Source organism: Struthio camelus, chromosome Z (assembly GCF_040807025.1).
Source record: "Struthio camelus isolate bStrCam1 chromosome Z, bStrCam1.hap1, whole genome shotgun sequence".
Classification (NCBI taxonomy): Eukaryota; Metazoa; Chordata; class Aves; order Struthioniformes; family Struthionidae; genus Struthio; species Struthio camelus.
This window is the reverse complement of record NC_090982.1, coordinates 41,852,019-41,975,997: the sequence shown is the minus strand read 5'-3', so window position 1 is coordinate 41,975,997 and position 123,979 is coordinate 41,852,019. Positions and strand designations below refer to the sequence as shown.

Genomic DNA, 123,979 nt, shown 5'->3' with positions numbered 1-123,979 from the left:
TGACAGCAGTTCATGAAGACTTGGATTTGGAATGGAAAAGGAACACTCTTTTCTTGCACCTCGATTTCCTCTGGGTTTCACCGAGTCTTGAACCAGGATAGACATGATGTTGCTAGAAGAATCCTGCTGTTGGAATTCCAGAACTTCTGTGGACTAAGTAAAACGTGGAATACGTAATGTGTTTGTATCCACAGCTCTCTCAAAAGCAGAAGTTAGTATGAATATTAAGAAAACAATCACAATGAATTACTGAGGTTGGTTGCATCCTCTTGCTTTAGCCAAATAATTTCCTACAGGATTAGAAAAAAATGATGTGCTTATTTCGTACTAGAGTCTGCGACATGGTTAGCATTTCTTGCGTTCCTGGGACCTTGCTGTCTCGTAGCAAATAGAAATGGAACTGCAGCTTGCATAAATCAACATGCTTGGGATAATTACGTCTCAAAGCAATGTACTAGTATTTGTCTCTTATATTGTCTTTTTGTGTGCTATTCTTTCCTTGCAGTAGTCTCACCACTGAGATAAAATGCATGAGACTTCATAAAGCCTCCTGACCTTTTCATGAAACTGCCTGAGCCTCATGTTCCTTGCTCCCTTCAGTCTCTTTCCTTTTCTGGTCAAAACTGATCTGTGCTCTGCACTGTTCAGCTCTCTGTTGCGTGAGGCTCAGCCTAATTTTTCTGAATAATGGGCAACGCAATTCTGCATATCTGCTGTAACCTCAGAGCTTATAATAGCTATGGTGCTGAGAGCAACATAATCCTGTTAGAAAATGATGATAAAAGGTAGCAGAGTTTTTGACTGAATGTAACACATGGGGTTTTTTCAGTGTTTTGTTTTTAATAAAGATAAAATTAGGCCACCTGAGTACTATATCAGGGGAAAATATAACTTTACGAGCTCAAAACAGATTCCAAATTAATTTTTAATTACTTGGTTTTCAGGGCTGTTTTTCACATATCTGAGAGAGCACAACAGGGGAAACTGTGAGTGTAGGAAAAAAAAAATCCAGTTTTAACTGTTATTTTCCATTTTCTCAGGGGGAAAAAAAAAAGAAGAAAAAGAAAAATTCTGAACAGAAGGAAAGACTTGCCTGGTCTGATCTGTTCTGTAACCCACATCACCAGTTCAGCTGGGTTAAGCAAATACCCAGAAGACATTTATGGGGAGGGTAACAGTCAACACCTGGTCAAACTCCAGTTTGGCTTCAAGAAATTCTCCTGCTAGATGATCTTACTTGCATACAAAGTAAAATGAAACTTCAGATCACTTGTGCTCATTCAATGTTGGTGTGCTTTTAGCAAAACAGGTGTGTTTGTCTACATGCCTCTTCTGACTTCCAGCCTGATTATTCCTGGCCGCTAAATGAGTCCGCAATTTCGGTAGCTTTCGTAGTCGGCCTAAAATCTGAGGGCATTGTTACTTTTTATCTTAATAGCTTATTTTGAAAAGAAATGCCAACTTACAGCACAAATGGTTTGCTTTTATTTAATTTTTCACTGCTGCTTCCAAAAGCACAGGTGAAACTGCTCTTCAAAGGTCTAGAGATCTTTTAAAGAAATGTCTGTTTAATAGTATATCATATGATGATATCTTGGTATTTCCTAGCAGTACCGTGACTTTTTTCAAGCAATCTTTGCTGTAATATATGACAGCTCCTGTAACTGTAGTAGCCAATTTTTCCTGGCTAGACTTTGCGACTCTGCAGCACAGAGCACAAAGTATTTAGGGAAATGTCTTCTAATGAAGGTCAAGAGACCTAAGAAAAATTAACTCTTGTAATGGCTTAGACACCAGAAGTTGCAACTTGCTTGATGCTTAATAGCTTTCATAAAACAGGGCTGTCAGATATACTTGTACTTAGAAGATTCTGATAAAATATGTAGCTATTTTTCAACTTGTTTGAGCTGTTTGTAAAGCTCCACAAGAAAGTGTATTATAAAAGTGGGTTTTTTTGTAAGTGCCTTCTTGATGTCAAAGTCTTTAAGGAGCTTTGTGGTTGCTGTGCTTTTGGAGCTAGGGGAAAGATATAAAATGTTGTTTTCTGAGCTGATACAATACCATTTGTTTGTAGATTAAAATGGGCAAATTAACCCAAACCAAAGTGGAGAGCACCATATACCAGTTCAGTTCGCTGTTACCAAACCATTCCTCCCTAGAAGTGGCCCAAAAAAATAAATAAATAAAGTAAGTGGCAGTGGAGTACTGGATTTTTGAATGCTGCTGGGTTGGTGAGGGCAAAGTCTCTTCTTCATACGTAAATGTAACTGTGATGAAAACAGAATGTGCCTATAAACATCTTTACTATTCTCTGTACCCCATGCTTTTTTAACATGCATATTTAATGCAGCACTTTGTCATGTTGTTGCTAGGTGATTGACGGAGACAGCAACCAAAAGACGTTCCACGTTCTGGCTTTTTCACTTTTAAATAATTCCTGAAGGGAGATCAGGCTGTACTTTAACAAGGTAGTTATGGTTTTGATCATACAAAAGCCTTAGAATTGTTTTATGAGGAGCAAATAAAACCAAACCACAAAAGATCGTAATGAGCCTAACGAATCTGTACATGTGATTGATAATGGATCAAAGAAATATCTTTCATAAAACTGACTGTGCTGTGTCAGACCTCTCAGTCCTATCCCTGGAGGAAACCTTGTGCAGTGCTTCCATAGGCAAGCTTGGGACCTCAGGGTCTAACATTGCTCACACTGGAGTGTAACTCTAGGTACTGAAATTATGGATTCAGTAAAGATGCTAGTTTTATAATATATGGCAGCTCCCCCCCCCCCCAAGTCTTATCTCAGCTAACTTGTCAGTGATCAGCAGGTAGTAATTACTTGTGTCTCTCCCTCCCACCAGAGATAATGACTTGCCATGATTGTTACTAGCACCCCTTTAGGTTCCGGTAGTGCCAATCACCGTTCTGCTGCAAGTGCTCTAATTATGAGGGTTACATTGAATCAGAACAATTATTCGTGTTCTATATTTAGCTTGAAATTTACTTCTGTTTCATACACGAAGTAGAAAAGCGAGCTTGGAAGCACTTGGGGCTTTTACTACAGATATCGGTTGGCTAATGCAAAGATTGCAGTAACCTTAGCTATTAAATGCTGATTAATTTTCTATTTTGATATCTTCAGGCTTCTTTACTTCAATACAGTTGGGCATGTGGAATTATCACATTATTTCCTTCTGCTTGTTGATGTCTTTTTTTTATTTTCTCCCCTCAAGGAATAGTTATCCTGTGTTAGATGTAACAAATGAGAAAATTTTTTTGTTAGGGAAAAGTCATCTTTGAATTTTAGAAACTCTAACTACATTTTGCAAAAGATTTTAGCACGTACCTTTTATAAAAATTGAAAGATTTCAAAAAAAAAAAAAAAAAAGTACTGTCCATACACTGTGTCAAAACGGTGTTAGTTAAACAGTTTCTTCTCTTCTTGGTTCTGAATTGGTGTTTGCAACCCAGGCTATTTTTATTAAAAATCCAACATGTGTGTTCCAAACTCCTTGTTTTAAATATCAGTAGCTGTGGCTTCCTGATACCAGCTCTGCTATACCATTGTTACACTTTTTTCCCCACCGCAATTTCTAATGCTTCTTGTTAGGGTTTTCTAGCATTTATATGTAAGGGTTTTTACATTCTTTTGCACTTTTCTTCAGCTAGTTTGTGATAAATGGGGTTTGAATTCATACTGTGTTTTACCTTCCTCTAGCCGCTTTTAGAATGTAATTTAATACCTGTGTGGCTGCTGTTGAAGGTCTTCAGCTGAGAAGACTAGCACTTCTCTTGCTTTGAGATGTGGCCTATCAGCTTCTCTCCAGTCACACGCATAACAGTCAGAGCTTTTTCTACCACCTAGTGCTTGTAAGTTTGGAATAGCCAGGTGATGTGCAGTGTTTTGGAATAGCCAGGTGATGTGCAGTGTTGTTAGCTTCAAGTGCTATTTACAAGGAAATGTAAAACTCATAACATTTCAATATATATTCACCTTTTTTATGGTTATTTGAGAGCAAGAGAAGCATTGTATCAAGTAGCTGAAGCCACCATGGCTGTAGAAACCGTAACTGGAGAAAGGCTTACCAGCTTCAAACTTACCAGTTCACAAATAATTCTGTAAGGTAATTAGTAGTTAGTGAAATTCTGCTGATACAAAGATGGGCATGGATGTTGTCAGTAATTAATAAGTTCAGAGCTGTAAACAATGCTCAGTATGTTCATCACAAAAACGTTATCTTCACTCCTCAAATCTAAGGAACAACGCACCTTTTAAAACAATCTATTATTTTCTTTCTTCGTGGTCAAAAAGGAATATGCAAATGTACACACAACTTGAAATTCTGATTTGATTAATAAGCATTGTTATGTAAAGTGAATGGAATTAATTAAACACTAAATTAACTTTTTGCATACTGTAGGCTTTGAAACTGCACTTTCCTCCTTTCATGTTCATAATACAAAGAAGTGGCATTCAAATATGTGTAAAGAGTCCTGATAATCTGAGGTGATGCTCTTCTGTTCAGGCTACTGGTTAAAAACCATTCTGGTTCTTCCGTTCAGCAACGTGGGAGCTCTTTTTTGGTTAGATAAGGTAAAGTGAGGGAGCTGGCATGAAGGAGGGTAAACTCTACTGAGAAATGAGCCTAGGGTTTTAGTCATTTCAAACACTTGTCTGTCATCTGCGGGAGATTAAGAGCCTCTTCTGTGGTCCTACCATACGTTCATTATGTATATAATGGAATGAATACATCATTTAAACTTTTGAAATCTATATGGGGGAAAAAACACCACAAAGCAATTCTAAAGCATAGATCTTTAAGAAGAACATATATGTTAATGTTATATTCTATGTAATCTCTTGTTAATATCTAAATGAAGATGCTTCTCCAGAAGTATTGTATAATTTCTTGTGCAATTTGAATACCAGTGGTATTTTCATGGTGTTCTTTATGGCCAGATAATGAAAACAAAGTTCTCCAAAAAAAAACAAAAAAAAAAACAAAAAAAACCCCAAGAACCAAAAACAAAATTGCACGTGCATAACTACCTGCTCTTACCCAGGAAAAATGTGTTATGTGAAGACAAAGTTCTGTAATGCAAAACAAGGAAAAAGCCAAAAACTCCAGGTAGCTTGTCTAATTAGCAGGGCAGGTGGTTAGGCACAGTAGGACTGGTCAGCAATATAAATCATTAATATAGATAGAATGTTTTAGCAATATTATTTAAGTAAAAAATAATTGAAAAGCTTTACAGGTTCATCAAATCTTGTGTATCTCTGCATATCCTATTAAGAGGATAATTGCTTTCATTGATTGCCAGTACTGTTACAAAATAAGTGGAGCAATGCTCACCAGTCATTTCAGAGAACCAGAAGAATAGACTCTGATAATGAGTTCCATGCAAGTTTTCATTTAAATAAAAAATACAGATGGAAAAGAAGAATGAAATCATCAGCAGAGCTGCAGAATGCTTCTGAGAGTTTCACAGGTGAAGGTTAATGCCATATCAGCAATAGTTAGATGGAATCTGTTTTCCGTGTGATGTTCAAACATCACTATCTTTCTTTAGTACTTCTATATGTGATGTGAGTTTTTGGAGAACTTTCTTTGCAATTTGAAAACTCTCAGAAGGGGATCTTGGGTTTTGACTTGGTACTGACACCTTCCTTGGACAGTATTTGCCCTGTACTTATTTTCCTACTGATATCGTTTACATAGCCTCCATTTTCATAATAATTTGACCTCATTAGAGTGAGGGACAAATGTGTCATGTAGAAGCTATCTGACTTGTGGAGAAAGACACACAAAGAAACATAAGAAATAGATAGAGCAGGATATTAAACTAGGTCTCAAATGTCCTAGTCTGCAGGCAACTGGGCATTTGTTTTCTATTTCCATTTCTTGTTTCGTCTGGAATGCCATCCAAACTACCCAAATCAGAACTGCACAAGAATTTCAGTCTCTTGAAAGTCTGAAGGTAGGTAATGACTTCTGTAAAACTGATTCTAGCTTTGAACATCTGAAAATATCAGGAATGCTTGGACGGGAATGTCTTTCTAGTAATGAAAAAACAGACTTCAGTTCCAATGCAGTGTTCCTTCATTACTCTGATTTTATTTTCTGTTGTTGCATTAATAATATTCTCTTAAATATTTAAAATGTTTCCCTAACATGTTGATGACTGTCTCCCGCATGAATGTCTCTAAGTCAGTCATAGATATCTGTCACACAAAAAACTAATTTAAAAAAGAATTTTCAGCACTGGAATGAGTGAAGTCTGAGGGAAAGTGTTATAAATCATTAATAATGTGAATACATTTAATCTCCTCTAAGACCTGAAATGGAAATTCTCCTGTTAAGCATGAATTCAGTATCTACTTAGTATTGGCAAATGTAATACCTACATAGTTGGAAAGGCTGATAAAACCAGAGTAATATGAATGATAGATCAGGTTGCAAGTATCTAAATGCTTTAGTCCAGGTCACTGGTTTTGCTTGGTGCTAAAGCTCCATAGAATTTCTTCCTGCTACATGTTAAATTATCGGGGTCTCCTTTGAATTCAACTGACAGCATTAGTGCCACGCACAGGCAGCTTGTTCTGTTTTGTCAGCTTCTCACGTATGCAGCCATTGATTTTTGTTTTCTTCTTCCATTTTACAGCTGAACTCAAGATGTTAAAATGGTACGTTCAGATCTGCACTTTAAGTAAATTTTACCTGGATGTCAGCGAGCCCTCCTGCATGTCAGCAGGAAATTCCACGTTTCTCGTTGTTTCCTCAGGCTTTTGCTGAACAGTAGTAGTGTACTGTCACCATCTGTGTCCACACACGAAGCAAATAGAATTTAGATAATCTGATCAACCTGGAGCTAGCACATTGCTGAACTCTGAAAAAATTCCCTATTAGATCTTGGTAAAATTTGAGTAGCTTCAGTTTATATGCTTTGCACGTCAGAGGGAAGATTTCCACATTTAAAGCATTCTTATCCAAAAGTCTGTGGAGTTTTAATCTTGCTCTTAGTCTTCCATTTTTGTTTATTTAAGATTCAGGGGCTGTGTGAGAGAAATACAGAAATTTACTGATAACCAGTCTATACTTTTATTGCACTAACTTGAACAGGGTAAAAGCTGCACTGAGGAATGAATAACGGTGCCCGGAAAACAAACAAACACGCAGCCTTATGCTTTTGCAAGTGTCCTACGTTGATAACAAAACTCTTTTCTACTAAACGATTGTGACATACTGTATCAACTCCCACAGTGTCTTAGTCTCCAGAAGGGGACTGAGTTTTTCTCTTCCGTCTTTGATCTCCTAGCCAGGAACTTGAGAAATGCTACCAGTATTCCTAGACTGAACAAATACTTCCTAGTACTTTACCTATTTTGAGGAAGCCATGCCAAGAAGCTTTAAAGGTATCTTACCATTTAAAACAATATTTATTCTTTTTGATAAGGGAGTTAATGATGCACCTTTCTGACCTGCTGGGGTGTTTTCAGAACAAAGTCTAGGCTGGTAATTCTCAGACCTGCATGTAACCTTTTGAATAATTACGTATTTCATTGATGTGTCTTGACAGAATATTTCTCTAATCGTGATAAAAAGCAAGGATAAAGAAATATGTTGATGATTTTAATGTCACCCAAAGCATATGGCTTTTAAAGGCCTGTAGTGAGCCCGCACTTTAAATTAAAAAGGAGAGGGAAATCCATGTTTGTATCAAATTAAGAAAAACCCAAAACAAATCAGATGAAGGTACAACAATATGAGCTGGAAGTGATATTTAGTTGCTAGGTGCAGCCGTACGATATTGGTTCTATCTGTAGACAGTGCTGCTCTTCTAACATGACAAGTATTAATAGTCCCTGGCTCCAGTAACATCCGTATAATTGACTTAGATATTGAGCAAATGGAAATAATCAAGTTAAAACTGTTGTGCAGCTTTGTAATAACAATATATGTGCTATCATCATCCTCCGTCTTCCTGTAATCACGTTTACTCAAGACGCTACAATTCCCATAGCTAACCATATCAGAAGATAGAGAAAGTTATGTTTTGCCATCTCTCCTTTAAAGTGATGTATAGAACATTACTTGCATGTCAGATGTTAAATTATTTGAATCTTCTCTGCTTGAAAGAAAAGGTGCTTATTTGAAAAAGTAAGGAACCGTGAAAACTATATTCCCTATTTTAATGCACTTCCTCCTGTGTATTTGAAAAATTTCCATTAGGGAATTGTATTTTGCATCTGCACACAAGCTGGCTAGTCATGACAAACACATCTTCACTGGACAGGGTCAGGCTTATTCTACTCTGGCTCATAAACTAGGTGGTGTGATAGTGGGCATGATTAAAGTGTACCTGGGTGAGCTCCTAACTGCTAAAGGAAATCTCATGCTTTTGGATTGGGAGAATGGGTACTGTTCATCACTGTTGTGAAACTCCGAGCAGCCATGAAGAAGACCTTGAAGACTTCAGACAGGCATATTTTTATGACAGTATTATGTGTGCTTTTCTACTTTGTGCTTTCAAAACTTGTGTGTAATACATCTTCTATATTCAGTGCAGGGATTTTAAAAACATTAGGTCATATAAAATGATAATCTTTCTGAAGGAATCATTTCTGAATGCAAAGAGATATTTCCAGTGTCACTGCACAAGTTTGTTTGTTGAATATTTTGGAAGCTATTAGAAATTATTTTTTTTGGCATATTTATCTGGGTTATAAATCATTTTTTTAACGACTCTTTGTCAGCATTTTATTAATGTATTTACTTTCTTTATATGAAAGAAATGAGTACATTAATCTTCTTAGTGACTGTGTTAAAATTAATTAACGTTTTTAAATCCTACTAAAGTCAGAAGTTCTGAAGTTTACAGGGGAACAAGGACAAAGTAAGTCAGTCTCTCTCATTAGCAGTCTTGCTTTCCTCTTCTAACATTTTCTGGATACAGAAAGGTGTAATTAAAATCAACCAAGAGAACAAAGATTTTTTTTTTTTAATATATATATCCATACGATCTCAAAGTTGAAGTGAAATTCTGCAAACATATTGAGAGGCAAAATAAACTCCGTGCTAGCCTCGTATAGTAAGGACTATGTTGCAATGAAAACTGATATCCAGAGGCAACTGCTGGAACATAACATGTTGATACTCGTGTTTTGCTCTCCTTTCAGAGCATTGATTTCAGGATCTAGCGCAAACCTTTTTGGCTTCAAGATTCTTGTTGAACTTGTCCTAACACATACATACAGAATTTATCTGTACTTACCCTGTGTTAATTTTCTGCTTATCTGACACTATCCTCCTTACCTGTCTTTTCTGTAAATCTCAACGTTGTAGCTCTGTATGTACAATCTGTTTTGAATAGCTTTCTTGTGTTGACTACTGTGGTTCTTTAGCGTAAACCTGAGGACATATCCTCTTGCCTCTGTCTGGAAAATGCACTTCTCTCTCATGCTGATGTTTGCAGTCGCATGAAAGTGCCAGGGCTTCTGCTTGTTGAAGTTTACCTCAAAGATGACTTAGGATAAATTATTTTAGACTTGCTTAACTCACTACATTGGAGAAAACTTTGAAATTTGAATAAGGGAATTTGTAGGAAAAACTCTGAAATTGTATACTGTGTGATATTTTGGGGGCCTTAAGGCTGATGTTGGCTGCCACAGAGCTCCTAACATATTTTATCTTTTTCATTCAGAGTGATCTTTTCTTCTGCATTTTATGTTTGAACTACTAAGTTTACGAGAGGACTGAAGATAAAGCTAATTTGGGATCTTCCTGCTAAACTGTAGTCACTGCACTGACTTCAGTGGAGGCCAGTTCTGAAAATACAACAAAGCGATTCTGTGCAGAGATTGAGGTTTACATGCATTGCTCTCGTGGTTTGGCTCTGCTCTTCTGCTTCGCTGTGGAAACCATGGTTACATCCCTTCAGCATTAATGCATGGTAGTCAAAGATACCTGTGGATCTGTGAACTAGCACAGGGCTATAATGTCATGACTGGGAGGAATTTTCTATTTTCAATGTATAGTTCCTATTTGAAGGACAGAAAGGTGAATGTGGCTTCTGGCAGTCAGGGATTTGTTCACAGGCCTGGAAATAGGAAGGAGGGGATTGGTTTTCATTATGGTAATTTTGTTATTTATTATAAAATTGTAACAGTATGATAGTGTTATTAATTAGTTCCTTAGTATTAACCCGGAAGGAAGAAACCCTTGGTTGCATCATTCTCCTGCGTGAAATTCCATGACCCGCATCCTGCTGACCAGATGAAAATAATAGTCTGCTTTGGCCTTCTGATCTTTAACAAATGATATTTTCATTTCCGTTGTTTAAAGATCAGCAGTAGCAAAACATTCCAGCAGCACTGCTGTTGAGAAAAGTCTTACAAGCGCATTAACCCTAGAACAGTGTCAAGAGGAGAAGTGATTAACTATGGCATAGTACTCTGGGAGATGTTGATATAATTGTCGAACCATTTGGGGCACGCCAGTCAGACATAATGACTATCTCAGCGTTGGTCGCGTTGTGAACATTGCCCATTGAATGTCTCTGATTAGCGCAGGTCTGCGACAAGTGTGTGGTCAGTCTTGTTTCCTTTAAAGCAAAGAGATGATGGCATGTGGAGTTCAATGCAATTGTAGGTTGGAGCTACTTAATAATAACAAATAATATGAGTTACTCTCACTTTGTTGTAAGCCTAGAAAGTGTTTTCCAGCTTAGAAACAATTAGAAATGTTTCATACAGCAGTGGTAATAACACACAGTAGTTTTCCCAGTAGTTAAATGATATGCAATATTAGCCACTTGAGCTATGCTATGCTTGCTCAGAGGAAACCGCAAAAAGGAAACTGAGGATCCAAGCAGCATTTTCAACTGCAGACAGACTGCTGCTCAAAGGGCTGAAACACCTCCATCTGTGTGAATCAGGGCTCAGAGTTGGCAGCTGCGCCTGGTGCCACCCCACCTCATTTTCAGGAGTGCCACTTCCTTCTCTTCACTCTTTTTTTTTTTTTTTTTTTTTTTCCTGGATCTGTTCCTCCCGTTGTCCGTGTGATCTCACCTTGCTTCTGAGTAAGTCCAGCCAAATGACTGAGAGTGAGGTGTGGGAATGGTAAGGTCTTTGCCCTCTGCCGTAGTTGCTCTTGGTCTCCAGGCTGTGGTGTAGAGACTTCTGAACGTCCCTGCACGTGGCCAGTGCCACCAGCACCTGGAGATTGCATGAAACAATGTAACCCAACATGCAGCAATTGGCATTGGTTCCATTTGGGAATTTTTAATACGGTGATTTGCTTTCTCTTTTTATTTGTCAGAATGGCTTTCTCCCATTTCTCTCCACCCTCCCCCACCCCCACACACCATTTTATTTGGGGGAGGGGAGCAGAAGGTGTGGATGTTTTTGAGCGCAGAGCTTTGCTCCTGAGGTTAAAGGAACGTAAAGATTGTTCAGGGTAATTAATGAAGAGTCAAGTCTTGTGAGTTAGTTGCATGTGTGTTTAACAGTATGTATTTGGGCAGCCGTGTGCAGCTCTTTGCCTCGTGAAATTAAGTATAGTGTTATGCACCAGTTCTTTGAATGTTATAGGTAGAACAATATCTAATGGTTTCTGATAAAGGAGATGAGAAGTTTTAATAATTTATCCAATGTATTTGACTGAGTTAAAATTAAATGCCTGTGTGCAGAGATTGTGATTTACTGTATGTACATCCCGTGCCTGCCACAATGAGCTCTGGCTTTTTGACAAGATAAGTTTTAAACAGCTGTAGAACACAGGATCCTTTTTATAAAGAGCATGTAAATATATGTAGATTGAGACAGACGTTTTGCTGCTCTAGTCAAAAATATTTTGGAGTTGCCTGGACTATGGTAACTGTTTACAAAGCAAAAGCATGTGTTAAGCAATTGAAAGTTTCAAAACATTTTAAAAGGAATTTTGGTGTGATATGTAGGATAAACTGCTATTTAAATAATCCTGGGTAACGTGAATTGTTCAACAAACACAACTGGGGGAAAATGCAACTGCGATCATATAGGGTTCTTAAATATTTGGCTCTCACAGCAGGGTAGGCAATTTTTCTAGTTTTGGTTTTCTCTAGGTGTTTTTCTTTAATGAGTAATACCTCAACAGTCAATTCTATATATACAATGGGAAAGATTCAATGTCTAGTGACAGGAAAAATGCACTGGTACTATAAGCTGTTAGTGGAGGAAAATCAGCCTATAATCTGGACAGTCCTTTCACTTTATTCACAGGAGAATGGTGGTTGTATTGATTTAGTTCTATGCCAACTCTTATTCGGTTTATCCACACAACAGTTAAGCAGGATGTTTTGCCCCCAAGAAATGGATCTGAGTATGAAATGTGATACCAGATGCTTTTCTGACCATTGCTTTTTCAGCATTTGCAACATCTAATACAAAGTTAACATAATGTAGCTTCTGCAAAAGCTTGAAGTTAAGCACCTTCCTCTGAGCACCCTTGTGCATTTGCTGAGACTGTAGAAGTCATCCTGCAATGAATGATATCTGGGCTAGCTGTTACGTTCATAGCTGTCTCCAATTGCACAGCTCCTGTAAGTAAAAGCCATTTTCATTTTTGCTGTCTTTTCACTATTTGATCTCTAAAATGCTTGTGCTTTGTAAGAGTTGCTCTCTTGTACAAAGACAGTCCTCCTAAGCTCCTGCCTTACCTGGAAGAGTTGGAGCATGCAGTCATCCTTTCCTTTGCAAGACTACTCCAGCAACTGAACATGAGGTTTCGTGAGGTGTTTTTTTTGTTTTATTTTTTGTTTTTTGTTTTTTTTTACCATTTCTGCCACCGCCAGCAGTGGTTTGCTTTGCGTATGCCTAAAGACAGCACCAGCACCGGCACCAAACATATGGCAGGGAAGGAGTTGGATATAAAAGACCATAAATATTAGTCAACAAAATTATATTGCTGTAAAAAGGCATATAGCCATCCAGGATGACTATCCTATTTGGACTCTGGTATGGCCTCAGCAGGGGTACTGTGTGGGTTTGCGTTGGTTGCAGGGTAGCTGTGATAGCTGTGACAGTTTGTTAACACCTTCTTCCACCCAGAACTGACAGTACTTTATTGAAAAGCTCAGCAAAGTAATTATATTTGAATCAACATTTGCAGCAGGTGCAATAGCGGTAAAATACTGCTTTGGGGAGAAAAAGGTATCGGTAGAAGTTACTCTTAATATTGATATATTGCCTGAAACTGAAGGCTGATAGCAAAGAATACATTTGGGGGGAGTATTTTTTCTTATAATTTTTCTTTTATACCTTTTCTTCTTCCATATTATCACTCTTCATGTCTTGCTTGTCTCTCTTTCCTGAATCTTTTTTTTTTTTTTCCTCTCAATTTTCTCTACCTCCCTCCAAGCACCTTGGCAGTGCTACAAATGTTATTCCAGGTATACATCTGTTGAAATGCTAGCAGGTTTATTTTTCTGAATGAGTCGGGTTGCTAGTTGTGGGGGAATGAGCTCTACTAGTACTTTCTTAAGCAGTGCACTACTGAGGTCCATAATCATATTTCAGATTTTTCTCCTCCTGTCAGCCCTGCAAAAAGCCTGTGCAAATGCTTTATCACGTGTAGTTAAGCGAGATGAAGAAGCAGAGTAATGTCTGCTCTTTCTATTCAAATATTCTGTTTTCACTGGTCTGTCTGTCAGAGCACAAAATATCTGCATGCAAAGCTTGCTTTCAGTAATCCAGACATGGATTTTCAAGGGTAAATCTGTGTTCTGTTAGAACCATTGCAAGAGCCTGTTCTGCTCTTTCAGTTTTTTTCCTTGTATTTTAATTATTCACGAGAGATTATATAGAAGGAGATTTTCTTATCTATGGTAAGACATAAATGTAATCAATCTTGATTTAAGAGTCTTTTAAGTTGGCTTTCATCTGAATCCCAGGCAAGTCCAGTTCTTGCAGCATAATAGCGCTATTCATCCTGCTGATCCAAAAAGTAAGCAAGGTAACTGGACTGTTGCTGTGAATATTATTTCTTTTGGAGAGCAAAGCAGCTGTGAAAGGATACAGACCCACTCTAAAATCTGTATTCAAATAGAAGTGAAGAAGCGAGTCCCTCTGGAGATGTGGAGCTGCACCTCTTGATGCAAGGATGTGACGGGGCAAGCGAAAGACTGCTTGCCGGAGCCACAGTTATTAAAGAGGGTGAGTGTTACTCTTGAGCAAAGACAGACTTGCATTGCAATGAAACAGAGGGGGAAGTTGCCTAATGGGCACTGGGTGGGTTGAATGTGACACGCAGAACGGAGCGTGGGAATGAAAAGCATTAAAAGGGTATTGTAGCAGTGAGTGGTCCTACGAACTCAGCTGCTGTGGGAATGATCAGTGCCATCAGCAGGCACTGGGGATCCAGCAGTCATGAACTGGCTTATGATACGTGTGGCCTCCCGTGACTGCACGGGACTTGGGCTCCCCTCCTGCAGGAGACAGAGAGGTCAAGCAGAGGCTGTTCATCTGGTGCAACAGGCAGGACTGGTGCATGTAGGAGCTGATGACGTTGTCTTGATGCCACCAAGAAGTGTGGTCACAACGTGACATTGCAAAGCAGCTTTTTCGGGTGTGATCCCTCTCACAGACTAAGAATTTGTCCCCCACTGTTATGCAGTGTCTCTTCCTCAGGTTACTTTCTACCATCCTAAAGAAGCTTCCTGAAGGCAAACAAAAAAAAAAAAAAGATCCTCTGGGTGAGTGAGCTGGGATGTAAGACTCTCTGCATCAGCCCTTGGCTGCCCTCAGGGCGCTGCTTCTAGGTCACAGCCACTCCATATTGGGTGCTCACCAGGTACGTACCTCCTTGTGCAGGTGTTCATCTGGGTCATGTGAGCGGTCTGCGTTGTACTTGTGTCCGTTATATGCGTTGGGTTTCTACTATGCAAATAATTCTGTCATTTTGAAAGAGCGATAAGTTAGTTTCCGTTCCTTGATTATCCCTCCAGTAGAAAAGCCTTTTTGAGAATATGGTTTGTTGGGGGGGATGTTAAAGGAAAGCATAGCATAGCTTTACTGTGTTTTCTGTAGCCAGAAACAACCCTATTCCATTGATTTTTATAGCATCTCAACATGTCTGAGTTGCTGGTTACTGTGTTTCACTGTGTTCTGACTTTCCAAACTCAAAGGCATGTATTTTTTCCATCCCTAACAGCAGCATGGTTATTCTTACCCCATTTAGCTGAAACGTTGCTTTTCCTTGGACTCGTGCCAGCTGAGCAGCTCATTATCGCCTGCCATCCTTATAGTGCTTCCCGGCAAAACCTTTGAACCCTTCTAGCTCCTGTAGCCAGGCACAGCCGCTGCAGTCAGAGCTCCTCAGCAGCTTCTGACTTCCCTAGCTGCCAGATTAAGCACCTAAGCTCCTCGTCATTCCCTATCTATTATTTTATTCCGGAGAGTATTCTTTTGTTTTATGATTAACGTGAAAGGAGTGGTTTAGCTGAAAACAATAGTGAGAGAAAAGGAGAACATAGCTCCAAAAACTGCTTATGTCACAAGTGCCGTGTTTAACTTGGTTTTGTTTCCTTACTAATTATCTCTTTGATGGTAGATCTCCGAACTTATTATCATGTTTTATTCCGTCATGTTATCACAGTTTATAGCCTGAAGTAAGTGATAGGATGATTGCTTTCCCTTTGCAAAGTTTTATCCATTTTTAAAGCTTTTATATTTGATTTAAAAAAAAACCAATGTGCGTGTTCTGACTTGAAGCTGTATTCCTAATTGGGAATTGAGTTAAAACAGTTATCAAGCTGTGGATATGAAAAATGACTGTGTGTCTTGGTTAAAGGTGAACCAAAATGTTTTCTTTAGCAGGATTAAAAAAAAAAAAAAAAGAATAGTTGTGGTTAAAATGTCATGAAGGCAAAAATGAGTAATCTCGATCATATCTGTTTCCTTCCTGCTCTGCAATCTTTGGAAAGCTACATTAGACCGAGATTTTTTTCATCTTCAGAAGAAAAGAAATAATATTTATTTAAAAAAAAATAATGGCAACAAGAGCAGCATTCTTCCTGAACTATATGTTGCCTCTGCCATAAATGTCTGACTGCCTAGAGGGCTGGCAAAATAGCCTGCCGTATCTTCCAGGTCAGTTAATAGCAATTCTCCTCTGTTGTCACTCAGCAACCTCATTCAGCCTTCCACGCTCAGTATTGTTCTTCATTACTCTCATCTGATATCATGCATGAGACCTTATTTTGATAAGGTGCGGTAATCCATTGATAGGACTATAATGTTCTGTTAGAAAATTTTCTCGTATTCTAAATGGCAGTAAAAGTCTTACTTTGCACTCACCTTCTTCTTCAAACATTTTTTTGGAGATGATCCGTTCTCTTTTTATGGTACTTTACAGTAACAATCAGTATCTTATGCATGAATGCTTTTATTCCTGCAAACAGAGGGGTAAAGTAATTTGTCTATATAAGACTGTCATTTGCTGTAAAAGGCAGAAACCTGGAGTGTGAAACATTTTTTCCTAGTCCGGTGTCTGACCTTGAATTCTCTGTGATCACAGCCAAAGTATTTAACCTCCCTGAGCCTCACGGCCCCTCAATTATCCAGCTCTGACTGAAGACCAATGTTTTTTAGCTCTGCAGTGAAGTAGTCTTGCAGATTTAAAATATTTATTATTTCACTTAAAAGAATATTGATCAACAGCACTTATTTATGAACCCCATATGCTCGTCTAGATTCCTGGAGACTTTACAAATGCTATCTTTAAAGGTCACTACTATTTCTAGGGTAGTCAATCTTGTCATGGATCAGTCCGAATAATAACTTTTGCGATTTATCCGTTTTCATCTGATAAACCTCACTGGAGCCTCTCAAAAGCAAAAAGGTACTTCTCATAGTGATCTGGATCCCATTTGTGTTGATAGTAGAGGATAATGCAGGCAGCAGAAACTCCAAACCTTTCACAAAGATGATAAGCACTTTTTTTGTTTGTTTGGGGTTTTTTTGATGAGGAAACTGAATAATAGAAAACTAGCACAGGGAGGGACCACAGGAGAGCAGTCCACACTGTCTCTAGATGTTTGCGTATACCTTTGTCCCATCTAACTGGTGTTGATCTAGTCTCTTCTAAAAGAGACTCTCTGCTGAGAGAAACAACATCTATCCTGACTTTTCCTTGCTGCAGTTCAGGGGCACCATTTCATATCCCCTCTACCAGGGTTTTTTTGAAGTATTCTTCTATAAGCAGATAGTAATTTCATATATATATATATATTAAATTTTTTTCTTGCATAAACGGAAATAATTATAGAAGCTGGGCTGATGTGTGTACTACAAAGGGAGCTGAATCTTTTTTTAGTAGAACTTTTTTTTCACCAAGCACACAAATTTGGATGGAAACAGATATTTTTGTGAATGCCTGCTAAATGGCTTTGGTCAATAAAAACCTCAAACAATTCTTTGAAACTATTGAACGTTTTTTCTAGCGAAGCACATTGAGATCTTTATTTGAAAGTTTTTGTTCTGAATATACTTTTAAAAGTTGTAGTGAACCCAAAGTTGCTTTCGTGTATCTAACATGCATTTTCAGTATTCAATAGTGCAATGAATATTTTGTTTGCGTACCTCTACTTGTTACCACGAGATGTCTCTGCTCTAGCATTTCCTGTGAGTGACCATGCTATAGGTGTGAAGTCACATCTGTAAGACAGGAGATTCAGTGAAGCTTAAGAAAGTGCTGTAAAACAGAAACGGTGTTTTTGTTTTAATGATCTCTTAATCAGTTTTAAGCTATAAATCAGCAGAAGGTTTATGCAGTTGGTGTATCACTCCCTGAAATTATTACAAAACTATTTGGGAGCCTTAAATACAATCTCTCCTTAGTGTCATTGAAGATTTAAAAGCGGAAGGTTGTAGGCTGGCTTTAGTTTGCTGTTTTATAATGGATATTTATATGCCTATTGTGCAATGATAGGTTTCTTGCTTAAACTAAGCGACAGTGGTCAGAATAAGTAGATGGGAAACAAGATTGAAGGCGTCTGTATAGAAAGATAAAGACAAAAAAGTGACTAAAAAGGAAAAGTAAAAATATAAATGGGAAAAAGAAGACAAAACTGCAGAGCTGTAGGATCAAATTCTGAGTAGCAGTGTAGAAAAAGCACATGATTGCGATTAGTTATCCGATAATATTAACTGCATCTTTCTCTTATAACATAGTCTTAAAAGTATTTGTGTATTTTCTTTCTTTCCCTCTCTTATCTGACATTTCATGACATACTCCTCCTCTGTCAGTTGTGATCAATACACTGTAATATGCTCCCTATGGTACTGCATTTGTTAGGATATAATTTGAAGCAAAGTAGTTCCTACCTTCCACACTTAGAGAAGTCAGCTTAGCATCCCTGCCTGCTTCAGCCCGCCTGTTATTCATGTTCTGGACGTTAGAGATTTACAACTCAATGGCTTTAGTCTCATGAGGCTCAATTTAATGGTAGTGTGTGTCAATTTGTGAAGTTTAAGAGATCTTGTCGTATTGAAGGCTTGCTTTAAATAGATTGAAAATGCTTCCTATACTCCATAAAATAGCTTTGCAGCCACAAAAGAAATACTGAGTTAAGTGTCTGACTCTTCGTTTCTGGATTGTAGTGCTATAGGAAAAAAACTGACCTTTCTATTGACTGCCTCTTTCCGGGAAACCACCTGAAACTACATGAAAGAAAAAATAGAATTCCTGAAACTTGAAGAAGAGGCTTGTGCTCTCTTCCCACTTTACCTCTGGACTAGCTCCTTTCCAGTTCTTAGATTTCGCAGTCTAGAGCCAACCTACGAAGTGCTTCTCGACATCTGCCCTTCTGGACTGCTGTGCAGAGTGGAGAGGTCACGGCTCTGAACTTGAGCGCTGCAGCAATCATTTTTTTTTCTTTGCGCAAAATGCGAAGCCTGGATTATGTTAAGCCTGTGCAGAAATTCTCAGAATATGGCTTTCTCTCACCCTGCTAATAATGCATTTAGGAAAAAGCCACCTTCTAAGAATTTAAGACTCATAACTGTTTAAAACCTTAGCAAATACCACAGTAAGTGTATACTATAAATGTCAGCCAGGTTTTATTTGGGGAGATGGGAATTTTTTTCTCTTCCTTTTTATGGAATAAAGTGAAGAATATCATTCAGCTGTAGCCCAGTGACCCTTTACTCTTATTAACAGAGGATCTGCCTATAACTTCTGATCAATGGCAGAGCAACGTGCTTCAGGAAGGGTAACCTCTCTCTGAGTTGTAGGAAATACTTTGGAAGTCAAGAGCCTCCATTCTTTTTGCCTTATTTATTTTGACTTCATTACATTATAAAGAAAAGTTGATCTCCATCCAGATATTTTTATTTGTGTTTATTGGCTCTTAGGGGACATAAAAATTTACTGCAATCAGAGTTGCTCGCGAAGACTTGAAGTTTTCTTTCGTTTTCACCTTTTGTTCAATAGGTACCAGTCCTCTCTATGTAATCTCTGCCATCTTTAGGCTTGCCTTTAAAAACTGTACTCTTGGCTAACTTGAATTTCTGTGCTGGTTCTCTGCCTCATCTTGCAGATAGTGCCTGTGAAGTTGAACAGGAGAAGTGCTCCAGGATCTCTGAAACTGCAGCTGCTTTTACCTAGGTCAGCGCTCCCTTGCTCCTGAGACCAAGCAGAGTCCAATTTATTTTGTGTGCTGACTTTGACAATGAGAGAGCGGCTGCTTAACTACTTGACCAACACCAGATTCCTGTCATGATTTTCTTTTATTAGGAAAGGGTGTTTTTTGCTTTGCAATTCATTTTCGTACTTTATGACATGAACTTGAGATTTTCTTTTTAAACTTATTTAAAAGTATATTGAAAAGACCATTAATCTCTCAAGCTTTCTTTAAGACGCAATGAAAATACTCGCCTGGTATAAAAGACTGATTAATACATTGAGGGGAATATTGTTACATCGTGGTCTTACTCATCCAAAGTGTGTGCGTTTTCTCTGCTGTTAGTATTTTGGTCGATTTGCTGATGCCATTCTGCCCATGCAGAGCAGCAGCAGGATGTGCCAAGCAGCGTGCGAGCAGTCCCAGAAGGAGGTTTGTCAGTCTCGGCTCATTCTCGTTTCCTGTCAGAGCTCTCTGCAGCTGACAAATCTCTCCCTCGTTTCCACATCTTTGCTCACCTCCTTTTGCCAGTGTGCGACGTGTTACGAAATTGTAGCCTGATGTTCACCCTGACCGTTTTTTGCTCCTTTCTGGAGCAGGCGGGAGGGAAAAACCCCTGGAGTACCATATTCCCCACTGCAATTTTAATGAGCCTCTTTAGAGACAGAGACTGGTATGCTCCAAGAAGATGGGCCAGAAGCACAAATGAAATGAAAGGCATTTAGTATTATGAAAGCCTGTGTGGTTAAGTCTGCCTATAAGAAAGTCAAGGGTGAGAATGTATTTTGAGACCTGCATATAACATCTTTGAGAAAAGATGAACTTCTTGAATTAAAAAGCTCTTCTCTTAGCAGATCTTTCACTTGGGGAGAATCCTAAAAATTAGGCTGTTGAGATCCTAAAGCTGCCAACAGCGGCGCATGGTTAATTTTATAGATTCATCAGCCTGTAAGACCTTGGGAAATATCGTCATCTGATCTGGACACTTGTCTGTGTAGACCAATTAATCTTCTGAATGGGAATTTAAATTTTAGGGGAAAAGACTTGATCCTGAGTTAAGAATTGCCAGCAAGGCAGACTCTGTTATGATTTGTTACACTTAGCGTTATACTGTATATATAGTTTGATTTTGAACAGCATCAGCTTCCAGCCACTTGATCTTGTTCTTCATCTATATCTGCTATTTGGGGATTATTTAAGTTGGTTTTGTTAGTTACTTATGGATTGTGATTATATCTCCCTTTAACCTTTTTGTTTGATGAACAAAATGGATTGAAATCCTGCAGTTTGTCACAAGGCACGCTTTCCAACTTTATTGCTTTTCAGTGGCTTTTTCAAGCTCTCTTCGATTTATCAACTTACATCTTTAAGCACTGACATCAAACTGAATGTAATTACAGCGTGCTAAAGGTTCTTTGTTAATTCGCTCAGGAGCAACACTGGTCCTCACAACCACACTATTGAGCGAAGAACTGATGTTCAGCTTTTTGTCTACTGTGATTTCCAAGTCCTTTTTGGAGCTGTCACTTCCCAGGATACAGTGACCCATTCTTTAAGTATTGACTGTGTTCTTTATATTGCTTCTGTGTGGACTGTCAGAAAATAGGCTGTAGCGGTGTCCCTGTGGGAGCAGGCAAACAATCTGTAATTTACTTGCAGTCTCAGCTAAGACATGCCTATGTGATTATGATTTCTCTGTAATGTTATGAGAGTTGTCATTCAGTCTTTCATCTATTTAATTCCTGTCGTGGTATTTTATAGTCTTTGAGTTTCTTAATTTGGAGTTTTTGTGGTATTAAGTTAGACATCCTACAGAAGGCTAAGTATATTGCGTTCGTGTTACTTTCATCAGCTGCATATGTAATATTACTAAAGAAGATGTTTTTAGTTGGACAGGATTGGTTTTGGATAAACTTGTGGTAATTAGATTTACAGTTCTTCCTTTCAGTTCTTGATCAAGCGAGTCCTAGGTTAGCCAATCTGTGATTTTTGGCTTCCGTAACATTTCTCACTTGCTCAAAGTATAACGTGCTCTTAGGCTCGCAGGAGTATAGCAGCTGTATTCAAAACATTTGAGTCACTGCAGCCAAAAAAATTTAAGATATTACATTTTGAAGATTTCTCATTCTCTTTTCTTTCTTGGCCTCAGAGCTGCTTGGCAGCCCACGCTTCTAAGCCAGTTCTTGCATTTCTCATTTTACTGTTGTTTATACATCTTCAGTCACAGATGCTTTCAATTATCACATTATCATTTTTACAGCCTGCCATTTCTCCATGGCATTTTATCTGAGGTCAGCAAAGGATGCTCAGTCCGCTAGGATCAATTTGTTCCAAAGGCACAGAAAGCTATAATATTGTAATAGGACTAGCAGTTAACGGGATACTAACCACTTGCATTTGATGCACAAGAAACAGCACAGTTTCTCTAACAGAACAATTTGTTCCTTTGGCTCCATGTGAGCAGTATACTGTGAATTCCTTTAATCGAAAAGGTTTCACTCTTGCATCCATTCGTATTTTCTAGGTATCCCGTTCTTACTCTCATCATATTTTTCTAACCTTCTTTCAGGAAGTACTTAGTTGTTATATTGCATTAGTTTGCAAAACTGAAGTAGAATCTCGTCTTCAGCTGTTGTCGATATGTTCTCTTTGTTGAAACTTATTTCTGATGGACTTCTGATGGAAGTATTGCGTGATGTTTGTTGTATAGTGTTTATTACATGATGACATGGAAAACATTAGAAATACATGTACGATATGAATCTACTAATAAAAACAATACAGAGTTCCAAGAAATGCTTGTGGGCTTGTTTTTACTGCTGTTTCAACATTGACCTTAAAACATTTTTCCTCTTTGGTTTAGTTTTTAGTAGGGGGCCTGTTCCTCTGCAGCTGTAAATTAGAAAAGTAATGACGTTGACTTGTATTGTTGTACAACTCTTCCCAGTTTGGTGAATATCACAGATTGCTTTCACTAATTTAATTCGTTTTTGATTGAGTTGCAATGGGCAATAGTGTATAATACTTAGTCACAGCGTTTCATTCTTAGAGTAGCAATACGGGCTGTGATTCCCTGCTTATTAATACGAGGTCTAGGCATTACTGTGTCACCTGATTGCACAATTAGATTTCCATCAGGCGTAAGTCCATGGCTGCCTTCCTGTCTGTTTTGACAAAACAGACTCATAACTTTATGATGATTACCGGAGAACAGGCAATACGTGCTAGACAAAGTATTTGTCAAAAGACTGTTTTGTCAAAACTCTTTCAAAATGTTTTGAACAAATTTGGGTGGAGTGTGTTCATATTGATTTAGTGCTTAACGTGGACTACTTAAATCAGTGGTTTAAGACTTTTTGTAAAATAATGGCCTTGTTAAAACATACTGCCATGATCACAAACGATCATCGGATTGTATCTTTAGACATAGTCAGAGCCTACAGAAAATCAAGCTAGTGTTTCTATGACAGTTTTTTTCATGTACTGAAGAATTGCCTCATGGTGATCAAATAGATCTTTTAACAAGAGTATTCAGCAGGTGGGGTTTTTTGTTTTGGGGTTTTTTTTGGGGGGAGGGGGGTTGTAATGGGGCAGCAATGACCACGATTTGTGTCATGTTACTCTCATTTTCTGGAAAAGTATGTGTTATATCATGAGAGAGAGATGGTCAGAAATTAGCAGCAGAGTGTAGGAATTCCTGGCAAACGAAGGAAAGAGGCAAAAGGAATAAAGTAGGGGAGACTTTTTGGGAAATGCTGGAGCGATGACTACATGTCGAAAAAGCAGACTAACAGAAAACCAGTGCATTTGAAAGACGTTGGAGGACATTTGAGCAAACATCTGACAGGAAAGATTAGAAGTAGGGCTACAAAAATTACCACAAGCTAAACAGGGTGCAGTTTGCAGCGTTCAGACCAGGCTGTGGAAGCTATTCATGTTCGTGCCCTTTTCCCTGTAAGAAATGCCAGGCTCAGGATGTCGCTGTATGGAGGGATCCCTTCCACAAAATAAGCTCCCCTCTTCTGTTGAGGGGTTAGCTATGCTGGACTTTGCCGGAGTGAAAAAATGGAGACTGAGCACTTCAATGCCTTGCTTACTTCACAGAAATTCCTTGTCTCATGAGATGTCTTCTGGAGAAAGTTCAGAGGCTTCTAATTGCAAAGTGCAACCTGCTGACGTACTGCCTTGTGCCTAGGTAAGGAAAACTTGACTTCAGTCTTGAATCTTTGTGAAAACTTTCAGTACGTTTCTGTTGCCCAGACTTGCCATCCCAAACCGTATTTCAGCTTTTTAAAAAATTGTGTGGCATTTGAGTAAGTGTTGGATCAGGGAAAGCAAATACTTATCAATTAAGTTATTCTTTTTATGGCTTTCAGTTTACTTTTTTAATGAGAAACACAGTGTAAGAATTTTGAGTTTATTAAAAATATGATAGAAACAGTGTATTATTATATTGCCATTCCCTGTGATACACTTTGATTTTTCGCTTTGTTTGGGTTGTATTGCACTGTTTTCTAAATTGTGATAGTTTCATGTTTTGGATTTGCATGAGCGTGAATTAGTGAAAACCTGTATCCCATTGTCTCTGACTAATTCTGGTTATATCTTGCAGCTCAGGCTTCTGTTTGCTGGAGAGATTCTTCTTTCTGCATTGACGCCTTCTTCTGTGTTGTTCTTCACACTATTACTTCTGACTCATAGACTAAATGTCTATGAGAACCTGGTAAGTGCTTGTCAGTTGTAGCTTTATGTGATATGACCTTCATTTTGTTCTGGGAAGGATCTTGAAAGTGATGGCGAGAGGAGGCTTTTTCTTTATCTGATCTTACACATTGCTTAGAAGATGTGATAAAATATGGTATTGGTTAAGAGGTACTGATGATTTACTCAAGTGTTTTATGCAATCCTCTTTGTTTCCAGGAAAATGTAGTTGGTTTCGTCTAAACATACAGGAATTGAATACCAGGAAACAGTCTAATTAATAGTTTAGTTTTTCTCATAGTTCCACGTCTAAGTCAACCATTATTCAGCACCAGAACTCTCTATTCTCACTTTCCTCAGAGTTACTCCACCAGTTTTTTCTAGCATGTCTTGTGCTTTATTCTTTCCTTAACTGCATCTTTTGGTTTTCTCTGCACGTGTGCACAAATGTTAAAACTGCAATCAAGTCAGTCCTCCCACTTCAGCATTAGCCCACATAGTTCAAACTCCTGAAGGGCTCCTAGTGTGGCATGTGGTTTTTATTGTCTCCAGTTAAAGGGACATTTCACTGTTTCCTTGGGCTTCAAATGAAAAGTGTCTCTGTTTACCAGTTTCAATAAGGTTTCTCCTAAACCACCATATCATTGTTGCTTTCAAGACTTTCTAAATTTAAAGAGTTAAACAGGCAGTGTTGATTATACATGTGTTGTGGGAAGAACAAAGTAATGAAATGCATGTGTATGGTGTTTTTTAAAGGGAGAGAGAAATTCTTGGGGAAAGCACTTCTATAGTCGTCTTGCTTTCCCAAGTCCCAGAACAGTAAGTGAAGGAGGAAAAAATGATTTTGTTTAGAAGGAAGGCTACAAATTCTTATTTGGTCATCCAAGAGTGAAATTTGATGGGTTAGGATGACTCTTCTGCGTAAGTAAGAAAGAAATCAATTTAAACCATGGAAATAAGTTAAGTTCTCAAATGCACTCAACTACCATAAACACTGAGAAATTTCTGCAAAACTCCATGTATGCACTGAATGTCACTACTGCTATATGATAGTTCTGCACTGCTCTAGTTCTAATGATAGCACACAGTTTTCCTACACACAAGGTAGGAAATATAAACGATGGTAAATCAGGTTCTCAGACAAGAGAGTATTTTATGTGTTTCTGAGCAATCAGAGAATCATAAAAAGGTATGTGAGAAGTAATTTTTACTTCACCCTGGAAGAATTTCTGGAAGTGTAATACTTATCTGTTTTTTTCTTCTTTCCCTGATAGAACCTTATCTAATAAGTCAATTTGATCTTGAAAAGCTTTCTGAAAAAAATTAGGTAACTGTTAGGTTAGTTTGTACTGCCCTTGCATTGTGCACTTGTTACAAACTGTGCTGTGCTTAAGCAGGATTAACAGACACTGCACTTTAGCCAGAACATTTTATCTTAATTAAAAAAATACAACCAAGATAACCTTTTACAGACACTAATTCCTCTATTTTTAAAGACTAAGGGATTTGGTATGAATAACAGAATGTCTTGGTGGGTTGCCATAATTTGTTGACCTTGAAAATCTTGAAAAAAGTGTGAATCTGCGTATTTTTGCTGTTATCAACATTTCTTAATTTTTCTGACTCTAATAAGGATGCTGCTAAGACAACCATTTTGCTATCCTTTAAAGCCCTAATGAAATTACTTAAAAAAAACATAAAATCTTAGACTAACATTAATTTTCATTATTGCCTAAGAATTGCAATTAGTCAACATGATGTGCTGCTTTAATCTGTTATCTCATTCTCTTTTATATTGTCTTTGGAGCTCATAACTATCAAAACATTTTAAAAATTTGTTTTATTATCATTTTATTCCTATGTTTATTCCTAGTTTTCGTAGTCAGTAATGGAAATAAGTCTAATTTAATAATAACCCCAGTTACTGCTTTTCTGCTATATGCACAGAATACGAGAACTGAATGTTAAGAAACGCATGTGAAAAATGAAATTGTAAAGGCAAAATGATAAATGGAAGAATTTCTTCTGTTATTATGCTGTGGCTGTCACCAGGAAAGACCAGATGAGTGTGAGAAGACCCTGCTGTCCTACCATGGGAAGCTAGAAGGAGAAGCTGCCTGGCTTTGACTTTTTGGAGCAAACTCGTTCCCTCGTCCTGGAGTTTGAGGTCATGGTGTTGCAGCTTGGAGGAAGTCTGGCTGGGTAAATATCACAAGACAGGGGCTGTGAGTTGTCCCATGAGGGTGAGTAGGCTGAGCAATGTGGGAAAAACTCTAGTTGTAAAAAAAGACAAGACTGATAAAGGGCAGACATGGTGATGGCCAGTGGCTTGTGCTGCTGGCAGCAGGAGTGACTAAATGCCCAAGAAAAAGGTGGACTTCTAAATCTTAGTGTCTTACCCAGGAGGGTACCCAGCAGGCTGTTATTGCCTGCCTTTCTGCATACACGTAAGGTCTCCTGCGTACTTGGGACAAATACTAACTTTATCTCAAAACTAAGCTGTAGAGCATACAAAAACATACCAGCTACATCAGCCTCTAGATGAAGAAGAGGGTTATCTAGTTTCGGCCGTGCAGGTGGCACAGTAGTAGCACTGCCTGAACTCACCTCCGATTCTCTCAGTAGGCATGCATCACTCATGAGAGAGCTGTGTAGGGGAGTGAGCAGAAAAATACCGTGTGCTTTGCTGATTCAGCTCCTTTTGTTAGTCTTGGGACCAGGTCTGTGTGTCAGCACACAGCACTACCCTGTTGTGCTGTTGAGCTCTTTCAGGCTGTATAATACACCTCTCCTTGGACTCCATCTTGTTGTTCATTGCAATTGCTGTTTAGAATTAAAACTCTGCAAATTAAGCTTGTAAGACTATTTTAAGTTGCTTATAATTTCCTTATCTTTCGTAGTTAGACTGTGGTAGTGGATGCTAGATTTGTGTTTCTGCTTTATTTGTTTTGGAAACTGCAAATGAACAAACTGTTTCTGACCAGGAGAAATAGGGAAAATATTATTTGTTAGCCCATATCTTAAAAAAAAAAAAAAATTCTGTTTTGGAAAATGCTACCACGTATGTGTTTGTGTGTATGTGTGTGTGTATATACATATATATTTATATATACCTGACTTATTTTGTTAACAGGCAGTAGATGGAGCGCCCTAAAGAAGCAGTTCAGGGGACCTGACCATTCTGTAGGAAATACTTAGATTCAGTAGGTGTTACAATAAAAAATGAACACACATGCATATCTCCAAGGGAAATGAAATTACAAATAAAGTCAGGCTGATCCTTATTTTAATTTCCCTATACAAGGTGACAAGGACTCCTCATACTTGATGTGTGCATTTGGGGTTTAAAAAAAAAAAAAAACCCACATACTTCATGTATGCATTTTGGGTAAAAAATCGTGGGGAAAATACCTGCTTGTGACACTTCTACCGTTTCCCTGGCTAGCCAAATCAGCGGTATCTGAATAAGAATAATGGTTGAAAAAAAGAATCATAAGTGGAGGGAGCAAGAGAATTCAATAACAGATAACAGAAAACAAATGAGCTGTAGTAGTAGCAGTGTTATTGTTTAGCTTAGCTGTTAGAATATAAGTTTTATTGAACTCTGTTTGCATCAGAAATGCTGCAACATTTGCCTAGACTGAAGAGCCTCTGTGCCACAGGACACTGGGTTATGTTGTCGAAGCCATTGAAAAGTCCAGTCTATTAACACCATTAGGTTTCCATGCTCTGCCAGGATGCTTCTGGATATGCTGTAGGTAATCATTTGAGATTAACCTTGTACTGCATTTTATATGTTGTGGATGACCACTGGTAAAGCAGCTGTACTCAGCTCCTGTTCCCATTATTTTTGAAAGATCTGAATATTTTAGCATACCTGAATATCTGTTCAGCAGAATCATTTGGTAAAATCTTCACTCTCAGGCTTAATGGAATGTCATTCTGCAATCCTGGTTTTTGGGATGCCCATTATGGACCAAATCAATGATAGTCAAGCTTTTGCTTCAGTATCTTTCCCCCCAGCAATGACACAGCGGGAATCACATATTAGATCTGTCCTGAGAAAGACACATCTTAAAAACCTTCCATCAGATCAAAGAGAAAAAGAGATTTTTTTTTAAATCTATCTATCTTTTATTTATTTATTTTTTTGTCTTCCTTCTATTCCCTTCTTCCTTTGCCCACCCCCCCTAATATATACTCTAGCATCTGGGACCCATGCAGCCTATAAGTTTATCATGTGTTGAGGCCAAAATAAATGAATACATGAAATTTCAGTTTTACTGGAGACACGTACATAATCTATCTGACCTCTCCGCAGTCAGGGCAGGTATGTTGGATACCTGTCTGCCAGTGTGCTTTTTGGAGCAATGCTTAGCCCTAGCGAAGATACAACCTTGTATCAGTAAGAAGTTTCAACCTAGTGAAGGAATTTGTCTGTCAAAGCCAACATGTCAATGCCCAGTTTTCCAATAATGTTTGCATTATAAAAGCCTTCATAATCTTAGGGTACTGATAGGTACAGCAGCTTCTGCTTAATTATTAGAAGGAAGTTATTGCATTCTATTGTTTTAACTCAGAAGAGCTGCAGTATTTGCCTAGACTGAAGATGCTGCAGGACTCTGGATCATGTTTTCGAAGCACTGAAGAGTCTAGTCTATTAACAATCATAAAAGAACTGCTTTGAAATTAAATGCCGTTTTCAATACGTTAACATGATACTTACTGGAAACAATTTTTATTTACTGTATAAGAGTTTAAAAACTAGTCCAGAAAAACAAGAGAAATATTAACATACATGTGCTGACATTTAGTTTAGTTTATGGCAGCTCACCTGAAATGGCTTTACAGAAATCTAAGGGGTTAATGTCTGTCGGGTTAGCCTGTTACTTGAATCTGAAATAGCTCATGATGCTTCTAGCAAAGTGCAAATATACAACAGCCAAGCAATTAAAAGGTTTATTATCATGGCAAATGTACTTAACGTGTTATACAATTTATATGCAATTTGTTTCAGCCTACTGCCTCCTAACTGGAATCGGGACGTGATATATATTCTTTGGGATATGGCCTAGAATTTCTGACTTGTGATTAAACAGCACTTCTCTACGGAAATTGGATTTTTTTGGCAGAGAATAACTGGATTCAAGAAAGCAGCTTGATCGTGAAAGTTCTGGGCAGTTCAGATCATCTTTATCAGGTCGGAAAACAGCAATAAATCTTCCCCCTCTCCTGTACAAGCTGGGAAGATAATTGGCGGGTTCATTACCTTTCCTTCATGCCAAGAGCTGAGTACAATTTACCCCTATGTGCCCTATATGGAAAGGGGTGCATGCATAGTTCTGCTTGACTTTGTCGTGTCTTTTGCAAAAGTATTTATTGTGCTATTTCTTTGCAATTTTCCTCTTGCAACTATTTAGAAAAAAGGTGACAGTTATCTGCTGTCCAGAGAGAAGCTTTTGCCTATGAATAAGAAATTATTTGGCCACCAAGGCTTGTAAATGCCAATGAAACACACATTGTATGAAGAAAATAGCTCCCAACCACGGTACGGACTATGAACGAGTCTAAACAAATCACTTGTTAATCATATTTAGTGCTTTCATTAACGCTAATTTGACACTTGTTTTCTCTGTTCTACTCTTACGGCATTTTTATTTCTACCCTTACAGCATTGTTCCCATATGCTCCACAATGTTTTTTGTTTTATATTGACAGAGAAAAAATAAAACGTACACTAAACAATCTCTTGAGCATTTAAGTTTTAGGAAGAAATAGGGGCTTTATTTTCTTACTTGTTCTTGGCTAAGCTGAATTTAAGAAGCTCTCAAAATTTTTGAATCTAGCCCTTCCATAAACTTCTGAAAAAATACTGTATTGGATGCTACCAGCATGTCTCATTTTAAGAGAATCTGCATGTTTAGAAATAGAAGGAACATATTACTGAATCATAATAATTAAAATAGAAACTTTGTTACCTATAAAAATATATAAGGGACTTAGATTCATGCTTTTGTAAGAGGAGGATAGTTTAAAGGAATATGACTGAATTTATAACATCTGAGAGTTATATCTGAAAAAATATATCTGACAGATATATTTTGAATGAGTGTCTCATTTCTTTGGCAGGAATTATTTTTGTGAGAGGTGATAATTGTAGGCTCTTCCATAGCCAGACTGCGAATGTAGCTGCAGGACAGACTTCATCAGAGTGTACCCAAAGAAAGCTGAAAAAACTTTGCAGGAACAAGCTATCCATCAAATCAATCTTAAAGAAAAACCTTAAATATTTGAATTTTTAACAAAGCATAAAACCCAACTTTTCCATGCTAGTCAGACCAAAAAAGGGGGAAATGATCTGAAATGAGCTGTGTTTTGCGAGGAAAGGTGAAAGAAAATAAAATGAGGAAAAATCTCAATGATATTGTTTAACATAAATGAAAAAAAGTTTGATTTATTTGATGTATTGTGAAACAAAATGTTTTACTTTCATCTTGGGCCTTTCCACAAGTCAAATGGGGACAAATGAAACAGTTATTAGAATGAAAAGATTTTAAGGAACATTTTTTCCGCTTGAGAACACTTCAGTACCTGCAGTGATCAAGGGATTCAGTCGTATTCCTTAATATTGATTTATTGCATGTTCCTCAGATGGACCATTTTCTTGCATAATTAATAAGGAGAAGATGATATGTTATCTATAACATAGTGAAATGGATGAAGAGCACAAAGGGCACAAACTAGTCATGTCATTTGCATCTGAGTCATGCTTAGGTCAAGAAAAGAAAATATCACAAATGTTGTGAACCATCTCCTTCTGTTTCATAAGCTATAATATAGTCATAAGATATTTTCTTTCCTTTTTGTAGGTAGGCAGAGTTACTCCTTTCTTATTGTCTGGCTTTTGAACACCATGCAGGATTTCCTGGTTTGCTGTGCTTTTAAATTTACTGAGAAAGTGAATCTGTCCACTTTTTCGTTTATCACTTTTATACTGTACTCTCTTTTTTTCCATTCCAGTAATAGATTTTATTTTGAAGGCACGTTATGAGGCAATAGGCAATTTAAACATAACTACTTCTTCTACTGTACTTTCCATAAATGATGTGTATATGTATATATATTAAAAGTCTGGGTTATAAGCAAGAGGCACGCTCACTTAGAAAGTCCCCACTCTTGTGACTGTAGTAAAGAAACGACGTACGTAAACCAAACGAGAAAATCCTGACTGTAACCAGTGTCTGGAAACCATCCGGCAGGCTCTGATCATACAACTGTGGATGGGCTTCCCCCGAACGCGTGCCCCCTCTGACATCCGTAACACTGCACAGTGATGCTGCTCGCGCTCTCCAGAGGACATTTATTAGGATGCTGCCTTCAAGATAGTTTTCTTCCTCGGGTCCTCAGGGTATGAGCCCTGTGTTCATCCCTGCTGTTTCTTTCCCTTATGTTCTTCATAAGAATCTGAGCTGAGTTGCTTTGGCGTTCTCCTTAAGCGCGGTACGCCCTGGTGGTCTGCAGGATCCTTACAGCTTCTGCGCTGCTCGTACTCTGAAGCAAACGTGCTCGCTGCTGTTCTGTGGTTTGAGTAACGCAATAACGATTATATCAAGAGAAGGTTCACATCCATATTTCATTTTTATCAGTATTGACCACAAATATTTTTATGACAGGTTTGTCCCCCTCTTTCCTCTCCCTTTATTTTAGTGGAAATTTAATTTAAGAACAGAAAGTTGTGGGTTTTTTGCATATAAAATGCTGAGGATTCTGCCATTTGCTTTGTAAGTTCCTTGTTCATCCTGAGCAGTCAGTTCTGCGCGAGGCAGTTTCTCTGGACATCTGAATCTTATCGTGGATTAAATAACAAACCAACCAACCCAGGGGAAAAAGGCAAACCGAAAGCTTCTGGCTTTTTAGGCTTGGTTCCTGCCGCTTTGAGGTAGCTCAGTCTGAGCTGAGAACGTGCTCCCCTTGGTGTGGCAGGCGGGCGCTTTGCCTGTCTTTTCTCTGAGACCTTTCCTTAGCTTCACATTTCAGACATCCTTCTGAAGGTTGTTCCTGATGCGATTTAACTCTCCAGCAAACACACTTAAATTGCTGCTAGTTGAGGAACCCTCTTGAAAGGGGTTTTTCAGTGCCCTTCCCTTGCCTTTAGCAAGTGGACTGGTTTACCTAGCGCTAGTGCTTAAGACTTGCTTAAAGCAGGCAAAAGTGTTTCTTCTGTTTTCATTTGTGAAGCTGTTCGTAGCGCTTCTCGCCAGCGTGGACTCCGCTGCGGCTAACTGTGCCATGGCTGCTGTCACGCTAGAATACCCCTTTATCTCGGAAAAGGCTCAGGCGCCTATTTTGTTAGTGTAGGCTGAAGAGTAGACGGCGGCTGTCAGCCAGCTGTGAGGATTTCTAAAATCCGGACGGCTCAGTGTTCATAAAGAAGCACAAAAGTATAGAAGAACCTCAAGTAATCCCAGCTTATATCCCAGAGAAAGGTAGCGAGCAAAATGCTTCTGGACCCCTGAAACCTGCAGGCATAGGAAATAACTTTTTCTGAATTCGTGAGATCTGTTTGATTTACCTGCATCATACAGGAAATCTTTTAATGACAGAACAGTTGGGGTTGGAAGGGACCTCTGGAGATGATCTGGTCCAGTCCTTCTGATACAGGAGAATACATCAGCACCCAGACATTTTTTTGCATCTCTTTGTTTCTGAAAGACTCTGCAATACTGCTATGCCTATGCATAACGGTGTGTTTAAGCTTTGCCTATTTTACAAGCCATGCCCTCACTGCAATCAAGTTTGGGTAATTCTCCTAGCTCCAGTGGTTCTTGATTTCCACTTGGGTCAATTGATGATCCGATACTCTTGGGGTGAAAGTGGAAAGGCAAAACAGGATTTTATCTGTCTTTGTTTACGGATGCCTTGCGATGTGGTGAAATGTTCACTTTTTCATTCTCATCTTCCACAGATAGCTGTCTGAGTCAGAAAACTGTGTTAGGAAGTGTAGAAGTGGACATTTGCCAAATTTTCATTTAATTTATACAGTAAAAATAAACTAAATTAGTATGCTCTGTCACTGAAAAATGTAGGAGTTTATTTTATAATTATTTATTTTTGAGTGCCCACTTGGATGTATCTGATTAGTATGAAGTATGGCTTTTTTTGGAAGCTGTCTTGGTTGTCAGTCACGTTGTTTTCCCCAGATATTTTATTTGCTCTTGTAAGAATGATTTGGACTGAACTTAAAACTGCCTGACTAATCAGTATGGACCTGTGATATCTCTAAGTCTTATGTCTTGGAGCAGGAAGGGAGAGAGGGGGAAGAAGGGAAGGCAAGTGGTGTCTTCTTACCGCTCCTTGGAGATCTGATTCTTGGTGATCTCCTAAACCTAAGAAGTAATGAGACATTTGCTAGCGTCCGTATAGCTCCTATAGCAGTTAGCCCTCTTGATTTTTATCTTGTCTGGTTTTGAAACCTTATAAAGTGTAATGCTGTCTGACTTCTCAAAAACGTTCATAGGTGTGATGCTGATGTTTTCTAAGTGCGCATCTTTTGTTGGTGTAAACCTGCTGTTGATTTACAAAAGCCCAGGCTGCAATTCACTGATTTGCAGGAAAAAAAAGGTTCACGTTTTAACACTTTCTGTGTTTTCTCTTCACGGTTCCATTCCTCTGTGATAAGTGGAATGACCTTTATTTAGAATTCTTTGCTGCTGCTTGGTGAACCTTTGCTGTTATTTGTCTTAACATTTTAACTCATGTTAGCTTTGTAAAATCTGATTTTTCTGGCTACTTTAATTATGCCCAAAATAGTATCCCTTGCACTACTGATTGTTGTTTAATCCTAATACAAGCTAATTCGTATGCTTTCTACTTCGTTCTCCTAGTAGAAAACCATTTGTACAATTTACATATTGACATCTTTCCCGTAACGGTCACAGTTCTTCACTTTTTCACTACTCCTGGGTACATCAGATACGTTTGTTCTTTTCTATAGTGTTACAGTTATTCTTTTCTCCAGTTACCTGTTTGTGGAGGTTAAGAAAATATTTTTAAAATGTTAGTAATGTCTCAGTTATGTCTTTGGAAAGTGCTTGTCTCTTGCAGGTTTTGACGTAGTCTGTTTGCACACTGAACGTTGATAGCAACACGGAAACATGTTGATCGTATGGCGGACTTGTGAAATCACTGATGTGCTGGTAACTCATCTGCATCCATGGCACACTAACTTCTGCCTTGGAGAAGTATGGATAGTAGATGTTGACATAATAATATTTGGTGACAATCACTGTGTCCTCACTGATTATTTAAAATCATATTCATTATTTAAAAACTCAATAATTATGTTGCTGAATTGTTCATTGTGTCAAAATGTTTAGCCAAAGCAAATTCTTTTTGCCACTGAATGTTATCTGTTCTTGCTATGTTAAAATATTTTTTTCTTCGTTTTGTTTCTTTAATTTCTAGCTTTCCTATTGGTTTTTCTCTTTTCTGTGCGTGATCTCCTTACTGTTTCTTTTTCATTTGAGGGGTGGTCCCTCGTGGTTTTGACCAGAAGCCTAGCAGTGACTTCGGTAGGAATGACTGATTTTGTGTCATTTGAATTATTTTTGTGGACATTGACATTTCAAGGATGTATAGCCTTACAGAACACTGGAAAGATGGGTATTCTTTAAGTTACGGCTGATATCACAGAATATCTGATGTGGTACACTAGTTTGGTAAAGATAGAAACAGCAAATATTTTTTAGCTTAACAGTTTGTATGTAACTAAATGGAAAAGGAAGCCAGAGTCTGAAGGGAGAGGTTCTAAATTTGCAGCATGAGTAAGATTTATTCTGTTGGAAAATGTTTTTCTTCTTTCTCCCCCTAAGAGGGTTAAAAAAAGGTTTACTGGGAGGATGCTTTGCTTCGCTGCTCTGAGAAACAGAGCAACTATTTGAGGGAAACAGATATCTACTTAAATGATGGTGCCAGAGTTGCTTGACAATTGTCTTTAATTCCCATAGTTTCTGTTTAAATCCTAGTTTGACAGATTTGTTCCATACCCGTTTCGTCATAAAAATGTATTCATTATATGTTGAATTGTATTTCTTTATTTAAAAAAAAAAAACAAAAAAAACTGGAGACACAGATTCCCCAAGTTATCTTCATGGAAAAATGGTAAAATGCAGCAACAAATAAGTGTGGTTTTTTTCAAGGTTTATTAAAATGATAGGCTCTTGGGAGATGGAAGCTCTGTGAAGTCTCTGAATAAACACTAGATTAGCACTTCAAAAATATTTTGCCATTGAACTGTGGTGTCTAACTAGGCTGACATCAATTAATTTTGGGTTTCACAGGAATTCTAACAAGTGCAGGAAAAATCGGCAAATAATAGACAGAACGTGAAGCTTGTAGACACATACATAGGAGTAACTTCAAGAGTGTTATAATTCTTGATATTTTTATTTTGGAGAGGCAGAATTAAATTAGTGCCGAACAAACACAAAACTTCAATTTGTTTTCCAGAATAGGGAATGACAAGAATATAGGCATGTAAAAAAAAAGAATAGATTCTTGCTAGGTTTTCAATACTACAATTTAGCTGGAAGCCAAATCCATCTGTTGTTACATAAAGAAAAAAAAATTAAATCTATTGGCAAAAAGAAGGTAAGCTTCTAAGAAAATGAGTTCAAATGGTTTGCTTATTTTCTTTCATGTGTAGAAAATGAGTTGCGATATCAATCATTTTGATTGCCTTCACGGATAGGGAAAGAAGTTGTTTTATTTGTAATAAATTTCCTTTCTTACACAAAGGCAGGATAGTATCTTTCTTATATTTTATAGGCTTTGAACTGTGACCATTTGAACTTATGCTTTTCTTTCCTATCAGAGATCTAACAAGGAATACCCAGTTTACTTGGTATGTATGTTCGTATATGTGTATGAATGCCATATATGCCTGGATACATAGAAATATTGATTATCCTGGGGCTTATAAAGATGCCTAGGTTGCTTCTGAACTGCCAGACGAATCAATCAGACATGACATAAGAGTATTGATTTAGGAGATATAAAAATAGCTATTTTATAATGGTGAAAATATCCTCACACAAAATAATTACAGGAGGGGTTGTGCGTGGCCATAGTATTTCTGCATTGATTTTATACGTGGGAGATTTGCAAGGGAAGAGACTCTTTTATTTTTATTTCTGTAGTAGCATTACCAGACTTTTCCCGAGTCTCTAACCTCATTTCATCTGTGGTAAGTATTGTTTGTTTTCTTCCTTAAATTCTTATCTCCTCTGAATCAGTTAAAGGAATATAAGTGTTAAGGGAGTCAGTCTGAATGTATATAAAGCTCAACTGAATAAAACGCCGCTTAAGGAAGGTGCATACAGCAATTCTGCATGACATCTGAGCCCTTTGCACTAACCCTGAGGCCAGGCGCTAAATCATATTTGTTTTAAGTTCTTCTCGGGGCTTCATGGTGCTGGCACTGCAGGCAATGCTGAGTTTTAGCTATTCTGAGTTCCCAGCTGATGCCATCCACTTCTGCTGAGGAAGCGGGCACTGTCTCGGTGGTAGATGTGTGCTTGGTGGGAAGGATACTCCGCTTCAGACCCTGAATCTTCCTGAGTTCCTCCGTTGGAGGAGGCCAGGCATATTTCAAGGATTGTCAGTGACAGCAGTGCTCCTCTGTGCTGCTTCAGATGGCAGCTGGCAGTTTTGTGAGATGTTTTGGCTTTCACCTGCTGAGGGGAGCTTTCAGTCATGAGCTGCTGCAAGGCTGCCATAGCTCTTCAAGAGGCGGTTAATTGTGCCTCCTCTTTTGTGTGACAGTAACGGATGGACTTTGTCAGCAAGTCGGGTAGCTCTGCCTCTGCCAGCTACAGGCATTTTGACAGCATCAAAAGCTCACATGATACTCTTTTTGGTTTTTCCAAAGGAACGAAGAGCTTCTGATAAGGTTGTATGGTAACGGATACTATCCAGCTCTCGCGTCATGTTAGTGGAAGACGATAATGAACTTTTCCCAGCCTATGCGCTAATTTGTTTCTGTTTATCTCCTGCACTCTGAGTATCAGATGGAGCCTCTTCTGGGCTCAGTTTTCCCCATGCTCAGTTTTCCTGATTGGGAATAAGAGGGGCCACGTTAGTAGCTCCTCTATCCTGGAGTCAGTTCTCCCCACACGGCAAAATAGTGCAAAGCAGCTCTAGTAAATTTTATTGCTGTGGTAGCTGGGATTTGTTAGACCAACAAATCACTTTGTTGTCCCCTTTTTCTTTCTTGCTTGTCTTCGTCTCACGTAAATGAAATGGAATAAATTTTGAGAGAGGAGATGTGACAGCCTAGACAATATAAGAGCTTCATTTCCACTCTCCCATTTGTACTAGGACAGTGGTCTGAACCGATAGCTGACGCTGTGTTTAAAGTCTCTGGGGACAGAAGTAGCTGAGTGGTATTAATTCCTAATTGATTTTTCCAGAATATATGTGCAAATTTACTGTATCTCTGTAGGATTATGTTCTCTGCCGAATGCAATTAAGATGGCAGTGAATAAGAATTAGGTAATATTCTTTAAATTATTCTTTAGTGCTGACCACTGTGTTCTGTATTGTAGAAAGCAAGCTGACTAGCATTGTGTATAATCTGCTAGTCATTGCCTAGAGTTGTCTATAACAATAGAGTTTTAATAACTATGGAATTAATAAAAATAGGTTATTTGAATCTAGCTGAACCCAAGTGGTTTTCTCATCACTCTTCCTGTATAATGGGAAAAGCTTTTTAATTATTATGAACACTAAAAATATGAAGGCTAGGAATCTTCACAACCTGACTACATTCAAATAGTAGATTATAATAGTTTAAGGAAAGGAAATGCTAAATAGGCCCGTCGCAGTAGGAAATACTTCTCTTAACGTTTGCCTTATGTGAAAGATTTGGTACTTAGATATGGAACTGACACATTTATGAGATTCTTTCATGTCCCTGCCACAGCTGCCAACTTTGGCTGTCTGATTGTTGACAGATTGCGCAGAAAGCTGAGGGTTTTAATCCATTTACAGCACCTGGCATTGATTTATTGCCAGTCATTTTACTGATATGGTCTCATTTTTTTTCTGCACAGCTGACCTTTTCTAGCTTTGCTGGTCATTCCTTTTTGTATGAGTCCTTTTCCAGAAGGCAGTTTTTCATTGTTGTATTTCTGTAATATGAGCTTGCTGTTGAGAAACAGAATTATATTGTATGGACTATCCAAAAGATTTCCATACTGAGAATCATCACGCTCTTAGCCATGCGCATTTACCTCAGAACGCACAAATAAGCAGTATAGATGAAAGAGAAATATAGAAAAAAAAAAAAAAAAAAAAGGTTTTGCTTTGGGTGCAAATCTAAAAGACTATTCCAAAGTCTCAGACTGCTCCTAAGTGTGTAGGTCCTGACATTGCATTTGCAACTACATCCTTCAAGTTCATTGCCCTTCATGGTTGATTTTTAGTACAAAGTTCCACTTTAAGTTCCACTGCTGTGCTTAACATGCAGCACTACTGTGACAAGTGATTATCAGAGAGAGAGTTTATTATTCAACTAATGTGTCCTTTCATGTACTCAGCTACGTGTCTGCTGACTTGAGTTATAGAGGTAAGATTTGCTGCATATACTCTACCAAGCAATGCAGAGGCGGCATGGCCGGAATAAATTGGATTCTGGCCCTTCTGGTACATCGTCAACAATTTAGTGTTGTTTATGGGCTCCAATCAATTATGCCCAAGCTCTGAAGACCAAGGGATTGCTTGTACATCAGTGAGGCTGTGGTTTGTGCACTCACTGCATCGTCATTGAGAGCCTAAGTCCTCCTGCAGGGATGCCGCTTAGCAGGTTGAGTTTATAAAGCTGGCAGGTAGAAAAATGTTTTTCTACTTATAATATCACTTATTTGCTGTGGAACGCTAAAGTGAAAGAAAATGTAGGTATAGAAGTCCACAGTGCCATTTTTGTTGCTCTCTCACAATGGAGGCTAGCTTAATAGCAGCTCAGGTAGTAGTATTTTCTCATTATGCTAAATATCCTTGAAACTTCCAAAGAATCGTTCAGGTTTTGCCACTGATTCAAGGAAAACCATCATTCCTTTTCTGTGGGCCAGAGAGGTTTCTGTTGAGACTTCAGTCTGTCTGTCTGTCTGTCTCTCTTTTTTCTTCTCGTCTTTCTTTCTATAGTTACAGTGTTTGGCAATAGAATGAACTTGGTTGAATGAAGGTCTTTGTGATATAATCTAGGTTTATCTGTAATCAAGGCTAATCCCAGCCTGAGACCTAGTAATTTACTGTCCTTGATGTTAGACATGCTGGACATGATTTTGGATCCGTGGATGATGCTAGGTAGCTCACTGCTAGATAGAAGGATAATGACATTAAATATAGAACTTCACAAGTAAGTAAAAGAATAGAAAAAACCACATACGACCTTCTGGAAAACATCCTCAATTTCATATTCATGTTTAACATATTCTATTTTCAGGAGTAGTAATATTTTAAATCAGTATTTTGTATGTGGTAACATAATAGTAATTGATGATTTAACAATATAAAGTGATTTTTGTGGGCAGTGAGGATGGAACTGAGTGATGGGTAATAAGACATTATACTGAGCCCTTAGCTGTTTTATTTATACATTTTTTGCTAAAAAATATCTTGTGTGATAGATGGGCTTCAGCGAATTAAACTTAATGAAATAACTGTCAAACAGTTAAACATATTTAAGTAAATAACACTCCTTTTGTACGTTGACAAGAATATGTGCTTGGGTATTTCTCAGCATATTATTTTTCCACGCTTCAGTGACCAGAAATATGCTTCTAAAGATTGAATTGATACAAGTTAGGCACATAGGATATTCTATATAGAAAAGAATGTCTATAAATTAATGTATCGTAATTTAAAGTATTTGAGAGATAGTAACAACAAATCCTACAGTAAGGAGCCCTCTGTGGCATATTGACTCAAGTGGAAGCTCTAGGTATGTATCACACGAAAGCAAATACAGGCAATAACTCAAATTCAGCAGTAGTTAATTAAGCTTTCAGTGTTTTGGCGAACAGCTACTTCTCAAGCAGGGTATATAAATTATCTTTACTGTGGAGCTACCCTGGCTTATTGTCTGCATGTTGCTTTTTATGCCCGTTGCCCACAAACGAAATACGTTAGGATCCTAATGCCAGAAAATTCTTCAGAGTGCAAGTCATTCGAAATGAAAAGGCTCTTATTTTGATTGACAGCTATCTCATTTTTCATTCATATTTTCTTTTGCAAGGGAGGCTAGGGGGAGGACATATATATTTTAGGACATTTATATTGGTAAAATATGCGCACTTTAAATCCTTTGAGCATCTGCAAGACTTATATAAATCTACTATAGAGGAGTTTTACCAATATATGCTAATTAAATCTAAATAAAATGAATTTGCAAATGCCATCTTTCTATAAACGGAAATGGAATTACTAATCAGCTTGTCTGGGTGTTTAGTCTCTCCAAAGGAATAATTTCTCTAACCATTACAGGGTCTATTCGCTGCTTTTGGTGCTCATACGCTCTAAGATTAGACGTTAGTTTAATTTATTGTGTTTCCCTTTGCTTTGGAAGTGTATTTATTTAAAATTAAACGAAATCGGAGACAGGCTAGGTATGCTTTCAAAAGTCTATTTGATACATCATTGTATCTCATTCTGAACAAAGTCTGCGTCCCCCAAGTTGATGATTTTAACAATGAGAAAAGTGCTTTCTGTAGCCCTTGGCTTCAAGTTTCATTCTAATGGCTTTGAACATCTCGCAAATTGCATATATCTTATCTATTTTTTGTCTGAACTTCTAACTTGCAACTTTTTTGTAGTGAGCATAGAATTTGCTTTTTTTAAAAGATTAAGATCTTACAGTTAATCAAAGATTAACAGAATAGAGAAACAAGAACTCACAAACTTGTATTAATGCTTGGTGCACATACATTCTTGTTGCCTAAACGTAATATGCTATTTTTCATAGTATATTTCCTATTTATTGAAAAAACACAAACACCCTTAAAATTCACTTTCTTTTACAGTGTAGGGTATCATCTTAATTTAAAAGTGAGCTACCAGTAAGAGGACAAATTTGACGAAAATCTGAAAAATGAGCTCGCTGATCCCTTGACTGTCTTAAATCCCAGTCTTTGGAAAGAATAAACCTCTTTCCATCTGAAAGTCATTGCCATTTAACAAGCATTCATACTAAAATCAAAGCAAACCGTAAAAATCACGTAAGACATTTTCTGTACATGAGAGAAAATTTCTGCAACAATTGTGTGGTCTATATTCGATGTTGTTCATTGTGTTTGGGGCATAGGGGTACAAAGAAGAAACATTTGGGAAAAAATTTAAGACTTTTAAATCTGGTGTGCATCAGAAGGGGTTGAACTGGACTCCTTCCAGTGCAGAACAGAAGGACTTCTATGCACGTTCCTAACCATTCTTCCTGGCACTCTCTGAAGTACTATCCTCCTCATCTTAGAAAAAACAAGCATCTTAAATTCATGTTAGCAATCCCTTGTGGGTAACCAGATTCTGAAGAAAAATACATCTAATAGTGTTCGAACTCAAGTGGCTAGTAATTCTCCAGCCTTGGAGTTGATAAAACACCAATTCTTTTGGTTAGTCGTTTACCTGTTGAAAAATGGTGCTTCAGAGTGGCCTAAATGATGTGGGAATTCAGGTCAAATCTCCCAAGAAGTTCAAATGCACCAAGACAACAAAACATTTGGCATTATTAAGATGAGTTAAAGGACTTGTTAAAGCATTTTGGGACACTTGCAGTGAAACTCTTTGCAATGGTGCATAGGGTCCACAGAGTCCTTCTTGTGTGTCTCCTTTATTTCACTGTTGAATGCTTAGGGATACTCTCCTGTCAAGTGAGAGATTTGGTTCCCTGATCTCCATCTGGACCTTCCAAAAGAAAAAAATGTGCTATCTTTGATGAAATTATAATGCCATTAGCTTTTTTGAGGGTGTTGCAGGGGAAGGGGAAGGAGAAAATAATGAGAAGTGAAATACAATGTTAGGAGCATAAATACTTTCTTCTGATCATTGTTAAATTTTCAAGATACATTGTTACAGTTCCCACTAATAAATCCTGGACCATATTCATCATAGCTTCTAATTTTATATACAAATGTTTTCTTTAGCTACTGTCATTATTACAATATAAAAACGTCTATCTTCCAAGCATATGTGTGATTTGCATGGGGAAAGAGAGACTCTTGAAATAACTGTTATTTCTTATTTCGTTTGTTTGGAAATAAAGTGAGTTAACACTAACAAATTCACTTTATTGACAAAGCTAATTGAAAGAAAATAATCCAGAAAGAAAGATTAGGTTGTCACAAAAACTGAGTACAAATCATGTTTAGTATATTCTGAATTACTGAGAACTTTCTCATAGGACCACAATATCCTAGATCCTGCAGTTAAAGGATATGCCTATTGTATTTATTCTATTCCACTGGTCTGGTGACAGTGGTATCTGGGAATGTTTTGACAGGATTAATGTATGTTCAAATAGAAGAACATTAGATGTCTGAAAGTGGATTATTTCATTGATAGAAGCTACATTTGTTCTTTACTTTTCTATAATAATATTTTCTGGATATTTTCTAAAAAAGAGGATCCGTTTGTCTGCTGTACTTCCCTGAGAAGTCTTGAGCCCCCATCTACTATGTCCCAGGTGAATGTCCTAGCCAAGATGTTCTTAAAATGAAGATTTCTTTTTTTCTCTTTTTCTCCTTTTAAGGAACTCTACTGTGCTTGGATTAATTGCTTAATTAACTATTTCTTGCACTAGGGAAAACCAGACTCTCCAGTCCTTTTCCCAATTAATCTATTGTAATCTAACAACGATTAGAAAACTTGTGTTCAACAGAGCTCACACTGCTCACACTGTCAGTGAGGGAGGTAATGATGGGGCTCCTGCGCAAGAGGAGTGCCACATCTCCTCCCGTGCCGCTGGGTTAGCCCTGTACTGTGTAAAAGGGCAGGCAAAGGTACCTGCCTCCAGGGAAGGGTTTGAGGTTATGCGTCCATAGTAAATGTAAGACCCTTAACGTTTCTAGTTTAAGCAACACCGAAGACAAACTGCCAACACTGGTGCTCGTCTCATTTTTGGGGTTGTACTCTCACCATTTGCTGCATAGCAGAGCCATGTGGTCTAACATGGAGCTGTAGGTTTCCAACTCTTGGGCAAAAACACTGAGAAATCATATTCTGCAGAGATCAACATCTATCTGTCTTTGAAGATCTTTGAAGTCTCTTGTCTCTCAATGAAGTTGAAAGTCCTTAGTACCTTAAGTCACTTCTGGTAATGGAACTTGAAGATCAAGGACATGTAATCATTGTTTTGAAACTATAAGTCTACTGAAGCAACTGCTTATAAGTGGCTAAGAGTTACGGTAAAGCCCAATTAAATGACTGGAAAGCACCAATATGTGCATATAAATTTGAGCGCTGTCAGGAAAGCCTAGAGAAAATACAGGACTGAGGTCTTCTGTGAAACACAGTAGAAGGCAAAGAAATCTTGCAGGAGTGACTTAGTCATCACCATAAAGGTGACTTTATTCCATGAAAATGTCGTTTGCTCAGGCAAAGCGCATGGGTTGAAAATATAATAAAATAACTGAAGACGTGTTCAGAAGTTGTCTGAAGGTCTTATTTTTGCAAGCGTCATTATGTTGAGCAAGTTTATATGACATGAAGATAGCATGAGTAGCTGTGAAATTTTCTTAAGCTTTGTGTGCATCTCCTTGAACACTGCCGTAATTTTGAACAACTGTTTGCACATCTTATTTACAAGGTGTTGCACTTTTTCCATCAAGTATTTGTTAATTACATGATGCTTAAGGGATCGGAGCAGCTCTTGCATCTCATCACTGACAAAGTTACAACACTGAAAGTTGTAACTGAGGCAAATTAGAAGTTTCTTGTGCTTGAAAGATTCATCATCAATAATCAAAAAGTAAAATTCAATGTTGTGCACTTCCTCAGTGCTCTCTGGGTCAAGAGCAATGCAGAGCAATTTGCTCTGAGATTTGTAGTACAAATTTAACATTTGTAATTCACTGATAAATATTTAATTGTATTTTACAAAAAGTGAATTTAATTCCAGAAAATTACCTTCACCCTCTTTTTTTTTTTTATCTTGATCTTTAAAGGCCGTATCTTGATGAACTGTGTTAAAGCAACAATTCATTAGCTTTCTTAGTATGTTTCCTGTTTTTCAGAATGATCAATTTATTATGAGAACATGAAATGTGCTGAGAATATATTTTGTTTCCTGTTTAGTATTTCACCTACTAGTGAACATTTATAACTATGTTTTATACGGCATATATTCAAAAATCGACTTTCAAGCGTCAAGTTCGGTTTCATAAAACTTTCCTAAAACTAAGATATCATTGCAGATATCTTGAAGGAAAGAGCAGAAGGTAAGTTCTGTTTATTTTAGGCTTCTGAGTCCATCATTGTTGACTGTATTTGCTGGCTTGGCCGGTTTCTGATGCGTAGCTGTTAGGGACTGGGAACACCTGCATCTTTAGAAATACAGAAAATATGGAGATGATTGGAAATTTGACAGCTATCAAACTGCTCTATAATTTTAGGATCTTTATAATTTGATGTGGCTGACCTAAGTAAGTAATGGAAAAAGGAGGAAATGTTTATTCAGCTCGTTGAAGACTTTTTAAATTATTATGTTATATAATTCATCTTTTAAGCCGTTGATGAAAAGAAAAACCTTTATGAAAGACACAGAATTCTCACCCATCCGGAATTAAAAATGTAAATGTAAATTTACATTTCTTGGCAATGTAAATCCAAAGTTAATCAGTGCAACATAATTAGTTAAAAAGGAAATCCAAATCTTACATCTTGGAAATGTAAACAGGAAAATGAAGACATGTTTGCTAATATCTTTAAGAAAACTACAAGAATTGGTCAAAAAAGCATTTGGCAACTACCTTTTCATCAAGGAAATAAAGATTTCAGAAGGGAAGATATTAGAGGTATGTAAAATATATATTTATATATGTTACTTTGTTCAGAGAACAGTGATCCAAAAAACAGGATACTTCTTCATAAGATACTTCTAGTACTTTCAAATGAAACATTTCAAAATTTGGTCCACAATATTTATTCTTGTTCCTCTGTCTTTGTATTTCATTTTGTACTTCAGGTTTACTTTACAACCTAAAATAGAACAAACATTTAGCTTGACAAATATTTATATAATTTTACATTCTTGGTTGAATGGAACAGCAAAAGAACAAAAAAGTAGGGAAAAAGTAAAAAAAAATAAAAATAAAAAATGTTTTTTGGACATTGATCCTTTAAATGTGCAATTTGAGACTTTTCCTTCATCTTCACTATCCGATTTAGTTTTGAAGGAATGTGATACATACTAAAAGAATCTGAAAGACTACAGTATATTGTAATTTAGGGGAGAGGAAAGAGTTCTGAATCAAAGTGGGGACGGTGTTTTTTTTGTTTTGAGTAACTGTGGGTGGTTGAACACTGGAGCAGGTTGCCCAAGGAGGTTGTGGAGTCTCCAATGCTTGGAGATGTTCAAAACCTGACCGGACACGGTCCTGGACAACCTGCTGCATCCAGCTGACCCTGCCTCAGCAGGGGGTTGGACCAGACAATCTCCAGAGCCCTCTGCCAACCGCAGCTATCCTGTGATTCTGTTACTGAAGTGTCTGGGCACTGAATTAAGAACTGTGGGGGAAAAAAAAAAAAGGTGAAAAGTGAAAGCCATAAATTCAAAAGATCTTGATCTTAAAAAGAGTTCTTGATGTGTTCACCTAAGTTTCTTGGGTTTACTTTTCATCTTACTGCTTCCTCGGGCCTCTGCATTTAGGTACTTTGTGTGCAGCTACTTTGGGGGACCAGCTGAGCAAGATGTGCTCTAGGTTTGCTTAAAAACAAAGTATGATGAAAAAGGGCTTTTGAAGATATCAACAGGGTGTTAAAAATCAATTTTTTAACTCTAAACCGTATGCATGCTCGAGACATCTTTGTAGGACTTGTTACTGCAAGGAAGGAGAAGAGTAGCTGCTTACTTCAGAACAGTCGTTAAGCTATGGAAAATGGTGGCCCAACATACATGTCTAGCATGCTGCCAGTGCTACATAAATAATATTTTCTATTTTGTGTTCTGCGTGGAAGAGTGACTAAAACTTGTTGTAGGCGAAGATATATATCATGAAAATAGTCTTGGGTTTCACATTTAAAAAAAGAAAAAAAGTCTCTGCACGTGCCATAAATTGCCCTATCACAGGGTAGCAGTTCAATTTGAATAGCAAATATGGAATTTGTTATTCCTAGGAGAATTCTTCACGTAAGAGGATTATATTCCTAGAGCTGAGTTCTTGTTCACTGTAAATACCATGAAAACTTTGTTTGTTATAAAGATAGCCGTGTTTCTATGGTGACAACGGCATGATTCAAAATGGCATACGTTCTGCCAGAAAGTTACTGGAGTAATTCCTGCAGTGACATGTGCTTTTGCCATCATTTCCAAAACAGGTCTCATCATTTCCATGTCTCATAGGACATGAGAATTTGCATGCCATTCAATGTTAAGGAATTTCTTCATGACGAATAGATCATTTTCAACTAATTAGGTTGCATTGATTAACTCTGGATTTACTAATATAGTAGTTTTGCCATAGTATAAATACTTTTTCCTAAAGGATATTTACATCATTCCACTAACGTGGACACCTTAAAAGCCGCATGCACATTTTGACTTAGTATGTTTAGTGCTTGTAAGATTTGTTAAATTATTTACCGGCTTAGAAAAATTTGCCTCAAAAAATCCAGAAAGGAACAAACCCTCTTCCTCCAGCACAGGCAATGTGCATATACAGCTGAAAGCCTTATCCTGTATAAGCAGTTTTAACAATAGTATTTTAATTTAAAATTTTTGTGAAAGAAACTGGTAACAATCTATCTTTTAACTGTTATCCTATACATACTGTTAATTGTCTGCTGCTAATATTATCTGCAGGTGTTAAATTTTGATAAACCAACACTAAAAGTAGTACTTCCTTCTGGGGCAGTAATTATTTCCTTTAACACAGGCCATGCATTGCAGAACATTAGTAGCAAAATGCATATTGTCTTATGCCAAAGCCTCCTTGTACTGTAACAGCAATGCAGTCAATTTGCCTTCAGCTATGAATTGTACAGGGCAAGAAATTGTTAGAATAATCTCATAGATGTTCCAGGGTATAAAAAATGTGGTAGTTTATAATGTTCTTTTTGGTTTTCACTGCGAAGATGAATCATCTTAGAGGGGAGGAGGCTCACAACAGGCTGCATTTCCCTCAGGAGTTAAGGAACACGTGAAAAAAGCATATAGTAACAGTTATTATGTAAAGAAGTGATGCTTTACAGAGTCCTGCAAGTGCTACTTACTTACTGGTTCTTAAGACACGTGAAGATGTCATGATATAAGCCAATACTGGACTGTAATAATCTTTCAGTAATAACCCTCTCCTTCCTCTGGAGCCAAAGTCTTCTAAGGGGTGTAACTGGGAAGGAAGTTGGAGACACAGTGTTTTTGTTGTATGAGGCCTATTAAGCTATACTTAATTTGTTGTTGCCCAACTTCACTTCACAAAGCGGGCCCTCCATAATTTGACCATAATTTGTCCTGAGAGGAAAACTGCCCACGTTTAAGCGTAACTCTTAACAGATCAGATGTTTGTGAAGTATCAGATACAGATGTGCTATCTGTTTAATACTTTGAATAAATGAAAGTGGATGCTAGTATGATGAAATTAATTATTTGAAAGATCCAAGAAATAAGAAATAATAAAATGTTCTTTTTCTTGACGCCTTTATATAGAGAGAGTGAAATGTATGCGTGCTGGAAATCTGGCAATCAGTCCTGTCTGTTCTCTGGCATTATACATATGTACTAGAAAAAGCTAGCATTTGCTGAAATATTTTGCTTTCTCTAGAAGTATGTGTGTATGTTTATATTTTATTGCATATTGTGTGTGTGTGTGTGTGTGTGTGTATTTTCTTTAATTTTTTTTTTTCATCACTGCTCTTGTTGTTCAGGACTGTTTTGTATATCCTTGGTCTCCATGCCCTGAAAGCTGCGCTGTAATCTGGGTGTGGAGGGTGTATCGTTATTTTCACTGCTATATTCTTTTTGTTCATTTGCATAATTTAGAACATGTGGCTAAGGGGAAAAGCAAAAGATTGTCTTAATGAGAATGATTTCTTGGTTTTGGTGAAGATTACCTGGGTCTGCAAGCCTGAAACAACAAACTGGAGTTGCTGACATGGCTCAGAGCTTTGAATTTAAAGATCGTTCGCTAAAATCCAGACATGCTGGGAAATATTTCCTGTCCAACTTTGACTAAACTAAATATAATTTTCTCTTAAGGAATTTTCTAAGCAAAGAAGCAATCTCCATAAACGCTTAGTTACCTTTTCATACTAATGTCAGAGGAGAGATTAAGGAAAACATTCAAAGTAGTTTGGCATAATATCAAGACACAAGTATGTTACAAAATATGTTAGTTTTAGCTGCTCTATGAGATAAACAAACAGGCCTTCTTGAGTAAAATAAATATATGCTCTCTTCAGAAGACTTTCTTTTTGTCGCTAGTAGCAGCCACAATAAATTACGTTGCTTTCTATCTATTTTTACTAGCTAACATTACTAAATCAGCTTATCTCCTGCATAACAGAAAGAAAAATTCATAGTACAGAATCTTTTTCTCCTGGTTCTTGGTATAACACAGTCAAGATATTGCATTAAGCCAGTGTAAACTGAAAATCTCTAGGGTAATAAAGTATATCAAGATAAACTGAGTGGCTGCAAAAGTTGTTGGAGTACTTGAATTCAAAAAATGTAGAGCTTCCAGGGAACCAGCCAAGAGAAACCAAATGCAAAGGTCAAAGAGAATTAGTGAAAATAATGAGCAGATACTGAAACAAATGAAAGATACAGAGAGAGAGATTTCATCATGCTGGTGCCAGGCCAGCCTTATATGCCATGTAGGAGCATGGGACGTGGCTTTGCAGCTAATGCTCTTCAGATACTCCCGAAGCTTAGCAAGCAGATGATTCACTGTCTTCCTGCTATTATATCATGGTCTGATGAAAGTTAGAAAACATAATACGCTTCCTAGAAAGACTCTGTAGAGCCCATTTCGTAGAGATCAGAGCGCTTCAGATAGACCTGATGAAAAGGAGCACTGTATAAAGGACTGAATAGAATTGTATCCCCTCCGAATCAGGTGATGGAGTGGGAGGTGAGGGGAAAAGCAGCAGGTTGAAATACAGGTTTATTGTTGGCATGTGAAATGGCAGGTTCTCAGCTGAACTGGAGTGTACTTGAGCTGTCCGTGTTACCGCAAATCAGATGAATAGAAGTCAAATACATCAAGTACTTAATTAATTCAAAAATTTTTGGAATAGGTGGTATTCTAAGTAAAATTGGCTTGGGTTTTATGGGGAACAAAAAAAATCTATGAATGTTTTGGAAGATTTCAAATATGCCATTAAAAAATTGCTCTAAAAATATGATGAACTACAGTTACTGAAAATATGGGTATTCTTTTTATAAACTGAATCCACTTATAGTCCATTGTAAACTATATTGTTATCTATATTCCCATGTGAGGCAATTGTTGCAACAATTTAAGAACTTTGGGAGTTATTTTTGAAATGTCCTTTCTCCGATTCCATTTCTAGTACTAGCAGCAGCATAACGTCGTATGTCATAGGTTGGCATTGAATTTGCAGCATTTTTTTAGTGTGTTGCTGGTAGCTCAGTTTATACAGATACAAGATTAAGCTATTTGACAAAACCGTTTCAAATAGAAAATAAATGGCAGCTTTGAAAAAAAACCTAGCAGGGTGTGTGAGAATAAATTTTTCCAGATTTTTTTTTTTTTTAATTTTCAGCTTGGTTATGCTGATTTACAAAGGAAGAAGAAGCATACATTTTTATTGATGGCAAATCAGTCCATCAAGAGCTAAGAAACACAAGGCTACATGAGTTTTGACTCAGGAAGTCCATGGACTTCAAAGTACTGGATTCTGGCAGAAATATGCTTACTCTGTTATAAGAAGATTCTTCAGGCATCCACTTTTTAAGAGAGGGGCTACGTGGGTCTTTACTCTAATCCAGTGCAGTTATTCTTACTTTCTTATCCAGCACAGGGAAATATTAAAAGTAATTTACTTTGTAGTGTGCTCATTTTGATCGGCAGTATTACAATGTATTTTATCCTTGCTTTCATTATATGTGAAACACAACAGGACTGAAAAAGGAGGATATGAAGTCTCAGGCAACTAACCAACTAACTGTTTTCTCTTTTTGTACTATTCTAACCCTATTCTGGAGGTTTTGTTGCTCTGTTCTTATGACAAGTAGCCTGGGCACTAGGAAAAAAAAAAAAAAAGATCAGTTGAATTTTGTATTTCATCGCCCCTTCGAAGACAAAGGAAGCTTTTTATTTCTCTGGTCTGTGTTATGGGCTGTCCAGAATCTCCGCACTTGCATTTAGGAAGATGCCGGAGCTCTTGAGGTGACCGTCGGCAGCGTCGTGGTGAGAAGGGCTGGGACTAGGCAGCCTGGGGGACTCTTCTTGCCTGTCCTCTCCCTTGGAGTGAGGCCACTGACAGTGAAGCGGAGCTAAGCTCCTCTAGAGAGAGGAGCAGGGAGGTATTGCCAAAGCCTCCAAAAGGCTTCTTCAGGTAAAAACAGATTATCTGGGACACCCGCTGAGACGCTGATTGCACTATTTTCTTTAGAGTGACAACTGTGAAACTGCATCTTACTGTACATTGTGACCCTTTGCCATATTTCCACTGTGAATTTGCCCCAGCTGTTAATGTGTTTTTTTCCTTAGGAGATGGGGATGTTGACAGCACAAGACATTTAAGCGTCAGATGACAGTTTCTTGATCCTGAACCCAGGATGCATCTACAGCTCTCTCATGTAAGTATCCCTGTAAAAGAATAGCTCATATTCAAATGATATAATGAAAATTATACTGCAATTCAGCTTTCACTGAATACTTGGAAAAACTTTAAGTTCTGTCTGAACGTCATGATTCAGAAGCAGCCACCCTTTAGTTTAAAATGCTATTGTGTTAAAATTCAGTTTTCTGTAATGCTCGGTATTAGCTGGATATAAGTAATAGTATCGAAATCAGCACAAGGGTGATTAAACAGAATTTTACTAACTTCAGTGAAGCACCATGTTTAATTTTGCTCATAGATGTTATTCTGATGCTTGGTCCACAGTATGCTTGTGCAGAGTAGAGAATGCTTTTCATAACCATGATTATGCACTTTACTATTTGGGAATTAAAAAAACTGATGCTGTTCGGCTACTTTGCTAGCTAAGCAAAGTTCCCTGACATTTACATCATCTTTAGCCTTGCTTTAGCTGCTGAATGCATCATCGTCTATAGGTGGTAATATGGTAGGTGCAAAGTACATTGCATTTTGACAGCTGGTATGTTGTCAGGAGTGTCACACAATACAAATATGACTAATAGCTATTTGACTCATCCTTAGCTGACTGTCTTGCTAACATCTTCTGGTGGACCCGAGTTATTTATTGTTGTTCTTGAGAAGTTATATAAATGCCCTGAAATAGCTAACCATTCTCTTGTTTAAGAATTAAGTCAGAATAATCTCTTTAAACAACAGTACTGTTAACATAATCTTATTGGAAATCTCAACATATTTTTTATTTTTATATTCTTTTTTTTAATAATGCAGGAACATTTTTATTATTAGCTCATTCTGTGGCTTGCAGAAACTAGTGGATTTGCAGGTGGTCTTTAACTCAAAATACACGCGAGCAAACTACAAACACTTAATAAATTATCTGAAGGTGCACCAAAAGGCAGGCTTTCTAGCGTGCCATATAATTCAGTAACCTAAACCAGAGGGGGACCCTATCGTGTTAATCACTAAACAGGCAAATTTTGTAGTACCCTCTGCAGAGTGAAGACAGTGGATAGTTAGGAGATAGCTTGCTGGAAGGAAGTGGAAATGTTGAGCATTTCCTTTTTAATTGAACCTGAAACGGATAAGGCCAAGGGACCACAGACACCCAAAACAAAGTTTCAGTAGTGGGTTCTTATTATTCATGTTATACATTTGCTCAGAGCTCTTCCTGCCAACAGCTGAGCTCTGCCTGAGCCTGGTGCTCAGCTGTCTCGAACGTAGGTGCTCCCAACGCTGGGGAGCTCGATTTGAAGTGAGATGTTGAGAAGTTAGTGTGACAATCAGTAGGAGGTAAGACAGGGAGAAGATGATGGGAAACAGTATTCAGTTTTCACAGTTACAAGGCAACCTAGGGGCACAAGTCGACATTTTCAATTAATTCAAGAGAGTGTTTTTGTTTTGTTTTTTCAGTGCTTTCTCCATGACGGGTAGTTAGTCATTATCGGTGGGCCGGCATTTTTTATAGCTCGTACAGAATTCAGACATGGACTATGTATTGATAATGGTCTACGTACATAACGTCTGTTCCTCATGTTTTCCAGCTCAAATTTGTCTGTCTTTGTTTTTAGTACTTCCGTTAATGATCGTCACCGTAACGTTGAATAATTCATTGAGTATTTGGGCTGGTGAGGGTGCTGAAGGTGGGGGCTAGTCCAGTCATAACTAGTAGTTGGCAAGGAGGTGGACTGAGAATCGACTGCTGCAAAAAAGGGCCTGAGGAAAGCTCTGCCTCTGAGCAGAGAGAGTCAGGAGCTGATCTCTGCACAGAGGACAGCCTCTAACCTTGATAACCGCACAACGTGCACGTGCTGCATTGCAGTTGGAATCCGCCTGCAATTGAAACGTTTTGTTGCAGTGAATGAACTAACTTTAAACCTTTACACTAATTATGCTAGAAATTCAGGGCTTTTCGCTGTAGGATCATTTCTATCTCAACCTATAGGTCAGAAAAGCCTCAGAAATAAGGTCAGGATCCTCTCTTCATTTTGTTGCTGGATATGGCAGGCTCTGCCTGCTAGTGTAGCTCAGCACAAATATTTTATATTACTATGCAAAGTCTTAGCTTTCAAATATATAGAGACTCACCAAAGGAACTCTGCACGATGTCCTAGAACTTGCCAGCCTGCTACAGTCTTGGCTGTATGTAGTTTTTATTGTTTTAGTATAGATGAAACTGCATCAGATCCAAGTAACACATATGGTGAAATGTGCCAGCTCAGCCTTTTATCAATTATATCAATGTACTTGTGTCAAGAAAATTGATTTCTCTCTAGTGAAGACATCTGAGGTAGAGAGGAAGACCTTTCTTTCTTATTTGTGTAACACTGTTTTCAATTAGCAAGGTCCAGATGTTCACACATTTTGAAGATGTCTTTTAAACTCGTTTGGGCATCTGATCAGAAAACATTGGTGGGTTGTGTTCCAGGAAACCCTTTTCTCCCTCTTGAAAATGAGGTTGGGTTATCTGGATTTGTTCCTGATTTTTCAATCTCAGAAGATTTCTTTTTTGTTCACATGTATTCAACTTAGCATTATAATTTCTACCATTATGCACATTTAAAACCCATCTTGCATAATAATTTTATTGACTTCTTGTAATAGCAGTCATTTTCTTTTTTTTTTTGTTTTTAGGAAAGAATTCATAGGTATTTTGACTAAGAATATCTCCTCCTGTTGTCATTTTCACACCTTTATCTTTTGGAGTAAAACCTTTAGAATAGGAATCAGAAAAAGGTGGTGAATTCAGATGTTTCACTTCATTGTTTAGATCAAAATGTGTTCTGGGGAGAGGGATAATTTTCTCTGCTGACTTAGCTTTCCCCAGAGAGCTTTCTGCAGAGCAACAGGGCCAAATTAGTCGCATTTCCTCTTCTAGATTGGTGTGCATTAGGTTTGTTCTAGAAATTCTTTTTTCATAGGGTAATTTTTTTGCAGATATATTTTTTTGTAAGTATATATTTTGCAGCATCCTCTTAATTTGTGGTAAGTTTTCACTTTAAATCACTATTATCACATTTTGCATGGATTTAACTGAATTCATCACTGGCCATTAATGGGACTAAAAACTTATTAATGAACTAAAACATTGGGAACTTTCATGAAAATCTGCTAAGTACTCTCTAATGAAAGTCTTACTGAAAATCATTATTTTGGGCTGTGTAAGAAGCTATCTTATTTTGCAGACTTTCAAATAGATTTTTGAAATTTTTTATATATGCTAATATTTCATAGTTTCTTCTTATTCCAGGAAGACAATGGGATATATAGGAAAGCACTAAATCGGTTTCCTTTGCAACCATGATGCACTCTCAAAAATGTTAAGGTGGATTGATTAAAAACTGTTAAGTTACTTAAAAATGGAATACATGCTCTTATGAGCTTGATTCTTCTGCAGTTCAATGGGATATAGGCCCCTAGGAGACTTGGGCGTATTGGTAAGATATCCGTAAACTATTAATTTTACTGATGTAGTACTGTACGAAGACCTTATTCTACAACATAGACTTTCACAGTTTGTTTCTATGCTGTAGGATTAGGTCTACCTAGAGAAAGTTAGTATTTAATTACAATAACTGGCCAAAAAATTACAAATGCCCCTACATTATTACTTCAATTTTAGGTTGAGCTGGCTTTTATACTTTTTATGATGCTAAAATTGTATTTGTACTGTTCAGCTGAAAATTGCACAGATTCTTAAGTTAAAGTTTTTCAAACTTATGCAGAAGAAAAGAGCAATTTTAATTGTCTAATGTTTTCAAATGGAAGCTTTATTTCATGGTTTACTGTAAGATAACCTGCTTGATTCATATCCGAATTTTGGGGGGGAAACTATTATTTGCTCTGTGTTTGTACAAAGGAAAACAGGAACAAGGGTGGTATTGTTGACTAAATCCTTGCTCCTGGTGTACACCTTTCTGAAATCATGGGAGGAAGACAGATTTCTCCGAACAAAGCTGTTGTGATACGCAACTAGGTGACTGATGAGGATTTTTAACTTCATGAAACTGCTAACAGCTTGTTTTACGTTCCACCCAAGTGCCAACCTGAGAGCAGAGCCATTGCTTGGCTTACGCAGGCATTCCTTTCCCAGAGAGGGGTCACCAGAGAGGCTAGTAAAATTTAGGGCAGGACTGGTCTAATAAATTGCCAGGCTGGCTGTGTCTTGCAAGGGAGCAAGGTATTGAATGTGGGCTTTCAAAGCTGTATTTATGCATTAATATGTCTATCAAGTGCGAGGATCATGTCTAAACTAAATAGCCAGCAGCTGTTGTATTCTTTATTACTATGACCAAAAACTTTTGAGCATCTTTGCTGAAGTACTATGCGATTTGATATTTAAAACGCTAATCTACAGATGCCAGAATGTTTCCTTTGTGAAGGTGTCACTCAGTGATATTTTTTTGCACAATGAATCTGAAGTCAGACAGCACTGTTGCTAGGAATTTGGTGTCAGTTATGCAGTAAAACAATGTTTTAATTGACAGCTTGAGTGGATGGAATTGCAGATACGCTCTCGGATGAAGTGGCTGCCTTGTATTTTATTATGTCACCAGGACTTTTCAGTGAAGTGACAGCTTTTTCACCTGGTACATGAATGATTAGCACAAAGCTGCGATAATTGCTCTGGGAACACGAAAGATGTGAAATACAAAACTGGAAGTTCCTATAGAAGATTTTGTTTGGGATGGGGAAAATATTAGAAGCGTCTCATAACTTTGAGAGAAGAAAAAAATTGTAGCCAAGTATTTCACTATAAAACATCTATGTTGAGAAAGAGGTGTATCCTCTCTTAAAATCAGGTGTCAAATATATATATGTATGTACCCAGATGTACATAAAATCCGGGCTCTAAATGCAAATATTTCTAGACACCAAACACAGAAATTAACTTTGCCTTTAGTTTTAAGTAATGCTTAATCTGCGCTTGTCTTATGGTTTGCTATCCTTGGCAGTGTTCTAAGCCTGACAGCGTGGTCACTTTTGATGACCTGGGAGCTTAAATATTGCTCTTCTACATAGTAGAAATAATGGGCTGAATATTATATATTAGTGTTGAAGACAAGCCAATTTTTTGTCTTTCAGGAGTAATAGCCTTCAAAATGAACTAGAAAGGACCACTGCTTCGATCGAGGCTCAAGTGAAAGGCAGTCACTGATTTTGGCTAAGTTGGTACACTATCTGTTTACTTTCTCTTGGCTGTGTGTGCAATGAGGTACCTGTTCTTCTTGGTCACTTAGCATTTGTTAAAACTGTTCTGATCGAATTTGTGCAAACATAGTATTTATCATTTAATTTTTCATGGAAAATGAGTAACAAGCCCGCTCTGGTATTGTCTGAAGTAACAACTATGCACATGTGTGTGTATATATATGTGTGTGTGTGTGTATGTGTGTGTATGTATACATGTGTATATATATATATCTCCTTTCAATTTTAATCAGAAGCAAGATTTTTGTTTAAAACCCATCTTTGCATGTTTGCAGGCTCTAGTTACTGGAAAAACTGTAAAAAAGCCTTGCTGAATAAGGCAGACAAACTAAGTTATTCCGTGCAGCTTGGGGCATGTCTCAGAACTGGGACAAATTAGAATACCACCTGAAAATTAGATGCACTGAAGTTTAGCATCTCTGATGTTCCGCTGTAGTGAAACACTGGTATAAATAGTAGCACCAGGACTTTTTATATTTAAAATATGAAATAGCGTGAGACTAAAATTTTCTGGAACTGTTAGAATTCATAAGATGAAAACATAGCCTTCTGATGGCCAATTTTTGTGACTATATGTATATCAGAAACTAGTCACTGTTTACCTTCAGAAAGCGAGAATGGACTGATAACCTCTGTTTGTCAGTCTTGAATTTTCTGACCCGCAGTATTAGGGGACAGGATTATACCCTGCACAGGGTAACACAACATGCCTGTTGTGCCAGGCCCGGTTCCAAGCATTACAGGAAGGCACGGAAGACCAGCTTTCTAGCTGGTGTCGAATTAGTTTAACCTTAATGGCTGCAGTAGGGTTGCACCAGTCTACACCAAGTAATGTTCTGCCCATTAGGTGTATACCCAGGAACGTTTCCACGACTGTGGCCAGGGTGGATGTGGATGTAGCGTAGCCGTTCCAATATTTTCACATGAATTAATCAATTTTTCTCACACATCTGCTCATTAAAAATTGAGGTAAAAGAAGAAGGAAAGAACAAAACTGTGAAGTACTGCAAAAAGCTGTATGTCAAAAGCATTGTTGAGCAGTAACTGTGAGAGTCTGGGCCGCTGATGACTCTCTTGAGGTAACCTCTTCCGCCTTAACTACTGCTTGGACTTTGGTTATAGTGATTGTATTGTTAGGCCATATCTGTCCTCTTCAGCTGGTGTGTCTATGTACACCTATCTCTTCAAAGCAGATTAGCAGAGAGCATATATTATTTTCTTTTTAGTTTTAGTGGGCTTCTCAAATGGGCTGCTGTTGGCTGTTTCGACTTCCTTTGTTCCCTGTAAAATGCACAACCTTCCCAATTCATTCTTGGCGGTTGAACTCATGCCGGTAACGTAATCCTGGGCAATTTCTTCCCTCAGTCTTCCTTTACAAGTACAGGGTTCAGAGATTTACCGTTCTGTTTTGTTCTGGTCACGCAGCTACTGCATGAAGGATCAGGTCTGTGCTTGGGGAAGGAGCCAGCTGCAAAGCTGACAAAGTGAGAAAAACGGAGATATTTCTTCAAAGCTAACTCTGTAGCCTGTAAATTAAAGTAAGATATTAAACCAGTATTTATAAGAGTCCTGTCTCTAGCTCTCCCAGGAATGTTGTTTGCGTGTCCCCAAACGTAAATGCCATGAGGCAGGCCGAGGAAGTCTTCAAATTTATGTAACAGCCAAGGGTGACGTATTAACTGTGAGTGGGTAGCAGCAGTGGACCCTGAAAAATTAGTTTGAGCTCGAGGAAAGGGGATCACCAACTGTTGTTGTACGCAGTTTTCACACATTGAATGAAATAGACTTTTCAAACGCGTGTGTAGTCATTAAGAAAGTGATATTGATAGTGAAGGCCAGGCGGTTCAGCTCAGGTGTCTGTCACCTTCTCATCAGCCTGTCTGAGCCTTTGCTGTGTCACTGTGACTTTCCTTCACCGTTGCAGCCCGTCGCCGCTACTAGTGTGGTCTCATTTATACTCCTGTAAACAGTAGCTGATGGGTGGGTCGCTGATGTCCATTGACCATTATGAAATCTGAGTAAACCAATCACACCAAGAACTATCGTCATTCTTCAGCGTGACGTATTTAAGCGTACGGTACTTCAGAAAATCACTACAAAATCTCCTTAATCCCTAGGGATGCCTAATTTTTCAGTGTCAACTTTCTCGTCGTCAGAAATGGGTTTAGGGAACAACTGACCCTTATCCATGATGTTCATACGTGATACCAAGTCCAGTGACCAAACTGTAAGGATTACGCGAGTAATCCATGTATGCAAGAGTATTCATTGCAGCGTTAAACGAGCCTCGGGAACGCAATGAATGCAATGAAAAGGGATTCATACAGCACCAAGAACTTGGCCAAAAAGCCCTATCTTGTGCCATGGTGGGGTTCAGGCAGCTGACGTCACGCACCGTTTTTGTACTGATGTTTTGCAATATGTACTCCCTCTTTAAAAAAAGCAATTCCGATCTGTACAGCATGGCTAGTGCTGCTTTGCACACACTTCGAGCAGCCTTGTGTGCTCATCTCGTGAATGTGGCTAGCGCATAATCCGAGCAGCACGGGCAGCCGGCAGTCAGGGCACTGCTTTCAGTCGCTGCGGGGAATGGCAAGGGAAGAGCAATAGCCTGCGCATGTGCAGGAGCGATACCTTTGGCTTGCTTATGTTTTCTCTATTCCTCTTGCAGTGATTTGACGTGCAGCGATTGCAGGCTGTGGCCTGCAGGGATTTATTAGAAATTTCTCAATGCTTGTTAATTTTTGCTGATTTTTTGCATTCATTTACCAGGTTTGGTGGAACCTATTTCCTTGCTCTGGGCATCTAATGGCAGGCAGTATGTGCTAAATTATTAGTAGCTGCTGTCAGCCTGCTGTCATCATTATACATGCAGTTTTAATGGCTGTGCTTATTTAATTACTGGCACTAGTATGTGGTATACCAGTGGTCAAATGCTTTTTGTTGTTGGAAACAACATGATCTGCAAATATGCTGTGTTCTCTCTTGGAAAACACTCAGCTTTAAATTATACAGGTGATGAGAGAGTGACTTAAAAAATTCAATTGCAAGTGCATATCGATATCTGCAATTACCTCTGACAATTAGGAAAGGCTAAAGAGTATTCTGGACAAAACAGACTTGGAAAACAGAGGCAGTTTGAATTTCTAACACTCATTGCAATTGAAATCAGGAGATTGAATTTAATGCATTGTTTGTTCCTTAGGAAAGGCCAGTAACTGGTGCTTATAGTGAAGGTAGAACTGCTATTAATTTTTAATGTAAGTATATGGGAAGATGGAACCACTGTTTTACCTATATAAGCCCATCATATCACTTTCAAACAATTTACTTTATGCCATCTCCCTGACGATACAGTGTATACGGATATTAATGTGATCATTACCTGTGTAATTGTGCCTTTCTAGGAAAAATCTGATTTTAGAAATCAGCCATTCATCAGAGCCAAGTACCTGTTTGGGAAAAGTGAGTAGCTAAGTAGCACGCTTTCCACAGTTTCAAAACACACACAAAGAAATCAAAATTAACATTTTCAGTGTTTCTGTGACAACGTTATGTTCGCAAATGAACACTATTGCAGTTGCTTTTAGAAGAATTTGGAACGGTAACAGAGAATTTAATGTACCTTTTTGTGTTGTATATTAAAGGGTAATTGTATAATACTTGCTAAGCAGAAAATCAGGTGAATGTTGGGCTCAGAGCTGTTGGGTTTTTTTTCTGGTTTCTGTTGCTTATGATCATATAAATACCACGTTTACAGCATTAGTTATTTTTTCATAGCTATAAAGTGTCACTACAAAGTTACGCATGGATTTATTTTGTAAAAAGTGCCCTAGTAGTAGTCCACGTTCAGGTTTAGAAGTGAGTTACCCAGAATATGTGGTTTTGTTAATTCTCCGTATTAGATGAGCTCATGAATTTTTATTGGAAGCAGCAGCTTATGCTGATTCAAGCTGTCTTCTTTTTTCTGGGCCTGTTTCCCTACTGGCCATTATGTTTAAAGTGGAGAGTGTTTCTGTACAATTCATATTCAACGTTCATGAAACAGTCTTGACCACGTCTGACAAACTGTGAGTGTAATAAGGAAATCTGAATTAAACTGGAGGAGCATGCTATTAATTCAACTAAATAATTAAATTTATTTAACTAAACTGAAGCGGAATTGGCAGCTGCAAATGATATAATTTCACTGAGTCCTGGACTGAGAAAGATGCTGTAGTGGCCTTTTTATGTGAGCTGATATAGCAGAGGGTTCTGGTTTTAATGATTGTGCCTCCTTTTTCTTCTTTGCCTTATTTCTGTGTAAAGCCACCTCTGGATGTATACGGGCAGGCTTAAAAAATGTACCAGGCTAATACTATAATTAGACTCTTGATCTTCCTGTATCTCTGAAGACCAATGGTTTGCAATGTAGCTACCCCAGTAAAAAAGTTCATTGTTTAGTCCCAGGAGGTTTTTTTGTGTGCTAGAGATCCCCTCGTAGTCCCACCTGACATTGAATCACAATCTCCAAGCCGCTGTAGCCCGTGTCCTGTAATTACCTGTAAGTAATGTATGGCATTGTAAGAGAAGACAGGGAAGTGAAGGACACTGACAAAAGAGATGTAAAGCTTTGCACACACTAAAGCTGGGTTAGCAACTTCATACGTAAATGAAGAGGACAGCTAAATAAAACTATCTCTTGCTGCCGGTAGCTCCCCTGGGTTTCTGAGTGGTGCCGCTCTGCAGGACAGGGCAGGCAAGCTACTCTCATCACGCCTCCTACCTGGCCCTGAAGACCACTAGGTTAGCTCTCCTGGATCACAAAGCTTATCCTGATACTGACCAGAGATAACCTGGGAAAACAAGATCCTTGACAGTAGGAGTTTCTGGAAAAGAAAAAAGCTATGCTGCAAAGAATGGTCCTGCTGCACATAAAATATATGCACTTGCTAAGCATGGCAGGGGACAACCCAAGAATCAATATTTATTAATAGCATAAAACGGTATCGAGGTTATTTGAGTTTTGTTACCCAGCGTGAGGACTGACTGCAGTATCTCAGCCACTAACGTGTGCTATCTGCAGGTAACAGTAAGCCCCGTGTCTGTGAGGTACAATTTTGTGCAGGAGCGGGAGTAAAGCTTTATGAGTGCAAGTGCTAGCTGTGACACCATGAGCAGTTGTTAGGCACCAAGTTCAATGGCTTTGCTGTTGTACTTCCTCTGTTTTAAGTTCTGTGGTTTGGTTTGGTTTGGTTTGGTTTTTCGCACCCCCTCTAGATTTCATCATTCTCTGCTAGTGCTTGTTCTTCCTGGGTAAGAGCTGAAGGTTTTTAAGAGCACAGAGGTGTCCGGAGCAGAGATTTCCGAAAGCAGCATTGTTCCACGGAGCTTTAGATGTCCCTGCTTTCAGAAACATATATAGATCTCTACCTGCAAATTTATACATCTAAATTCCTTTACAGATTTAGCCTTCACAGAAGTTCAGATTTTGCAGTTAGAAGCTTTGAAGAGCAAATATTGCTTGGCATTTCAGAACACCCAGGCTTCCTTCCTGGGCTTCTTATATACTTCTCAGGTCTGGAATCTTAGATGCTCTTTCTGTCCCCACCCAGCGAAGAAGTTTGCTGTAAGAAGCCCAGCTCGCACACTTAGTTTGCCTTGAAATGACTGTAGGTTTTAAAATACTGTTAAATTTAATACGAATACTATAATGTGCGTGATTAAATAGTCCTTCTAACTATCAGCTTCTCTGCTCCTAACAGGTTTCACGTTACAGAATAATAAAAGTAAAAAGTGGCTAAAGTAGCATAGATTGGTATTTTCAAGAATCTACTTTTTTTTCTTTCTTTCCGCATGGATTTTCCACATGGACCTGAAGGGAATGTTACTAAGCAAACGTAATAAGATGATGGTTATTATTTGATGCTTTACGCATATCTATCCTCTCCCTGTTTGTCTTTTGTGCTAAAACATTCTGCTACATGAGAAGCGCCAAGTACCGCTGGGAGCTGAGTATTCAGAAAGCATGCGAATTATATTAGTAGACTTTTTAGGAAGATACGGGAAATAAGGAAATCTTTGTAAGCCTCTTAAGAAGTTAACTGTTTGGGTTACTCAGCCTCCTTTTTAAATGGTGTATGCTAACTGGTACTGTTTGTTTAAAACATTTGTAACATTTAAACACAGATTTGGAGTTTTGGGATTTTTTTTATTCCCGTCAACATCCTTTTTTTACCAGCTGTTTTTATTTCTGAGTTGCTTTCTTAAAAGTATCTTCAAAGCATTCATGCCTCTAAAGAAATCCATTTTCTTCCTGTTACTGACTGCAGAAGGACACGGTTTCGCTGTGGCATTTATGAAGTATTGACATGAAGACTTATCAGAATGGATGCATTTACTGTGTTATAAATAGCCAATTTCCAGTTTCTGATGTAACTGTGTGAATTTATCAAAAAGTAGTAACGTTTCCAAAATTTTTCTGTCTGTTGGAGTAGACACTGGATTTTTAAAACTGGTTGAAAACGTGGATAGAAGCTGAAATTGCAAAATTCTGGAAGAGGTAACACTTTTAACCATTGAATTAAACACTCACTCAAGATGAAGGAGACCTGGATCCAATTTCCTCCTCAGTTTGAGGGCACGCCAGCTCTTTTCGGTCTCAGACTACTTCTGCATACGGAGCTTTATGGGTGGTCTAAGGAAAAACTCCCTGTTTCTATTATTGAAGCTATTCAGTTTTCCTTTGACTGTGAAATACTGGTTGACTCTGAGGGTTAGAGTTTGAAAATGATCAGCAAGCTGAATAGGATGCTTACCTTATATTTTAGTTTCAGTACATGTTTTGGTCTCACAAAACGGATCAGTATCAATAGGAAGATTGAGAGCTCCTATCTAAAACAGAATAACCTTGTAGCGCTGTGGTTAGGTCACTATCCTGATTCGGGTTCCATCAGGAACTTATTGGGTTATCTGGGAAACAAATGAAAAAGGCCTCCAGCATCTTAGGTATGGTTTGCTGTCAAGACTATTCCAGCTACCTTGTAGTGTGACTAAAATGCGTTCCATGGTAAAATGGACTGAGGGAAAAAGACTTAAAGATTGTGAATGCTGGAAGCCAAAGTGTAACATGTATGTTGTACTTTTTCTTTCAGGCAGTGACAAATATTCAGGACTGATGGTTTAAATCTGTTTATTGAGAGCTTCTAGTAATTTTTCCACTATTAATGCTAAATTTTGATAGTCTCCGAAGAATCTGTTTTACCTGTTAATGTTGCATACTGGAACTCTTAGTTATTATTCACTCAGTAATCTAATTCTTTCCGTATCAGGCCATGTCCTTTCCTGGTTACTTTTTTTCTGATGTTGTTTGATGCTGGATTTTGATTTCGATTTCCTGTTTGTGTTGTCTGATGTGTTAACAAGTAATTTAGTTGGTCAAAATACAAATGAAATATATGTTTGTGTGGTAGAAGTATTGCTACAAAAGCCATATTAGCAAAAGGACCACTGGTCTATATTTATTTACTTTGGAACATTCCTAAACTTTTTATTCAATTCCCCCTCCAGAAAAATACTGATTGCTTATTATGCAAGCTTTAATGTCAATATGCACTCCAAGACTATACCTTTTCTACCTACAAAAGCTTAAAATTGTGTCTTCGGCTTTTATTAAATGATGAATATCTCTCAGTCTGGGATCTCCGGCATGGATGCAGACAGGCAGGACAATAACGGAGCTGAAGGTAGCTGCAAGTTCCAGTATTTCGATAAGAGTATTATGATCAACCTCTGGGCTTTAAAGGCTTTAAATGTCTGTGCTGTTTTTTATGAAAAATCCCCCAAGTTATACAACAAGCAGTACATTTGTAAATCCAGTAGTAGGCGATCCCACGGCACCATAAATACTACATTTTTAACGTTTCTCCTCCCCACGTTCTCCTTCAGTTCTTCATTCTTGTGTTATCTCCCTTGCTGAGTAAATGTTCTCATCAAGTGGGAAACTCCAGGATAGTGCCTCTTCCCTCCTTTCTTTTTGTCATCACTATCTCTACTTTCCTCGCAAATATTTCATTAGCAGTAATGATTGAAAAGTTCCATGGTATTTTTACACAGTTATTCTGGAAACTTTATGTGACTTATAGTGGTAATTATTTTCTCCTACTTGCAAAGATCTCAGCTCACAGTACTGCCCAAATTATTGTTCTGTAATTTATACTCCTCTCTATTTGGAACATTCGTTTATAATAGGACTTACAGTCTCTGAGAAGTGGCTAACCATGCAAAGTATAAGTATTATTACAGTGTTATTTGCTCTGCTACTTAGAAACCAGCAGTCTTAGACCTTAGTAGCTCCAAATCTGGAATAGAAAGCTGATCCTGTCACAAAGAAATTACTGTTGAAGTAAAAGAGACTGCACTCAGACAGAAACATGAAAATTCAGCTGACAGTATCAGTTGATTGGTTGACAAGTGCTATTGGTGTACCAGCAGGCATAATGGAAAAAATTTTCAAATGATTGCTGAGGTTCTTCATAAGCATCAGAGACAGTGCCTGTTCGAAAATTATACAGGATGATGGAGACTGTTATAGGTCACCAGAATTAGCTAACCAATAAGCAGTTGCTAGTTTTTTTTATGTATTTCTTCCTCATTTTTGACAAATCCGGTGCAATTAAAAAAAAAAAAAAGAAGGTGAGGGTATCTAGATGGTTGCGCAAATAGAAGTCTAAAATAACACTTAAGCATCGTTTGCTTATAGGACCCAAAGCTAGCTGGGCACTTACCAAACACAGGCGATGATGGTTGCTGCTTCAGTTTGCTAAAATAAATTATTTCAATCCTGCATGAGCCATATTCATGTGAAACGAATGTGACTATCCTAACTCTGCTAGAATTCATTAGCATTGGTTGTATATGTCACTTAATATACGTATAAAGTTTTGTACTTTAAAGTATAAAAGCAGCAAACAATGATTTTAAAATGTCTGCGTTAGATTAATGAAAAAGGAAATGAGTGAGGTGGTAAAGCTGACCATCTTCTCCTGCCCTCCCACCTTTTGCTCACATTGATTTTTAATTACAGCATCCTAGAAAAACATCCCTGGAAGGAAACTCCACAGGTCACCTAAAACAATATTGCTGGTCTCTAGATTCCTTTCTTCCTTCCTTCTGGTTTGGTGAACCTCAGCAATACGGTTGAGCAAAGAGACAACGAGTCAGAAAAAAAGACGCTCCACTGGTTTAAAGAAAGACAGCGCCACTGCCTGCACTGGATTGCAGAGAGTCTGGCCCGTTATTTCTAGCAGTTAGGAAGTGAGTATTTCCATATGCCTCATGCTAACCATTCCTGATTTACTATTGGATGCAGAGTTGGGCAGAGGAGCAGTGTTGGGGTCTAACTCATTGACAGCAGTTTTGATGATAAGGGACAGCTCGGTGAAATATTTTCTTGTTAAAAATGGCAATGCCTTCCTGAAGGGAGTACTCTTCTGATGTGATATATAGCAGTGGTAATAGGTGATTGTAGATTTAATAGACAGAAATAATTAAAATTACATTGGCAAGCTTGGTCTGTCTGGGGAGAGAGCTCTAATTAAGCCACATCTCCTTTACATTATAGCTGTTCTGTCAATTTTAGTGTGATATATTTTGTCATTTTTATACAGATGAAACTTTTAGTCTTTAATAGACTAAAGAATTTACATTTTGGCAGGATTATGAAAGACTCTGTCATTTCACGTTACCAGAAATATAAAAGACTTACAGGCTAAACCCTCATCCCCTGCCTACTTCCATACAAAAAATGAGGAAAGATAGATGTGAAATTCTTTGAATAACAGCAGCTACACAATATTTATTAATGTTTTAATATTTATATTCTTTCAGGGTACAATTACGTAAGAGTGAAGTTGAGCAGATTAATTAGTATGAAACAGTGTTCAGCATACAAATATAATGAATAATAATATAGATCCTCTAAAGTCTTGAGGAAAAGGAAAAGGCAGCTCTATTTTTAAAGGACTGTAAGGCCCATATATTTTAAGTAATCAGATGAATAAAAGGATTGATGTGATTTTTATTTGCTTCATGCAGGAAAAATATGTTATTTTGGAGCAATTAAAGTTATAAGAATTTTTTTTTAATTTTTATTGGAATTATTTCTTGATGGAGATGTAAGTAGTTTTGGGGAAGAGTCGTCTTTTTATAACCCTATTAAAGAGAAGCAAATAACCCCCCCCCCCCCCCAAACCCTGATTTCTATGTTGTCAGTACTATAGATGACCCTGGGAGGAGGGTTGGCAACAGAGATAGCTAAGGACATAAATGTTATGTTTTCAAAGGTGAACCCAACCAAATTTCCTTACACATGAAATTTTTGTTGATGAAGTGGAGAAGCTGAGTTGAGGAATGAAGATGTAGTCGGTAGTGTGACTACCTTCCGATGCAGCCTTGAAGATGTGATGAGGGCAAGAAAGAGGAAGGTGCTCAGGAAACTCCAGAGTCATGGACGTGTGCCATGAAAAAGGATGAGGAGGGAAGCCTCCAACATGAGAAGGAAGCGAAACATCTAGTGCAAGAGAAACTAGGAGGAACAGCAAATGAGGCGGCTGTAGGGAAAAAGGAGGAGGGAGAGAAGACTGATAAAGAAAGCTGGTAAAGAGAAACGAAATGGCCCTTGAGGTAGGAACGGACCAGAGGCCAAGAAAGGAAGAAAAGAAAAGGAGGAGAAATGGAGAAGGTCAAAAGAAAGAGCAGGAACAGTGAACACATTCTCTGGTAAATACAAACGCTCTGGGTAACTGAGGAAGAACTGTTACAGGTACAGGGCATGAAGCAAGACACTGTAGGGATAAAGCAAGCATGTTAACTATTAACAAATATGTACTGTTCATGAATGAAGGATTTAGAGGGCCAGCAGTATGTACCATAACAGCCTTTCAGACTGTAAAGAAACACTACAGACTGACTAAACCAGAATTTGGTTTGACTCAAATATCCCTTGGAGAAAGTTTGTAAATGACGGCTCTGATCTAGGCCTCCTATAGTGAATTTAAAAATAGAAATAAACCTCATCTTATTAGAAATTTAAATATTTTTGAAAGACGTTATTTTAGTTTAATTGTTAGAGACAAACTGGGGAACAAATGCTGCTAATAGTGTAAGGCTTAGCTATTTCTGGATGTGATCACTATCTGCAAGGAATCGGCAAAATGTACTTTTATAGAAATATGAGTTGGAATATGTGATGTAGTTGCCTTAATAACGGGATTGTATTTGATGACCTCAGAGAGCACAACCAGTTCTGTGCTCTTAAAGTGCTTGGCAGAAAGGGCCAAAGTGTTCAATGAATGTTTCTTCTGTATTTGACAGAGGGATCATAACGTATCGGTGAGGTACTTCCAGCCCCGCCCGGTGGTAACTTAAAAGTCATTAACGGAATGTAATTTGGATGTACATGAACAATTTTATTTTTTTTAATTTCAGTTCGATTGAATAGCTTGCACAAGGATACTGATAAAGAGTTGGTTAGGAAGGGTCCTGGCCTACTGATGTGCATTTTCAGTGAATCTTGGAGTACTTGGAACACTTCTGTTTCTAGGGAGAATGTTATTCTTTAAAGAAATCAGGCAGGATGATAAGCATAAAAATAAACTAAGTTATTCTATTACTCCTAAGCACAGTGACCAAAAAGTAGATGTGGCTTTCAATCCATAGAGAAATGTAAAGATTGTAGATATCATTAATATCAATAAATACAATTTTATGGATAGCAGACCTTTTAAACACATCTCTGAATGCTGCCTGCACGAGTGCAATAGACTTTCCATCAAAAATCAAAGCAAGCCCAGAGGTACTGACCTCTACTGATTAAGTTTGGCTCATGAGGGAAAGAATAAGAGAAGCAAACGTGTTGTGTGTGCGACGTCCAGCCTGGCTCTGAGGGTGCCGATGCCACCGGGCTGTGCCAGCTCTTGGGCGCTGTGGCTGTGGCAAGGTGTAGGAGAAGGCCAGTGCCATGCTGTCAAATAGCCTGAACCTGTGTTTAAGGCAGGCCAGCAAAAGGACAGACATGCAATCAAAAGACTCATTAAGTCTCCAGGGAAACCTGTAGCAAATTTTAAACAAGTCTGATCTTTAGCAGTGAATTTATGTTGGTTCACATCTCTGCATTGGATGGCCAGAGATTAAGAGTGTAATTTTTTTTTACGTGAACTGTGAGTTGTTTGTTGGGGCCTAAGTCATGAAATAATAAAGAAATAGTTTGAATTAAGTGATCAGCCGTCTTGTGTTTGAGTATTTCTGAGTCAAGGGAATATTGTCAAGGATAGTTCATGTGGAATCTGTGGCGCCCAAACATACATAAGAATATTACTTATAGATTAGTAAATTGTGAACAAGACGGTGAAATGGTCTGTAGACTGTTTGTGACTAGACTTTAGTTCTATATTCATAAATTGCTCATTGCAAACTATTTATACATATATCTATGCACAAAGTTGCAGAGCCTCAAGACACTAATAAATGCAGTAACTTATTTTGTAACATCAGTTAGTCTGAGTCATCAAAATAATATAGCTGGAAAATGACAAATTTCCATCCAGTACACATATTCCCTTCGGCTTTTTCACTGAGTAATTAATTTCATGTAGCTAATGAAGGTTTTTTTTGTTTTATCTGCAAAATATCACGAAGTGTGTGTGTGTGTATATACACACACACACATATACAGATATCCATCAAAGATATAAATAAATCTTGATTGGAATTTGTGAGTTGTTTGCTCCCGTTTTGGTAAAAATAAAACCTCTTAAAAGGCAGTCAACCTCACAGCATATAGGTTCATTTGTTATCACAATTTGCTCCCTGTTAATTAATTTCTAAAATCATATCAGATTATTGCCTAAGTAAAGAAAAATAATTAAATGGTCACATGAATTAAATTCTATGTAAGGGACAAAAATACACATTAGAGAGAGAATAATACCCTAACACGTTACTGTAATCTCCTTGTTCATCACCAGCACATCTCTCCTAACAGACCAGAGGAAGCTTCTAAGTTTCCTTAACGGTGGTAAGGAGCCTTGTGCCCCATGGAGTTGTTCAGGCAGCCTCAAAATGTTCCTGGGCAAAGATGCTGTATGGACAGGAGATTTGAATTTTAACAGAGAGCTTCTAAAATGTCAGGAAGTGCGGAAATATGGACACGTGCACAGTGTATAGCTCACGCACAGTAGGTCCAACGTATCTTGGCGTGCTGGACTCTAGTGCGTAAGTAGTGCTCTCCATGGTGTGCGTGTGCAGTAGCCCAGTGAGGCTGCTTGACATGTAGAAAACTTGAAAAAATGTTCAAAATCTCCTTTTACATTCAGATAAAGATTGTAAGGGAAAGGGATGATCTTTTCCTTTGCCTTCTCCAGTCCTGAGTGAGTCAATGCTTTCTTTAATCCTCACATCCTGACTTTTCCATAGAATAGATGTGTTTCAGAGGATATTAAAACTTGAAAGCACATGGTTTATCTGTTTAGCAGTGTTAACTCATACCTTATCCTTGAAAATCTAGTCTAGACAAAGTGCTTAACTGAAGAAGCCTTTAGCACATTAAATTAAAGTAGTATTTTGCTATCCCATTAAGGTGATTTCAGCCAGATGTAAACCCAGTGCCTTTTGTTATGCTTTGCCATGCATGTTGAAGTTTTAACTTGGCAACAAGGTTGATTCCTGTTGGTAGATCACATTGCTGTGTTTTTCTTCTCTCTCCCGTATGAGAGCGCTTGGGTAAGGCTGAGAAGCTCTGAAAAATTCTCTAGAGCTGAAGGTGAAGATAGAGAGTGTGTTCAGTTGTTCAGTTCCGGATCAACTCCCTTTCTTGCTTTTTCCATAGTCTCATGAATGGAGGAAAAAGGCGTCTGTCTGTGGCTTTCATGGATGCAAAGGAACTGTTACCGTTTTTTCTTTCACTGGCTCAGCTCCTGCATGGGTTGTCTTGTTAATGGTTTCAGCTCATGAACAGACCATCTGCTTTTACATATGTAGTCAGACTGTAATTTTTCCTCAACTTGATAGTTATAGTGCCTTTGCCTTTGTGGCAGGAAACTCTCCAAGCGTCTTTAAGTTATAGTTTGAACAAAGAGCAGAAACACCTTAGCGGAGAATGGGGAGAAGTACTGTGACTTGGAGCTGGGCACTTTGTTCCATTCCTTGCTGGTGCTAACGGCGGCCGCCGATCGTGTCGTCCTCAGTAAATACATGCTTTGCTTTAACTGTGATTTGCTCCATTTTCCTAAAGATTATTAAAGGTCAAATTCTGTTCCAGAATATGATATATGCATATATAAAGGATAATTTATTCTTGAACGCTATCTTTTTACTGCCATGCAAGAAGGCATTGCCTCTTCTGGCATGCTAGAAAATTTCATGTTGCCTTTCTCATGTAAAGTAATGTTTAAACTTCTTGAATACCAACGAGTTGCTCACTTAATACAAACATATGTTTAGCTGAAAATATATCCTCTAAATTAATAATCAGTGTCAGATAACATAATATAGCTATAATTTATACAAACCATAGCTGTTAACATGAAAAATTAGTAGTATTTATGCTATGGAATTTTGTTTTTACATATATATTATTTATGTATTATTATATTTATTATCTATTTACTATATCAGGAGAAGTTTGCTATCCTAAATGTGTAAGAAAGAATGTATGTTGTAATAATTGAGAGGAAACCTGAGTTACGCAGAAGCAAGTACATCAGTTGACAACAAAAATGTTATTTTCACTGACCTGATATAAAAATAGGTTGTTCCTAAGCAAAGCAGAGCAAAAAGCACTTGGAATTTTTTGAAATAATCTATATATTTTGTTTAGTAAGATGATTTACCACCTCTAATCTGAATTTTACTGTTGTTAGACTGAGATTCAGGGAGGCCAAGAATTCTAAGGATCTGTCATCCATGTAGACATTAAGTCACTAACCATTATTATAGCAAATGCTTCCAGTACATAAATTTAAAAAACCTTCATCAATTCATTTAAGGAGATAATAAATTTCATTCAGTATAGTGGCCTTATAATGCAATTACACACAGCTTGGATGCCTCTCAAATGATTACTAAATATATTATGTTTGATGCAGGAAGTAATCCTAAATCTTTTCTGGTACAAATCCTTTCTCTTCCGATGGGACATAAACACGTACGGGTTAAAACCAGTTTATTAATAAAGCCATCATCTTCTGGGTTTCCACCACACCTATTTCCAAATGTGATGTTTGTGCGTTTAATGCTAGGGGTACGCTGGAAAGGAAGTCCAGGGATTAAGCATTAAACGAATAGTGAGCTGTTATTACTTTGGCAGACAACATTTTTCTTAACTTTCTTGGGTTGGGGGAAGGTATTTAAAACCATACACACACACACATATGCACACACACACATGTGTATATATGTTTATATGATTATATGCATATATATATGTAAAAGTATGCATAAATTTAATTTGCCACTTGCAGAGCCTAAAATGGATGCTAAGAGATTGAGATACATAAAGTCCAATTGAAATCCTCATCATGTTGTGTAGTGGCAGCGCTGATATAAAACACGTGCAAAGAGGAAATGGATATTAGCTACTCTCATGCCGTAACTGCCCTAAAAAGGAAAATACTCAGCGCTCTCAGCAACAAATGCTGTAGAACACTTCTGGGAGATGACAGGTGAAAATATAGCTCTATGACCTTTGAAAGCTAACTGGCTCTTATTATATCTGTAGTTCAGACTAAAATCCAGCATGTATGCCGTGATTTCTGAGCATGGCTGACATTTCGTAATTACTTCCTCCTGCTTACTCCACCGCAGCAAGGAGCGAGGGGGAAGTAAATGTGAAGCGAAGGTCTCGCTGTCTTGCCTGGCCCTGATCATTTCTGTTGAAAGGAATTTCAGTAAATCTAAACGTGAAGCGCTAGCTGCTGGTTTCTAACAAGCATGCAAAGAGAAAAGTCCCATATGTTTTCTGTCTGTGTGTATGAATACGCACATTATATATGTGTGTGTATATGTATATAGTATGTATGTATACATATATATACATAGGTTGTATATGTGCGTATGTATATATATGCATATGTCTAAAACTTAATATAAAACATGTTAATACAAATCCAGAACCGTACATAAAAGCACAGCTGAGGAACGTCCATCTTTCGCTTTCACTGCACAGTCATTGCAGATCGCTTTACCAAAGGCCAGACCTCCGGTGGCTATTAACTTAGCTCGTTTTCTTTTTACAAGGGAACTTGCAGTTCTTTCACATCAGTTAATGCAGTTTCTGGTAAAGAGACTGCTCATTTATTATCACGTCTAAAACAGGGGAGAAAATACCTACAGGAGCACTCCTAAAACAAAGCAAGTGATGTGGTTCGCTCAGGTTCTTTTAGTCACTCGAGTGGAAGGGGCTTCCTTCTAACTCTGCATCTTTATTTGTTGTTTTCATAGGGCTTCTGCATCACTGTTGAAGCAGAAAAGATGCAAAAAGGGCTGGACTAGTGAAATCTTAATTACCTTGTATGGTAAGAAAAGAACAGTGCAGGTGTGGTAAGTGCATGATGAATTATGATTAAATCTGATGTTTTGCATTCATAGTGTTGCATTTTTTCCCCCACGCTTTCAGTTTTCTTTTTTTCCTTACTGCATATTTCAAATAATTTATTTTTGAAAATTGGCTTATAGAGACTTTATGGACTGTATTTTCACGCATTTTTATATATATTCCTTTGCCAGTTCTTGAATTTGCCAAAAATAATATCAGCACAAAAATGTCAAACATAATTGCTCAGCAATGATTTCTGAAAGTATAAAGGGACACAAAGATGATGACCAACAACTCTTAAGAACTGCAGATAAATTTGATAGCAGAAATATGCTCCTCGGCCCCAAAGCCTTGGGTGGCGGGAACTGGAGGTGGCTCAGTGGTGGCCGCTCGGCCCAAGCCGCACCCGCCGCGGGCACTGCCTCCTGCCAGGCGTTGCGGTCCCCTAACTGCCGCCTGCCGCTGCAGCCAGGCTTGCGGGCTCCAAAATACCCTCCTCTGGGAGCCGTCGCCAAGCTGTCCCGGACCTCGGGAGCGACCCAGGCTTGCAAGACCCAGAGGCTGGGGCTGTTCCCAAGCTCCACGCTGGAGGTGCCGTGGCCCGGTTGCAAACAGGTCTTGTAAGGGTCTTACACGTTTCATATTTATGCATGTTACATGTATTCATACTACCCTAAAGGCTTAGTACAATAGATTAATATTTTGTTTTGTTATCACTACCTCTTCCGGTATCAGTGCTGCCTGTTTACTATGTCCAGCTTTCTGTCCTTCAGGTGCAGCTTTGCAAGCCTACCCCTTCCTCAGGCAAAGACTCCTGACATTAGCTTCTGTCTTGACTTCATGTCTCTGTTTTCCAGCCCCTTGTTCAGCTTGCACCTGCTTTTCTGCTTCTCAGAGTCCCTGACAGATTCCTTCCCTCTGATCTGATCGCCCATTTATCACCACATGAAGCTCGAAGACAGTGATTCAAGAGAAATCACAATGTTATTTACGTATTTCATATTATAATGTGTGTATAATACCATCCACTACCTTCCTTCCCCCGGTTCTTCTGTTAAAGTCCATGTCTCACATGTCTCACTTTAATTCACAGAGAAGTAGGAGAATGAAAATGAGAATTCATTTCCATTCATTCTTCATAATTAAAAACATCAGTATTGTCTTGTGTCTAATATTGTCTAAACTTATTTCCTCTTTCTTAGTTTATTAACCTATGTTTAATTAATTGGCTGTTATTTTCTTATACTGTATCTGCAGCTCTCCCGTTCAAAACTGCTTGTGTGCCATTGCCTTCTAGTAGTCCCTCGTGAGAAAAGTTAGTCGCGGGTTCTGATCTGTGTTGCTTTTTCCTGAACTCATCCCAGAGAAGGAGACAGACACAGACTTGAGGAGTGAGAACAGAAAGATCACTAAGTCAGCTGAAGTCTTTCTCAGAGTTTCCAGTACAGGCATCGTTCCTCAGCATAGATTTTCCTTTCCGTAGGAATGGACAGATGATTTGGTCCCCAGAGTGCCTTTCTCCCTCAGGAACCAACAGGCCGGATGATCTGCGCTGCTATACTGACCTATCTCCAACCTCAGTTGACTTTCTATTGGCCTGGAGGAAACTTGGCTTGCTCTCCTCTCTCTCGTCCTTGCTTGCCCTCATACAGCTAGATAGCTGTGGTGGGACTTAACACCGACCAGTACTAGCACAACTTCAGGTACCATAAATCCCCACCCTAAAAATAGTTGCCTGTTCTCAGTAAGATAACTCGTTCATTTCTCCTGCCATCCTTGATCCAATGAAGCTTAATTGCTGAACATCTTCAAGCCTGACCAGGTATAGTATTATCTAGATATGGTCTCTTTCACATAATAGATGTCATAGTCTGCAGGAGTGATTTCACCAGAGCTTGGAGAAAAAGCCTGTTACTTCCCTGCTCTATGACAAGTACACCTTCATTTAGCAAACTTACATTGTATTGACCTTTTCTTATTATTATTCCATATTGCAAACTCAATGAATAATTTTTGTTGTCTGGAGAGAAATATACTCAGTTATTCCTCCCCTAGGAAAGGAGAGCTGAAAATTCAGACTTCTCACATGATATAAAATGCACCAAAAATATGTTTTGACCCTATCAGAATGTTCTATTTCTTTGAGGTCAAATGTTTACCTCTGATAAAGGTAGCAATGTTCTGTTCTGGCGTCATTTCACTTTGAAGTGACTAAGTTATTGTGAAAAGCTAAATATTCCAGTGATTTCTGCTGCACATTTTGATGTAACCAGTGCTTTCCTGAAAAATGTTTCAGTTTCACAGAAGCAGCAGTCTCTGATGGGAAAACTATTTGCTGGGAATTTTTTAGACAGCTCAACCCATGATGGAGAATTGAGCTGCAGGAAACTTTTTGTTCCTGTGTCTCCTTAGTTGAGCTGCTACAAGTGGGACACACTACAAAGCTGAAAGTGCGCCAGCGCTTTCCTTGCTGGGCCAGTGAACGCGGCCATTGCTGGAGTTTGGCCACATGGGAACAACAGGCTCGAGCAGTCAAGCAGAGGACTTCTGGCTCAACAGCGTTCTTCCCCAGTATGAGCTAATGAAATGAAAAACTTGTACCATTTTGCTGTAGCCTGGCTGCTTTAATTAGAATACATGTTATGTACACGCTCATTAGATTCATCAAACTGCAGGCTGTAGTAATACATTGTCTATGTTTTTAATCTTTGTAGATTGCTTGGGTTTTTTTGTTTGTGTTTCATTTGTTGTTCCTCAGACGTTTCATTTGGGAGGAACTTAATGCCCTAAGTCAGTTAGGGAAAATACTAATTAACTATAGTCCTAATCCTGCTTTTGATAAAACCCCATTTATACAAATTCTCAAGGCATATTGCTACCTACTTTTGTGTTTTTCTATAGTCCTTTGTATTTCTTTGATTTACAGGTCTGCGATTATAAGTCTTGTTGTACATTTGCCACCTGTTGGGGTCTCTGAATATATACTTTTTGGATGTGGGATTTGGAGCCTGACTGTGTTCAGGAGTAAACTTCACAGTTGTTTCCAGAATCCAACTGTCTTGTTGCTTTTCACTTGTATATTGCAATACATCTGCTTAATGTTTATTTTTGGGATCCAATGATATTGACATAGGCTCCACTTCAAACAAAGCGTTGTTATTTAGTAGCAGACATTAGCTGTATTTTAAAATGTTTGTTTTTCTATCTCTACATATTTTTTTCCTTCTCCCTTGGAAATGTTTCCTCTACTGCAAGCGAAATCTGAGAGAAATTATTAGGCAGGACCTGAGTGGCCCGGGGAACTGGAAGAACAAGGTGCTGAACCCAGCAGCAGGGCAGACTCCGCCACATCCAATCTGAAGAAGATAGATGCTGCAGCTGAAAAGCTGGAAATTACCAGGAATTGAAGCACAATGCTGCAGGCAGACTGTGCTGATTATGGCTCACCAAGGAGTTTGTTATCTTGCAGTAGAGGGGACAACCTTAGAAGAGAGCCTGAAACATGAGGAGAACTCTGTAATTGAACCTTAGGCATTATATTATCAGTGGAGCAAGAGTGAGATAAATTGGAAATGGGAACTGGATAATGGTTAATCTGCTGTAGGGATCCCAAGAAGGAAAGGATGGACTACAGAGCTGCTAAGCCCGGTGATGCAGTGCTGCACGCGAAGAAAGGAGAAGGAAGCGTTGTAGGCCATCACGCTTTTACTGAGGAATTTTCATTTGCATCCATAGTTGGGATGAGAACCTCACAAAATGAGTGAGCTTGGGTATTATATGCAATATACAATGAATGCAGTATCTCGGTCAGAATTTGTTATGCTAGAGCTCCAAGATAAGATTTTTTTTTTCGTAGAAGATAATTGCCCTATTAAAATCCCAATTTATTTGGCTTACAGCATTGCTTTCATCCATTAATTTCTCAGCTCTCATAGAGGAGGGGGAATAATTAACTTTGTCAGGCAACATCTCACCTATTCTAGTGAAGAAAAAACTTAGAAGAGAAACTGGTAATTTTTTTGTATTAGGATTTTTTTGGGTGTTCTCAAATTAAAATGCATTTCTTAACTGCAAATTGTGGCTCCCAATGGGATCTGAAAAGTAGAATTACTTACAAATCTGTTATGCTCAGAATGTGACAGATTTCAGGACAAGTTCTAGAACTTGGATTTATGCCACTTCGTCTACTTCCATAGGAACCCACCTTAAATTTTGAAGTTAGAAGTAAAGAAATGGCTCACTTATGATTAGAGGAGTACTTTTTTTATGATGCATTGAGAAGTAGCAAATTCTCCCTGCAGGTATAAGAATTATCTGAATTACTGATTTGTTGAAAAAAAATCCGTATTCTGTAAACTGAAAAAAAAAAAAAAAGAAAAGGAATCTGAAACTTACATTATGGAGCCATTCATAGCTGCTAGGTCTCCTGAAGCTGGCGGAAGAAGCCTTGGTGGTAGCTGGAGCTTGTGTGATGCCATGTCCCCTTGCTGGGTTGTGTGGGCACTTGTTGCTCTTCAAGAACAGGCCATACAGGTAGAAGGAGGCAACGGTTCACAGCCAGGAGCTCCCCCGAAGCCCTCCAAATGTTACAGGGATTATACATAGCCAGGAGCTTTGTGGAAAGTGTTGTTAGTATATGACCATCACAAAAAGGTAACGGGGGGAGGGGGGGTGTCCTGATTTTGGAAGTTAAGCACACGTGGTTCAGCTGTTGGCATCTAAGAGTAAGGGTGTTGGTGTTCCAGCAACAGAACTGGAATTTGCAGTAGATAGAATTGGGAAAGTTATAGAAATAAAAGGAAGAGGAGGTACCAGCTGGAACAAAGACAAATGATACCTATTAAAAATCTGTTTAAAATATAGGTCATTCTAAAAGCATTCTAAAATCTAGTCTGCACATGTCATGTATGGGTACTACAAGTGCAGATCTTATTTTAGCCATTTAGATATCTATTGTTTTGAATACTTTTTTAGCATCTTTACAGATTTCACAGCTATTCAACTTTACTAACAAAAATTGTACAATAGGGACACCGTTGATATGATTTCAGAACATGGATACAATCATTTATTCGTGGCATGCTTGTCACAAGAAAAATGTTTTGTAAAATCGTTGTTGTATCAACAATATTGTTATGATGAGACCTGAATTCTTTTAAGGCATTTTTTAAATGATTTTTTGTTTGATTTTTTTGTTTAATTATTATTTTTTGTTTAAATGATCCAAGGTAGGATGCCATTTTGTTAGCTTATTGCAGGTTTCAAAATCAGTGATAAAAAGAATATATGTATTAGTGGGGAGTGTTTTAAGTGTAGATCTGAAAAAGCAAGCAGATTAGGAGCATTCATCTTAACCACTGTTGCATGCACATTCACAGTAATAGGGCATATAAACAACAAGCATACATTTTTGTGCATTCAGCTCACAGAAAACCTGGCAGCCAGGTGATCTCCAGTTTCTAGCCTGCATTCACCACGCTGCCCATTAGATGCTCCAGCACTGTGCATGGCGAGAAGGAGCTGCCACCAAAGTGAGAACCAGGAATGGGCTGCCAGTAGTATGTCATCCATTCAATTTATAATATATGGACATGTGCGAGTTGAGAGCCATTGCTGAATGAAAAATCTCAGTGATCTGGTGGTCTAAGGTATTCTGATCTGAAAGAAATCTTTCTGGAAGACTGGATATCCCAGCGGGGTGAGAAAACTTCTTATCATTAAGTCTATCATTAAGTTAACTGTTGCCAGTGTCCAGCAGTTCCTGCCTGTTGCCAAGCAGCTCATGGAGAAACCAGTTGCTGGAGTCTATTAAGGTCGTATGAGGCAGGTGTACATATCTTAAAAAAAAAAAAAAAAAAAAAAAAAAAAAACCCCAAACCCCAAAACATACAGCTTCCTTTAGTTGGAACTTGGGTAGAGAGGTTCAAGAGAAAAGACAAACTGAATGGGTATGGTAGCCAAACTGTTTCCCTCTCCCAGCCTTGGAGGGCTCATCCTTTGACTGAAGGACTTGGACCCTTTAATGGGCAAAAAAATGAAAGGCTCTGCATCTTTTATCATAGGCTTGAGATTCTAGTATTCTTGTAGTAATACTATTTATAAGTATTAGCATCCATGTAAACTACAAAAAAAAGAAGCTCTATCTAAAAGATTTTCAGTCTTACATAACAATAATCTTCAAACAAAAAACGCAATATGCATACAACCACTCATTATATATTTGTTTGTATTGTCAATGTTGTTTTCAGTGGAGTCCACAAACTTAAACATTAACAGCCACACTCGAACGAATTTCATTAGCATTTGCAAATTGATGCTTCTCAATTTAGAAGATTTAGCAAGGCAGCGGTAAAATTATAGGCTTCAAATTGGTCGTGATTGTTTTAAGTACGGCAATTAGAATGCAGCGCTTCATCTAACAGTATTTTAAGCTGTGCGTTGTGATTCATTCACTCAGAAGTGGTACATGCAGAGAACGCTAAATGTACGGTGGTCAGCCAGAATGAGGGCTAAGATTTAGGTGAAAAGCTAGATAGCTGCTTAAATGATTGTTTGCACTTGAAGTCTCGGAACAAATGAAAGCAGAAGCTACTGTGAACTATGTCCTAATGGGAACAAAGGGTACTAGGAACATGAGGGAAATTATGAGTAGCTGCATGCCAATGCCTCATTTCAGGTACCCTTCCACCAACTGAAATTCACATGCTGAAGGTCTTTCTGTTGGAAGTAAGCATTAAAAGTCATTTACTGGGAAGCAAAGGCTAATTGTAGGTCTTTTTATAAAGATGTTCTTTAGCTGTGATTAGTAATAACCTTTTCCTGGGGGACCTCAGTGCATGGACCAAGCACCCAGCAATAGGTTTCACATATTGCTTAAACCCTGCCCCTCTCAATGTTCAGATATATCTATCCAGCCCAGTAGAAGGTGATATAAAAAGCTCTGGGGTACCAGTGGCTGAGTCCATCCACCACTGGGAGCTATGCACACAGCTGTCACAGCGTGGCCCTGACCTGGACCTGGTATGGGTTGGTAACACCTCGAACACCTCTGCGGTGATCCCCACTGCAAGGAGCGGCACATGAGCGGTAAGCAACCAGGGTAATCCGTGGCCCTGATTTCTTCCCTGGTGTTAGAGGCCTGAGCCCTCTTTCAGAAAAGAGGCAGGAGCGGAAATCGCTCTGGTCCCTCGGCGAGCAGGGGACTTCTTCCAGGTATGATGGACTCCTGTCAGTTCGTAACGACTAACCTGGATCAGAACAGGAGCGTCAAGCAGTTATATTTCTGAAAGGAAAATTTCTTGCCGTTGTGTTAGTTGCATGAGAAGCAAGCAGTTATAATTCAAAAAATGATCAAGGTTCAGCAAGTCTTTTAATAAGATAGTTGTGACCGTGAATTGGGGTGCTATTCTAGATACGCGTGGTCATAAAGTAAACTGACTACAAAAAAAATGGATTTTTTTTCAGAGAGTTTTTTTTTTACTTTTTGCTTTTCCTTGCCCTTTTCCTTGCTCTTGGCCCATGAGAAAATGCTGCAGAAAAAAAGCTGATTTTCTTAATCTGATATCTGTTAAACATGTAAGATTTGGTTCCTTCCTCTGTCCAAAGCTCATTACTTGTAATTTGTGAGTCATGGGAACATAAAGCTTCCTGAATTGTGATGAAATATAATGTTACAGATATTGAAATGGTAAAATAGTTAACATATTAAAATTGGGCTAATTTTAATCTGTTGACTGAAAAACATTTACAATTCAGTATTTTTAAGGTGTATAATAAGCTTTGAAAACACTTGAAATGTTGAGTGAATTCTTTCAAAATGTTTACAATTTCTATTTATTACTACACGATTTGTTTTTTGAAGTTTCTTTTCCTTCAACTAGTCAAGTGAGAGGATAACTTTGTTTTGTAGGAAGCATTGGACTGAACTTGTTTTTCCCTATCTGCCATGTTTGGTCCTAAAACTGTCCCACTGAATGGATGGATGGGGTAATGGGAAGTGCTGTATAGATGATCATGTTCCTGATACGTTTTTGTTTGGAGAATGCTTTAAAAGAAAAAGAAAGAAACAGACAAATTTGTTCACTTTTAACTAGTCTTTTTGAACTGTTTAATCTGGTGTTTTATCTGGTAGTTTAACTCGGTAATTTATCTCAGTTATTAACTCAATAATTTAACTCAGTTAATTTAGCTGGTAATTTAACTCAGGAACTCCTAAAAGGTAGCAAAACTGAAGGAGGTATCTCACGCAGACTTTCACCTGCAATCCAAGCAACTGATCCCCTTCTTTTAGAGAGGGGAAAATAACTCAGGATGGCCAGATAGCCATATTTGCCTACGAGAAGCATGCTAAAATGAAAGAGGGAGAAAAAGAGAGGAGGTAGGCGAATGGTTACTGTGCGCTTAGTGGTATATTCCATTTTATATCACATGATAGCAGAATATACTTTGTACATACGCAATAAGTCTGGGTCCATCTACAAACAGGAATCCAAGCCAAAGAAAAGGGGACAAACGAGGAGTGTACTGGGGGCATTAGACCGTGTGCTGAGAACTACCTACCTCTGCCTTTTTTGTAGTGGTTTGACAGAGGACACAATTCAAGACATTTTTCAAATGATTTAGTTTTATGAATACGATGTGCTTATACTGCGGTGCAATGCACGGTGTCAGTATAGTCACACTTCCTACGTATGTGCCACTTCTTTTTTCTAAATTATTTTAATGATCGTTATGGCTGGTTCTTCTCGCCCTGTGAGCTGATGGTGGTTGTCTAGAGCTGCTAGGGCTAACGCAGCACTCGGAAGACCCACGCTGGGCTCACAGACTCGGTGTGACCTTTGGGGATTTGTTCAGATTCTGCGATTTGCTCCCCTGTGCACAAAGGCGAGAGAAGAGCGCTCCGCAGCCACAGCCCGGGCACAAAGTTATTACACTGCCCGTGTCTGGAGACAAAGTTTTACGTTCTGTAACAGAGCATATTTTAATATAACACTTTTTTTTTCCACTTTCCTTTTTTTCCTTTCCATGACAGTCTAAATAAAAACATGTCTATTGTCCGTGAGCACTTCCAATGAGTTGCTGTTGCACCACCCTCCAGAGTAAGCTTTAATTCTCCGTTTTTCTTTCTTCCTATTCAAGGTGAAAGGTACAAGACATAACTCTTTACTTAATGACTTATCAATTTGGAACGGAGGCTCTAACAACCTCGAGATGATTGCTTTCCTGCCTGAGCTTGAAATATTGTGGTATTATAAAACGTTGCCTTGTGCACTGACAATAAAGTATGCGTATTCTGACATGTATGGTGATCTACTGAATGTTTAAAATTGTTTATGGACTTGGATTTGAATACTAAGTGCTAACTAATTCTTTGTCCTTTTGTGCCTGTTGAGCAGATAGGTTGATGTACATCAGCTTTGTGTGGGATACTGTTTTGTCATTCTCTCCAGATATGTTTTAAAGTCTAAATGAGCAATACTGTGTATTTGTATGTTATTTATACCAGCTGTATTTTACATCAGGCGTAAGTCCAAGCTCCGGCCAGTCTTACATTTTATAGTTGTAAGTTTTGCATCAACATAAATGCGTTAAATTTCCTCCTGCTGAAGGTAGGAGGCTCAATAGGTGAAGTACTAGGCATTAAGATGCATTAGCATTTCAGTGTCAGTGTCTTAACAAGAGGATATGTAATTTTTAGTGTTAATCGCATCATGATTAGCTAAGATGGTTTCTTAACCTTTTGATCTGAAAGCGTTTAAATATATTAAAGCCTTACTAATATGCACTTTGTTAATCCACATACCCTGTAATTTGTGCACAAAAGGCAACGGCCGCTCTTCACTTCTCTGCACAGATTTAAGGGAAGAAAGCTATAGTTTAAGTCCATTATGCATCACTGTTATTAGTAATATCTTACAGAAAATTTAATGCAGTTTGAAGTTTTATTATAACTAACTAAACCAAAACTTTGCCTGTCCCTAACAGGTACAGAATTCGATATATTGTTGTTGTGCATGCTATTGCATTCTTTCATCCACGAAATTCAGCAGTTTTCACTAGTTTTCTCTGTCTCAATAGTAATGGCTGAGGATATAGTGAGGGTCTCACATGCACTGTGCTTGCTGCTGGAAAAGGCGGGTGCATCGGGGAGCGAGTTATGGCTAATCGCAGGAGCCGCTTAGAGCAGCTCGACTTCTCCCGCTGACAAATCAAGACAAGCGCCTGAATTTGCTGCGAATGGGTACAGCTGCAGTTCAATATCCCCCCAGCATGCCCCTTGGAGCCACCAAATTACTTGGACACCATGCTGCCTGCAAACCCTCTTGCCTAATTTTGTTCCATTTGCACATTTCAGGCTCTTTGACACTCGCCGTTTTAAAGAGCTAAATCTCTTCTGTAGTAAGAGTGGAAATAAATTAAAATAAAAAAAGATAGCCCTGCTTCCTCATTAATTGCAGGTACTCTGTGCAGGCACCTGGGAGCGGATGCTGGACACAACAACAACTTTTCCTCGCAGGGAACTTCTGTAGGAGGAGGTAGACTTTTAGCATTAAATAACACAGCGCGGAGAAGCAGAGATGAAAGGAAATACAACACCATCTGGTTTCCCGAACAGCGGAGCTGAGTGTGCCTAATTTCTGAAACGTTAGTCCCTTAAAATCACGTTGAATCTCTGGGTGCGAATTCTGTGGTTTTGTGGGTGGGGTTTTTTTATATTACCAGGCTCTGCAACAGGGTGAACACAGTGTTAGAACTATTTGCCTTTGTCAATCAGATGCTTGCAGTGATAGGTAAAAATAATTAAAATGTTAAGAGAGCTCTCTCTCTCCTATATACTTTGACTAATGCTTTTTAACTGAGTGAAAGAAAGGCTAGATTTGCTTATATAAGGTTTAAAGTAATGGCTACAGCTTGACATTTTACTTTACCTCTGCCAAAGAAATATATGTTTTTGTGTTCCAGTCATGGACATCTAAACACACCATGGTTAAAGTGCACAATTTATGTAGTCTAAGCATTCTGCTTTCTATAAGGTTAAGTATGACTCACTGGAAACAGCTAAATCCTGAATGGTGATTCACCACAGGGGGGTGAATTACAGCTCTTGGATACAGGGTGGCCAAGGTAGGTCGTCAAAGAAAAGGACAAAAAAGCGAACAAGCAGATGACTCATATTGCCAGAAAGACAGAAAAGTCGTTCAGAGTTTCATGATCAGTTTAACAATCGTTCTGGCAAGAAAACAAAACAGAGCTTTGATGGCACGCCGCTTTTCCATTGCTTCTATCGTAGTAATGTCTAAAGGCTTAAAGATTGAGTCCCCATTGAACAAGCATATAGCCAGACAAATTTGCTACTCCAGGGAACTTGCATCTGATTGTGGCAAATGAACGGAATGAATAGTGGGAAAGCACGAGCGGAGCGTAAAGCCAGCAAAAGGATGCAAGAAACTATGTGCACCAGTACCGACAAATGAGAAGCATTTTCATATAGCTAAATAAAAATGAACTTGACCCAACTGCCTCCATAAGCAAAAAAGCATTTTTATAAACATCATGGCAGAAAATAGTTTCATTTTGGCACCTGCGAGGAGAGGCGTTAACCCAGAAGACTGTTCTGCAGAGACGTTGCTTGCTACTGGGAGCGCACCATAAGGCTGAGGCGTGCTTTTGAGAAGGTCGCAGTAAAAACCGGTGAAAACTAGTGTTACTAGGGCACCATAAGGGACAGTGCCTAACCTGATATTGTTTTAAGAATAAATAACATCAGACGGAATGGAGCTGTGAGGGGCCCCAAAGGAGAGGACAGAGATCCTGAATCTGCTGTAAGTGAGAAAGGGAAGCTGATGGGATAGCAGGGTGGCTTCAAAAAAAAAAAAAAAAAGTGGATGATCTTAGCAGTTACAGTGTTGCTATGGATGAAATGGATGAAGCGCTTTAAAAATAGCTTATGTATGTGACATGTACGTCTATATGTTTGTATTTTTTGCATGTGTTTATCACATGATGGAGTTTATGGTAGGATTCATAATACCTCTGCTAGACTTTTCTAAAGAAAAAATTTCTGTAGAAAAAAGCTCTGTGGACAGCTTTTCATTCCAATTTTACACTGTTTCTGATAAGCCAGGAATTGCTTCCGTGACTGGAATTGTTAGACAGTTATATCACCTTAACTGTATGCTTCCAAGAGCTACATATATTTTTAAACTAGTTGGGACTGATGAAACGCTATTGCTACAAGAAGTCAGGCACATCTCCAAAGGTTACAGTGAACGATAATTATCTTAGCATTGCAAATATAAAAGATATCAACCTTGCTCTTAGGCCAAAAGTAGATCTTCTCATCTGTCTGTAAATACCTGAATTATGCAGAACAGTGGGTGAATATCTATATATTAGCCCTTGACCTCCAAAAATGTCTATGCAGATGTAAGAGTTTCAGGACGTATGTCCAGCACTTGATCTCTGCTCCTCTGGAAGTACTAGATCAACAGAGGTGTCTGGTTGTGGGTGTTGACCTCATATTTGCAGATGACCAAAGGTCAAGAGTCTTGGCAAGCTATACAGTGCTTTGATAATGTAAAAAGGACTCGGGTCCTGAACAGAAGGTTTTTCTGCTCTTGCACAGTTAAAGTAAATGTTAATGAGGCAAAAAGACACGAATAGCCTGTTCCTCACTTTGCACAGGGCCAAAGTGCTCATAAATAGCATCCTACTGCTTGTATCCATTATTATCTCAGGCGATGTGTGAAACCACTTGCCCTTGAATCCAAGTGCCTAGCATGTGTTATAAAGTCTAATTTTTCTTAGAGCTTGTTCTTTCAAAATTGTACGTGCATATATGATTGCTTTGACTTCTAAAAGCTCATCAGAAATAGCTAAAAGTTTTAATATGGCTACAAAAGCAGAAGAACGTATAGACTCACTCCCTGGGGTAGCTCTTCCTGGATAAGTTTAATGAATGAGAAGACTTGTGTTGCTTTAAAAACCCCAGCTGAATGGTACGTTTGTGTAGATGTAGCTAGTACAAATCAACCTTGCTTTTACATATGATACGGGAATCAGTTTCCTGTTTAGAACTAATGCTGGTACAGCTATTGTTATGGAAATGAATAAATCAACCAAAGCATACTATAAGGTTATTGTTCATATCTTACAGGCCCTATATCCCGATATACCTTATAGAGCTAAGCTAATTCCCACGGTGTAAAAATAGATCCAGTGTGAGCGGGGAAATTGGCCCCGTCAGTCTATGTAGTATCGCAGCTAAGATTTCTATGCAAATGTGGTGTAGCATGATTAACAACTTAGCTGCTAATTGCCAAATCAGTTATGATTATTGGTTAGTGCAATCCACATACTTTTTATCATAAAACATTCTAATATATGCTTCTGACTATAAACGTATGGAGTATTCTTCTCTTGAGAAAATGAGCAGCTTTCAAAACAGTAACAACTAATAACCATTTTTTCATTTAAAGCTATTGAAGGACTAATATTTAATTATGTCTAAACATGCTGTGTTTTTGTACCGCTTACTGTGTAAAAATGGATACTGAAGGCTCTTCATAGGTGATGCTATTAAGTAAAGGTTTATCAAAAGTCATTCAGATACTGAAGGAAGGGAGAACTTCATACTGAATTTTTAAATGAATCAAGAATAATTTTGCCAACAGAGCTTGCCAGAGCTGCGTGCAGCGGCCGAGGATGCTGCTGGGGCCCCAGAGGAGCACGTCCTTGTCACCCGTACTGGAGCGAGCCCTTTCTGCAAGGCGTCTGGCATGAATCGGAGATGTTGCCTCTGATCTCCTACAGTCGATGCCTTTCTAGTTTCTTTATGGCGTGGATGGTTTCCTTCTGCCTTGATAGTTGCTGTTGGGAGCTCCTTGTAGCAGTCATTTGTTTGAAGCAGTTTTTTTTTTTAATTTCTTTTTTTCAACTTTCTGAAGATGGTAGAGGTAACTTGATATGATATTAAACCATTGTAGTTGAACTTCAGATGTTTTTTGACGGAATCAACTCCTGATCCCCACAAGAAGCGATCAGGAAACTCAGTGCTTCTTATGTAATGCCCCATTCCCTAGGACGTTGAAATGGACTTGTTTTTAAAGCCCAGTCTTAGGAGGAAGACTTCTTTTTCTTTGCTACCAAATTTCAATACAGTCCATTTAAAGCATTTTTAGTATGAAATTGCTTACTTTCCCCCATAGTCTTGAGGAACTCTGTCAGAATTAGCCAAAAAAATTCTTGGATAGGACTGTCAAGTAAGCAAAATTATTTTTAATTGTACAAAAATCACTGCCTTTACCTGGGTTTTTACTATGTTGTATGTTACAGATGCATTCTATCATCTCATTTCTATGTTATAGCATACATTAGCTAAGTCATACAATAATCAGTAGAGTCTGTAGTAACGACTGAAGAATAAACATTATAGTCTTTTGAGGCTTGCCTTTTGCAAAATGAGTCATGGAACAGCTAATAAGAATATCAAGTCCTGGAAGAAATAAAGCTGTAATTGTGCCATATAGCATATGCCATCAGTTTACAACGTATTGCTAAACATCCGAGTGGGCAGAGGGCTGCAATCAGAGCTGCATCCTTGCACACGCATCCGTCATGAGTGTTATTGTGGCAGTCGGGAAGGACAAGGAGCTGCTGAGCTGGGCTGCTTTAGGGGAGCCGTGTGATGAAGATTGCAATGTTCCTGAGCCAGGGCTTTGTCCGCAGGGCCCCCAGGCACGGCCTCTGGTTTATCGTTGTTGTTTTGAATTTCAAATAAGTTGGCTAGAAACATGGAAATACACATTCCTCTGTACTACGTTAAATTGCTCATGCATGGAACTCAGTATGCCCTACCTTTTGATTTTCAAAGCAAAGAGCAGTCCTTTTTTCCTATAGTTCAGCTGTAGCCACATGTGCTTTGCCTATCAGGTTTGGAAATGGTTTAAGGTTTGACTCAACTTCCCAGACTCCATGCAGTGAATAGGTAGCTATGGCGATGGCTGCAGTCTGGTGTTGTGCTGTCCTCTAGGGAGCCTAAGCTGCCAGAAGTCCCATAGTCTCATAGTTCCATTTATATATTTACATTTATGCACACACTCTTTGCAGAAAAAAAACCCCTCACTTTTATATAGATATGCTAATGTGCTTGTGCCATAAGTGCTTGCACGCTCAACTAGCCAGGAACCACACAACCAGAGGATTTACAAACAGCTACAGGCCATTTGAAATATTGTTGGCATTAAAACATGTGCAGTAAAAGAGTCTCCACTGAAAGCTCTGTAGAGCTCCAAAGAAATGTCAAAGTAAAAAATGGGCAGACATTTTTGAATGATAAAGGATCAGAGCAAACTGTCATTTGTGTGCAGATAATGGCAGTATGTGAACAGAAAAAAGGGTGAGCCGTACTGGATACATTATACATAATAAATTAATCTCTCAGTTATACTTTTCAGCCAGATGAACGTTAGCAGCAGGATGCTCCAAAAGGCCAGCCTTAACTAAAAACTAATTTCTAAACATATTTCAAGGCTCGTGACTGGCAGGAAGCGCTTATCACCTGATCACCTTTTTAGACTGGCAATCTTGAGTTCGATGAGTGTGGCTCTTCTAATTTAAGCCATCTATGCTGAAGAGGGGCCTCATTTTGCGCTCTGTAGCATAACCTGAGCATCAGCGCAACTCTCGGGATGGGACCAGAGTCCCGGTGTTGTAAAAGCATGGCAGAGGAATGAATCCTCACAGCTTAAGGAAAGAAGGAACGGGGAACGTTATTGTCTCTCCCCTTCTCCCCCTTCACAGTCGCCAAGGCTCGGATGTGGAGTTAGGTAACTTCCGACTGTGGATTGCGGTAAAAGCTCGTTTCCAGGGCCAACCTGAAGCTTTCGAGGTTGTTTGTGTAGTAAGAAAATTATTTGGAAATAATTTAGAGAACGTGTGTTAGGTTATTACACCAAAAAAAAGCCCAGAGCAGAGAGATTCTTAAGAACCTTTGCAACAGGTTTTCTTTCTCTTCCCATTTCCAGGGTAACTGGTTGAGTGGGAAGGCAAATGAGGTTTGCAAACAACTGCGGAAAGCCAAATCCTCTCTTGCTTGCCCAGCATTAAATGTTTTGCACAATTCCCTTGGCTATCGGGCCTATTCGTCCTCTTTGCGGCCTCTCTTCCTGGGGAGGCCGAGCTGGAAATATCCGCAGGACTGAGCGCTTTTTAATCGTGCTAGTGTCGACCGCTGCGTACACTTCAAATTCTATTAAGCACGACCTTTTAAAATCCTGACCTTAGCTATGCTGCGCGGCGCTAAGGAGCCGTGCAGAGCCTTTTTGCCTGCAGTCAAAGCCGGAGACTCATAAATAAGAGCTGCCAGCGCTCCCAGGCAGAAGGAAGCGGCCTGATGCTCCCCGCTGCGTCAGCTCCAGCTACGCACGCCAGCCTGCCGGCTAGCCCTCTGTTGCCCGTTTTGGGGCGTCTTGCGTAGAATTGCACTTTCTTGTGATGTGCTGCCTCGAGGCTACGCCAAATCTGGGCCTCCTGGCGACGTCTGCCTCGCAGTCCGCACACCAGCGCAGCACCGCGCTGCTCTTCAAATATACGTGCGCGCATACATATATAAATATATTTATGTATACATACACACACACACACAAAAGCGAACTCTTCCTCTGCGAGATCTTTCTGCCGAGCTAAGCTTACCTTGCTCTTTCCAGCTGAAACTCAGGGGTTTTCAGAGCTGAAGCTGATTAGGATTGATGAGCCCTGTTTATGCAATAACCCCAAACGTTATTACTACCTTTTTGATGATGGCTGTAAAATGCCACACGATTTCCACCCTGCAATCTCTTACGCTATCGCAGGTGCGTATGAAAAGGGCAGTTTTCATTGACGTGACTCACTCTGACCAAGACTGACTGAAAAGATTCCTGTTTTTTTGAGCGTGTGTGCCAACTGCCCGTTGAGTAGCTTTTCATGAAACCAGACATAAGAGTAAATTAATTCTGCCAAACCTGGTATTGACACTTTTCTGTTTAGAGAGCTTTCTTCTGCAAGCTTGCAGGTAGTGACGGCTTGCGTTTCAGATCTTGGGAGTAGCACACAGAAAGAAGTCAGAGATGGTAACAAGAAGGGACAGCACCTAATTTGTCATTTAGTGCTCTTTGCCAAAGCGTGACTCCTAAGAGCATCCAGGTTGTTATTTGTTCTGGGAAGGAAGATTGGGAGTTTTTTAGCTGCAGGCTAATTCTTTGCACGGTATCCTAGGCTGGTGGTGGAGGAGGTTTCTGTGGTCCTGGAGAGAAGCGTTTTCAGTCTGCTCACTGGAAGACTGTCGAGTAAGACTTTCTTCTTCCATAGTGCTGGCCGCTCTGGACCTGTACTCTGCTAGATGATAAAAGTAGGGAAGGGTGCGACAGTGAGCAATAAGGTTTCCAGAAAGACAACCGTCAGTGGGTTTCGGCTTCCCTCCTGCATTTGCAGCTATGAGAGAAGCAGACACAGACTGGTAAGACGCTGCGGCTGGGATGGTGGCGGTGCTGCCGAGGCTGGTAAGAGGAGCACGGAGAGCAAGGTGAGGGCTTGCTGTGGGGCACCGTTTAAGGCCCAGTTACACATTTTTCTTCCTTTGCTTCCTAGGTCTTGCAATGTAAGGGTTTGTTTGGAAATTAATTAAACTGCATTAGAAGTTAACAGTTGAAGGGATTTCAGAGAATGGTACAGGAAAGCAATTTATATAGAAGGCATTTTCTAATAGACTGTCGTTTCAGTTGGAGCGAGCTGGATTTGCCGGATTTTGATCCACTTTGTACTGGCAGAATGCTATTGTAGCCATTACATTAAGAAGGCATTTGTATCGTCATAGGATTTTAGTTTTGACAGTAGAAGAGATGATTTATTTTAACATTTTCTAGTTCGTAGTTACCAAGTTTATTATCTGTAACCAGGGTATGTCCATGTCATGTTGACTACTTCTTGTCTGTGCTTTGTCATTGTATTCATGTTTACTAGGGTTACGTTGGTCCTGAACTCATTCTGGGTCAGCAGCATTTCTGCTTTGCGCTTCTGCGCTGAGAATTTTTGCCACTTTGCTTGTTTTATTATTCAGCTAAACAGTATACAAGAAAATCATGAAGTTGGTATTAGCTATGGCAAATGAAATCTGTCACTAGCAAACACAAGAGCTGGTAGACTGGGGGAAAAAATAATGGCTTTTCCAAATTCCTTAGTTCTTAATCACATGTAACCCATCAGGGAAAGAAGGCCCTGAACTGCTCAATGACAATCTCCGGTGAGAAAAGTGAAATCAAGAGCTAAAGCAAGGAAAAGAATGAAGCTCTTTTCTCGAGCTTTATATTCTTTATGCACTTGAAGGCTTAGGTGAATTCTTGGTTGTTTTTTTCTTTTTAATCTTTTTAAGCCAGACAATTTTTTTTTAGCAGGAGTATATGAACTTTTCTTTTTTAAGTTCCAGTATTCTGTAAATCTAAAATTCATTTCTACAGGTTATTGTAGAGTCTGGTAGATTGGCAGGATACTTGAAGATTTAGGTGAAGATTAAATTCTACTTAATGGAATACAATGGTTGGTATAATTAATAATAATAAAAAAAGTCCCATGTTACAGGGGCCCTTGTGATTTTCTCTAATGCGGGTCACTATCAAAGCATGACAGTAGGCTAAAAAGTAGCATCAGTTTGTAGTTTTCAAATAACTGCACCCAGTAGTGCCTCACTTTCTCTTGCTATAAGTCTCCTACTCTGCAAACGTAAAACCATATGAGTTGTCGCGTAGCTTTGTAAAAACCCTCCACGGTGTGATGTCGTTTCTGCCTGCTATTCAGTACAGCTTTGTAAGACTAAGGATCTCCCCCATAACCTAGTGTCTTCCCTACATCACAGGAGAGCTTCTAGTTTGTAAATACATATATGTATTTTTAATTAGCTATTTGTTATAGCACCCCTGGTTGCATGCTAGAAAGTGCTATAGGGGGTGGTAGAGCTGTGAAAAATCTTAGCTTTGCCCCAATGAGTTCACAGTGTGTAAAATGCTTCACTGGGGAAAATATTGTGAAAGTGTTAACGTTTGTTTTCATTATTTGGGCCATATCTTGGGTTCTTTACTCATTGCTGACACAAAATTCATATTGATGCTAGAAATATTTTGCTTAGGTAAAGAATGATTAAGCAGCACAATGTTTGGCCTTTATTTTATTCTCTCTTTGATGGGGCTTTCAATTAACAGCGTTGTAATTTGATTTGATATGCTACTCTCTTTTTGTGCTATAAGGCACTCCGAAGTGCCTGGTTTAAAGGCAATATAAAGTACAATGGTTGTCATATAAAGCGTCCAAACATTTAGTTCAGCCTAATGTACCCCGAAAAATTATGGAAAACTTAATGCTGAAGCTAAGCTATTCACTGTGCCACTTCTTTGATTGCTCTTATGTAACTAAAAGAAATGCCATTCCCCTTGCAGCGGCACAGTTATTTCTTATTATCGCACACATTGTGCAATCCTTTCTGGACCCAAGGCATCTCTCTCGGCGATGGCGGGAGGTACTCTGAAGTGCGGGTCACACTAAAGCAAGCCCTTATGCTCGAGGCGCACATTTCTTTCTCTTGCTTCTTGCACATCGGTGAGGCTGGGATGTTCCCGAGGGTAGAAAGCAAGGCAGATGAAGCAGATGTTAGCAGGTGCTTGTGGGAGGATGATGCAGGGACTTTGTGGAGCCAGGAGGGCTCCCACAAAGACCACAGCTGCCTCTGAAGGGGTTTGTGCCCCTGCCGCAGGCCCCGGTGGGACGATGGCTATGGGGACGGCTCCCTGGTGCCCAGCTCCCCAGTGCCTCGGGCAGCTCTCCGCTGCTGCAAGCACACTGCTCCCTGGGGCACCTCTTCCCTGGTCCTCCCTCCTTTACGCCATCTCTTCTCGGGGAATAAACTTTCCTGCAGTTGCAGAAGGTTTCAGTGTCTCTCCTGAGCAGTTAATGCTCCTCTTGATGCTCTTCTTTTTGCTTCTTCACTTTTTGCTTCTTCACTTCCTCCTCCTTATCCTCGTCTCATTCCCCATCCAGGAGGGCATTTCCTCTGCTCTGCAAGCAGTCCCACCTGACACTTGCCCACTGAGCCCCCTTCCAGACTGCCTTTTGTTCCTTTGCACACTTCTCTGTCCCCTCTCCGGGCTCTGGTCCCCTCCCTGCAGCCTGTACAAGATGTGCGTGCCGCCCCTCCTGCAAGGTACAGCACCTCTGAACCTTTTTTTAACCTCTGCTTCTCTGCAGAAATTTCTCTTACGTTAAGTTCTGCTTTCCCTGCAGGTCCCATCTCTGTGTAAGACAGGCGGTTTGCGGTAGGGAGATCCTTAGGCAGCTGCACTGTTTATTTTCCTGTCTGTCCCCCTTCTGTTCCTTCTCTGGGCAGAATTTGGCATCGATGGGGCACATCGCCAATGTGGATTCCAGCACAGAGAAAACTTCAGCCGAAATGATTCTGTGAGACACGGGCCAGAATTCAAATAAATTTATATCCGGGTCAAAGCTGGTCACTTGTGTCCTATAATGGGGAGAAATGGGGGCTTGCGGTTCTACTCTGTATAAGCTCCATTTTATGTTTGCCCTCTGTTTCTGAAATTTTGGCTTTGTGGTTGAATTTCTTTTTAACCTTTTAAATAGAAAAGGTGCGAAGCCAGAAAGATTTAAGCGGCTATTAGGACAAGAATAAAAACACATGAAGAAGGAAGGCACATGGAAAGAGAAAAGAAAGAAAAAGACCCTGGAGCAGACACCATGCATATAAACGCGGAATAAAAGGTATGCTGTACGTTTTGTGAGATTCTGTTTGGTTGTGCAATTAATTGTCATGAATATGTACTTAAGAGGCAAACTTAATGTTGACCCTTCTACAGTAGCTATGGCGTATCACGTCCTTAGCTGTGAATCTATAATGTCACATTAATGTAGCTATTCTGCATATTATGCATTGTGGGAAAAAATTAACCGCATGACCAAGTACAGAAGTCATGTTTGTCATCACTAATCTGAAAGGGAAGGCAATCGGTGTAGCCATTCAGGGAGGCTGTAATTACCAGCTACAGCAAACAATTTGCTTAATGTCCCCATAATTATAACAAACACCCAACTCCGTTTGTATTCTGATATTCACAGCATTGTCCACGTGCCCCTGGGCATGCTAGGATTCCAATGGGCTTTCAAGCTTCTTTTGTGGTTGGTTGGACTCCTTTTTTATTTTCCTCTTGTCTAAATACGCACACAAACAAAGACAATTTGGTTCGCTATTGAATCATGAAATCGCTGTTCAGCCTCTTGATAGTTTCCCTCTGCTGCCATCGGTTTTCTTTTCTTTTAATTCATTCTTGCTCTGCTTATGATTAGAGTGTTCTTACTCTAATCATGGCATTTGATCCTGAACTGGCCCTCTACAAATACCAAGCAGGTGTGCTTTGCTGCCTAAATCATGCTCTAATGTCAGTCTAGAAGCTGCTACAAGCCTTGTTTCAAGGTAGTGAAATGGTTTTGCTACTTGCTGGACTGGGCATAACAGACTGAGCATGCCCTAAGACTGGGAAGATTTGGGAAAGGTTGTGAAACCTTACAACAAAATATTAAAAGGAGATTTTTGGTCTATTGCATTAGGGTTTTCTGTAAGGCGAAGCTAAAGCGCACTTTCAAGAAGCAGTGAAAGCCTGAGAATGTGACATTTGAGTAGCTAACTCTCCCTTATAATTGTACTCCTGTTATATACTTAGCGCCCCGAATGTGAATGTCAGCCTCCACACACGGTTCTGCTCTACTGTATTTGTCTTTTGTAGCCTGTCAGGGTGTCTTAACTAGGCATTCAGTTTTATGCTTAATTTAATGAATTTCTTTCTCACTGGTTTCATAAGTACAGTGTTTTCATAGGTATTCTGCTGTAATCTGTCTTTATTACTCAATTTGATGAACTGATGGGAAATTACAAAATATGACACGACAGTACACTTTCTCCTTTCAGTTGTATTACATTGAATATTTCATATTTCTTTGAATACTTCATCTTGCTTTGCTTTATAATGTTTGCAGAATACTACATTAGGATTCAAATGAACTTTGTATTTTTCTGCCTAAGTAAATGTGATAATTCTGTTAGCATCGAAATGAGATCTTATTATTGGCGCTATTGTTTAATTACATGGAGTACTGCTTCTACTGTATCTTTTCATTATGCTTAACATATTGTTAAATTAAGTTCTAAAATATCTTCTATCACCAGAAAAAAAACTGTAAGCATGGAATAGAAATCACCTAATTTGGGTAGACTATTTCAATGTAATCTTCAGACACCATGTGCGATGATTTGAATATAATAACTAATATTTCCTACTAGTAATAATACTCAATGACAATAAATCGTGTACGATTCAGGTGAAGCTTCACCATGCCCCGTACATATCCATGTGCAAAGAAATTAAAATTGGAAAAGAAAAAAATCTGTTGAAAAATGTACCTATGTTATTCTAAACTGCTTTTAACAACAGATATGTGGTATTAAAATTTGAGGATATTTTTGGGACAATTCTTTAGGAGAGTTTTTAAGAGGAACTAGGAAAGAACACATTTTTCCTAGCCTTACGTTTCAGATATAAAACTGCCAGCTGAAGGTGGACTAGCATCAGTCAGTCCCACCTCCTATTAAAAATAAACTCTCTTATCTGTCTTTAATATGGACAGCTGGGAGGAGAAAAGCCCTCCATGCATATATCCCTTTTGGGACAAAGAAATAGGACCTGCTTCCTAAAAGCAAGGGGAAAAGGGAGGTGGGAGGAGTAGAAAGTAGGCCAGGAAGTTGACTTGTTCTAGACGATAAGGCAAAGAAGGCAAAAAACGGAAAGGTTCTGGTCAGTGAAAGCCCTCCAGGCTTACTCTGTTTACTGTCAAGAGTGACAATGGAGAAATCATACAAGAACTTCCACTTTTTGACTGAAAATAGGAACAAGCAGAGTGAATGTTATTTGAAAGGCTAATCGATAGATCAGGATGACTTCCTTTTACTACTCCTGGAGTGGAAAACCACTTGAGTTTGATTTATCTTGAAGAGAACAACTCTAGCTCGATGAATCTTATCAGCAGATGTTTTGCACTGAACTATGATTTTGACAAAAGTTTGTCTATATCTCTGTGTGCTTATTTGTATCCCAACGCTTAGAGTTCTTCCTTAGAGCGGACTGAATAATATTACCTGAGGTCGATATTTTTTGTGCTTTATGTGGTCAGTCTTTACTGTATTAGGCATCTTTCTCTGATTATAACCTGCCTTTCCCCAGTGACATATATGAAGCCTGAAAATAGTAAACAAAAGCATGTAATTTTTCCAGTATGTGATAGCCCACATGTGAATCTTCTGTGCTTAAAGACCATTCTAAAACCATGTGAGATGAGGTACCATGGTTGTAAAACTTTGTGAATGAGTCTGAATACGAAATGAACGTAAGACACATGTAAAGGTCACAGGTGACTTGCCTAAGATTTAGAATTCAGGCTGAATTTGTAAACCCTCATTGGGCTTTTATCTAATCCCTCCCCCCTTAAAGCTGAAAGTGTTGAGAGACCAGATTCCTCCAATAAATTGCTGTATTCCCATATTACATACCTATATTCCATTCACATAATGGAGAGTAAAGAGTTTAGCATTAATGCTCTTTTTTTCCCCTGCTATTCTGGTTAAATCCATTTTCTGTGCTACGACAGCCTGCAGAATAGGACTTGTAAGAGCATCTTCCCCCACTGCTTCGAAATGTAATTTTAAGGTGCTTCTCTCGTTCTGAGTCCTGAATTCACCACCCTAAGCTATTTTGCACTTAAACATCTCTACAGGACTAGGCATGGGCTGCTGCAGAATTAGGATACCCATGGTTACACACATGTGTATGTTGGAGTCTTCCTTAGCTGGCCACCATATTAGCTCCACCACAAAACGGTGGAATTGACTGCAATTAACGCCTGAAACTGAGGGGTAAAAGTTATTCTTGACTCTTGATTCTACAGATTCTTGACTTTCTCACTGCTATGATATAGCTCAAGGTTAGATGTTCTTTAACCTTTCATCTAAATTTAATGAGAAAAACTACTTTTTAGCTGTTTACTGCCATATTGCTACATTGGACCAATTTAATCATGGAATTAATGGAAAACCTTGAGACTGCTGAAGCTCTGTATAATTAGATTGAGAAATGTTTGTTTCAGAATATGAAAGACTGGAGTTATTAAAGTGCAGCTAGAGAGAGTAACAAAAAAGTTTCAAAATCAAATCCTGGGAAATGTTTGACTGACAACACAACCTTTGTATATGATATAATACAACCTTTCAAGTCTCGGACTAAGTGAGAAAGTGATACAGTGGGAGAGGTCAGTACGATGGAGATTAAAGAATCTAATGTTTTCTAAACGGTTTTGGGCAAATCACAGGGTGTTTTAAAATATGCATTTAAATAGAAATCTTAGTAAACTTCAAAGAGGGGTTTGATTAGTTTGACTCTTCTTGCAAGCTTGTAAGGTCTTGGCTATTAGCCTTCAGAGGGCTTCCACAAAAAGAAATGGATCTCACCACAGCACACTAAAACCTATACACAGGCCAAAAAAGAGAGACTATCAGGCTCCTTGCATAAATCAGAATGCTTCTGAGTCTGAATCGTGGCAAGAAATCATTTTAAAATAAAAAGACCCCAGGTCTGAGGCACAGAACTTCCACCTTAATTGCCAACTGCAAACATGAAAGTGCTGGAGAAATGATAACCTCCTTTTAAAGTGCATTTATCCATCTGGCAATTAATACTGATAGCAGCTTATGTAATCATGAGACCTTTTCCCTGAAAAATGGATGAAGTTAAATGAACCTTTCCTTGGAGCCTGACATCCTTCCCTGGCACACTACAGAAAGAGTGTATTTGCTATAGTTTGAAAGTGATGTACTGCACCGCAAATGACATAAGTTTCTTAGTTCTTTTGAAAGAAAAATTAAGACAGATGAATATTCTAGCAGTCTATGAAAAAGGCATTAACTTTAAAAGTGAGTGAAATGCTGACAACGACACAATGTATACCACTTTTATTCTAGTGCTGAGAAGGCTTTTGCACTGTGAGACACTACTATATTTTTAAACATCATTTCTTATTGGTCACTGATAACATTCCACATTTTCCCCTGCTGGCTTCATAACTTGTGTATTATATTAAAAAATATATATATATTTTTTTGAAAATGTGAAGAAGGCAGCATTTCAAAAAAAACGCTGTATAGGATTTTAGGCACTTAACTTCCTTTTGTTTCACTGCGTTTTAGAAGATGGAGTCACTGAAAGTAGATGCTTAATGTGCTTAAGTGTTCATGATAATGAATAATCCCGGAGAAAATTAATAATCCTGGATTTCTAGGGGCGATCTGTGATGGCTTGTGTGTAATCTGGTGCGCAATAAAAATTAGTAATGTGCCTTCCCTCAGGCACATTAAGGAAGCGAGAGGTGCAGCAGCAGTCCTTGTCCCTTGTGTCTTTGACTGTTAGAAACACTGTCGCGGCAAGAGAGAAGTAGAAAGTATGGGCAAATACATAAAATGGCAGAACATTTGGGGCTGCAGTGAAAATTTTGGAGGACATGGTGAATCTAGGTTCCAGCTTAGCTTCCTGAACTCCCTTTTCTGAGACATCACTTAAGACCTTGCTGCTGTTTAATGGAGCAGATTGTGTTCCTCATGTTTAGAAGCCAGACTTTCTGAAAGATATTTAATCAGTCAAAGGGAAAGTGGCAAACCCAGAGAGAACAAATTAATTATTGGAAAAATTTATTAAGTCTTTGCTGCCACCCAGCTGCCCATGCTAGACTAATCGTTTTATCCCCCTGTAATCACAGCTCCTTTCCGGTGTCTGATTTCACTGCATCTGCATGGAGTCACACGTACGCTCCAGCAAACAACATCACAGCCTAGCTTGGAAACAGGACATCTCTGCGGACGAGTTCAGGTGGACTCCTGAATGCCGAAATGGCCATTATTAGCTTCCTTCTTCTACTTCTCCATGGCAGTATTTAATGTCAACTGAAAACAACCTGGTTAAATGTATTCCCTTTAAGTCTCAAAGGCGATACAACTGCTTCTCCTGTTCTGCATTCTCAAGTTTCTCCAGTTCCACCAGGTACCTCTACTCTTCCTACCTGACCACTCACATGCCAGTTTCTCAACCTCTGCTTTTCTTCTTTTCCAAATATCCAGCAGAGACGGGTCTCAGTTTCAACCTTTAAAGAGAAAGAGGAGCGTGGCAGCAACTAAACCAGGCACATGGTGGTGATTTATGACCAGTGTTGCTAGAAGGTGCGCAAACATCACTGTGGAACGTCAGTTGCTATTAGAGTATACGGTGTATTTCACTGGAAAAAGGTTGCAATCCTCAGTACTCTAATTCCATCATGAATCTACCCTAAATGGCCCAAACCTAAGTAATCTGAAAGGATTTTTCTAAGCAATTTTTGTAGGAATAAAAGGCTTGTGTTAGAATTCCTCTAGGAGCAAAAAAGACTCCAAGTAGCATCAAATGACTTTATACTTTACTGTACAAGCTAATCAAAACTACCGCAAAACATGTCATGTGTTGACTGCATTTGATCTCTGGACTTTATCAGTTGGGCTCATTATCCCCCCTGCACTTTTACCATCTGTACTGTTTTCACTGATGTAGAAAATAAAATGGTAATGTAGACCCTGTGTTTTTCTCTGGAGTCTTTTTTATAAGACTGACACAAGGGAGGTTATATAGTGCATTTACATAGTAGACGACATTTATGGAAAAATAAAAAGTGTTTCATTGTAAATACCTCATAAAATATCTGTTATCTGTTTTTATATTTTGCAGGATGGTTTCTGCTAGATTCATTTTTATTTCACGTCCCCAAAGAGACTGACTATGGATTTTAATGTTGACATGGACAAAAAAAAGATGGTAAGAGACACACTGCTACTAAAGTCCCACAATAAATATCCTCTGGGGAATGAGATATTTGTAGAAATTAGGATGATGCTTTCTTTAAAGAACTGATTTCAGTCAACAAGCCAAAAAGTAGTCTATTTGATTAAAAAAAAATGTGTAATGCTTGCTTCCTAAAGTCTTCAATATTTACAGTTTGTATTTTAAGAAATACATTTAAGGCTATGAGCCTCATTTGCAGTATTTGGCTTTCACTTATGCATTCGCTACTTGGAAAGAAGAGATACCTGTGCATATGAGATTATTGTTCTATATGCAAATATATATGCAGAAATGTTTGCTTCTCACAGCTCAAATTTTATGTGAACCTTTAAATACATCTTATCAAATGATCTTTCTAAGGCAGAACACTACAGCTTTATCTTACTAGATTCTAAAAGACCCTTAAGAAGATGACAAAATGAATGCCATGCTCATAATCATATATTTATTCTGTTCGTGAGTATATTTTTTGTCAAAGTTCACCTTTGCACATTTGACTTTTTCTTTGGGTCCTCACCATCCACTCTTTTGTCCCTGTTTTCACTTTCGTATTTTTTGTGCTGTTCCTTCCATTATAGCGATATGGATCCGTCATTACTTTTCCTTACTCCTTTCTGATGAATGTAAATATTAGGCTTCACAGAAACCTCTAGCTCTGTTGAAGTGGTCCTTGCCTTTCGGTCTATGAGATGTATAGATCTACCATTTTCATTGAGCCTAAAAGGTGTCTTTTGCTAGTCCCCTTTCCTTTTAAGGTACTTTTGGACGGTTTCCTGTTTTGTTAACTTAAATTATTTAATGACTGTCACTTTTTGTTGCTGTAGCCTGATCTCTTAATACAATATACTGAAAGGCTGCTGTCACTCAGAGAGCTTTCTGTACGCCTGCAGGCCCAGCAACACCAGAGCCGGGATTTCTTCCGAAAGCTTATTGCAAGTGAATCCTGCACTATGCAGGACTAGAGGGAAATGACTGCACTTTTTCCTCAAATATCAACAGTAATAATAGTAAATTTTTATAAGGCCTAGGATAAGTTTCAGCTGCTGTGAGAGAACTGGACTGTTTCTGCTGCTGTTGTAGTTTTCATGATACTTTAGATTTCCTTGCATGACTGCTGCTCCCTTTACTTAATGTTTAAGGGATACAGGAAAGTTGTTAGTACCCAAAAGACAAAATGTGTGCATATTCCTTACATCCCAAGAGTCTCTTTGGTGGCAGAAGGCAGTAGGGATAGCAAACGCCTCAGATGCCTTTCTTCTACAGTGAAATAGTATTCAGAATAGTAACAGGCAGCTCCATCGTTTCCCTCCTGGCAAGTCATTTGGAAGAGTTAATCACCGTATGTTTAGGAGACCTTGACCTGAGCTTGGCACAGCCTTCACAATTCTGTAGCCATTGCTGTTGTAGCCTTTAAGAGAGACCTACTACTAATTTACAGAAAGGGAATATGTTCACGTTTTCTGTATTCTTCCACGAAGGAAGTATTCTTAGCAAGGATCTTTGCTTTTCCATGACCCAGTTATCCACCAGTCCTGGACACAACTCTGTCAGTCCTGTGTCGTGGTCCTGGTTGTCCAGCTCTAGCGCTTATCCTGCTGCCTGACCCCACAGTTCAGGAGCCTCCTCCCAATGCCCAGCGGGGCAGGAGGGCTTCAGTAGAGCTTCGTCCTCCCGGCTCTGTGCCTATACACCCGTACAGCCAGTATGGCTCACGTCTGCTGCGCTCGACTGCTGTGGCAAAGTCTCCCACACTGCATTTTTAGTTTCAGTTTAGGGAAGGCTTCCTTCTCATGCCTCATCCGGGCCATGGGATGTCTGGTGCTTGTGTCATGCACAGTTTGGCATTAGCAATTTCTACCTGTCATTAATCTCACTTGTTTCCTCTACCCTCTAAAAGGTGAATTTTTGACAAAGCTGCAGCATGTTCTCCCTGCTGTCTTAGGCACACTCACAAGCGGTGGCACTTTCAGGACTTACTCCTTTCACTTTAAAATAAATGTTGGAAAGGTCTCAAAAACTCTTTTTCCACTTGGCAGCTATTTTTTTCTCTGCCATCAGGTACGTGTTCTGCTTCTTTTCCAGCCACTTTTGCTGTGTGTAAGAAACCATAGACATGTTACATTTTACACAGCTAAGTTCAGTGAATGCCAGATCATAATCTGGAATGATGTACCTTCTCGAAGCTTAATAATTTCCAAAAGGAAACTTGAATATTCTGTTCTTTGCTGAATGTGAGAATGGACTTGATATGAAAGTGTGGATACTTCCACATCTTCTGATGGCCTACATCTTCACATTTACCGTATATTCAGGAGCGGTGCTGCTGCCCGGTACACAGGCACACAAAATACATTTCCACTGGCTAGCAAACACATGACTCTGCCTGTTTCCTGATGTCTGCCTATGATATATGAGCACTGCTGAACAACATGGCAGCTTGTCAAGGGTTAAAACTTTTCAAAGCTTTGTTTTGAAGTCTTGGTGATAGGTGCCATTTAAACACATCTGCTCAAGTCTCTCCAGGCTTACAAACCAATTTAGCTTAAGTAAATCTCACGGCTTTGCGGCTAAGATTCTTCTACCTAAAGTGAACTTCAAATTAAATGGCCTGTCTTAGTCTTCCATCCGTACAGAAGTGCCTTCTAATGCATATTTTCCATAAAGAGAAAATACATAAGCATGTAGATATGGTTTGCTTCATCTTGAATTAAAATCTGATGCAGCATGTCCAATCCATGTTAAAGTCTTGTTCCCCCTTGAAATATCTGGACTGATCTTGAAACAAAGATATATTGGGACTATCTACCAAACCTGCATCAACCTACGTCTGCTTTGTGCGTATAACAGATGCCCCAAGCAAGATAATCTGTTGTCCCCTGTCTCCTTAACCAGAAAATATAGCCCATCTGGTTATATAAACCCAGCAGAATGCCATACTCTATATTTCTCAGTTAAATATGAGCAGTTAACTCAACTTGCAAAATGAGTTTAGGACCAAGGAAGTAACATGCAAAAGCTCTAAATTACGTTATGACTGAAGTTTCCCACATGTCTGAATTTTACAGGATGCTCAAAGGCTACATATTTATATCTTATGTATGAGATACATATCTTATGTATGACATACAGAATACCTTACAGCTTAAATTTTTGAAGATAGACTTCCTCTACTATTGCTATGTAAGTATACTCTTACTATTTAAATACTTAAAGTATTCTATGAACTGATCTTAAAATGGTCTGAACATTCCAGATCTGAAAAACTATACAGTTTGGTATCTGAATATAAACTCAATTGAAAAAGTGATTTTTTTTTTAAAAAGATCTTAGCTGTAATTTCTAAGAAATCTTTGTATATCAGCTATATGGTAGTTAAAAACAAACAACATCGCAAATTAAGCAAACTAGGTTTTGGCTGCCCTTTGAACTTCAAAACTCTTGAGGTGTTCACCTGACTAGTTATCTCTTTTTCTGTCCCCAGGCTTGTTCTTGTCATTTTAGATTCTGTTGAAATTATGTGGGACATTATGTACCGCTGCAGAGAAGCGCTCTGAAAGAGCAGTGTTGTGGCAGATGTCCAAGGGATAGATTCCATATGGGTGATCTTCCCTCCTCCAATAAGTGAAGATTAATTCAATTAACCCCTCTGAGACTTTTTCCTTTCAGATGGTGCATACCATAAATTTGTTCAGTCAAAATCTGTAATAAAACATAGGGAGGGAGAAGCCTAGGGTTTTGGGTATCGGTTATTATATAACTCTCAGAGATAATGTAATTTTTAACTGCCTACTGTGGTTCATATTATGCCTGTTTAATGCCTGTTTCGAGAAGCTTCTCTGTGAAAGTCAACATTCGCACTGAACACAACCTCCCCCCTCCCCAAAAAACCAAAAGGGCCAAGGAAAATTCCTATAAAACTTTTCTATTATTAAAAGTGCATTAAAGTAATTATCTTGGTACATAGTTTTGAGGTAGGGTTTAATAGCCAACAGAAGTTAACAGCCTTACACTTCCAAGGTAATCTATTGCATCATCTAGCTACTAATATTCAAGAAATATTCAAATATTCCAGGATTAGTTATTACTTCAATAAAATTTGAGTATCAAGGAACAGCAGTATGCTCTTATGAAGCCAGTATGTTACAAGAAAGAACAAGAAACAATATAAATCTCCAAAGATTTTGAAGAAATAAAGAGTGTATTATTTGTGATAAATGGACTGGAATATAAAAGATGACTGGAAGCGAGCACTTTAATGAATAAAAAATACGGTGAATGCTACGTGTTGAAAAAAGAAATGGCTGATCTCTTATCACTCAAATAGAGTGAAGAAGAAATTGTGGGAATTATAAACTTATGCACAGATACATTCACTGCAAGAAGTTTAGCTCTTATATGTAGCAGCAGATCCCAAAGGAGTCTGACAATTCACGTATCTTGAAGATCTGCCATATCAGAGTATGCTATAATCTTTTTTTTTAACTCCAAATACTGTTTTTCTTGAGCTCTAGCCCAGATGCACAAATGCTTCAATCTAAGTTTCGTGAATACTGCAAAATTAACTAAGATATTTTCAGCCAAATATTAGAAATGTTTCTGTTCCCAAGAACGTTTGGTTTTTTGATAAAGGAGAACTGGTTTTGTACTTTTCAGAATATAACTGAATTAACTGACTGCAAGCAGGTGAGCTTCGTATTTCAAGCCCACATTTTATGACGTCTGGCACTTCAAGCCATTGTCTACTGCTAAAGAAAGACAGTATTTATTGACAACATAGAAAGAAAGTTGTTACTCCTGTTGGTGCATGCACGGGGACAGAACGTCCTTCACTCCAGGATATTCTGAGGTACAGCAATACCATTAAAACGATCATACTTCAGAGCTCTTTTTTATTTCTTCTGGTTGCTTAGAGATTACAGGCTTTTCTTTGCATTGTAGCCAGTTCAGCAACTTGAAACTGGGTGGTGGGTATGTTCTGCTTTTCATGACAATAAACCCATTAAAATCTGTGATTAATTCAGTGGCTCTGTCTCTTAGCGAAACATTTCATTGCAGATGCATCCAATAAATGTCCATGATCTATGCTGGGTATAAGCAATCTCTGGATGCAGTGCTAGTACTGACTTGAAAATCCTTAGTGGGATAAGAGCATCATACCTGAAAGTCTCTCAGTGTGGCACAAAGATAAGATCCACAGTGTCGCTCAGACTAGGAAGTTCCTTATCCCCTTCATCCTAGCTAATATTCTCTTTGAAAGTTTGTTGCTTTGGGGTTTTTCTGTCTTTCCCAGGCCCACGGTCGTCAGAAAGCTGCTGAATTCAGGTGATGCCGCAAAGCCGAGCGCCCCGACATGAACTGCTCCCGCGCGAGCTGTTTGTCTCCGTGCCGGCGCTGCATGTGCTTCAGGCAAACCCATGGGAACGGCTCCTGGGTCTGGAGGGTTGCATGCCCCCGGCGCTGAGTCCTGCTCTGCCGAGTGTCAGGTTTTAGGCGCACGGTAGAGCACCATCGGCAAGAGCGGGAAGGGGGCACCTGCCTTTATAGCATATTTGCGGCGCTGCCGGGGCTCGGGATCTCAGTTCGGCAAGGCAGATGGGGATTCAACTTGCGTTTCTCATATTTGTGGGGACTGCTCAGGGAACTCTGCCATCCCCACCTAAGTCAATTGAACTCAAGCTTTTCTGGGTGAAACCATTTAGTGACTAAGGGTTGCTGTTGTGAATAACCAAACTATATTCTTTGGCAAATAAGCTCTTTGCTTAAAAAATAAATAAATAAAAAATAAAAAAAAAAGCGTGGCTGTAGTTGCTTCATTCATTAGCTCATAATGCTGTCTCAGTGCTGGAGGCTCTGACAGTGCTCACCTTAGTACCTCTCAGTATCAACTTAATTTAACCCGAGTGAAACAAAAATGGGATAAAGGTTACGGAAAAAAGCCCCAGACCCTATATTTCTTTCGTCACAACAGATTTGACCAAAGACTTACTGGTAGCTTATTCTCAAAGAGCCTGAGACTTTTTCTTAAGTTTTCTAATTATTGCACTTGAGGGAACAAAGACATACCATAGTAAATCATAAACTTTGCCTGAATGCAGAACTGAAGATGCACTCTATTTGAACTCTATAGTTCACTTACTCTTATTTTTATTAATTTTCGTCTCATGCCTCTTGCTTGAGAAGTTCAGCGCTAAAGGACAACTAGCGTTAGTGAAATTCTCATGCAGTTTAACCAAAGAAAGTGGGAGCTATACTGTACAGTATCTGAGTTTTATGTTCTGCAGGCTTTATATATGCCAATAAGATATCTTTCTCTATATTCAAAGAAACCTTAAAAATGCCATTATAAGGCAGAAAGTTAATGCTAAGGCTTCTTGCTAGCGTTAAGAACTGATGTTGGTTTTTTAAGTTCTTCCATACTCTTGAAAGAAAACAAAATGCTACTTTCTCCCTCTCTGCCTCTTTTTTTCCCTGACGATCTGGATCTTTTGCCTGTTGTATGCCCTCCCACTTTTTCTTCCGTATTATCTATTCATCTGTTCTGCTCTCTCAGCTCTCTTTCCCCACATGTCCTATCAGAAAACTCCAAATAGCAAGAAATGATTTGCACAGTTGGGCAAACAACAAAGGGAAAGATCTGACGTTTGGGTGGCATTTTCCACATATTTGTAGTGTTTAGAGTGCGCTTTAGGGGCTCTTATCTTAGCAATCCTGAAATTGGTTCAGTAATCCTGGAATTGGTGAATTGGAAATCCTGAAACCCTGAATTTGGATAGGCAGAGCTGCCTATCCTTGCATTCTCGTGTGGGAAAGCAAGAGAGTATTTTAACTCAGTTGAACTTCATTAATTTAAGGAACGTGGGAGCTAGTTGCAAACATACCTGCTATACTGCAATACCCCATCATCCTGCCATTCCTCGGCCTGTCGTAGCTGGCTGTTGGGTCTTCAAGCATTTCCACTGTATGAGGAAAGGGGTTAAGCCTTACTGTATCTTCAGCCCTGTTTTCTGGCTTCTTGGGAGCTGTCTGGCCCTGAGCTGCCATGTGACGGCAGCTGGTAGGACCTCCCATCCTCCAGGCCTCCTGGCCTCTAGGAGGGTCGGCAATTAGCTGCCTCCTCCTGGGCACGTGTCCGGGAGATGGAGCAAGGAAAAGAAACACAGAGAGCTGTGTTTCTCTAGTACCGCTTAGGCTCACATCTAGTTAGCTATCAAATAATTTCGGGGCTGGACCAGCAATTTCATGACAGGCGGTTATCAAATGCTTGCATACTGGGAGCTGCTCTCCGATGGCCTGTCCGCACCGCCTTGTCCACACTCCCCACGCTTCCTCTGTGCGTGGCATTGCTGTTCAGCTCTAACGGAGGAAATCCCAAACTGTTGGGAAAAAAGTACATGTTACCTTCTTGTCTGTGTGGGGCCTGTATTTGCCTCATCTTTAACACGTCCCTCACCGCTACATGAGCAAGTTTCTTTCCAGAGGGAAAAAGGATGTGTGGGCGATAGTCATCTTTCCCCCTTGTCAGTCCTTTACTTGTGGAGATGTAAAGGATATTGTATTGGTAGGTGCTGCCTGAGAGCTGACATCATTTTTATAGGTATCTGTTCAAGGCAAAATTGCAAATGGCTGCCTGGAAGTTTTCTATTAGCAAACATTTAAGGCTCAGCTGGAGACTTAGCAAGAGAAATGAGTTCAGAGTTGTTTTTTTAAACTAGCACTGCAGCGATTGATTAACACACAGTAGCTTTTCCAACATATTTTCCTTATTTTGCTACTTACAGAGACTGATAGAAAGATTATGAAGAGATGATAACCTGCATAGTTGAACTCAAGGCTAGTTTTAAGGCCCAGAAATAAAACTGATGTATATAGAGTGCATATATGTTCACCTATTCTTATATATAGTGTAGTGCTACGATTCAGCTTTTCACATTTTTTATTTTCTGGAGTTTCTGACAGTGAAGTTTTCCAATGGAAAGATTTTTTGATCACAGAGATTCAGAGTACTCCTGTAAGGGTCACGCTTTCAGAGGGGCATTAAGCTGCCGTCCCAGCAGCACCTGTGTAGCCCCAGGTTTGCATGGCAGAAAAAGCCCTATGGTGAGCTGGTGCATGTTGGCTAGCTGCATGCCCAACTACTACCTGCAGGTGCACAAGATGTTTCCTGATTTATCTCAGCTGTATGTAATCACACCATCTCCCCAAGCTACTGGGCTGTGCTTGCTCATCTCTTGCTGGCATGGCCTGCTCAGCTTCTTTGGGGGAACTGCTCAAACACTGGTGATAGCTCTTGCCTTGAACTACCTTCTCAGGAAGCCTCTCTCATGTCATGGATGTGACCTTGGTGTACTTTCCCAGCTCTAGCCCTCAGAAGGGGAAGGAAGATCGTTTACCTCTGTCTCTGCAGAAAGTGTTGGAGCGGGAGAGGTATCCAGTTTGAGCCAAAGCATCTGAACCCAAGGTAAGGTGTTCAGGTAAAGGGTTAGCCAATGTGAGGTTTCCATCTGAAGTTAAACATCAGCTTTCCTGAAGTTCTTTACAGTTGTTAAACTCTTTTTCTTTGGCATGTATTTGTACATTGTCCTGAATTCTGGCTAGTGTGAATATATGTTTGAAAGAACTGTCTCGTTCTGTCCTTGGCTTGGCTAAAGACATATCATCTTGGAAATTTAATTTGACAGCCAATTGTTTCAGTTATGCTATGTACATGACAAAAATTTGGACAATTTGGGCAGATGTTCATTTGATCTATGGGTGCCTTTTGTTAGTTACTAGACCTTGCATGATACTAGATCTCCATTTTGGATGCTAGTAACACCCGCAAATGGTTCTTCTAAAATTGTTTTTAATTGTTATGTGGTGACTGTGTACAAAAGGAAAAATTCAAATTAAAAAAAGATGAATGAATGTAAATAATTAAAGCTCTATTCAAATAGGCATGAGAAGACAACCAAAGGATGAAAAGTTCTAGATAAACGTTAACAATGTTTTTCTATTTATCAATAAACTTTTGCAAGTTTGAAACAGTTTTCAACACAACGTACTGTTGCAGGCTTACTATTGATACAGTACTTTATAAATAAGCTTTAAAACTCTTATTCTGTTCTGTAATGCATTAAATTCTTACAAAATGGGACAGGAAAGTAGTATCGTAAAGTAATAAATATCTTAGTTTTGTATACTGATTTTTTTTTTTCATATGTGTCTTTCTGCAGTTTAGGTGTCAGAAACACTTTTATTAGATTCTTGTGTTTTAAACAAGTTGAGAAAAGTCTGAATAAGTTCTAAGAAACATGTTGTTTAAACATGTCGTGCTTTTAGTCTTTCGTTGCTGTTCAGATGGATTTAGTTCATGCAGAACTGAAACATCCAATGATCTGCAAAGAATCTCTGTTGTCTTCAGATGAAAAACTTGTCTTTTTATTTTCCCACTTTAAGTTCTTTTGGAGTTTCGGCCTTATTACTACAAGGGGAAAAAAAATTGTTTGTATGAGAAGTACTCTTACAGATTCTGATCTTTTGTAGCTGTGTTTTTTTACGTAACCCTTCCTTGGTTCACTGAAGTGCACTATTGCTTGGGTTAGTTCTTCTATTGTGCTTCTGACAGCACTACTCACTTTATATTGATGAGCTGACTTCCTTTTTTGACTGGCCAGATGACTATTAGTCATCTGTTTGTCTGTGTTAGGGACGTGCGTCCCACATCAGCATGATACAGGATTATATCTTGAACACTCGGGTGGTTTTATTTATTTATTTTTTGGTTGGTTGTTAGCAAGCAACAAGCATGTGGAGAGGTTTTAGCAGCTGGAGAACTGGAATGCTTTAATGTACTACTGATCAAATGATACAGAAAGCTCTCATTTACAGCAGATAATGCAAGAGGTTTTGTATGTGTATGTAAAGCTATGGATTGGAAGCGCTTAGCTGGCTGTGAAGTTACTAGCAAAGGATTTTGAAGGCCTCCCCAATCTCTCACTGTGAGATTTGCTAGTGCAAAGACAAACAGCTTCTAGAGAAGCAACGGAGACTACTGCCAAAATGTTGGTGCTTGGGCTTAGGAAAGGGGGAAACTTGGTTGTTCTCTTTCCTGGGCAAGCATTTGTACGGAAGCCTACCATAATTTCCTTATCTCTGCCTGCTCTTGCAGAGCACGCTGGTGTCACTCCTCAGCAGCGAGCTGCAGGCTGAGCTGATGAATGTATCCTGGCTCAGCCCCAGTCCTGCATCCAATTTCTCTTACTAGGGCTGCTTCTGTACTTTACCATGCCACTGTAAAGTATGATCAGTATAGAGAACAGAGAAAAAGATATTAAGGCATGACAAGCGTTGCTTTGGGGTTACACCTGCTTAATGGTTTGAGAAAAGCTTCTATGTTCATTTGGTAGGGTCTGCGTTCATTTAAACACTTTGTACTGCAAGGTAAACGCATATCTGCAAGAGGATGTTGCAACGCTTGGCAAAACTTGACAGTTTTAAAACTAAAAAATGACACAGAAGCAAATGATGCTGTAACTTCAGTCACTCTTTTTGGGTAGCTCTGGTACATTACTGTGTTTTGTATATCGCACCTCTTAAAGCATGTATTTTTAGAAATCCACCAAGCACGCTGGTGAAGTGGTCTGCTTTTGACCACATGTTCATAAACAGGTGTCCAGGTGTCCCATTAGAGTTTGTAGACTACCCATCTTTCTCTTTGTAGGAACAATTACAAACTAGATACCATGTGATAGATATGCAATTGAGTTTGCCTGGTACTGGAGAACACAAGCGCATTTCAGACTGGTTTCCTCTTCCATTCAAACAGTTGATGTAATAAGCTGTGATCCTTGTGAAAACATATTTGGGTACTTTGACCCAGAACCCACAGAAAGAGCAAAATATTGGATTTCTCTGGGCATCAGATTCTCTACCTTTGGAAGGACTCGCTTGACTTTGTAAGGCACTTTGTGATCAAGAAGAGAAATATCACTTTCGCTAGTGTGTTCCTAAGCTGTATACCACTCTGTGAAGCTAAATGCTGTACAGTCCACTGGAGCTTGCACTGAATAGAGCAATGTTCTCTATTCTCAACTACACTTCTTTCCAGATCTGTTCATTTTTGTGCTTTGGTTTTCACTGCTCTTTGCTTTCCTGGGACATAACTGCATTTATAATTCATTCATATTATTTATATATAATTCATTTATAAAATTATTTTATGTATGTTTATATTTTATACTTACATACGGTGCAGGAGTGTGTGAGTAAACTGCTTTTTTTTTTTTTCTTTCTTTTTTTGAGGTTTTGGTAGCTTCGTTGAGTCATGTTTCCCTAAATCACCTGGGCCCTTCCTAACAAAGGGAACGGATTTCCCCAAGGGCCGGAATCACCGTACCTGCAAAACAGTCCTTGTCTTTCATGGCAGGTACTGGGAGGACTTCTCTGTTCACTGGTATGCTGGCGATCTGACTCCAGACCTCTTCTGTTTCTCCTGGTTATAAACCAAAGTCTCCCACTTCCTGCCCACTTCATAGCACAGGGAATTACAAGGCGTTCAGGACACCCGCTGCCGCTCTCTTTTCTTAACCTTGTTCTACCTGCTGCAAAATTCTGACTTATTTACTGGAGCTGGCGCTGAGGCTGTGACTCCCAGATAATACTGCCGCCACCGACCTGCAGGGTCGTTCTCTCTCTCTTCGTTACCCAAGCCACTGATATTTTTGAAAATTTAAATACTACCAGATATTTGCTTTAAGTAAAGAGCACCCAGTGAGAGTCCCAGCCTGCCTGCTGAAGGGCTGCTGTTTCCAAAACTGTCTTTAATGATGAGTTTGGTCCTGTGGAAAGCTGCTATCGTAGAAAATATTCCTCTCCCGTGTAACATGCAGGTAATACTCAAGGCTGTGAATTTAATTAAAGCAAGGGAAATCATCCTTAGAGGATTTAAAGTTTATTAAGGTGTAAGCTCGCCAGTTTTTAAAACGTCTTGTGCTGAGGGCTGGTTTTTTGCATCTGGCTGCTGTTGGGTTCAGAGCTAAATGAATTTTTTTCTGAATTGGTGTGGATGAGCTGAATGGTAAATAATGCTTCTTTAGGCTTCCTTAATTAAAACAAAGCTTTTGTTCGTCTTTCTGAAACGGTTTCAGAAGCGGTAAAGTTAAGAAAGAAAAGGACGGGAAAGAAATTGAGGAAAGTAAAGTATTAATACCTTGCGCACGTAATGATCTGTGGGTAAAGGTAAGCATGCTGCCAGTGAAGAAGGGAGGCAGTAACTCTGACCCCACAGATCCTGTGTCCAGAAATGTGTTAAATGAGAGACTGCAGGCCTTCATCTCTTTTCTAGACACTCCTCTGTAACCCCCTTCCCGGTATATTTATCTTTAGAATAATGTGAATAACTTCTGAGATGAACAAGAAGGTATTTTTGGGATCGTTGACTTAGGTCGTAACCTTACTGAAATATTGGCTTATTTATCATACACAGACCAGTGGAAGGCTTTTGTGTATTTCAGCCTTGCCTTCTAACCTGGCTAAAATTGTATTTCTTCCACACCTCACCATTAAATCTCACCTGCGTAATAGGATAGTTATCACTGAGACCCTGTATTTTTCTATTCTCTCTGTCCTTAATGAGAGTTTTTTCTTGGACACAAAATGAACCAAATAAAACTCAGTGGTTCAGTATAGGTGGTTTATTTTTTTTTTGTGAACTGTCCACTTCTCCTGACATATGAAACGACCCTGCAGTACTTGTGTGCAAATACTTGTGTGTTAAATCTTGCTCGCAGATATAGTGGTGCTCATTTTTCCCCTGATCCACCCCAGTCTGGTACTTTATTCAGAAATCGGTAAAAACTGATGTCAATCAAGATACAGATGAGTATCCTCAAAGATACCCTGTTTTCTTGACAACATCTGCCTAAACAGCAATGAGAGATGATGCAAACTTAGAAAGCAGTTGCCTTCACCTCCTGGCTGTGTCTGTACTAGTAAATCAGTACAGAATGTTCTAAACTATTGTTTAAATTTAATATTTAACTTAAATAAGGATGTTCCCACCATTGAGGCCAACATCATGGGAGGGCTAGTGGATTCCCTGAGCCTCCAGAATAAGCTGGACGTGTGCCACCAGCCGCTCGCTGGGACACTACTCCCTAGCCACGTTTAGAAACCTCGCGGTGTGCTAGTTGTCACAGCCAGAAGTATAGAAGGGGCTGTTCACGCACTAGTAAAGAAGATTGCGTTCCAGTGCCTGGAAATGTTCCCAGACAGTGTTTAACTTGTTGCTATAGGCCTAGTCCTGGATTCTTGTGCTCCGTGGGACCTGAACGGTGGGGGTCCTCACAGGACGTCGTCAATAAACTGCCTGTTTTCAGTTAGCGTCATTTGACACTATTGAATTGCTGAGAGGTGGAAACAGTGTGAAGGAAAACAATTTATGTTTACAAAAGAAATACAGCTGTTACAGGCAGGTCAAGGTTTATTAACACACAAAACAGAAATAGCTAATATAAAATACATGTTCTTGTATAGGATTTTTGTCATGAAACATGGTCATCATAAAATCTCTTGGAAACTAAAATTTAATTGTCTGCATACCTTTTGGTCATTTTTTTTCCTGTATGACTTAAATATAATATTCAGAATCAATTTGCATTTGTCTTGTGTAATATTTTAGGGACTCTCTGACTTGCCCCTGTTTCCCGGCTGCAATGTCCATGTTCCCCTCCTATAGCAGCACCACCAGAGAACAGGCAGATAAAGTGAAATGGAAATCTCCTCTGGAGCCAAAGCCATCCTCCGTTATTTCAGGGAAAGTAGCTGAGAAGTGAATTAAAAGCCTAGTGTCCACAATTTTCTGTTGTAAATACAGAGGAAATTATTCCAGATGTAAACAAGTGAAATGCAGAAAAAAGCCTAATTTTTCACCTGTTTAGCCTTCTAAATCTGATTTTGTGTGCAGAGAGAAAACTAAATCTGAAAATACTTCAGTGAAGAATCTTGCAGCATCAGCAGGAAATAATGAGAAAATGGCAGCCCTAGTTCTGGTAAAATGAACTTTTGTTATTAGACCATTTCCCAGTCACTCTTTACACCCTGTTTACATTTCAAAAGTATGTGCCTATTTGCATGAGAGTATTTTGATTTTAAGAGGGGGGGGGGGGAAAAAGAATCAAAAACTGGGAAACCACAAGCCTCTTACAAACGTCTAAACAAAGCACTATCTTCTCACAAAAACTGCTTGTACAGCTGAATAAGCCATATGTGTATATATACACAGTACATATATTTAAAATTAAAAAGCTGACTTTTCTAATTGACTATATTTTTTTTTCCCCTTGATGTGAAATTGTTGTTGCAGAGTGAACTGCACTTGGGGGTGGACGACGAGTGCGTGTCAAGAGCCGCTGTGAGATACTGATAGCATGTTGGGAGCTGGTCATGCCCTGAGGTCCCGAGGGGGTCAGTGCAAGTGGTCGTGCATCTCCGGTGCTGCTGTCGGGAGCAGGGCCTGGGCTTGGTGCTTGTATGTGGTGCTGATAATTTAGAAGCCCATGAAAGATTAGGCCATTATTGCCGCTATATGCGGAATAAAATGAATCTGAATGATTTCTCTCCTCTTTAGAATAAGTTTGGAAGTGTTGACTTGGACTTCTCCTTTCTTGTTCTTTTATGTGTTTTACGACCAATCTTATAATGGATAATATTAAAGTGTGCACACCCACAACAAAAAAAGTCATCCTTTCTTTTGTGCCTGTGAAATAATTATAAATCAGGAGTAAATTCATATGACCAATAAAATTACTTGGTGTAATGACGGTATGTGCAAGACTAGTAGTGGGCTATAGGAGCTAGAACAAGCTTGTCTTTTTTTTTTTTTTTAAACATCTCATATAAAAGAAAACAGGGGAGGAAGAAAAAAAAAAAGAAATAAAACCACTGAAGCAGCTATGTCCTAACTACAGCCTATTAATTTGGCCTAAAGGACAGTAACTAGAGGTGGCAAATTTTTACTTTTTCAAGTACTACTGGTCTCAATCTTTCCTTTAAATAACTTTTCTAAAAAATTATCAATTGCAAAAAGGGATAAGGATATTATTAATTCTAAGTATGGCGTAGCACAGCCTAACAGAGCAAAATTTGATCCTGAAATAAATTGTTAGCACCTATGAAATGTCTGAGAAACAAATTTTGCATGCAGCTAAATTGCATTGCGCTGCACATCTTTAGAGTGAGGTTCTGTAAGATGCTTTGTGTGGAGAAGCAGACCTGGGAGTCAGAAGGCCCACAGATCCTGACACCTGCCTAACGTGAGCAGCAAAAAATGTCTAAACTGAAAACAAACCCATAATGGAAAGGTTAATGAAACAGTCATTTGTATTTGTCCCCGACTATTTTAGCAGAACTTACTACCTGTACTATCATGTGCATGAAAGAAACAAGCAATGTTATTGATTAAAAATAATTGTTTAATGCAGAGGACCTCTGTTTCCTATTTATAAAGCTTTTGACAAACGTAAGCACCAATTCACTGAGCAGTCTGACTTGTTGAAGCAGCTGGCCTGGATTTATATCTTTGTGTCTCTTCTGCATTAATTGCTTGTTGCAAGAACCACCGCTCTGAAGTTTCCTCAACTTCAAGACTTCCCTCTTATTTGCTCTTTCTGTAAAGCTGATGACAGTGCAAAGCTGACAAGACTTGCCAAGCGGTTTAATACATTTGAAAAGAGATCAGAATTTTTTTTTTTCCCTGAAATATTGGAAGGGGTGTGGTCAGCCTGGGCTGAAGAACAGCCATCTCTCACAGCCTGGCTATCTCAGGACAGCTCGTATGGAATGAGTTGGTGGGCTCAATCCAATTCCCAGTTCAAAAGGAAGAGAAATCATTTAGGTAGAAATCACCATTTAAGTAGTCAGTATTCTCAGAAATAATTTGGAAAATACCTCAGACTTTTGGATCTTCAATGCTGTTCAGAAGTGAGTCCTTAATCCAAGGGCATGTTAATCCTGTGATATCAGGAATCTGTAATTCTCCTCCTTGCTATCTGCTGGTAAGGTATGAGCCAATGTTGCGTGCTGAGGAGTGCGCTCTAACATCTCTAATGCCTCCAGCCCCACTAGAGATGCATCTGATGTGTAGCCATAGAAATCCTAGTTTAGCAGCTGGCTCGTATAAACAATTACTAATAACAATTGTCTAAACAATCCCTTCAATATATCAAGTAGCAATATCAATCTGGATTAGGGACTGAGAGTAGGCCTGAAACTCTTCCAGTGCTGACTTATATGTTTGGAGAAAAATGTATGTTGCTTGTTTCTCTTGTTCTTTTAAAGTTGTGTTAATTCATACCCTCACAAAAACAGAATGTAGCACCGTAATTTAAAATTCCAACAGATTAATTGCAGTATTAATGTGATTAATGCAGTAAGAGAGGAATAACATAAACTGCCAATTTGTCATGCACCTTGATTGCTTGTTGCATGCTGCTAAGTTTGAAATTTGAGAGGTTCAATATGTCCATGATTTGAGAAAAGCCTACAGATAGGAAAGGGAGGACAGACCGTGTCCATTTTTGCTATCAAAATGTTGTGACCACAGCTAATTTCCATGGCTGTCTGGTCAGCTTTAAAGCCATTGAACTCACCATAATGCTGCATATTACTGACTCAGGCTAGTATAAATATTTATTTAAAGAATAGCTTAAGGTTTTGTGAGACAGTGTGTAGATATTTACCTTCAGATTTTGCCCCAGGTTGCCCCCAGGGAATCTTAGTGATACCAATCAGGAAGCTATGCCAGGATGCTTTTTTTTAAACTTGGGAATAACCTAATGGCCCCAAAAATATAAGCAGACATTTTGCTAGTCTTTAATGTGAGTTTCTGGCTTTTCTCTATATCAGTCGTCTTCCCAGAAAGACAGCAGTTTGTTCTACTAACATTTGGAGGCAGGCATCACTTTGGTTACCCTGATTTAATTTTTTTTTATATTATATTTATTTTTTTGTATTTATTATCACTTTGGCTTGTGTTTCAATAATCTTATTACCCATGGCTTCATGGGGTTCGAGAGAATCCATTACCTCTGCCTCCCTGCTGACATAATCAATACAGGACAGGTTTTTCAAGACTCCCCAGTTCTTTGGAGCGTTTGACTGAATATAATGGGCTCCCTTAGGAGCCAGCGGCTATTGAAAATCTGGTCCCGCAGATGAGCTTGTGCTTGCTCTGTATCTTGTGCTTCTCCAGGTTAGTTATGCAGTACCTGCTTCTGCCGGCTTGACTTCTCCTGTGGGAGTAACTCTACTTATTTTTCTGAGTTGCCTCATCAATTTAGAAATACTGTGTTGGGCGCAGTGGCACAATTCGGGTCTCGTACAGCGGCTCAGGAGCCAAAGCCTCTTTGTTTTTTGGTTTTTTTTGTGTGACTACCTCTACTATTATAAGCAAGAGGTAGTAAGCCATATCCCAAGGTGAGAACTCAGGTTTCTTATGAGAGTAAAGCAGGAATCCTGGGGAAGCTGATGTTGGTAACTAGCCGGTTGCTGTTTTTCTTCTCATAAACATTTCTTATTTGGACAAACCCATCACAGCGAATGCTGAAGTCATGCTAGAAAAAGCATATCTCGAAAAAAGGAAAGCCTGGTCGCTGATGGGACCCTATCAATAAAATTTGCAAAGTGCCCCTAACGTAATTGGAAAAAAGTATCGAAGTCACAGCGGTGTTGGGTTCCCTACTTTTGATGGTATCTTGTTGCGTATATGACTACACTCTGTTACAAAACAGTTACTTTTATGAGGTTTTTTACTGATAGTTTTGTGTTTTATACAACTATGAAGGGTAATACCCTCTCCTTGATCTCATGCTCATCCTTTGGATGCAGATATGTATTGACTGCAGGCAAGACTTTAAAACGCTGTGTAGTCAGATGGATTTAATGGGAATTTGATAAATTACCTGCTCAGGCTCTTCTGAGCATTCCTCATACTTCCACCTCAAACTCTAGGTGCCTTAAAAAACAAAACAAAAAAAACTTTGAAAATGGGGCGGGCTTTGTTCTTTGCATCAGTAGGATCTTTTTACTACCACAGCTGTCCTACAGCTTCTATGGTTACATTTTGTGTTGGTGTGACTTCTTTTGGCAAAAGACGAGTTCATTCATTTGCTGAAACTCGTAAGCCTCCCACCCATCCCAAGGGGGAATTTTTGCATGGCTTTGTAATCACAACTCAGGTCACTATTAACGGCTTACCTGTCCGTTATCTTTCTGCCAGTGTCTGTGTTTCTACGTCGTTTGGTACTTTTTCTCAATTGTTTTTAATTTCTCTTTCAAAAAGCCTAAATTTTGCTGTGCTGTTCAGCAATGATTTTATGGCCATCTCTTTTGATAGCAGGGTGGGATTAAACAGCTTCTGATGTCCTCCTGCTCCTATGCTCCTCCCGTCTGGTACGGATGCCCTAGCTGTGCCAGTCTGGCGCTGCAGCTGAGAGAAGATATATGGACACTCACTTTTTCCCCCCCTAAAGTTTGTGTTAAATCTTATTAAAATCAAAATTCAATTTAGATAAACTTTCGACGATTGCACACTGAGAAGCTGGCCTACAAAGGTGTATCATAAAAATAAAGATGTTTGCTTACTTTAGGATGATTAGTAGGGATACTAAAGGAAGTTCACAGGCAAAAATCTTTGCAAGATTTAGTACGTTACCAAACAGCCCTCGGCTGTTTGCGTGGCTGTCTCCTCCTCCTTAGGCAAGTTGGAAAAAAGGAAAAGAAAGAGATTGTGGGCAAAGCAGTTAGCACAGATAGTGGAGGGCCTTTAAGAAAGGCCATGTAATTTAATACTGCAAAGAAATACCCGCCCTAAATCTAGTGCCTCCTGAAGAATGGACCATGATGAATTTCAGTGTCATTTCTAGCCTTTAGATGTTCATTAATCAACATTGCTTAAGCTTTTGCAGATAGAAGGGTTTTTTTTGTTGTTTTTCCCCAGTGCCTTCTTGAGAAAGGTCAGTAACTAGCACAGGGAGATGGACAGAGTTTTTTTGCTTCCTAAAGCCCTGGTGTTTAGTGATTATATGAATAAAGGCAAAGTGCCTGGAATATATATCTATATATATAAAGGAAAAAATAGTATTCCCTAGAGGTTGTCTTTAATTTCACACAAAAGGTAGGCGAATGTATTGCTTTTTGATATTATTCCAGCCCTGAACTTGGGTTCTTCTACGTGCAGTTGGTGCTGTCCTGCTGCTGAGTTGGGGAGTGACAGATCGTCACTCGGAGCTTAGATGATCTGAGAAACATAGTGCTGGGCAACTAAGTGATCTCTCAGTCCCTTTGAACTTCACTGGTCCTATGGGTTTTGCATGCCGTGTACTACAGGCTTTGGCTGGATCTGAAACTTCATAGCAATGCACTTACGCCTAATTCGTTTGGGGCTTATTTTGCAGATATACGATGCCTACTTTACAGTAAAGCTTAGCTTCCTCTTTTTTTTTTTTGGGGGGGGGGTCCTACAGATCTTTAAAACGTTCAATGAAAGGGATCAGTGTTGCAATCCCCGTTACACAGAACAGTCGAGGCAGAGCTTATTCCATAGAAGAACCACCCTGTTTGGCTGTGCTGATTTGCTATGTTGTTAAATACACAAAACGCTGAACTTTTGTTAAGAATTCTAATTTTAGAGCTATATTCAATATATCAGCTTACATCTTCTGGAGATTTGCCTCTCAATATTGAGTGTTTGTTACCTATATCCATAGGTATTATGGATACCTGTGTTTTCTATTTATTCTTGCTTAATAAGAGTCTGCAAGTTTGTGCTTTCATATTCATGTGTTTTCAGTAATATCAGCAACTGGTAAAATACAAAAATTTTGGGGGAAAAATACTCTGCTTTTTGGCTAGGCATTGTTCTTCTGCTACAATTTGACGAACTGCATTACAGAAAAGTATTTGGCTCTCTAATGCCACTACTCCTGGTAGCTTGATTATGGTGTACATAAAGCTTAGTCATCCTTAACTGTATCAGTTGAAGACTGATGATGACTGTAAAGTCATACTGATAAGGTATGGCATACAAGTCACACTGACTGATTTCTTGACCATCACTTCTCAAGACAATTCCTGAATAAAAATAATAGTGTTAAATAAAAGTAAGCAGCAGTCATGAAACTGTGAGACAGAGGAATCGGCAAATTTATATCTTATGTTTAACCTGCCCATCTGGGCTGTGGAATGAAATACAAACCTAAATTACTATTTTATTCAGGAGTGGGATTTAAATTATGAGGGTGCAGTAATGCAAGTTTAATAGGTAATAAAAAGAATCTCTAGATTTTGTGTTTCTAGACAAATTGCTAAAATATTTAAAAAAAAAAAAAAACTTACCTTAAAATGATCCAAGCTGGGGCAAAGATTGGTTTTGTTTTTGTTTTTCATCAGAGAATATTTAGTACTTTAAAAAAAAAAAAAAAAAGGGGGGGATGGGGGGAGAGTCTGGTGCAGAGACTATGGATCCAGGTGGGCATTTATAAGAGCTCCTCTTACTGATAATGCTGTGGCCCATACTTAAATCCATCCCTCCTCTGATGCCCCATTCTGCTGGAAAAATAGGTTGGATGTTTACGGCAGAGAGGGGATAGGCATTAGGTAGACTGTCTGCTCACAGCAGAATTACTGTATTTTGTTAGGCAGTGATGGAGTACATCATCTGGGGACCCAGGTGTAATTTTTGGTTGTTTTGTAAGATTTTGTCCTCTGCTATTGCTCTTACTGTCCAAATGGCTTGTAAAGAATGGCTCAGTGCTAATATCACATATTTATTTGTGGTTTGTGGGTTTTTCTTTTTTCCTTTTCTTTTTCCTTTTTTTTTTTCCCTGAAGCGTGAGTATCTTTTACTGAAATCACTTACTATGGAAGTGCACCACCAGGCAAGACCATCAAGTTTGCTTTCTGTTCCTTCAGGCAGCAGGAGTCGCTCCAGCGGTGTGGGGCCAGACTGGGATAGGACAGCTTCACATCAAAACTGAAGTTTCAATGATGCTGATATATATTGCATGTGCTCTTCTTGTTGCTTCTTTAACCTGCAGTTTTTGCTTTGTTTATTCCAGCTGCAACTATTGCTGATAGCACTGTATTCCTAACATAAGGGAGGACTGCTACAAGATGGGCATTATAAATGAGCCGATCTTGTATTTTGGTGTCTTGTTGTTTAACACAGCTAAATCCTGCCTTAAGACTGTGTCCTGGAATAACTGGCTATGTTTAAAATGTTATAGTTTCTATGAAGTGTTATTATGTGACTTTGCATGACTTTGTACAGTTTGTATGAAATGTTGAAGTGGGGCACCACTGAATTGTATTCTAACATATTTTTTAAGAATGCTATGATATTTTGCTCACTTTTATCGGGAAAGCACATTACAACCTTTTCACTCTTTCCGATAGCACTCCTTTTATAAATTCGTTAGCCTCATGTAAACGAATTCAGATTGTTCCTATCTATTTCCTTCCATGTACTATGGGAAATTATTCTTCCTAAGATGAATTATGTTTGCTAACCTCCCAAATTCAACATCCACTTATTTCTCTGATGACAAATCATTAATGGGAGGAGTAAAGGAAGCTCTGCAATGATAACAGTTAAGTGTTTACATTAAAATTAATTGATTGGGGCTTCCATGTCCTTTTTTTTCTGGCCAGTTGTATATTAGTTCATACTTCTGTATGTTTTAATTCTTCTATTATTTAGGAAAATGCCCATTTAACAGATTACAGTTTGTATATGATGAACATACGGTGCATTACGCAGAAAGTGCATTCACTTCCTTCATTTTATTGTTAGCTTCTCGTGGGGAAATGTTCAGGGGGCTTTATATCCAGGTAACACTTTTCCCTCTGTAACTCAAAGTACAGAAAGTCCGTTTTCAGTCGTGGATGTGCTTTGCTCTGAAGAAGCTAGTTGCATTCGATGGAGTATAGGGAACCATGATTTTCCTATTTGTCAACTGAGTGACTGAGTGTAATCTTGTAAGTAGAATCACAGAAGGGTTGAGGTTGGAAGGGACCTCTGGAGATCATCTAGTCCAACCTCCCTGCTCGGGCAATGTGCCCAGGATCGCGTCCAGGCGGGTTTGAATATCTCCAGCGACAGAGACTCCACAACAAAGACAAAATGGTCTTTACAGAACAGTTACATTGCACACATGGGTTAATACTAGTAGGTATAACTGATTTATGTGCAACTACACAGAGTATAGTTATGCATAAGATAAAATCCTGTCACTGGGGTGGAGATATCAGACCTAGCTGAAGTATAAGTGTGGTTTTTCTCCTTCCATGACATTCTCTCTGTTTATTAGCACACCTGAAATTTCATTATACTGCCAAAATATTCCTTAATAACATTAAGGAATTGGGATAAATATTGTTGTATTCCCTTTTTGCAAGATTGCCCCTGGAGAACATGCCCTTATCCTGCTGCACTACTGGTGTTTTAGCAATAAATAATTCTTATAGATTAGGCTAAAATGCAGAAGAGGTCACGGTGTTAGTTTTGCTAGTGTCACATGTATTCAGGTTATCGATGTTAGAAGTACTACCTGTGTTTAAACGTAAGCTCATGGAAAGCTTAAAGGAGAAGCTTAGCAGATAAAAAGATGGAAAAAGATATTCTCAATCAGTTAAGTGAGCCATGGGATAAGGGATGAAACTGCTCATCTCAATAGGATATACAAAATTCTGCCTTTGCTTGGAACTTCTTAATTTTGGACACTCTTGTTAGATCTCACTGGAAATGGAATGTTTTAATCCTCAATATTTAGAGAACTTTCCCTTTAGTGATTTTATTTTTCTATAGCAATTTTGGAAAGGCCACTTTGCTGCTGCAGACAGTGTATTTGCAACACCCAGCCTGTTGTTTGCAAACACTCACATGTCACTTCACAATTGCACCGCAGCAATTATCATTATTGTGGTTCAGTGCTTACAAGTCTGCAGGCATTTTTTATTACATTTGTTGAAATTATGTTTTTTCATTCAGTTTTCAGCTGTAGCATCATTGTAATGCACTTCATAGAATGAGTGCCATATAAAAATCAACTATCTTTTTTTTCCCCCCAGTGACCAGTTCAGTACTTCAAAAATCAAGACTCAAAATTTACTGCAGTAAAAGTTTTTCTTCTGTGTCTCAAGCAACAAATGTTCCATACTTTTAAAGAAGAGTTTACATGAACAAAAAATTAAGTCTACTTTAATGGGATGATGATGAATTCTCTAGAGACATTCTGGTCAAGTCTTAAATTACAATTTGGGGTTTTATCCTAAGTCAGTATCTTGAATGAACAACTTATGTTTAAAGAGAAGTAAATCTGCAAATAGTAGATTAGGGATTTTAACAGATGGTCTAACTTTGGTAACTATTTAAAGACTTAAAGGTCATCTAATTATTACTTCGGAAATGCTCTGATGGTATGGATGAGGGTAGACAGGTCCGACAGGGAGGATTATCACATCAAAATCTCAGTGTAACACACCTTTCGACAGAAAGTGTAACCAAAGTAGTGATAAAGCTAAAGGGAAGAAAATATCTGTATGGTCCCTCTCCCTCAGTTGAAATTTGGTGTAGCCCATCTTATCTAAACTACACAACAAAGCGAGGTAGAGACTCTTCACGCATAAATGTGAAGTTATCCTGATTCATCTAAACTGGTGCAACAACATATCTTTGGCTAAAATGGTTCCACTATATACAAACTAAATGGAAAGCATTGTTTTCTTTAGTTATTTTCTAGCGTAGAAAGTGAACTGA

General features: G+C 38.8%; 1 long non-coding RNA gene across 8 annotated transcripts; it reads left to right on the top strand.

Annotated features, from left to right (window-relative positions):
- Nucleotides 1-14,276: 14,276 nt before the first annotated feature.
- On the top strand, nt 14,277-77,542 carry LOC138064737 (uncharacterized). 8 transcript variants are annotated; one of them, XR_011137986.1, is made up of 10 exons: nt 14,277-14,828; nt 23,764-23,854; nt 24,272-24,382; nt 26,413-26,562; nt 29,378-29,560; nt 51,300-51,388; nt 56,494-56,576; nt 73,096-73,169; nt 74,673-74,892; nt 75,602-77,542. It is a non-coding gene; the product is annotated as an uncharacterized lncRNA (long non-coding RNA). The 8 variants fall into 8 exon arrangements; XR_011137983.1 differs by having other exon boundaries at nt 73,096-73,194; XR_011137989.1 differs by lacking the exon at nt 56,494-56,576 and having other exon boundaries at nt 14,277-14,730; nt 73,096-73,194.
- Nucleotides 77,543-123,979: the final 46,437 nt, after the last annotated feature.